This window comes from Cibotium barometz, chromosome 2 (assembly GCF_041138505.1).
Source record: "Cibotium barometz isolate CiBa-2024 chromosome 2, ASM4113850v1, whole genome shotgun sequence".
NCBI lineage: Eukaryota > Viridiplantae > Streptophyta > Polypodiopsida > Cyatheales > Cibotiaceae > Cibotium > Cibotium barometz.
Genome location: NC_141047.1, coordinates 38,239,033 through 38,383,211, shown reverse-complemented (window position 1 = coordinate 38,383,211; position 144,179 = coordinate 38,239,033). Strand labels below are relative to the sequence as shown.

Sequence of the window (144,179 nt, the reverse complement as noted above, 5' to 3'; positions counted from 1 at the left end):
CTACTGGTTACAGTTCATTTATGCTAAGCATGCGGTTATAGTCCTTTTATACCAACCTAGATCTCCAGTAATAGTTGACTTAAGGGTGTTCAGATTAACGTGGCTAGAGATTTCTAAGCAAATATGCAAGAAATGCTAGTCAGAGCATGAGAGGCTATCAAGAGTGCACAAGATTGTGCACGGTTTTATGCTAATAGTAGGTAGCATTTACCAAGGGAGTTTACTGAGGGAATGCTAGTTTATTTAAGAGTGCCCAAGAGAGAAAGTTTGGGAAGTTATCCCCTAGGTATTGTGGACCTTGCAAGATAAGTAGCATGCGGATACTTGGCTAGGGTTCATGGATTAATAAAACAAGCTTAATGGTTGTTTATAGTAGGTTAGCTATTTATGGCATAGTTATCACTATATAAATGAGGGCCTAGGTGCAGATGCACCATGGCGAGTAAATAGGTTCGCGTGCCGAAGGCCTTTGGTGGTATAAACGCTGGAGTTAGACATGGGCCGTTGGGATTGTGTAGGAGAGCCCTAGCCTTGGCTCAGGGGAGATTAGTGGTGGATGTACGGTTATGGTTGGGAGGAGAGCTAGCACGCTACCTCACAATTTGGTATTGTACTAACCGTGTTTTTAATTGTGATTAGGGAAAATCTTGGGAAGGACTTTGCACACATACACCAAGGCTATGCTATTTTGAATGCATAAAAAGGAGGAGGCTTGGATGGTGCACTAAGATGAGAGTAGATGTGTGTGTTGTAAGCATGAAGATTGAGGTGAGCAAAACCTGTGACTATCCATGCATAAAAGAAGACATCATCATCATCCTTGTGAAAGAGAGAGGTCTTCAATTTCATTGTATGCATGATCACATGTAGAGAAAAGAAAAGGCTTTATTACCAATTGCCTTAGCTTACTAAAGAAGGTCTCGCAGGGTACATTCACATTGGGACACTATAAACTCTTGCACTTATAAGATTATAAAGCTTAATGAAACAAAGGAAAGGGTAAACAATGGATGATGACTGAGAAGGTAAAAGAGAAGATGATTAGGTGTAGAGTTAGAGAGCCGCTTCGACACATGAATTCTTCCCCTCCACCCCCCTTCTTCCCTTTGCACATAACTAATGAGGAAATTACATGTGAGATGGAGTAGGCACACCTCATGAGAAACTTAGAGAGTCGGTTCGACACGTGAATTCTCCCCCTCCACCCCCCCTTCTTCCCTTTGCACATAACTAATGAGGAGATTTTATGTGAGACGAAGCAGGCACACCTCATTTACACACCATGAGCAAATGTGGGTAATTAGTTTGAAGAGTGGGCATATCACCCGTTGACTCACCTGTGGAGAGTTGATAATGCGTGTGTTATGTGAACCCTAGGGAGTGCCCACCTTCCTTGTTGACTTTTCGACATTTTGTAGTTTGATATGGATATTTCTGAAATGTTGGAGACTATTTTCTTAGGTGGTAGGAAAAAGCAACATCAGCAGGTGTACTTATAGGGATACTATAAATCCTTAAAATTATAAGATTATAAACTTTAATGAAACACAGGAAAACATAAACAAAAAAAGGGGAATGGAAGATGATTGAGCAATGGACAAGGTAAAAGAGGAGATGACTGGGTGTTGAGTTAGAGAGCCAACTCGGCCCATGCGGATCAAACCCCCGTGTCCGTCCCCCCCAAATCCCCCAACCCCCACCCTACACAATGAATACGAAGAGGATGGGCGTACCTCATTTATACACGAGTGACTGTGTGATGACCCGTGGACAATTGAGGATGCTTGTGTCATGTGAAAGTGACCTAGGGGGAGTATCCACCTTCCTTGTAGACTTTTTTTAGGGAGTGTTCACCTGCCTTGTGAGACTTTTTAGGTTTTGTATTCAACACGGTTACTTCTAATATGTGAATTCTTCGTCTCCGTTTATATCTGGTGGTAGCAAGAAGCAACATCAGCAGCAGGTGTAGCCATGGCCATCTTCGCAGACCTGATGGCGGCGATCCCAGCCTACACAGGCCTGTCGCCTGTCTCCTTCTTCACCATAGCCGCGCTTCTCATCGCGCTCTACTACCTGGTCTCGGGCTTTTTTGCAGCGCCCAAGCACACCTACGCGCCCATGGAGCCCCTGCCCCCGCCTGTGCAGCTGGGCGATGTCACTGAAGAGGTGCTTCGAGTCTACGACGGAAGCGATCCTAAGAAGCCCCTCCTCATGGCCATCAAAGGCCAGATCTATGACGTCTCTCAATCCAGGTATCTCCACATGCTTTGCTTTTATCTTTTTGCACGAAGATCTTAAGTGGGATCATCATTTCTAGGGTTTTCCTGTAGTTCTTGTAGATTATTTAATGTATATGTTACTTCGGGCATTCGCCTGGTTTTGTAGGAACCTTCCCTGCAGGCAATCGTGTCTAGGTTCTTTTCTGCAAGGGTTATTTAGGGTTTTTCTGTCTGCACACGGAATCAATTAAGGTTGTCTGGGGGTTATTTCTAGGCTGAAACCTTCCATTCGACGAGTTAGGCTCTAGGGTTTTCAATTATTTACTTCTGCTAGGTTTTTTAAGAGCGGAGAATCTTTTACTCACTGTTGAATGTGCAGTGCACACGTTAGCTTTGGTGTTTGTGGAGCGTCCACTGGTAGACATGTGCATCTGTGAGTGCTTGTACAGCTTTTTGTGAATGTAGATAATTGTCAATTCCATAGTTTCTGACCAAACCTACAGTCTATTTTAGTTTTAAGTCTACCGGTAGCTTTGCAGTAAGCGTTTTGGAGTTTCGTGTGCATAAGCAGCCTAGTTAGCATTACTGTTGTCAAGAGAACACATGATGGAGCCGAGATTAGACCCTAGATACAAGAAAGGGTCATTTTGTAGCTAAGAAATGAGGAAATGCTGTACGGCCTTGATACTCCTGAGTTGTAATATTTGCTTATTGTCCTGCCTCGGCCCCCCTGGTTCTAGTAGTGGGGTAGGTGATTTGCTTCTGACGGTACTTCATAGACACTCAGGAAATTTTAGTGAACAACTTACTTTTTATCTAAAGACTTTCTACACCTTTTCTTGCTATGTCTTCAATCAAAGCCATATAAGATGAACAATGTAAAAGCATGAGACAGGTTGAAGCTGAATGTAAAAGCATGAGACAGGTTGAAGCTGCCACAGTTGTTTTACATTGAAGTCCCCTTCAGATGGAGTTTTTAACTTGGTAGGTTGTATTTTGACATTTTATGGGCAGGATGTTCTACGGCCCAGGTGGACCGTATGCCCTATTTGCAGGTAAGGATGCGAGCAGAGCTCTTGCAAAGATGTCGTTTGAAGAAGAGGATTTGACTGGAAATATAGAGGGACTCAATGCAAGTGAAGTGGACGCACTGCAAGATTGGGAGTGGAAGTTTATGAGCAAGTATGTGAAGGTTGGCCAAATAGCAAGTGACAAGACCAAGCCGAGGGAGGTGCCGGTAACAGATGCTTCAAGCATCATTGAGGAGAGTGAGAATGTGAAGAAGGTGAACGGAGATGGTGATCAGGCAATACCTAGTGAGGAAACAGTGAACACAGAGTAGGGTCGTATACGAAAAGGAAGCCTCTTCAGGACTTTGTGTTACCGTCTACTTATACCATTCCAATCTAGCACTGAACTGTTAAATAAAGCGTTTTAAGTAAATACTTTTGTTATTTTGTCATTACATTATCAGCTTTGTATGTACATGTAATCAAAGCATTTTGTGCTAAACCTACCTATTTGTGGAGTTTGTTTACATTAGTAGTTTTATAAAGCTGAATCAAAAGCTACTGATACTTTTGGCTAATTCAGTTGATAATGTGACCGTGGGGAACCTCCTTGGGACACATGTTCGCGGACATGGGACGGGCCTGCCTTCCCAGCCTGTTGGTTCTGCCCAAGAACGTGTGTCTAAAGGAGGTTCAATATACGTCTTGCAATTTCACATATTTCAATTTAATAAAGGCGATTAAGCCTGGCTGCCATTACTGCTCATTGGAGGCCGTTGACTGGCTGCTTGACCCACCACCATGGGGTGCATGTATGAGGAATATTGGCATTTTGACCCTAAAATGCCATGGTCCCCAAAATCAGGGTAAACAAATCAGATTTTGTTATATGTTGATGGTTTGGCCTCCTGTGAGAGGATTTTAAATTGTGAACTTTCATTGAGTTCTGTTCCAGTATGACCATGGGTGATAGGGTGGTTTGTATATGTATGACTGGCTATGTCACATGCCTACCAAAAAACCACTCGCCACTTGTCCTGTTTTTCCAAGAGTGCTCCATGTGATTTGTGTTGACCACCTTCTGCTGGGCATGCCATGTGCTGCGGGAGATACCGTTTGTGATCCATGGGTTTCCAATCGGGAAACCCTATAAATGGAAGAAAACAATCATGCAGTTACTAGCATGTGGCTACAACAACATCAATAACCACGTGTACAGCAGTGTCAATAATCACATATATAGCAGTGAAATAGCTATGTGTACGACAACGTTTATAGTAGCGTATATGTCGCATGCGGCTATAGCCATGTACTATATGCAAAAAAGAAAGGGGACAAAATGGGAGAGATTTGTGGGAACATGTGTCTCCACAAATCTCCCCCATTTTGTCCTTGTTTTTTTAATCACATTATTTAAACACTAGTTAATAACATTTAGAATACTTTAACACTAAACACTTAAATACTTAAAACACAAAAAATAATTGCAATAAGCCAAAAAAATCATGGATTATATTGCGAATTTCAAATTACATAGTTTATTACAGCTAAATGCTAAAGTACATTTTGCTAAGCTTGTTGCACTAAATCGACAAGCTCAGCATGAGCTATTGTTTCTTGTATGGAAGAGATAAGACAATTCTACCTCTACTCTGTGATTGCTTTAGAAAGCTTCTCTTGGGCTTTGTTGATGTCATCTTGAGTGCAGCCACCACGCTCTTGTATACCACGAACAAGATCTACGACACACTGCTTTTTACAAAGAGCAGTGTGATATGCATCTTCATTATTTTGGTACATGAGCAACAATAACATGTTATTGTTTATCTTTATTAACTTTTCGGGTCTAGCCATTGAAAATAAACTTGCACAAATACATTGCATTTATTAAGCATTGATGGATGCATAGGTTTAAAAGCATTACTACATTACTATATATGGCTTATGTATTAAGATTTAAGCATATGGCTCTTATGCATAAAGCCCTTATACTTAAGCCTCTATGCATAAAGCTTAAACATTATGTCTAGACCTTGAGCATAGAGACGGCTTAATGCTAAAGCCTCTATGCATAAGGCTTAAGCAATATCCTTGAGCATGAAGGCTTTACATAAGGCTTCATGCAATAAAGAAAAAAGAGGGCTTACCTCTTTTTTGTGAAGCCGAAGGAGAAGATTAGTGTAAGACTTACAAAACATAAAATTAAACAAAGTGATTAGTAGCACATCTAGCTCTATGCAAGCTTCATGTATAGAGCTCTTTGTAAGCTTCTTGCATATATACTCATAAATATTATCTCCATATGATGTACAATTGTTCGGGTTCTCATCATCATCACTAAATGCTTTCCACTTTGTTTTTCTTGTCTTTATCATCCTTTTGTTTTGGTGGTGAGATTCTGAACGCTTGTAACATCATGTAAAAAAATTAATGCATTAAATCATATGCAAGAAGCTTTATATATAAGCTTTATACAAGCCTATGCATAGAGCCTATACATAAAGCTTGCAAGCCTACACATAAGTTTTATGCAAGCCTGTGTATAAGCTCGCAAGCCTATACATAGAGCTTTATGCAAGCCTAAACTAAACTTAAACTCGGCACCCAAGGGTGCAATAAACTTAGAACTTGTATAAACAATTAAAAGAAAAAGAAGGCTTAGAATTTAGAACTTGTAGAAACAATTAAAAGAAAAAGAGGGCTTAGAACTTAGAACTTGAAAGTCTATGCATAAAGCTCTAAGCCTATGCATAGATCTTGCTAGAAACTTTATGCATAAGCTTTATGCAAGCCTATGCATAGAGCATATACATAAAGCTTGTAAGTCTATGCATAAAGATCTAAGCCTATGCATAGATCTTGCAGGCCTATGCATAAGCTTTATGCAAGCTTATGCATAGAGCTTGTAAGTCTATGCATAAAGCTCTAAGCCTATGCATAGAGCTTGTAAGTCTATGCATAAAGATGTAAGCCTATGCAAGCTTATGCATAGAGCTTGCAAGTTTATGCATAAAGCTATAAGCCTATGCATAGAGCTTGCAAGAAACTTTATGCAAGCCTATGCATAAAGCTTGTAAGCCTAAACTAAACCTAAACTCAGCACCCAAGGGTACAATAAACTTAGAACTTGCATAAACAATTAAAAAAAAAAAGAGAGCTTGCCTATTTTTGTGAAGCCAAAGGAGAGGATTAGTGAAAGACCTACAAAACATAACATTAAACAAAGTGAGCTTGCAATAAGCTTTATGCAAGCCTATACATAAAGCTTGCATAGAGCTTGCAAGAAGCTTTATGCAAGACTATGCATAGAGCTTGAAAGAAGTTTTATGCATAAGCTTTATGCAAGCCTCTGCATAGAGCTTGAAAGCTTATGCATAAAGCTATGAGCCTATGCACAAAGCTTGTAAGAAGATTTATGCAAGCCTAATGCATAGAAATTTATGCAAGCCTGTACATAAAGCTTTATGCAAGCCTAATGCATAGACCTTTATGTACGCCTATGCATAAAGCCTAATGCATAGAGCTTGCATCAAGCCTATGCATAGAGCTTTATGCATAGAGCTTGCAAGCCTATGCATAGAACTTTATTCAAGCCTATGCATAAAGCTTGCAAGCATAGACTCTATGCATAGAGCTTGAAAGCCTATACATAAAGCTCTAAGCCTATGCATAGAGCTTGTAAGAAGCTTTGTCCAAAACTATGCATAAAGCTTGTAAGCCTAAACTAAACCTAAACCCGACACCCAAGGGTGCAATAAACTTAGAACTTGCATAAACAATTAAAAGAAAAAGAGGGCTTATCTCTTTTTGTGAAGCCAAAAGAGAGGATTAGTGTAAGACCTATAAAACATAAGATTAAACAAAGTGATTAGTGCATTGAGAGCATTGAGAGTTCTATGCATGCTCTATGAATAAGCCTCTATGTAAAGCTTAAAGCCCTTATGCTTAAGCCTCTATGCATAAGGCTTAAGCATAAAGGCTTCATACATAGAGCCATGATGCATAAAGGCTTCATGCATGAAGCCATAATGCATAAAGCCTTGATGCATAAAGGCCTTATGAGCTTTATGCATAAGCTTTAAAAAATGATTACATGCATAATAGGAAAATGCTCCGCACTCGAGGGTACACCATAAAGAAGTAAAGAAAGGGTTTGTGAAAGACAAGTGCTCTTACCTAATTTAGATGAGTCAAGTGTTTGTTGAGAAGTAGAATTTTCGCTGAAAGACAAGTTTCAATCTATAAGTAGAAGTACAAAAATAAACAAATTAGAGCTATGCATAAACAAACAAGTGAAGACAAGTGAGAAGAATAAGAAAAAGAAGAAGACAAGATACAAGACCTAAGTATGTATGCACATAGAAATTGAAAAAATGGAAGAGAATAGAGAATATAAAGCCTAACCTTCACCATGAAACTATGAAAGCACATAAACGAAGGAGAAGAGCATGCATAGCCGCGGACTGGGAAAAAAATTCCTTTCGCATGCAGCGGGCAACTGTGACTCTCTCACTACTTTCTCTCACTATGTCGTGCGGCTATACCATCATCCTCTTGTAGTGCATGGGACAGATTGATGATCCCACCAAGATCTACTCTTTGAATCTTTGCTTGAAGGCAAAGCAAGCCAGTGGTTTAAATCTCTAAACCCACTTGAAAAGGCTAGCTCTATGAGGTCTTCAAACACACTTTTATAGTGGTATTCTTGCCCAGTGAAGCCAAATGGAGCCCTATCGCGTAGATCTATAATCTCAGACAGGAGAAGGGCAAAACAATGGGGGACTAATATGCTAGAACCAAGTATCTCCACATGAGCTGTAGCATCTGTAAAAGACTAGATGATCTATCCCTCACATCGACCGATTTATGATCGGTCTCTCCCTCATTGACCGATTTATGCTCGATCTATGGACTGGCATGCAAAGAACGACACATCACCAATGGAAGGCTTTGAATTGTTTGTTGATATTGTGAAGCATTCCAACACTTAATCAGTGCTATCTCGCGAGGTAATAGACCTAGTGCATAACCTACAAGAGAAGGATATAGACTCGTCATGCACCCAAACCAAGAGATATGGGACACATCATCCAAAGCCTCAACAGCTAAGGGTGCCCAACCAGCACCAGCTAAAGTCCTAGTCAAGGGCATAAGCGTGGATGAGTTGGTGGAAATCTACTAAACCGTTCACACCAATAGTGGTAAACAACCCCAACAAGGGCAACCTTAAGGCCAGCACCTCAAGTAGGACCCCCACATCTATTCCCACGAAGAGATATTGGTGCACAATTTACTGTCAAAATCATATTAGGATAGTGTCTAATGTTGAGACCTAGACATCAACAATTTTGTGCTCATTACCAGCACCACAGGAACCACAATACAACCCATTATTGGTATCATGGAAACCCGACACCATAACCTATGCTCCCAGTGCGAAAGCAACCACTAGTTCTATCATCTATACAAACTCTTCTCAATCGGTGCATATTCATTAGAGCCCTATACTGAGAGGGATGCACAAACCACCACCAATTCCATACCGGCCTCTTGTATTACCACCCCACCACGACCCCATAACACCTGTGTGTGTGTGCCGCCTTGCAACACCAACTCATAAGCCAAAACTAGAAAGACATCTCAATCAAGTGTGCTAGCAAAGCTAAGCATGGTGGCATTCAAGCTTTCATTGTGAATGGGCAAACAGTTCTATGCCAACTAAGCATGTGAGAGTAAGCCTCAAACCCTAGCCCATGTGTACATATGTAACGTAGCTCCCCCACTCAAGTGTACAAAAAAACCAAAAAATATATTGAGAATCGTAGCTCCCCCACTCAAGTGTACATATGTAACGTAGCTCCCCCACTCAAGTGTACAAAAAAACCAAAAATATATTGAGAATCAGTAAAAACAACTAAAAACATGCACATTTATACCACGAGCACGCATATTTTCACCTCGTGCATACACACTTGCAAGTGCATGCATTAATTCTTACCACACATTTTCATCCATGCATGTGTACAAACCATGCATTCACACACTTTAGTGTGTCCACGCATATATTTATTTACATGTACATGTACACGCACCTGCATGCATATATTCACTTACACTCGCCTACACGTACACATGCCCACACCCCGTGCATGCACAGTCACTTGCACATTCATCACTCGCATCCACACTCACATGTGAATGTGCACCCATATTCACATTTGCATGTGCATACCTGCCTACCTGCACACGCACCTGCATTCCAATCCACTCATGCACATGCACATGCACATTTGCATGCACCCTACGCACACATGCACACCCTGCATGTGTGCACACCCCACACACTCACATCTGCATATACACATTCACATGGGGGCAGACGTACCTGCACACACACGTGTACACACACACTTGCATTCACGCATTTGCAGGTGCACCCCACCTTCGCACATTCACACACGTGCACCCTCCGCAAACATTTTCACACATGCACATTCACAGATGTGCACCCCATACACTTGTATTTGCATGTGTACATGTATGTACACTTGTATTTGCATGTGTACAGCGGAGCAGCGCCCCATCGCATCTACACACACTCGCATTCCCATATGTGCATGCATATGCACGTGCATACACTTTTTTACTAATGCATGCATCCACTTACATCGTGCATGCATGCATAAACACTTACACCCACCAACATCACATGTGTACGCACCTTTACACACACACATGTGCATACACCTCCCACACTTCCACGCGCACCTACACATACATTCGCATTTACACATGCACCCACCTTTGCACATGCGCATGCACGAACATCTTCTCACACTCATGCATGCTAACACCTCCCTTCATATGTACTACCATATACATGCACATGTGCACTACATCATGCGAGCACCACACCCAATTTGCACCTTATGTGCACACACACATGTACCCCAATTGTATGCATATTTTCACGCGTGCTCTTTCACTCATTCACTTGTGCACACACCTCCCACGTGCATACGCGCATACCCACAATCACTTGCACATCATGTACCCCACCCATGCACATCACCCACTTCCACATTCCCATTTGCACATTTGCCCATGAACACTCACATTCACGCATGCGCACCCCGATTTGCAATGTGCGTACATACACATCGCGCACGCGCACTCACCTTTGCCCCACATTCACAATGCCCACTCCTCAATAACCCCCCTCCTTTAGTTTTTTATTTTTTAAATAATAATAATAGATAAATAATTAAAATATATTTTCCTTTTTTCCCACTCTCTTTTTTTCTTTTTTTTTGGGGGTTTATTTTTACAAAGGCCTTTTTTCTTTTTTATTGTTTCATATAAATAATAATAATAAACAAACAAACAAACAAAAAAGCCCCCTCCTTTTTGAATTTTCATCTTTTTTTTTAAAATTTAACCAAAAAAAAGGGGGCAAAAAAAAGAAGCCTCACCCCTTCTTTTATTTTCTTTTAAATCTTCATTTTTCGCTCATTTTTTCTCTTTTTTTTAAAATTATAGTTTAAAAACTATTTTAAAAATAACTTTTTCTCTCTCTCTTCTCTTCTTAATCGGCACCTACGTAGTCGCCCCACCGTCGTGCTGCACCTTCACTCTTATCTCTCCACGTTGGCAAATTCGACATTGGCCTATAGGTTCTCTTCTGCCTCCTTTGCAGAGCTTGTTTTGTCCCCTACCTTGTGCCGCTGCACCTCCACTCGTTGGGGTCCTGCATTCCCAGTCCGCCGACCACCCCCGCCGCTGCTAGGTCGATTGCCGCTCTTCTCCCTCTTCATGCTACCTCATCCATCGAGATCCTAACCCCTACCACCCTTATCATTCTAGGAGAACAACCCTCTGATCATCCACTATCTGCCTCATGCATCTTAGTGAATGTTGACACAGTTATGTGCCGTGCAACCCCGCATTCCCAGTCCGACCGCCCCCGCCCCTGCTAGGTCTATTGCTCCTCTTCTCCCTCCTCCTGCTGCCTCATCGATCGAGATCCTAACCCCTGCCACCCTTATCAATCTAGGGGAACAACCCCCCCGATCATCCACTATCTGTTCCATGCATCTTAGTGAATGTTATAGACTTTTGACCCTGTTGTTTGTGGTGGCTCCAGTGGAAAAGAAATGCCCCTTTGCATTTCTTTTCATTTGAAATCAATGGCAAATGCCCCTTTGCATTTGCCATTGATTTCCTCATGGGTGGGTCTCTGCTACTGTTTCCAAGACTACAGCTGCTCCTATTGAGCATGTCAAACTGCTAATCTAGAATCAAGATCAGATGATTAAGGCAAACCATCTTCAGGAGCCTTACTTCTCACATACTGTTCAAGAGGAAGGTTGTATCTCTCTGTGGGTGGTAAGATGGCTGAATCTGATATTTTTTGACACAAGCTCTTAACTTTTCAAAGACTCTCTTCAACTTTAAGAAGGGTAATGATGGCTATTGGGCTTGGTTTGATGGTAATCTGGCCTCTGGTGGTGCAACTTGGGCTTCCTCACTGCTTTTTTGTGTATTCACTTGACTATGTGAGAACGCATCTTGTTAATGATGCCAAAGCACAAAAAAGGGAGGAGAGCGCCAATTCAATGGGCTGATCAATGTCTACAAGAAGACTTTGGCTTCAAATAGCATTGTTGGAAGAATCATAATCTTATACATCCACATAGTGGGACCCTTATACAAACTTCTTTTCATTGATAAAGAGAATGTGGGAGATAGGGAGAGCTTGGGTTCCTTGTGCAAGCAAACACACACACACACACACACAAAAGAGTGCAAGACACAAGAGAGATGGATGACTAAATTTTCATCTTCTTCTCTTCTCCTACAACTATATAACTAAAAGATAAGAATATATACATAAAGGGAAAGTACTCTCCTACAATAACATATAATGCTCGGTCTATAGTATGAACCCAAGTATATGAATTGACGCTATAACTATGCCATAACTCTAGTACTCCAAAGTGGTTGTCACACAACTTGTTATCCACTCGTTACAACATATCAATCATATTCTCACTAACCATGCCAATAGTATAAGTGTGGAAGCTATCACCCAGGTATCAATGTCCGCAACATTAGTTAAGCTCGATATCTCAACACTCCCCCTCGAGCTCAACTCCACACACTACACTCCAAGTAAACTCCTAAACATGTGGCACTTCTCAATGCCCAATGCGTTCGTGAAAGATGTGAGCCACCTATCCTCTGTGCTGATATATATACGAAATCTACATCACTTGCTAGAACCTTCTCCCTCACAAAGTGATAATGCACCTCAATGTGCTTCATTCTAGCATGGTATACTGGGTTACTGGCTAACTGTATGCTACTCATGTTATCACATTAAATGACAACTATCCTATCCATGGGCTCACTGATATCACTAATGTAGGTTTTGAAACCAAGGTAGCTCACAAGATATCCCCTGTACTTTACCTCTGAACTCGACAAGGCAACTATTGGTTGCTTCTTACTGCTCCAACTCACAACATGGTATACTGGGTTATTAGCCAACTGTATGCTACTCATGTTGTCACAATAAATGATAAGTACCCTATCCACGGGCTCACCCATATCACCAAAATAGCTTCTGAAACCAAGCTACCTCACAAGCTGCCCCCTATACTTTACCTCTGTACTCAATAAGGCAACTGTCGGCGGTTGCTTCTTACTGCTCCAACTCAGAACAACAGTTCCAAATGAAAACATAAAACCATTGGTAGATCTCCTGTTTGCACTCTATCTGTAATGCTACCAACCCAATCAACATCGGTGTACCCATGTAGCTATATCTCTGTACAAGCCTCATAGAAAAGTCCATAATCAACTATGGACTTTATGTACCTGAGAATCCAACTAGCTGCATCCAAGTATGGCTTTCCAGGAGCCTGCATAAACTAACTGACAAGTCCAATAGCACAGCGACTATGCACCTGTACGTAGTGGGATCCTCTAAAAGCTCACCTATATCTACGAAAAGCTTTGTGTTTTGCTCCAATGGCATTGCAATAGGCTTACAAAATGTCATACCATACTTGGACGGTGTGTCCAAGCCATACTGCCTCTGCAATAAAAAAATTCCATGAGGTGATCTCATCACCTCTATGCCCAAGAAATACCGTAACTCACCCAAATCCTTCATTCAAACTTCTGCTTCTTCAAAAGCCTCCTGACATCATGTATGTCAGCATCACTTTCACGAGTGATAATCAAGTCATCCACATAGATGACTAATAGCATGATCCCTCTATTTGTCTTTTTCACATAAAGTGAAAAATCTGCATTGGATATCTAAAATCCAATGGTAACAAGATACTCCCCGATCTTGTTTGACCATGCTTTGGGTGCCTGCTTCAAGAAGCCATATAAGGCTTTACGTAACCTGCACACAAAATCTGGGTGTGCATCACTCTCATAACCTGGTGGCTATATCATGTATACTTCTTCTTGCAAATCACCATGCAAGAAGACATTATTTACATCCATCTGATGTAAAGACCAACTGTTTGTAGCCATAGCAATGACACCTCTGCCATTCTTACAACTGGGCTAAATGTCTCCTCATAGTCAATGCCATAAGTTTGTGCATAGCCCTTGGCATCCAGTCTTGCCTTATACCTTCTCGCTTAACCATCAGCGTTATGCTTGACCTTATACACTCACTTACATCCAATTACCTTCTTTTCCTTAAGCAAAGGCACTAACGCCCATGTTGCATTTACATCCAATGCTGCCATTTCCTCATTCATGGCATCTTCCCATTTCTTATTTCTAAGTGCTTGCTTAAAACAAGTGGGCTCCAACTTCTGTATTGCTTTAACCATGTAAGCATTATGATAGGATGTATATCCATCATATCTCTACCTATCAACAGGGTACCTAACCCTTGTAGATCTACATACACCTGGATCATTGCCACGTGTCCTCAAAATAGCCCTACTTATCCTTACACAAGGAGTAACCACAGATTGCATGTCAAGCTCCTCATCAAGGCTCTGCTTAGAGCTGCTAGAGTCACCATCCACATATGAGTGACCTGTTGACAAATCAGGCACAAAAGATTGATCTACTTTTTCTTCCCTTTGCGTGATACATGTGTACCTACATCTGTCCTCAACCTCCCTTACCATGGACTAACATTAGATCCACTACTAGAGGACTCTCCAAGTCCACTAAGCACCTATGATTGCTGCTCTACATGTAGTGCAATATCAACACTTCTTACATCTGCATCTTCTGTTGCCTTCACCACTAATGTAGACCAGCTACTCATCTCGTCAAAGACAACATCTTTGCTTACTCGCATATCATGAGTAGTAGGATTATAACATCTATAACCTTTCTGCTCTAAAGTATAACCAATAAAGATGCATTTATCTGCCTTTGGATCCAACTTTGTTCTTACTTCATCAGGAACATGCACATATGCAATACACCCAAACACTTTCAAGTGACACATTCAGTCTTATGCCTGTAAACTTCTGTTTGTGCATCATACCATGAACAACTACAGTGGGTGTCCTGTTCATAATGTACACAGCAGTTGTTGCTACTGCTTTTGCCTAAAAATAATGTGGCATATTCTTTTCAGCCACCATCAAGGCACATGCCACTTCTGCAATGTGCCTATTTTTTCTTTCTTCAACACCGCGCAAAGGTGCAATGGAAAACTTATCTTTCATGATAGCCACATGAATGGCTGTTATGCAAGGGTGAAACTTGACATATAATCTGCCTTGTGCTAACTTATAGAGACCCCAAGCATCATATCTCTTAATACAGTACATCTCAGGTCCAACACTGTCTCTTAATTCCTCGCTTTCTCAGGAAATCATTGAACTCATTGGAGAAATATTCTCCCCCACCATCTGATCTCAGGCATTTTATTTGTATGCCTTTTTCCTTCTTAACCAAGGATTTAAATCTCTTAAAGTTAGAAAATACCTCACTTTTCTCCTTCATGAAGTAAACACACACTTTCCTAGTATGGTCATGAATATAACATAATACTTGCAACCTATAATTGTTGCAGTCTCGGTTGCGGTCCCCATATATATGAATGTATAACATGCACCGAAATGCTTTTCATGTGGAAAATCATGTTTGGCCTGCTTACCAAGATGGCATGCTACACATACTTTATGCATACCATCAACCTTAAACTTTGGCAAACCTGCAAATAATATTTTGGGTCTACATAGACTTTAGTTGCCGTTATATATTCACATGACCAATGCACTTGTGCCATATATCAATATCTGCAGTGACACTTATTCCATGCGTAAATATGGATGCCTTTACCTTAAGCATGTTCACATCCAAAGTAAACATCCGTCAGACATATTAGCCTGCAATATGAAGCCTACAAACAGACAATTTTTGTACGCAACCTGTAACACAACATTATGTTATGTGACTACTGCACAACAATACTTCAGCACAACCTGTATGTCACCAAATTTGACTAGAGTACATGTACATACTCCCAATATCAACAATGCATGTGTAAACACTGTCTGTACTCCTAAAATGCAGTGCAATAATCAGATTTCGACCAGAGACAGTTCTCTACTACCATAACTTCTCGAACTGCAAAAAATACATTGCAGTGACTGAAAGAAGATTGAAACGGGCTCGAAATGTGAATCTGGTTGCAAAATGGTAGTACAAAGTACTGCGTACCACACAAGCACCTCCAAGAATGTGAAGACAACTCCTCAATTGGAGATGTGTAGCTCTCGAAGCTATCAAGGGGGTCTTGTACCTAAGCCAGAAGGGGAAGAGATGGTGATGCTCTTACCCGTGTAATGTTTCCTAGCTTGCTTGTTCTTGCCTCTTGCTTGCCTCCTTAGCTCTCACACGAACCGGAGCTCTAATACCATAAAAAGAGAATGCGGGGAGAGGGAGAGCTTGAGTTCCTTGGCAAACACAAACACACAAGAAAGAGATGGATGGCTGAATTTTCTTCTATCTTCTTCTCTTCTCTACAACCATATAACTAAAAGATAAGAGTACATACATAAAGGGAAAGTAATCTCCTACAGTAACATATAATGGTCAGTTTGTTGAAATTATTCAAATTATTTGGCATATATGGATATTTGATGGATATTTATTTTATGTACAAGCAAGATTGATCACCTCTAACTTGTCACATATTTTGAGCTTATATTATGAATGTTAGTGTAGATAGTAGCACTAGTGTGTAGTCGGTTGAAAATACACTAAAGGCTGGTTTTCATGAGCAATGGTGTGGACTCTGGAGTAGAGAGAGAGAGAGAGAGAGAGAGAGAGAGAGAGAGAGAGAGAGAGAGAGAGAGAGATGATCTTGCAACTTCTTTGGGTCTTTACACACACATGGAAATGGAAGGAAAAGGGGGAGAATTTCTACGGAAGGGGGACATCTCCCCTGCCCATTCTTTGAAGCGAGAAAAGGGAGGAAGAATTCCTCGAGGGACGAAGAATTCCTTGAGTCCCTTTGTTGTTGCCTTTATCATGTCATCAAACTTTTTCACATTGCATGACTTTACAAGTTGCAAATACAAAAAGTGTCTTGTCTCTTTGTAGTGTTATTTTCTGAATATTAAATATTAAATGTTAATTGAAACAGTTGATATTGTGCTTATTCTATCTTTAGTGTTGCATTTGCCCTATCAACTACTTATTTGCTGTACTAATTCTTTCTATTTGCTACTTCCCTTAGTGCTAGGCTTCATTATGGCTGAGTCTGCCCTGTAGCTCCAGAGGTTTGACAGAAACTCAGTACGAAGGGCTTTGTGTGAATATATGCTCTTATGTGTGTGTGTGGAGTGCGTGTGTGAGAGCATATCTTGATACAAAGTTTTACACCCACTATTGGGCACTGATGACGCTAGTGGGAATGTCGTAGTATCTAGTCCATACTATGCATAAATAGTTATATAGTCTTGTGGGTTGACTACCATGAGTATATAACATGCACGTTCTTAAAAGGTGAATTTGGGCATGTTCCTGGACTCATCTAGGTATATATATATTAAATGTTAGTCGAAACATATTTGGATTCTAGACCAAATTTAAAGACTTTAAAACAAAAGTTTCAAAATAAACCTCATGAGTGAACCTTAGAGTGTTCACATTTTTGTATTTAGGCTTATGCAAGCCCAATGTGGAGATCCATATTTTTGGCTACACGTATTTTTGGCTCTTGCTTTTTGTACAAGGAAATATATTTAAATACACTATGAAGAGGACATGAGCCACTCTTATGGTGGGGGAGATTTAACCCATTCTTGTGTCGCGTGCATAAGCTTTCATCTATTTTGAGCTTGAGTATTTCTTTCAAGTTGATTTTTATAAAGGGCCAATCGTAAGCTTCCAATATTGATATCAAAGCCAGAGCCATGGATCAAAGAGAGCCGTGCTGTCGTACTTTCTTATCAGAAAAAGAAAGTTGTGTATTGGACACTCAAGCACCCCAGGACTGTTGTCCTTTGCATGAACACCAGTTCTCAGAGCGCCACCTGTCTACCGTCTATAGTGGATAGCACATCAGCCACCGGCAAACAAGTAAACATACCGACCACCAGCTCACCGCCTAATAAGTACTGACCACCGGCGGCACTGAACACATCGGCCACCACTGGCTGCCAGCACACCGATGAGAGCATAAGGGGCATTTAGTACAGCACATGTATTTTTGGCTCTTGCTTTTTGTACAAGAAAATATATTTAAATACACCATGAAGAGGACGTGAGCCACTCTAATGGTGGCGGAGATTTAACCCATTCTTGTGTCGCGTGAATATTAAGCTTTCATCTATTTTGAGCTTGAATATTTCTTTCAAGTTGATTTTTATAGAGGGCCAACTGTGAGCTTCCAATATTGGTATCAGAGCCAGAGCCAGTAGGGATCAAGAGAACTGTGTTGTCGTACTTTCTTTGTTAGAAAAAAAAAGTTGTGTATTGGGCACTCAGACGACCCAGGACTGCTGTCCTTTGCGTGAAGGTGAGGAATGCTGGCATGAAACCCCAGAGTGACAACAATTCTTAGAGTGCCGCCTGTCTACCATCTACAATGGACAGTGCACTGGCCACCGGTAGGCAAGTAAACATATCAGCCGCGCCGCCGCCAGCTCACCGCTTAATAAGTACTTGCCACCGGCAAACACACCGGCCACCGGCCACCGGCGAGCATAAGGGGCATTTAGTACAGCCAACAAGCGCACCGACAACAACAAACATCGACGAGACGGACGGCAACAGCGCACAGGCGACCAACGTACCTCACCTCCCCCACAATCTCCAGTGTGGGTGTCTCTTTAGAGACAATGGTAAACAGAGGTCTTTTCTCGCCTTTATACCCATTTTTTTAATTCTCTCCAACACCATGTGGGATTAGAAAGTGCCTACAAGGCAGGCCGTGGGGTGAACCCCTGAGAAGAGAAGAAGAAGAAAGAGAAGAGAAGAAGAAGGAGAGAGAGAGAGAGAAGAGAAGAGGGAAAGAGAAGAAGGAGAGAGAGAGAAGAGAAGAAGAAGAAGATCTCTCTCTCTCTCTCTCTCTCTCTCTCTCTCTTTTGAAGGGGTATATTTTTTCCAATCCTTGTTTTGCTCTACATCCCCGATTTCTACCAAGCATCTACAACCATGGATTCTGATGATGGCACTCAACCACTAACCATTTCGAATGTGTCATCTCCCGCTCCTAATTTGGAGGAGTGCATTCTTCTACTCCTAAAGATGATCGCTTGAGCAAGATTCTCAAATCCAATTTCGACTCGCAAACGGACTCACAAGGACTCCAAGATCAACCGCCGCTCGTTCACGTTCTCCAAATTTGACAGTAAAAAAGATGGTCGTTTAGTTCTTTCTTGGTTGACTCCATTTGATGATTATTTTGTTGGTGAACGCTTCTCCGAGGAAGATAAAATAAAGTGTGCTACTAATCATTTGAGTGCTCGAGCTTCGTTGTGGTGGAATGCACTTCGCATGGGTCCTACCAAGCCTCTCACATGTTCAAGTTTGCTTTTCTTCCTCCACAATTCCACCTTAACACTCGTCGACCATGGAATCTTCTCCACATGATAGATCGTGATACTGTTTCTCAATACACGAAGAGATTTTGGCTTCGTTTGCTCGAGGATGTTCCTGAAGAGTCACTCCAGCAAAAGTATGAAGATGGTCTTGAGACAACTATTCAGATGTGAACATGTTCAATCCAACTTCTCTTGATGATGCAATCTCTCTTGCTCATGATTCTGAGGGCAAGAAAGGTTTGCCTCCTCAATTACCTTGCAGTGGTCAGTATGCTTCTCCACCCAATCGACAATCTTCTTCCGTGGTGGGGAATCAAGGCTTTAGATCTTCTTTTCTATGCCCTCAATTTTATCAATCTCCTTCATCACAATGACGTCCATGGAATGGTAATTTTGGTAATGGTAGTAGCAATGCATGCACTTTTTCCAATTAAAATGTAAAGAACAATTTTAATACTACCAACCCAATGTACACCCCAAACCCAATTCTAGTCACAATAGTAATGCACCCACTCCTCGCCCTACCCAACCTCGTCAAGGCAATAATGTGCCTACATGCTTCAAGTGTCATCGAGTGGGACATAGAGCTGACAAGTGTACCTTTCATCCTACTCAAGTGGCACAACTTCACAATACGAAGATGACACATACTACGATGATGATGGTGATACGGCTCCAAATTGGACGGAAGATCAACTCAACAATGAAGAAGTGTGTACGCAAAGCAAATCGGCAGGTACTTCAATCACTCCCTCACTCTTTGCTTCATATGAAAGGATCTATTAATGGAAATGATATCACTATTTTGCATGATGATGGTAGTACAAATGATTTTATTTCTGAAAAGGCAGTTTGTAGGTTGCATTTAGAGACTCATCCTTTGTGTTATAAGGTTAAATCTGCATTTCAAGACATGCGCTACACGGGAACTCGTGAAGTATGTGACCTTGAGATACAAATTGGACCTTATAAACAAAAACGAAACTTTCTCATTGCACCTTTGCATTCTAGTCACATCATACTTGGTATGCCATTTAGACACGAATTCAATCCACACTGATTATTTCAGGTGAAGGTATTAAAGTTTATCCAAAAAAGGTAAAAGTCATTGAGACTGGGACTACTCCAACATGTGTTAAAGAAGTTAGATCTTTTCTTGGTTTGGTTGGTTTTTATAAAAAGTTTGTTCATAATTTCTCATTGATAACACTTCCTTTGACAATGTTACTTAAGAAAGGTCTAGTTTTTCGATGGGGTGAAAACCAACAAAAATCATTTGATAGACTAAAATATTTGTTGACTAATGCTCCTATCCTCCAACTTCCAAACTTTACTCGACTGTTCTTCCTCGTACCACTTATGCTAGTGGCTTAGGAATCGGTGCTGTCCTCATGCAAGATGGACATCCTTTGGCTTATGAGAGTAGAAAATTGACACCTTTAAACTTTCATATAGTACATATGACAAGGAGTTATTAGCAGTTGTCCATGCCTTGCACATGTGGAAACATTATCTTATGGGTTCTGAGTTTATGATTAAGACTAACCAACAAATTATTAGATATCTTCTTAATCAACCTCTTATTTCAGACCGCCATATTAAATGGGCATCTTTTATTCAGAGTTTTCATCCTCCTATCCAATATCAACCTAGTAAAGAGGATGTAGTGGCTGATGCACTTACTCAACGACCTTCTATTTCTAACATTTCAGTGCCTGACATTCATGCTTTGCATGATATGCGTGATTTATATGTTACAGATCCTGATTTTTCTAATGTTTGGCACAAGTTAGAAACTAATAATTGGTTGCCTCTTCATGATTATGTATATAATGATGGTTTCATTTTCTTTCAAAAGCGTTTATGTATTACACTTCCTTATAGATCTTTTATTCTTGAAGAGATGCAAAGGTACCGACTTTGAGGTATTGCATGTTTAGCAACTGAGGAAAGTTTCTTTTCACCAAGGAGGAATGTTGGAATTATTCGAATTATTTGGCATTTATGGATTTATTTGATGGATATTTATTTTATGTGCAAGCGAGACTGATCACCTCTAACTTGTCATATATTTTGAGCTTATATTGTGAATGTCAGTGCAGATCAGTGGTAGGGTTAGTGTGCGGGATATGCATGGATCCATTGGGCTTGCTTTGATGGAAATTTATTGACGCATGGTGCGTGTGGCGACGGTAGTGGCCGTGATATTTTATGTGCACATTAGTGTGCAACATTTTGATATACATTAGTTCTATTTCATGAGTGAACCTTAGAGTGTTCACATTTTTGTATTTAGGCTTATGCAAGCCCAATATGGAGATCCATATTTTTGGCTACATGTATTTTTAGCTCTTGCTTGTTGTACAAGGAAATATATTTAAATAAACCATGAAGAGGACATGAGCCACTCTCATGGTGGGGGAGATTTAACCCATTCTTGTGTCACGTGCATAAGCTTTCATCTATTTTGAGCTTGAGTATTTCTTTCAAATTGATTTTTATAGAGGGCCAACCGTGAGCTTCTAATACGATCTATAGTGTGAACTTGACTCTATGAGCTGGCGCCATAATTATGCCATACTCTAGTACTCGAAAGTGGCTGTCACACAGCCTGTCATCCACTGGTGGCATATCAACCATAATCTCACCAACCATGTCGGTGGTATAAGTGCAGAAGCTATTACCCAAGTGGGTCATCGATGTCTGCAGCACTAGTTGCCTTAGCAAGTGCACCAATCCTAAGATCTCCCAAACTGAGATATTATCTTTCACGTGCACATTGGCTCTTTAGCCTTTACAACAACAATTGGCTAAGTATTGGCACAACCAAGAGAACATAACATGGATTTTCTTGTTAGCTTTGCGAGCTACCAATTGATTGACGCTGCTAAATAGAATCACACCACCATAGAAAGAGAAGGGCTTTACATGGTCTACATAGTAAAGAAGTATTGCCATTATCTTTTGGCAACAAAATTTGTGTGTTTTGTAGACCATCAACAACTTCTTCTTTACTTGGTCTCACAATAAGCCTTATGCTATGCGAAGGATAGCTCAATGGCTTTTAATCTTACTGGAGTTTGGTTTCATTCGTGACCATGCAGAAGGGCTCATAGCATGTGCATGTTGACCACTTGTCACATCCATAATGGAGAACCATCTCACCAATTGGAGTGGAAAACTGATACCTCGCTATTCAAATTTTGCATTATTCCAGAATGGGTTGAAGAGAGAGTAAATTATTTGACTAATTGTATTCCCCAAGAGAGACCCACCAAGGAAAGTACCAAGGCAAAGTGGCAATGGCAACCAAAAGCGACCAATGCTACTGGCACTTCAGCTCAACCAAATGCCTAGACTAGTTTTTGGGCCCCCAAACATTACTTAGGTAGTTAGGCATTATAAATATGAGTCTTGTATGTAAGACATTTTGACTAATGAGAAAACACATAACCCATTCTCACAATTGAGTTTGTCTCTTGCTCTTGTGATTAATGCTTTCTTGTATGCTCTCTTTTCATTGTTGGATGCTTGCTTGAGGATTGTGCAGGTGAGTCATGGTGTGTTGATGCTTTCTAAATCTCTCTCTCTCTCTCTCTCTCTCTCTCTCTCTCTCTCTCTCTCTCTTTTCTTTCCACCCATTTGCAAAGCTTCCTTGTAGTGGCAATAAGGAAGGCAAGGTTGAGGACCCTAGCTCTCCACAAGAGAGGGTTGCTCTACTAAGAGTGGCTAGAGATGCAAGCTGGTAAGACCCTTATAGTCTTCCCCTTCTCCTCTTAACCTTGCAAGGCTCAAGGGTTGTTAGATAACCGTAACACCACTACGGGCGTTACTAGTGTTAGATTACCGTAACACCACTATGGGCGTTACCACAGGAGGGGACGGCCTCTGGCTCACCACCCACCAGCCATAGAGGAAGAATGAGGATTGCCCCTCATCCCCCAAGCTATATAGTGTGTGGCCTGTTGTCCACACTAGCCTGGCTGCCCATGACTCCGCATGGGCGTCCTCTCCCACTGAACCCCGGATGGCCATGTCCTCGGCGCTTCGGCCGAGGCGTTGACGCTAAAGCCCCATCTGGCCATCCGGTCTACCGTCGGTCACACAGGCTCTACAGTCTACGTGACATTACCCCCCCCTTAAGAAGAGTTTTCGTCCTCGAAAACAAACTGGGAAAATCTCTTGGAAATTGCACTACGGCATTCCCAAGTAGCTGCCTCCTCATCCCTGTCTGTCCATTTAACAAGTACCTCCTGGTACACTTTATGTCGGGTTTGTTTGATACTCTAGAATCTTTTCAAGTTCATGTGGTATCTTTGGTGGCTCTATCAAGTCCACCAAAATCTCTGGAGAAACTGCGTTCTCTAACCCGTGAACTGATTTCTTCAGTTTACTGACATGGAAGATAGGATGGACTTGAGAACTCTCCGGTAACTCAAGTTTATATGCTACGTCCCCAATATTTTTAAGGATTTTAAAAGGACCACAATATCTTGGAGAAAGTTTATCACACTTTCCCGTTTTCATGGTTTCTGACTGCGCAGGAACCTTAAGGAATACGAAGTCACCTTCTGCAAAGGTCACCTTTCTACGTCCTTTATCTACGTAAGTTTTAGCGCAATCCTGAACACTACGAATGCTCTCACGTGCGGCTCTAAGCATATCATTCATATCTTCAAGGAAATCCTTGTGATGACAGATTGAATCTTCTCCTTTTCTAGGCCTACAGCCATCGGAGATCTCGACTGGAATCCATACATTAACATGAATGGTGTAAGTCCAGTCACGCTGAGTGTTTGGAGCTGTTATAGGCAAACTCCAATAAGGGCAAGTACTCTTCCCAATTAGATTGCTTCTTACTAACATAAGAACGCAACATATCCTCTAGAATTTAGTTAACTCTTTTAGTTTGACCATCAAACTCCGAATGATCTGCCGTACTCATACTCAGAGTAGTATCCAACTTTTTAAAGACTTCCCTCCCCTCTGTGTAGCATCGTGACTAAGTCAGTCTGGACTTTACCCATATTGTTCAGTTTTGCATTAAGATATTTAAAAAGTCCACTAGAGAGCTCCGTTCTCTGTCAGGACGTTGAGACAGGGTCCAATAGGTCATAATCGTCGTCGTCATATTCCAAGAGGTCCTCCTTGGTCCCCTCGGCGACGTCGATGTTCATGTCATCTGGCTCATCGGCTAGAAAGGGATCATCTGCTAGTGCGACCGCTGCGGGCTCGCTGGGTCCTAAGGAGGGGTTAACAGACGAGGAGGGCGCTGGCGGATAAGGCGTGATCGACGAGCGCACTCCGGATTGAACAACGGTCGGGCGTATACGACCTGACAATTCGGTCGGGGTCAAACCCGCGACCGAGGACAAGAGACCTGAAAACCCTAGAGAAGTAGAAGGCGGTGGGGACACACTACGCCTAGCAGACATATTTTAATTCTTGCACAAAGAAAAATGCGAGAACTCAGAAATTACAAAAAAAACGCTAATAAAATGAGCAGTGGTGGGAAGAGAATAGTCACCCCCCTTACGGTCGCCTGCGCGACTGTCGTCGTCGAATGTCGATTTGTGTTGCGCTACGAGCCTCTACAAGCGTCGCTACTCCGGGATGCTCTGATGATCCGAGAGAAAGGTGCCTGCAACTCATAAAAAAATTAATCTCCGCGCGGAATCTATGCCTGAACACCCTAGATTATCCCTTGCCGGGATTATCCCTCCATTGCTAGGAGAGAGGTGTCTGTTTGGTTTACAAAAAAAATAAAAAATAAAAATTTACTGTCAAATTTTATTCCTCCACTGAACAGCATTCGTTTTATTTTATCCCTCAGCGTTCTTTGGATAAAATAAAAAAATAATGGCCGCCTGTGGGCTGGCCGCTGGCTGTGACTGCGCCGGTCGTGGTTGGCCGCCTGCTGTGGTTGTGTGGCCTGGCTGGCCGCGTATGGACTGGCCGTCGTTGCGTGGCTTGGCTGGCCACTGCCGGCAGCACCAGGCATACTAGTGTTAGATTACTCCACCCAGCAGATAGCACCAGACGCCGGTTCTTTTCTTCACAGTCGACTGCAACTTTTATACCAGACGGTTCGAGGTTGGTCTTCGCACCCCCCCACACAGTGGACAGCTTGATTCTGTCTCTTCGCGTCAGGGCTGGCTGCCGCCCGGCAGCATTAGGCAGCCGCTTCTTCACAGCCACAGCAGACGCGAAGCTTAAGTCACCTCTCTCTCTTCACAGCCATTCTCTCTCTACACCAGACGACCTCTCTCTCTACACCAGACGAAAACCATTTTTTCGCAGACAAGCTTCAAAGCAAAAAAAACGAAAATGCTTACCTGCAGATTATCGCTTTGGTGTGTGCTACTGAGAGAGAGAGAGAGAGAGAGAGAGAGAGAGAGAGAGAGAGAGAGAGAGAGAGAGGGAGGGAGGGAGGGAGGGAGGGAGGAGAGAGAGAGAGAGAGAGAGAGAGAGAGAGAGAGAGAGAGAGAGAGAGAGAGAGAGATTATCGCTTTGGTGTGTGCTGTGGTTGCGTGGCCTGGCTGGCCGCGTATGGGCTAGCCGTCGCTGCGTGGCTTGGCTGGCCACCTGTGGGTTGGCCACCGCCGGCAGCACTAGGCATACTAGTGTTAGATTACTCCACCCAACAGACAGCACCAGACGCCGGTTCTTTTCTTCACAGTCGACTGCAGCTTTTATACCAGACGGTTCGGGGCTGGTCTTCGCACCCCCCCACACACAGTGGACAGCTTGATTCTGTCTCTTCGCGTCAGGGCTGGCCGCCGCCGGCAGCATTAGGCAGCCGTTTCTTTTTCTTTCACAGCCACACTAGACGCGAAGCTTAAGTCGCCTCTCTCTCTTCATAGCCATTCTCTCTCTACACCAGACAACCTCTCTCTCTCTACACCAGACGAAAACCATTTTTTCGCAGACAAGCTTCAAAGCAAAAAAAACAAAAAATGCTTACCTGCAGATTATCGCTTTGGTGTGCTACGGAGAGAGAGAGAGAGAGAGAGAGAGAGAGAGAGAGAGAGAGAGAGAGAGAGAGAGAGAGAGAGAGAGAGAGAGAGAGAGAGAGAGAGAGAGAGAGAGAGTTCTTCCTTCCCCGTTTTGGCCGCCTCCCTCCACACACTCGATTGTGGAGATAAGGATAAGATTTTTGAATGGTTGAAAACCATTGAGTGGGCTCCGGTCCCCCGGTCACGCACAGACCCCTAACCCAATCGAAATCGACGCTGTGATACCAGTGTTAGATTACCGTAACACCACTACGGGCGTTACCACAGGAGGGGACGGCCTCTGGCTCACCACCCAGCCATAGAGGAAGAATGAGAATTGCCCCTCATCCCCCAGGCTATATAGTGTGTGGCTTGCCGTCCACACACTAGCCTGGCCGCCCATGACTCCGCATGGGCGTCCTCTCCCACTCAACCTCGGATGGCCACGTCCTCGATGCTCCGGCCGAGGCATTGACGCTAAAGCCCCGTCTGGCCATCCGGTCTACCGTCGGTCTCACAGGCTCTACAGCCTACGTGTGACAAGGGTTGTCAAGTAACCATCCCACAATTAGAAGCCATCACCACGTATGATTAAAAGCCACCATCGCCTATGAGTAGTAGGCACTGCTGATTAACATCCTAATTTTCTTGGGATTTTAGATGGCACTAATTTTCATAATTAACATGCCTCATACTCCTTGTTTAAAAGCCTCAACAAGCCTTGATTAGATATAATAATGTTAACCACCTCACCAGCTAACATGGTTTTTCTCGTCCACCCTACCATAAGGTGCTTCACCATCTTACTTGCATGTAATGGAAGCCCATTCCTTGTAAGATGACACTGGAATCTATGAAGGAGCCTTACCTTGAGCTTAATTCCAAATAGGGAGGTCACAAACTTGATGTACATACTTGCTTAACACTAGAACCAGTGGCCATTCATTTGCATCTTTACAGCTTCTCTATCCTCTTTTGTGAGGAGTTTAAGTCCAGTAGACTAAAATGACTAGAATGAAACTAGAATGATGCAACATATATTGCAAATGAAGATGAAGACATGGATCAGCTTCTACATTGGGTGTTGAAGACATGTCATTATATCTTCTGCTCCTTGCTGTGAGGTTAAGGTATTTTAGATTGCTAGTGCTCTCTCTCTCTCTCTCTCTCTCTCTCTCTCTCTATCTATCTATTTATCTAACTCTTGGATTTTTCTCTTTTTAATGTATAAGTGATATGTACAGTACATTGGACTTCTTTGATCCTTTGTAGCTCTTGTGGTTAGCCATGGCCATAGAGATTGAACAAGTTGGGGATCCACTTTATGAGTTGGGATGTTGAGTGGTTAGGATCTAATGTAGTGAATGAAGATAGGAAGTGGTTGAGGCCATTTTTTAGGGTGCGAGATCAGTTGTGCTGACTTTGCAATAAATGATGTTGTAGTTAACCTTTAGTTTAGATGGCTAGATAATGCACATATAATGTGTGGCATTATGTCACGTGGGGTAAGGTGTAGAAGAGGTTGATGAGGGCCATGAAACCCTTTATGAGGATTTATACACAATATTTAATGGGGGGTAAGTTGGAGAAGAGGTCGATGAGGGTCATGACACCATTTATGAGGATCTATACAATAGATTTACGCCAATAGGATTTGGTTACCGTGGTAGGCCATACTTCCTCTTTGTCCACCTGGTTGAGGGTGTATGTGGCTACTAGTAGGTAAGCTACCATGTTCATGGTTGGTTGACACTTTTGATCATGGATATGATGCAACGTAATTGTTAGTTGATATGAGGCTATTTAGGTACCAGGTCTATTAGGTAGAGATGTGATGGTGGGCCATGGACATGATGCAAGGTAATCGTTAGTTGATGTGAGGCTAGTCAAGTGCCAAAAAATCAGTGAGCCTAGAAAAACACAAGTTGTGAGCCCTAAGGTTGTGAGCCAATGAGCAAACATGCGTGAGCCCACAGATATCCCATATGATGTGAGCCTTCTAGGGATGGCATAAGTCTAGCTCACCAGGCATGACATGAGTCTAGCTCACCAGACCTACGTGATCCTATTTTGAATAAATAAAATGTGAGTCCATCAAACGTACGATATGAGCCCACAAAGTGGAAGCCATGAGCACACAAGTGTGAGCCCACAAATGTGACATGAGTTAAAAAGCTTTTAAAAACCCAAATTTTAAAAAAAATGTAAACTTGTGTAGACTACACATGTTCCATTTAGACCTACTTCAGGAAGCACTAGAGACCAATTACCGAGAGAAACCCTTTGATCCGACTAATTGTTGAAAATTTATACTTATCACATCTCATCCACTCGCATCTACCCATATCCACATCTCATCACATCACATTCATTCACATCCAATTAGCTGTAGTGCATCAAATTGTACCTCTTCAAAGCCACCCAACCTTCCTCCTATTAGGAAGCCAAGACTCGTGTGGATCTACCTCAAGCCGGAGTTTTGGGAAGAAATAAGCTAATTAAACATACATGTGAGTAGAAGAACCGCAGAACCCTAAAAATGGGAGCCACCATAGTACTTTGAGCCCCACATTCATCATTACGCTCAGTGAGAATAGCACCATAAACTTTGTGAAATGACAATAAGTTTTGCTATCTACAAGCAAAGCTCCATTGAAGGAGCGGAGAAGGTCTAAGAACCTCATGGTTTGCTCCCATCATTGGAAGTTCCCAAACCATGTCATATGCCATAATGTTTCAAACCTTTGGTGCAATCCTAAGTTGGGAGTTTCACTCTAAGCTCACCATGGTTAAGTAGCCCAAAAACCACAGTTATGGTAATTAGTACACGTCTCTTTTGTAATATCATCAAGGTTCAACAATCCACAAATGTTTGTGAGAGTACACACAATGCAAGCAGGAGTCCCACCTCCTAAAGGAACCTATTATGGAAGGTTCTTCACCAAGTTCCAATTCCTCTCCACTTGGAAGAGGAACAAGAAACATGGGAAAAGGCAAAGAAGAACGATAAGGACTACTTCAAGCCCAGTTGTTCTCCACAAGGGCAAACACATAATGTGCCCTAAGCTTCCCCAAGCGTACAGCATCAAAGCCAGGTTGGTGTAAGATGACTGCCATTGTAAGATTCCTCCCCCAACCCCTTTTTGATGTCTAGTATATTCCCCTGTAATCAATTCCTTTTCTGAAATATAAGAGATCTTGTTTGTGGCTGTTTTAACCTAGAGAGAGAAAATATGCTAGAGAGAGAATATTCAGATTATGAATATTTTTGGATAGAAAATTAACTCATCTTATTAAAATAAGTTCCCCTGAAATAGAAATTCAAAAAGAATTTTCCAATGTGCAATTGGAATTAAATGGAAATAAGTATAAAGAACCTTAGTCTAAGGGTCTAGATTTTCAGAAATTTTTAGATTATGGTCCAATTAAGGTTCCTATGGGCCAATAGCATCAATCCATGTGTAGGGAGGAGATAAATCCAATTTGTAAAAGAAGATACCCAAAAATGAGTAAATGCTCACATAAGATGAAGAGTTGAAAATGTACAAGATTTATTAGTAAAAAAACTATGAGCAATATTAAAAATATGAGATATTTTGGGTATCCAAAAATGAGTAAATGCTCACATAAGATGAAGAGTTGAAAATGTACAAGGTTTATTAGTAAATAAACACATATGTAAGGAAGGGGAGTTCTTTAAAGGAGGTGCATATTTCACATAAGATGAAGAGTTGAAAATGTACAAGGCTTATTAGTAAAAAAACTATGACACATATGTAAGGAAGAGGAGTTCTTTAAAGGAGGTGCATATTTCACATAAGATGAAGAGTTGAAAATGTACAAGGTTTATTAGTAAAAAACTATGAGCAATAAAATTTTGACACATATGTAAGGAAGGGGAATTCTTTAAAGGAGGTGCATATTTCACATGCTTGAATGAGTTTTAAACTCAAAAATAATGTGATATTTTTATCTCTCATCTCTCTTGAACCAAACCAAATCAAAATGGAACCAAACCGAATCAAAAAGTAACCAAACTAGGTCCAAATCTAGTCCAAATTCAACCAAACTGACTTGGAAAATTCTAGAATCAGTTTGTTTGGTTAGGAGCTCAAATTTTCCTATAAATAGAAGCCTCCCCTTGTTGAAAAAAATATAGTGTCTTATGCTTTGTCACTCTACTCCACCTAAGCCAAATTAGATAGTGTCTTATGCTTTGTCACTCTACTCCACCTAAGCCAAATTAGATAGTGTCTTATGCCTTGTCACTCTACTCCACCTAAGCCAAATTAGATAGGGTCTTATGCTTTGTCACTCTACTCCACCTAAGCCAAATTAGATAGAGTCTTATGCTTGTTACTCTACTCCACCTAAGCCAAAATATAGAGTGTCTTATGCATTGTTACTCTACGCTACCTAAGCCAAGAGTTGTGAATTCTTTAATAATTCACTAGTTTTGATACTTCTCTCTTTCTTCAATCCCCATTGGTGGCTCCATCAACATACTAAACCAATTGATTGGTTGGGGGCCTCTACCATGAATAAAGAATCAAGCAAATTATAAGGTAAGTATATTGAATTTTGATCTTTCTATAATTTCTCAATGATTCTCTCTTCTCAACCCCTCTCAAGCTTGAGAAGTTTAATTGGTATGGTTTTTTAAATGCTATTGAAGTTAATTGGTGAATAGTAGTGAAGAGTTACATAATTTAATAAATGCTATAGAAGTTAATTTCCATTTATGTTTAAATTCTAATGGTTTTTATGTAATTTCTCTCTCTCACTCAAGAAAATGGTCATACTCATGAACCATTCTCAATCCAAATGAAGCTTTTCATATAGCCTTTCCTTAATCCAAGATTAAGCTATGCTTGAGGCCAAATTAATGGCTTTTTGCTATGCTTTTAGTTTATGCACATTGATGATTCAATCCATTATGGATTGATGACCCAATTAGAGACCATTCTAATTGTTTTCTTAATGATCCAATTAGAGACCATTATGGATTGATGATCCAATTAGAGACCATTCTAATTATTTCTTTAATAATGAGCTTTATCCCTTAGAAAAAAATTGAGATTTATCAGTCATAGTAGCGGAGCTATGGCAAAATTTTTATAGAAATTACGCATAAAATAAATTCATTCAAAGTATAAAAAGAGGAATTCCTACCATATTCTAGGAACTATCATCCTAGATTAATTAAAAGAATTTTATTATGCATGGAGATGTGGATGTTGCATGTAGATGTAGATGTATGGATGTGAGTGTGAATGTGGAGGTGGATGTATGCATGGGACGTGGATGTATGCATGTAGAAATAGATGTGTAGATGAGGATGTAAATGGAGATGTGGATGGATGCATGTAGATGTAGAGGTATAGATGTAGATGTGAATGGAGATGTGGATGTATACATGTAGATGTAGATGTAGATGTATAGATGTAGATGTGGATGTGGAGGTGGATGGATGCATGTAGATGTAGATGTATAGATGTAGATGGGAATGGAGATATGGATGTATGCATGTAGATGTAGGTGTATAGACGTAGAGGTGGATGTAGAGGTGGATGTATGCATGTAGATGTAGATGTATGGAGGTGAATGTGAATGTGGATGTGGATGTATGCATAGGAATGTAGATGTATGCATGTAGATGTGAATGTACGCATATAGTTGTGGATGTATAGATGTGAATATACGATTGTGATGTGAGGGAATCTGAAGTGATGAGATGGAAATGATGTGATGGGATGAGTATACATATAAATGGAATATGGAATAAGTAATGTAGATTGAGGAGGGATAATGTGGAAAAATGAAAGTTAAAATAGAAATTGTATTGTAAACTGTTTGTAAATGCTGTTTGTAAATGCTGTCTGTAAATGATTGTTTTATGTCAAGAATGCTGGGGGGAGCATTTTGACCGTCTTGTGATTAAGGTCGTGATGAGAAAGTTGCAACTGCTGACGGGGAGTCAATGAAGGACGTCTCCCGTAGCAAGGTCGGCCGAGGTCTTGACCAGCCTCGGTGCGATTAAAATGGTGAGCTTCCGGTACGGTGGATGAGGGGCCAAGGAAGCGGCCTATGCGTGAAGCGCTAGGTTACCTGCGAAGGATCCTAGAGGGTGCTGACCATACGGTGCTCGGGCTCTGGGTCGCCTAGGATATCCACGCGTGCGTCGAGGAAGATATTGGAACAGAGTTGGAGTTGTTTTCTGAAATCGAGCATGGATCTGGTTGATTGACCTTGCTGGTCTTCAATGGATGAGTCCATGGCTCCTTATATGGATCTGTTGGTTGATCTTGCTGATCTTCAACGAGAGTCCATCATGTTAAGTGATTATATTGCCAAGTATTATGGGCTAGGAACTATCGAAACGGCTCCTGAGCGTTCTAGTTGCCAATGATGCCATAGATACTCTGATGAAGGAATGATGGGAAATTAAGAATCAATTGGATAAATTGGAAGATGGTGATCAATGATACTATGGTTTTATTAAAGGATTGTTTTAAACTGGTTGAATCTGGTTGAAAAAGGCAATTTCATATTGGGTGTGTGAGTGGTGTGACTAGTTTTATTTTGCATGAACATCCGGCTAGGGGGCCTTGGAACTCTTTTCCTTGGTACCCGGGACAAAACCTAACCAAATTTTTAATTGGATCCCATCACTACAGTGGTTGGGCGGTTGGCTAACCCATGGGATTGGATGGGGTTAGGCTGGACTGATGGATCTGTAAATCGAGACTCAAACTTTTGTTTTTACGATAGAAAAAAAAAATAAATCCCGGACAGTAACTGTTCTATGGATAGGAATCAACGGCTGTGCCTCTTGAATGGGGAAAAAAGCGTTGATCCCAATGATCCAAGTTCAAGTTTCTTCCTTGAACTGACTAAGTATCTTATAGATGTAATTGGATCATCTCGATCAGAAATGATCTTGACTACGTTAGAGTAAAAAGTTATCCTGGTGGAATCGCCCGTGCTTTCCAGTAAAGGAAGTTTTTCCGGGTTCGGTTTTGGAATAACCGACGGATTAGTCTCTTATCCGGATATCCGTGGGCGAGGCCCCGAGTGTGGGACCCCTGTCCCGCGCGAGAAGCGCTACTTCCGCTGCCAGTACCCTGAATCCGTTGCTCGGTGGGAACAGGGATCTTACAGCCATTGGAAATCGTACAACCCAACCCCATGTGGCACAAAACACCAAACCCAGAGACACAAAGGGTTTTTTGCAAACATTCCACCGCTAGAGGTGGAATACACAAAAGTCACACTAAGGATGGCATTTGAAATGGGAAGGGTGGTTTCCATGAACATAGCACCTAGAGGCTCAGGGTTAGGCAAAACAAAGCCAATCCACATCTCAAGCATGATGACCAAGCTTAATGGAATAGGAGATCCCATTCACAGTACCTAGAGAATCAAGTTTATGAAGCCATGGGTAAGAGATCCAATTCAAAGTACCTAGAGAAATTCGATCAAGTTTATGAAGCCATGGGTAGGATTGATGATCCCACCAAGATCTACTCATTTGGACTTTGCCTTGAAGGCAAATTAGGCTAGTGGTTTAGGGCACTAAACCACTTGAAAAGGCAAATTAGGCTAGTGGTTTAGGGCACTAAATCCACTTGAAAAGGCTAGCTATGAGGTCTTAAGACACACCTTTATTGTGGTTATGGGGTGTGGAGGTAGCACTTCAATCACCTTGGTGGAGGTGATAAGAAGGTTGCCTACACTATAGATCAATCACACAATATAGATCAATCAGACAAGAGGTGGATCGAGAGGAGAAGCTCATATAAGAGGGACCCTACAATCAAACCTATCTAAGTAACCATCCATCCAATTGAACACTCCCAATTGAGTAGACCTTATTTTATCATATTAACACTCCCATTCCATGTCTTCCAAAGGGACAACTTACCATGTATACATGTAGTCTCTACATTAAGTGCGACAGTTTTCCAACTTCTCTCAGTCAACTTCTTTCACCGATGATCATGATACGATCGACATTATGAATGGGAGTATGTAAACCATTTATGGTTAACATCGACATTATGAAGGGGAGTATATTAAACCACTTTTGGTTAACATCACACTTTCAATGTCGATGTTAACCATTTATGGTTAACATCGACATTAGGAAGGGGAGTATGGTTAACATCACACTTTCAATGAGCGTCTTTATCTATATTGTAATTCTCAACATCTGGCATTATAGGTGCGCTTAAGATGATCTCAAGTCGTGTACTCCCGCTAGAAAGGCTAAACACTTGTAAAAAGCCTTGTAATCAGGCTTCATGAGCACCTTGGGTCACTTACTCCTAGGCGTCCTAGTGAGAAAAGGCTTATGAAGTAGAAAAGGCAACTTCTCATGTTTGTAACGGATTCTCCCCATGCATGCAATATAATTCTCCTTATAACTCTAAACTAGAATGTGTGGATGTGATTTGGGTTTCGGCTTGGGCTTGCTTTTTGCGCTAATCCTCGACTTCTCCTTTAATGGGCAGCATAAGACATTCAGGGAGATATATTTCATTTTAAGCCCTTAAAATTTGCATTCGGTGTACTACATACCTCATAATCCCTAGAAGGTAGACCTCAATTGAAGATCTCACCTTTGGCCATGTGTGTGTTGTGCATGTGAGTGGGGCTTTCCTACTCATAGGAGCCTTTGCGAGTCGCTCTCTTTATGCACGAGGATAAGGTCATAACATACCCGACTAGAAAGGCCAAACACTAAAAGCCTTGTAATTAGTCATGGGCACCTATGGTCACTTACTTCCACGTGGCCTAATGAGAAAAGACTTATGAAGTATAAAAACCAACTTCTCATGTTTGTAACGGATTTTCCCCATTCATGCAATATAATTATGTGTACTCTCTCTTGTAATTCTAATCTAACATGTGTGGATGTCATTGAGGTTTGGGTTTGGGCTTGCTTTTTGTGCAAACGGGAAGCCCTCGAAATTTACACTCGGTGCAATTGAAGATCTCACCTTTGGTCTTGTGTGTTGTGCATGTGAGTGTGGCTTTCCTACTCATAGGAAACTTTAGGAGTCTCTCTTTATGCACGAGGATAAGGTCATAGCATGAGGACTAGCATGTGTGGATGTGATTCGGGTTCGGGTTCAGGTTCGGGTTCGGGCGTGCTTTGTGCTAATTGGCTCATCTTCTCCTTTAATGATTAGAGTAAGACACTATGTTATTTGATTTGAAGCCCTCTAAATTTGCATTCGGTGCATTCCATACTCACACTCCATAGAAGGCAAACCTCAATCCATAGAAGGCAAACCTCAATTGAGTGTGGCTTTCCTACTCAGAGGGGACTTTAGGCTTTATGCACGAGGGTGAGGGAACTTTCGTTCAATTTTTTGGGAGGTCCCGCCTTGAAAGCATTTTCTTTTTCCTGGTTGTTCTTGATCTTTGAGACAGCTAATAATAGTAATAGAAGTGGCCATAGTGCATGGCGATGTGGTGGAAGAAGCTTGCAACGTAGACGATAGTCTCTCATCTTCTATCTATCTTTCATCTTTTGCCAGTGTGGGTAGCCTTTCTTGCCTGCACAGGTAGAGGGCATAAACAGAGATACCTTTGGCTGCTAAAAGACCCATTTCTTTGTTTTCGTGCAGCATTTAGCCTTTCTTGCCTGCACAGGTAGAGGGCATACAACAGAGATACCTTTGGCTGCTAAAAGACCCATTTCTTTGTTTTCGTGCAGCATTTCCATATCAATCTACTCTCTGTTTGCGCTCCCCTCAAAAGGTCACACCAGCACCTAAACACACAGAGGGAGAGAGAGTGCTTTTTATTTTGAAAGAGATTGTCTCTGTGTGTGTGTGTGTGTGTGTGTGTGTGTTTTGGGGCAAAATTGGCCTTTCGAGAGATGCAGAGCTCCAAGCCTCCTCCTGCTGTCGTTGGGGCTATGGTGCATCCACAGAATGGAGCCCTAGTGGCCTCCACACCGCAAAGCGGCGGCCAGGCGCTCTACCCAGATGCCAAATCCGGCCGCCTCTCGCCCAACAGCGCCTCCTCTCTTGGGCGCAACAACAACAACAGCAACACCACCAACACGAAGCCCCCCAACGAAAAGGCGGAGGCCTTTGCAGAAGCTCACCGCGGGCGCGTGGAGGCCGAAGCGCACGCCTACCGTGAGGCCGAGTCGAGAAAGGTCGAAGCCCGCGCTCAGAAAAACCTTGTGAGTGCATTATTGTGTTCATGCCTCTCTGTCGCTACAACATATCTATTCCTTGCAATTAATCTTGCACTAAAAAGATTGCTGTATACCTGATTAACATCTTTATATTCCGCGCAATTTAGTGCTAATTGCAATTAATTTTGCACTAACAAGATTGTTTTGAACGTGATTCTTTTTGTTTCTTGCAATAGCTATGTCCCAGAATTCAAGATGGACATCTTGCTGTAGGGCATGATTGGCCTTGATCTCAATGGATTAAGAGCAGAACTTAGGTTTTTTAAAGTGCAATAAAGGCTTAAATTTGACTTGTGGATTGCATCAGGCAAAGGCAGAGAGGCAAAAACTCCATGATGAGTCTCGGGCTTTGAAGGCTAAACAACGCGGAGAGCAGAGGGCTGAGCAAGTGATCAGGAATGCTGCGGTTTGTCACAATTCATGACTAACTCCGATTTAACCTTAATTTCTCTATTAAATGATACCATTGTAAGTTCACAACTTGTGGTGACAGATTATCTTGGTTATGCACTTCAGTTGCTCACTTTATTCAGTATTCTACTTTGTTCATCATGCTTAATACTATTAATTAGGCACTTCAATTGCTCACTTTATTCAGTATTCTGCTTCGTTCATCATGCTTAGTGTCTTAATACTAGTAATTAGATAGAAAGACAAGTCATACTCTTCTCAAAGTAAGTCAGCTAGCAGTATCAAAAGCTTAGTAGGTTGTTCAACAGGATGTTGAATCCAATTTTCGACGAATAATGAATGATGAGCTTGTTTGCAGGTGAAAGCAGAGAAGATAGCTGTCAAAGCCCACGAGGAAGCCAACAGGATCAACTCAAGAGCACAAGAGGAGATCGAGAAGGCCATAGCAAATGCATATACAAGGGCTGAAAGGGTAAGTGTCCTGCAAAATACCCCCTTAGCTGCCCATGTTCAGTCTACTGTTCCAAGGTTCAAATGTTGGATTGTGAAGTTACATGCGTACTTGCCTTCATTCTGCACAATGTGGTAGGTCCGTGAATGACATTGTCTCCATGATTTAGTGCAAGGCCGAGATTGAGGAGACCAAGAAGAAAGAGCTGGCCGAAATCACCGATCGCATTCAACATATGATTGCAGTGGGTGAGCTTCCCGTCATTGAACACAGAGGCGTTGTTCAAAGGATGAAGGCCAGCTTTGTCTGCCAAACCTAAAGCATGGTTATCCTTTCCTATCGAGTATATATCAATCACATTTATAGCAAGGTTTTGACTTAAAAGTGAATAAAGCTCCTCTTTCATCCACATTTGAGTATGTATCTTGCGATCCTCATTGTGACATGACATCACTTTTTGCTAGCCAAATGTTTTTTTAATCAGAGCAATCACATATATAAACATGTTCCTATCAGAGCATCTCTCTCTCTCTATCATGTTCAGTTCCAGAATCTTGTTTAAGATTAAGGGTGGTGCCTTTTGCATCTCCCATCACAGTGCTCATATGTACCATCTTTGGTCTCGTGCAGCCCCTTGCAAACGTCTCTCTCTCTCTCTCTGTCTCTCACACATTCATTTAAAATTCATGAGGTATCAAAATTGTCCATAAGGAACCAAGAGAACTTCAACACCTAAGTCGTTAAGCCAATGGAACATTAAATTTGATTGTGTTGGTCATTTCAGAGTGCGTTTGTGCTCTATGTTCCCGAGCACAAGTATTCTGAACGCGTGTACCATGTAGCTGCCCGCTCATTAAAAATGGGTAACATACACCAGTCAACATTCTCCAAAGATGAAAGTGATCCCAGAACTTGCTTCAAAAGATGCAATCATCCCACTAATGGCAGTTAAAATACTGTTAGTTATTTAATGCGCACTATGCATTGTTTCATTTGCTTTTTTGACTCAAATCAATCTTTTCTCTATGTAAGGCTGGCTTTTATTGGTATGGTGGTTGCTAAAAATTTGTCAATTAACTTTCCCTTTAACATTGTAAATAGTTACAAAGTTATCCATTTGATGCCTTGTGCTGCTAAGCTTTGATAGCCAACTCTTTTGGATGTTTATTCTCTTCTTTTGTGTCTGTTGCCTCAATCCCCTGGGGTGTCATGATGGATGCATGTGACATCACCTATTGAGGTGGGGCAAAACTGTTTGAACACCTTTGATGCCAATACCAAAGCCTTGCTTTGGGGCTTGTGCAGAGAAAATATCAAATGTTCCGTTTCTCTGCTAAACTAAAGGCGGACGTGTGGCGACACCAAACTTTGCTGCTCACACCATGATGTAATGTGGAGATTGTTCTCTTCTTTGGCTTAATCACGCTGGATGTACCAGTGGAATATTTTTCAAAAACAATTAGACATCGGCTTTAGGATACTAAATGAGAGATCTTATGTATCCTCTGACCCAGATGAGTGTTATCAATCATGAGTCCCTTTTTAGAGCAAAATAGAGTGCAATGATTTTTCTTTTTGGTACACTAACTTGTCAAAACCTGTGTGGTTATCACACTCCAAAATAAACTACAAACATCTTTGTAATGTCCTTCAGCAAAAGAATCCCACTAAAAGCAATGAAGAAGTTTGTAAACAACTTTCAAGTCCATCAATGATCTAAGAATCAAAGAGTTAGAATATCAAAATGGCATGTGATCGTTGAGATCACCAATAGGAAGACTTAAGTTACTCATTTGCAAAAGGTCTCTAACAACTGAGAAAGGTCTAGTCTAAAATCCACGACATCCTAACACTAAGACTGCACCCTGCACGCCCAGGTGCATGCAGGGCAAGCACTGACAACAGCTCCATTCCTGGGCCACATGTCTGTAAACAGCCTAAATATAGTCCTTCACTATCCCAAAAGCTGTCAAGAGTATATTGCCGCATGCCTTCCATATCCTATATCATAGTTGTTACAAGGCGCGCCTCTAACAGTTCGAGGCGTACGACTGCCTGATCGAGGCGTCCACCCAAAAAAAAAAAAAAAAACTTGCTGGTGTGAGTCTTTAGACGGGCTTTAAGGGCCCAAGGCAGCCCCTCTCACACACACACTCTCTCCCTCATTCTCTCCATCCCTCCCTTAAGCCTTTCTCAAGACCCAAAGTTCAAACTTCAAACTTCAAACACACTAGGATGATGATGTTTTTTATACCCACTTTTGGAGCTCTCTCTATACTCTACTGGTTCATTTCAGTTCATTTCATTTTACTTTGTACCCTTGAATCTTGATAATGTATCCAGATGATGAGGATGGACTATTTTGGTCTCATAGGTCATTTTGGCCTTTTGCAGACGTTTAATACAACTTTCTTTCTTTCACACACACACTCTCTCTCCCTCTCTCATACACACCCTCCCTCAAGGCTCATATACATACACACTCTAGTCTCTCTCTCTCTCTCTCTCTCTCTCAACCTTCACTATATACAGACGCCTCTAACACGCCTCTAACGTCTCTAAAAAATACGAGTCTTTCGAGGCGCATACCATACCCGCCTCGTACCAAACGCCTTTGACGCCTCTAACAACCTTGTCCTATATGAATTTTGGATTCATGACAGAGCTTGTGTCTTTGAAACTGTTATTTGGGCAGCAGGTAAAACCTGTTCCTTCAATGGGGAGGCCGCCTCCATTACCTAGGATACAGAATGACCAGCTGCAGTTCAACAACTGCACACAGCTTGTGGGAATTGAATTCCAGCAGCAGCAGTTAATGCGGCAGGTAACAGAAAGAGGCGGCCAAAGTCAGCTCACCACATGGCTTAACATTAGAGGAGGCATGGCAGAAGAAACAGCCTGTGTCATCTAATCAGTTATCACCAACTCTATGCTATTGCACCTATTTTATACCATAATAATAAGCACTTCAGTAACACCACATGCAGCAACCATGATTTTGTAATCTGCTATGATCTTTCTCATAAGGATTGCCATTGGTCAGCTGAGGGTTCTTTGGATTGAATAGGAGATTTGAGGGCATATGCAAGTTGGAACTCATAAGAGCAGCGGAGAAAGAGAGCGCACAGTACTCCTAGAGAGCCAGACGTCCACTCACCATAGGGAGAGAGCACACAGTCCTCCCATAGAGCCAGACCCCCCACTCGCCAGTTCCAGATCTGGGATGTACTTTAGTACCATAGAGATACACCACCACAGGAAATCAACATTGATGCTTTGTACTCCATTCATGAAGAAAACAGAATAGGATGATATCTGCCCATGTCACTGTATATACAGGGCTCCATTGCTCAATTTCTTTAGAATTTTTTCCCCCATTTTGAAGTGTGTTAATTTTTTGACGACCAGTTTAATCATGGATCATATGTATCAGTTTTTGTCTCAGAGACCCTTTGGACCTTTTGTAAACCTTAATAAAATGTGTGTTTTTTTTTTTTGTGTGTGTGTGTGTGAGAGAGAGAGAGAGAGAGAGAGAGAGAGAGAGGTAATGCTACAAGTGGCATGTCTATTGCAATTTTTGTGTGTGAGGGGGGAGGGAGAGAGAGAGAGAGAGAGAGAGAGAGAGGTAATGCTACAAGTGGCATGTCTGAATTGCAAATGATTGTTACATCCTGGCCAGAAGGAGGAGAATACAGAACAAGGCTAAATATTGTAAGTTTCCCCTTAAAAACAGGGGTAGACGCAGTATAAACAATGAACTACATATAGTCTTTTGTCTACAAATCTAAGGCTGTTTTAAATGGAAAGTAGAAAAAGAATGACACAAACCTAATCTCTGGCTACATTGAAAGAGCTCACATTCTTTGGTGTAGCAACAACCAATGGTGCATTAGGTGAGACTGAAGAGTAGCTGTCATGCATAAACTTGCTGTCCACTATAGACTCTTCTTTTGGGATAATCCTGTAGCAGTAGCAGCTCTTTAATCCTCGTGTGACCCGATAGCATTCATGATTGCTCTCCTTCACTCTGCGGAAATTCCATACTACAGTAAAGTTACCCACTGTCGCCACTAGATTGCGCTCCTGTTTGCCACTCTCAGTTACCTGCATCAACACAATGAGATCTCAGGAAATTGCCATTCCAACTCTCCATGCTCTCTCTCTCTCTCTCTCTCTCACACACACACCCCCCCCCGCCAAAAGCCCCATTATCAATTTTGCATAATATAAGCCAGACTATGACAAGGCATTGAAAATGGCATCATAACCTGCTATCTACAAGAGACAGACATTCACTATGGATTTCACCCCTCGCCACACATACAGAGTAGTGTCCACACCTAACATGCTAGCAAACAGTGCGTACCAATTGAAAAGTTTACGACAGAGCAATGGTACATGGGATCTACTTAACTGTGACAAAAACCCTTGTACTCCATAGCAAAGGCAATACACCTTAAAAAATGCTCTACTGCAGATTGAAAAACATACCCAGGAGAATTGGCCACCCTGGAACTTGTAGTTCTTCCCAGCAAGATGCACGTCAAGGGGACTCAATTTCAAAAGCCTTGGAGCTGCAATGTTGTTGCCCATCCTACCAGTGAAACCTGTCTTTGTCTTGCCATCCTTGTCTTTAAAAACTGTGCTGATAAGAATCATATAGGCATCCGTGGTAGCAAGAATCCACTTCCCATCATAGGTGACATCAACATGCGTTATAGGAGATCCCAAACCCGGGAAAGCTGTCTTCGCCATTCTCATGGACGTGGTCCCATATAGTCGTACTTTTCCATCTTTAGAACCCACAACAATGGCTCCATCTCCAGTGGCGGCAAAACATTGGAAATTCGTACCTCGAGAGAATTGATGTCCCTCAGCCCAATCCAACACCGGGCTGGCAAGTTCCTGCACTATGCCATGGCGGTCGCGCATGTCCCATCTGCATAGCCTGTTGTCATCCAGACCAAGGAAAGTAGACCCTGTAGAATCCAGCTGGGCACCTTTGCTCTCATTTGTAATATCTCGCATGCTGATGGGGGTTCCATCCTTCTCAAACTTCCACTCAGTAACGACTTTGCCAGTTCCAACATCTAGCTGATGCACTCCAGATGAATGGGGTGTGCCTCGGTAGGATGGGCTCAAAACCATAAGGTTGCTTTCTCCCTTAATGAGCATGGCTTTCTTGGGGGTAGTGGATGGGGTGGATGATGCGCTATCAGCCCCACCAAATGCAACGGACACGCCCTTTCCTTGGATACCAGATGGCAAGTTTCTCACCGCTTCAATGCCCTTTGCACTGACAAGAAAACTATGGTCTAGAGCTCCCATGGTGAGGCTCTGTATACCCCCCTTTGAAGGCTCCACATAATCTTCTCTCAAAGGTTTAGAGCCTGGGGGGATCTCAAAACTCTCCTCTGCATCTTCCCAAACAGAGTCATCAGCCTCTTCTGGCTTAGCCCATCCCATGAAATCCTTCCCAAAGACCTTAATCTTGTTCTCCTCTGTGGCCTCCAGCATGAAGGTATTCTCAAAAAGGCAGTTCCTAAACTCTATGTCAAAATCTCTGTAGTCAGCTGGCGATGGAAACTTGAGCGCCCAGACTCCATAGTGCACAAAATCAACACGCAACTGGTCCCCAAAGAACTTTGCCTGCAGCTTTTCACCAACACGAGCCCTTACCTTGTTTCCAACAAGCAGAAACCATGTCTTCCATGATGCCACCCCTCCATCGTCGTCATCGTCACTCTTGCCCTCTTCATCATTGTGTTCATCTCTTATGAACTCCCAAGAAACCGCCTTCTCGGCCACAATCCACTGTGCTTTCGGAGTGTTTCCTCCCAAATGGCGATACAGCTTGGCCTTCTGCGGGCCTTGAGTTCCTCTTTTGCCTCCCAAAGAGAGAGAATCGAGCTTTACATCGATCGTTTGCATGCCGTCTTTGGAGCTCGCAGAAGCAAAGCTCTGCGATTTGGATGAAGGAGCAGGTTCTTCTTCTTCCTCCTCCTCCTCCTCCTCCTCTTCCTCCTCAGATTCTGAGTCATCGAGTTCACCCTCACGACTATGTCCGGCACCCATCCCCTCCTTCTCTGCAGAAATCTGTTGCGTGGAAACCTGAAAAAATACTCTAGGGCAGGGAAAAAAACACTGAACCTAATTCCACAGAAGGTAAAGTAACCCTAGACGCGCGTACTGTTCAAGCTCAAAAGCCCCAACTGCACACAGAAACCGTGTGTGCGTGAGGCCGACGCCATTGACACGTGCGACGCTGACGCTGCAATTATGCGATTTGGTATAAAACATTTCAAACGGTTACGGCTATTGGGCTCTTATCTATAGTTGGGCCCCTTAAAGGCCCTTACACTCACGGGCCTGCCCACGAAAAAGTTTGAGAGCTGTGGGCAGGCACCTTTTTGATAAACATTTGCTGGGCGACACTACTCTTTCAGACCGCGGGCATGCCTATGAAAAAGGTGTCCTGCATATTGCGCCAGTCTGCTTGTTGCAAGCCGTGCGCATGGCGGTAGAAATAAAAACGTCTACCACGCGTCATCTTGTTTGTGGTGCGTTGGTTCGTGCCCACGATGTGGGCAGGCTGTTACGCCTAGAGCTAGAACGGTGGTTGTTGGGCCCTAGTCAAAAAACACATCAGTGATGAGGGTGCATGGGCGTGATCACAGTCTGTAAAGAATTGTCAGATGGGCGGGTGATTGAAATAATTTGATTGGTTGGGAAAAACTTTTTTGTGGGCTTCCACCCAAGTGTGTAAACACCCTTAGCCTCCATGCCCACTAAGTTGCCCAACCCTGAGGCAGCGAGGCTTAATGGTGAGGCCCCTAGCCCTCTTTCAATTTCGGGTTTCCAACTTCCCACTCCTCCAAGCTCCCTCCCAAGTCCCAACTCTTCCCACCTCAAGAATCAGAAAGGCCTATTCTCTAATCAGAAAGGCCTATTCTCTAATCAAGGACTCTGTTGTTGTGTGCAGCCTAAGCCCTACACTCAGCTACTGTGGCATATGCTCTTGCATAGTTCATGAAAAAACGAAACTTCAAGAAGCTCCAAACTTCTAAGATCATCCGCACCTTCATGCTCGTCTACATGGTTTTCTCTGCCATTGACCCCAAGACCTGCTAGTGCATTCCCCTCTTGATTTTCATGTAAACTACACTTGTAACTGCTAAATTTAGTTTACATGCTCATCTACATGGTTTTCTCTACCACCGACCCCATGTGTATTCTCCTCCTTTTGACTTTCATGTAATATGCACTTGTACCACTAAGTTTAATTTACATTATAGCTATTATTATTATAGATTAAGTGTTGAATAATCAATGTTCTTTGTAAGTAAGTTTTTTCATCTAGTATTGTTTACTTATCCAATCGATGTGTTTAACATGATTAACTTTTGTGTATATGCTAGTAGTCCATATCCGTATAGTCCATGAAATACACAAGGTGCTTTTCCATGTGTGCATGTATAATATATATGTGCAAGTGAGTTGCCCTCCATCATTTGGCTTAGATGGGTATTGGGGAGAAGTCCTTTTATTGCTCTAGCCAATTGTAGCTAGCTCATGCTGTTGGACCTTAGTTTCAATCATGTACAAGGGACTAAACCACTAGAGTTGGGCCTTTTATCTAGCCTAGAGAGCTTGTTAATGTCGTATATAATGGGTGCACAAAAGAGAGCCCTAAAGACATAGGCTATTTGTCCAAGTTCAAAACATTGATCCTTAATAACATGTTATTTGGTGCCATACCACTTGAACTCTCAAATTGCACTATAATGGTGCTATACTGCAATGGAATGGTTCTCTTTCAAAAAACAGCAAGCTTACAGGAGTATTTAAACCTAATGGGGAGCATGCAACATCTAAGTCTACTTAAACTCATTAATAATCACCTCTCAAGTAACATCCCTCTTGACATTACAAATGCGAGCAAGTTTTATGGGTTTTTCTTCTATTAATTCAAGTTGAATTGAGAAACTAGATTGTAATGGCAATAATCACCAAGGCATTGTGGTGCCCTCAATCTTGATATCCATGAGGTTATAGAGATGGATCAGATAGATGTTAACCACTTCGTAGGTTATCAGGGTTTCACCTACCCGACCTACCATAAGGTGCTTTGCCATTTTTCTGGGTGCATTTTTCAACGAGCGGTTTTGTGAAATTGGCAAGCGGTTAAAATCATAACACATAGGTACCTCTAACATCACTCTCTCTCTCTCTCTCTCTCTCTCTCTCTCTCGGTTATTATTGACACATGTACACACCAACACATTGCACACTTTTGTGAGATACTGATAGAAGTCATTTCCATACATGAGACATTGAATACAAAATCCATGGAAAACATCAATAAGTGTTCTTGGTTGAAATCATAACACATAGGTACCTCTAACATTACTCTCTCTCTCTCTCTCTCTCTCTCAAAAGCAAAATAAAATGATTCCAAGAAGAGAGAGACTCTTTCTCTCTCTCTCTCTCTCTATATATATATATATATATGTTTCTCTCTCTCTCTCTCTCTCTCTCTCTCTCACAAAAGCAAAATAAAATGATTCCAAGAAGAGAGAGAGAGAGAGAGAGAGAGAGAGAGAGAGAGAGAGAGAGAGGTATGTAGCCAAAAAAACCCCATCATTTTAAAACCGCTCGTCATTTTTTGGATGCAATTGCTCGCCAAAAAAAATCCCCCCCATCTTACCCACTTGACTATCTTTTGTAAGAGGGCACTGGAACATATAAAAGTGGCCTTACCTTGAGCTTAATGTCAAATAGGAAAAGTCTAGGGACTTGGTGCACATACTTGCTTAAGACTGGTAATAAAGACTGGATCATTTTTAAGTTTGGTTAGCCTAGTGTGAAAATTAGTTACTTATATACAAGTCATTTTTTACACTAAATAATACATATTCATTCTCTTGTAATAGAATACTTGTGAGCTCTTCTCTTCTCTTGTAATAGAATACTTGTGAGCTCTTCTCTTCTCTATTCTGTTGTTGCAATAGAATACTTGTGAGCTCTTCTCTCCTCCACTCTGTTACAATAGAATACTCTCTCCTCCACTCTGTTACAATAGAATACTTGTAAGCTCTATTCTCTCCTCTATTCTTGCTTACATATATGCTATTAAATCTTGCTTGCTTGATGAATGCTTGCAAGATAGGTTTGTTTATAAGTTTCCCTCTTGTATTAGCTTCTTCTTCTTCCCCCACCTTTTGTGAGAGAGAACCACCGCACAGGGCAATCTCTATTTGCCTCCATCTAGGCAAAAGGAGTTGTTCCTTCACCCCCTTTTAGCAAGGAGCAATCCGATGTGACAACAGAGTGAGGATGCGATGACTAGCACATCGACATCGAAGGGAGTTACATTGAGGCTCGAGGGTAAAACCCAATGGCACATGATTTGGAAAAGGCTACTCAATGACATACAAATGAAGCAATGGTTCCTCATGGGGTTAAAGAAAAACACTTTGCGCAATATAGCTCTTGACTTGAATATATTTGGAGTATATTTGGCACTATCGATGGAACGAGCGTAGGGCTTAGCTCCATTTATCATCCATTCTAAGCTATTAGGGTTACCTAATATTTCTTGGTATTGATTAGGAGGTCACACTCCGAAAAACATATGGTTTTTGAAGCTTTGGTGTGTTTACTTTGTTGTTTTTTATTTTGTTTTAAAGTTTATTTGTATTAGGGCGTTTTATGTTCATATCTTGGAAGGGAAAAAACCTCGTTTCTTGGTGATTTTGAAGCCCATAAGGCTTTGATCTTGTTGCATTAAGCTAATGAATAGCTTAGTAATTATGATTAGGAGTGGAATCCAATTTGAAAACATAAGCATTAAGCCAACCAATAGCTTAGTAATTATGATTAGTTGTGGAATCCAATTCGAAAACATAAGCATTAAGCCAATCAATAGCTTAGTAATTATGATTAGGAGTGAAATCCAATCTGAATACATAAACATTAAGCTCAACTACAATGTGGATTAGAGTGGGATAGTCAATTCTTGTTTATGCATTTCATATTTTTTCATGCATTATTTGAATTGGTAGCTTAAAAGCATGCAAAATCAATAAAACACAATAAAAAGGCACTTGATTACTGCATAACCACCATTCACTCGGATTAGGCACCTTAATCACTCAATCCAAACTAATTGTTAGAAACAACAATACGGTCATTTGCAGTGCATCAAGCCACACCTCCTCAAATCCAACCAGTGCAACCGTGTTAACAAGGAAAAATTCCTCTGGATCCACCTCAAGTGAGGAGCAAAAATGAGCCAATTAAATACATATGTGAGCAGAGGAACAACGAAACACCTAGAAACAAAAGTTGCATGGTCCTCCAAGACCCAGATTCACCAAGTGGCTATAAATAGCACCATAAACTTTATGAAAATGGCATTAAACTGCCCTATGTTTCGGTGAAGCTCATGAAGGAGCAGGAGTAGGACCAAGAACCTCAAGGTTTTGCTCCCTCAAGAGATAATCAAACCATGTCAAATGCCATAATGTTTCAAACATTTGGTGTCGATCCTAAGCTGGGTTTATCCCAAGCTGAGCAAGGCCAAGTAGCCCAAAAATCGTAGGTTAGACAATCGAGACATGTCTAGTTTGCTATACCATTAGGGACAAGTATTCCTCAAAACACCAACAAGCACACACAATACAAGCAAGAGTTCCACTTTCCATAGTAGGAGCTCATTATAGAAGCAAACTAGAACCAAGTTCTAGTTCTTCCATTCGAACAAAGAACAAGGAACAGAAGGAAGGATACAAAGCCAATGTTTGGGACTACCTCAAACCAAAGGGATCCACAAGGGCATTTACGTAATGAGTCCTCACTGCCCACAGAAAGCCTACAGCCTCAAAGCCACGCCGACATAGGACAAGGGCCATTGGGAAATTGCATAGCCCGCCCCATGGTGCAAGAAATCCCAAACTCACAACCACTCCCTTATATTCCATTACCACGTGAATACATAGAAGACATGCTTAGGATGACATTTGAAATAGGAAGGGGGTTGCGATAAACATAACACCTAGAGGCTCATAGTTGGGCAAAACCAAGCCAATCCATATCTCAAGGATGATGAAAAATTTTGATAGAACTGGAGATTCTATTTAGTACCTAAAGAAGTTTGATCAAATTTGTGAGGCCATGGGAAGGACTAATGATCCCACCAAGATCTACTCACTCGGACTTTACCTTAAGTATAAAAGAGACTTATGGGCCACCATTAGTATCTTTTAATCATATTACTTTTGAAAATCTTGGAGCCTTTAGCTTACACACATTTGGCTTATGGAAGGCTATTTCCATCCTCATGGTGAGAGGCTAAGCCACTTAGGCATCATGTATTTGTATGTGATTTCTACCTTGATTGCGTGCAAGCTTTCATGATGGTGATTACTCTATTCCCTAATCTTAGCTTTAAGATTCATGCACAAGTGATTGTCCATGATATTTGGTATCAGAGTCTTAATTTTGAGCTAAAGGGATGGTGAATTTTGGAGAGATGAGTGCACAGATGTCATTTTCTTATTTTTTGAATTTTCTTGAGATTTTGCCAATATCTACCCATAGATTTAATTTTTGTGTGTGGAAGGGTATAATGTGGAAAAGAGAGTGAGAACACATGGTTTGGGCATCCGATTTGAGAGAAAACATGGTTTGGACACAAATTTCGTGCATATTTTTGAGAAATTAGTGGAAATTAGGGTGAGAAAAGTCAATTTCTAGAATTTACCTCTTCTCCCTCCAAGCTTTCATGGAAGCTTGACGTTGCTTGCCATATAAATGAGATGGGCCGGGTTAAAATGAATATGGCCTTAAATCCTTCATGAGAGGCCATCATGAATCCAAATGCTGAAGTCTTCATAGAAGCCCCTTGCATAGTCTTCATAGGAGTCTCTTGCATATTTTTTTTACCTTCTCCATGACCATCATAAGACGCTTCACACATAGCTTATCTTCCATCATGAACACCACCAATCCTCCCTTTAATAGAATCTCCATGGTTTTGACTCATGGGTTGAGCCAATTTATCCTCCATAGCGCCCATCCTTATAGTCATGGATTCAAATCTTGAGTTCAAAGTATGGTTGATAGTATCCAGCCTTTCCATAAGGGGTTCAAATTTAAGTCTTTCCACAAGCAATTATAGGAGAGTGGCATTAGATATGGCTTGTGAGCATTGAGGAGTATGCTTATGAGCACTTCCTACATTCACTTCATCTTCAACCCCTTTTGAGGCTTGACCAAGGATTAAGAAGTATTTTTATAAGCACTTCCCACACTCATTTGATCTTCAATCTTCTCCATAGTGTCCATATTACCATGCTCATTCAACTCTTCTCCTTCCATATCCTCCATTGCAATGGATACCTCCCTTAGCTTGCCTTTTGGCTTGCCAGCGCGTAGACGGCGGGCCATAATAAGATAGTTTTTGAAAAATTGAGGTAGGTTGAGCTAGGAGTGTTAGAATTGGGCAAGCTAGGGCTCTTTGAAAGGTGTTGTGATGAGGAATAAGCCCACAATATTGGTTTAGGTTAAGTCCTAAAAGGTTGGGACTAAATCAAGGTTTATTGTTCACGCTAAAAGTTGCCAAAATTGCTCAAAAGGAATCAAGGTTTATTGTTCACGCTAAAAGTTGCCAAAATTGCTCAAAAGGAATCACCAATGTGTACCACATGCATAGGCAATCATTGCAACCTCAATACCTCTTGTTTCCATCATTTCCATTGATAATTACGATCATTGGCCCTTGCATCACATAATCCCCTTCATTGACACATGCATTGTCAGCACATGTTGCCTCTTGCTTGCATAGAGCCATTTCCAATTAATGATCCAATTGCTAATTAATTTGAATTAGAATGTTGATGATGAGCCTTTGCTTGCCAATCTCTTGGCCAAGCCTTCCTAGCCCTTTATGATCATTGGCCCTTACATCACATAATCCCATTTACACATGCATTGTCAACACATATTACCTCTTACTTGCATAGACCCATTGCCAGATAATTTGAAAAGTTATCCAATCGCCAATTGATTTCAAGTAGAATGCTGATAATGAGCTTTTGCTTATTGCTGATCTCTCGGCCAAGCCTTCCTACCCCTTTACCAAGTTTTTAATCTAAGGCAAATGTTGGGGCCATGTCTTCACCACCATGTACCTATCCCCCTCCTTACCACTTTACCAAAGCACTCATGGCAAGGAGATTTCAATACATACTCTCCCTTGGCCTCTCCACCAAACGATAAGGGTGCTACTGTGCATACTTGAAATGAAATTCTAACAATGTAGAGAGAGTAAGGTTTGAGAGCTTACAATTGAAGGCATGCACTCATGTTCCATTATGAGAACTTATCATGAACTCGTGCTTCCATTATGCTCATTTTCCACTTCCATCACCAAGTCCATGGTCACCCACAAGTAGAATAGCAACACATATCCTCACTATGGCATAATAAAGGTAAAAACCATATGTAGTTGCATGATTCCTTCTTCCATTAGTCCAAATGTTGGCCTCTTCTATAAATTTTGATAGAAGAGGCTTGTGGCACGTATAGTTCCAAGAAAATGTAAACATAAGGCAAGGAAATGCAGAAAACCCTTGATTTATTAGGATTATGTTGCCCTAAACCTTGTTTTCTCATAAAACCCTAATTCCTTTGGCCAAATGGGGATTATGTAGAAAACTCTTGGTTTATGAGGATTATGTTGCCCTAAACCTTGTTTTCTTAGAAAACCCTAATTTCTATGGCCAAATGGGTTAAGAAAGTCATGGTTGGATAGAAGAGACCATGGGTGGATTGAATTTATGAGAAATGTTACTAGAAACTCTAATCTTAGAGAATTTCCCTAAACCGTGTTCGTCTCAAAAAACCGTAAAATCATGAACATTATGGCATAAAAATTGTGTGGAGGTAGAGGAGAGCTTGAGGAAGAGAACTACCACCCTAGAATACAAAAATTCATGAAAGAAAGCCTATTTTTAGGGGGGGGACTGCCCTAATTTTGAAGGAAACCCCAAATCTCATGAAAAGGTGAAATCTTACCCATAGCTTGCCATTGAACCATCAAATAGGAGTTCTTCATGATTGTAAACACCTTTTATGACTCCCATAGTTTGTATGTGACCTCTATAAGCTTTAACTTGCAAGAAACATAGGTGGAAAAATTTGTCCTCTCACAGGTGAAGATAAGGAGCCACGAGAGAGCTCTATATGTAGCTTGCAAGCGATTCATGCTTTGGGGATTCCAAGAGGGTACCCACTTATCCAAAGGTAAATCATCCCATAATGGTAGATGAAGAGATGTATTGGGATGAGGAGGATGCTATGCATGATTGGGAGCATATGTCCTTTACACAAATGCAAAGAGAGGCACATGATAGATGGATGGAGTTGCCTTCTTTCATAAAAAAGGAGTACAATTCATGAATTCCTACACGCAAATGTATAAACCCTCGATCCATCATGGGAGTCCATCTTCTAATAGTTAAAAGAATATCAAAGACAAGGTTTCCCTCTCCAAGTTTAAGGGTGATGGTTCAACTCTACATGAGTTGGAGTGAATTACCAAGATGGAGACCTATTTTCAGCTTCATCCCAAGAGTGATCAAGATAAGATACAATTTGATTAGTATAATTTACTTCATTACACCATGGAGGATTTTGCACACCAATGGTGGATGCATATGGTCAACATGTCACGCCTATGGGAAAATTTGAAAAGATATATGAATTTGGCTTTCATTTCACCCTTGGTGCTTGGAGCAATGGTATAAACTCTCTCAAAAGGACATGGTGGTAAGAGAGTACATTAAGAGTTTCATGAAGCTATCCATGTACGTGGATAGGCTAAATGAAGATGAATTATGCATGGATTGGATTCCCTGTACGTGGATGGGCTAAATGAGGAAATGAAGATGAAGAAGTTTATGCATGGATTGGACTCCATCAAGGCAGATGTGTTAGCTCAAATGCTAAACATTCTCAAAGAGGCTATGAGATTGGTGGAACTTTCGGAGCCCAAATAAAGGAAATCTCTGCCCATTTCACTCATGAAGGACTCACATAAGCCACCATTACTTCTTTTAATATGGGTAGAAATTCTCTTCCTACACCACCATCTTCCATTTCTAGATTTCCTACCATCTATGGGGGTAGACAGCTCAACAGAAAACTCATTTTGATGCAAATAAGGGAAATAATTTCAACAAAATCCTTCTCAAACCTTCAAAAAGACCCAAAGAATGAATGATCCAAATATTAAAGATTTAAGAAGCAAAGGCTTATGTATTACGTGCAAAGAGAGGTGGTCACCCAAGCATGTATACAAAACTAAGAAGGTTGTGGCCACTATGATTCTCATGGATGAAGGAGAGCAAACCAAAGATTCTCATGAGGGTGAAGAGTTTGAGAATTTCCATGAAGAACCACAAGATGAAGAGTCACATGAGGACTACTCTTTCATAAAAGAATGGTCACATGAGGACCCCTATGATTCTCATGGATGGAGGAGAGGAAACCAAAGAGTCACATGAGAGTGAAGAGTTTGAGGATTGCCATGCAGAAACACAAGATGAAGAGTCGCATGAGGACCACTCTTTTATAAAATAGGGTGATGAATTTCCATTTGACCCCAGTCTCGTGAGAATGATGGGCAAATTGTGGATGATATTGCCTCTTGAATTCTAGAATTTCAAAATTTTCAGCTTGTTTTTGCTCTATATCTCAAGAGCTAATGATGGGTTTCAAGATCCCAAGTACCCTAAGATTGGTTGTTGCAAGAGCTAATGATGGGTTGCAAGATCCCAAGTACCCTAAGATTGGTGGGATCCATCAATGGGAGAGTTACTCACATTTTAGTGAATTCAGGGAGCACCCATAGCTTCATCAATTCCAAATCCCTTAACTCTCTCAAGCTCACTCCAATGGAGCTACCATAACCTTCTAAGTACAAGTGGCCAATGGGGAAAAAGAGGAAACTAGGATGGCATGCCTCTCTACCAAAATGGTTTTATCCTCTTCATACACTTGGGAAGGTCTTTTGGTGGTATTGGACATGGGTCGTATTGACGTAATATTAGGGTATAATTGTTGTCATCACTTGGTGACTTTCATATGAACCTTCAACAAGGGATTATGAGCTTTGAACATCATGGACAATACATAATACTTGCTAGAAATCACTCAAAAGATCTCTCAAGGCTCAAGGAAATCTAGAAATGGAAGCAACTAAAAAGGGAACTCAAGGCTCTTGGCACCATCTACGTGTTGCATCTTGCTCAAGAGGGGATGGGAAGTAATGGACAATGCATAGACAAAGATGTGGCAACCCTTCTTAAGGAGTTTGAAGACATTTTTCAAGTGCCAAAGAGTTTTCCTCCCAAGAGAGAAATTGAATATGCCATTGTACTTGAAGCAAATTCAAAAGCTGTCCAACAAGCCTCCCTATTGATTATCTAAGGTGGAAAGAGAGGAAGTGGAAAAGCAAGTGCAACCCTCTCAATCTCTATTTGCTTCTCTTATTCTATTTGTAAAAAAGAAGGATGGGTCCTTCGCATGTGCATTGATTTTGTGACTTGAATAAGGTCACCATCAAGAATAGGTATCCTACTCCACGTACTAATGATCTCTTAGATGAGCTCAAGGAAGCAAAATTCTTTACTAAGATTGATTTAAGATCAGGATACCATCGAATACGGACGAAGGAGGGTGATGAAAAGAGGACCGTATTCATGACTAAAAGGGGGTTGTTACACTTTATGGTCATGCCATTTGGTCTTACAAATTCACCAGCCACTTTCCAAGCATTGATGAATAGGATATTGGCTCCTTTTCTATTCAAGTTTGTGCTAGTGTTCTTTGATGATATATGTTGATATATAGCAAGAGCAAGGAGGAACATACTAGAATCCATAATGTATCCCATGCATCCAATGATTCCAATCTCAAGAAGTATGTGGGTTCTATACATCATGAAGTGAAAGAGCTTACACCTATGGGTGAAGAGGGAGAAATCATTTATGAGCCAGAGAGAGTTGTGGGAAGAAGAACTAGAGAGTTGAGAAAAAGAAGCATAGAGGAGTTCCTTCATCAAATGGAAGCATTTACCCTTGGATGAGGCTACATGGCAACCACTTTCCTATGAACAACAACAAGGTATATCTATGAAGGATGTTTCTTAACCATGTGGCATGATTTTTCTGGACTTTTTAACTCTTATATGGGGAGATATACTTTCTATAATTTTCTGGATAGATTCTATAACGGTATTTTTAGGGGTCTTTTTTCTATCCCAATGGATTCCAATGGCTATTATGATGAAGACTTATGATGTGGGGATGTTTTGACATTTGTATAATTCATTTACAAGTCATTTCAAGGTGTTTTTCATGAAGGAATTGCAAGGGTTTTCAACTATGACATGGGTTGTCACATAACAATCCTCTACATGTGATTCTTCATTTGGTGGCTTATGGGCTGAAGCTTTCCAATCTTGTTCAACTATGACATGGGTTGTCACATAACAATCCTCGACATGTGATTCTTCATTTGGTGGTTGAAGCCTATGGACTTAAGCTTTCCATTCTTGCTCATGGCCCACCTATTTATTTTTGGAGGCTTCAACACTATCTTTTAGTGGTATGGTTCATTCATAGGACAATATGGAAGATCAAGGGAAATTTTTCTCATGATAATTGGAGGATCTAGTTTCCGCACATCGACTGTGCTTTGGACCCATGGAGCTTTTCATGGTTCATACTTCATCAGCATGGCTAATTTTGGAGATTCTTCCATATGTTCTTATGGTCTTATATATGATATTTTATTCTTAGTAGACCATGACTAAAAAGGAACCCAAAAACCATAGTTAAAACAGTTGCACATTAAGAAGCACCCTTACCATGAAACCAAGTTCTAATTATTCTCTGTTTAGAGGAGGAGCATGAAACACAGGGAAGGGTAAAGAGCCAATGTCGTTGACTACTTTAACATAGAGGGATACACGTGAGCATTCACATAACTTATCCTCAATTGCAAACCTATAACCTCAAAGCCAAGTTAGCAGAGTGGCCCAAACCCATAGGGCAAGTAATTGCGCACCCTAAAAAAGAAGGTGTCGCATAACCACCTCTTTGTGTTCCATTACCATGTGACATACATAGAAGATATGCTTAGGATGACATAGGGGGATTACGACCAGCATAGCACACTTAGAGGCTTAGAGTTAGGTAAAACCAAGCCAATCCACATCGCAAGGATGATGACCAAATTTGATGAAGCTAGAGATCCCATTTAGTACCTAGAGATCCCATTTAGTACCTAGAGAAGTTCGATGAAATTGGCAAGGCCATGGAAAGGATTAATGATCCAACCAAGATCTATTCATTCAAAATTTGTCTTGAAGGCAAACCAAGCCAATGGTTTAGTCTCCAAACCCACATGAAAAGGCCAGCTACGAGGTCGTGAGACACACATTCATCATGGGATTCTCGCCGAGTGAAGCTAAATGGAACCCCATTACACATATCTATAACCTTGAGTATGAGGAGGGAGAAACATTGTAGGATTATATTGCTAAAACTAAGTATCTCCACATGACATGAATCACTACCAGATGATCTATTACTCATTGATCAATTTATGATCGGTCTTAAAAGTAAGAGGTTTCATGAACATCTCTATAGGTCTAGACACTACATTGAGTATTATTAATGAGGCAATAGACCTAGTAAACAATCCTTAAGTCATGGTGATAGAAGTTGTCCACTCAAACCAAGAGATAGGGGATGCATCATCCAAAGCCTCAATGGCTAAGGGTGTCTAACCAGCACCAACTAAAGTCCTAGTCAAGGACTGTAGGTGTAGACACTACATTGAGTGTTGCCACCATGAGGTAATAAACCTAGTTAAATAATCTTCAAGACATGTTTGTAGAAGTTGTGCACTTAAACCAAGAGATAGAGAATGCATTATCCAAAGCCTCAATGGCTAAGGGTACGCCCAACCAGCACCAACTAGAGTCCTAATCAAGGACATGAGCATGGACAAGTTGGTAGAGAATCTGCTCAACCGTTTAGGCTAGCAATAGGTAGGGCCAGCACCAAGGGTGACCTCAAGGCCATCCCAAGCCAACACTACAAGTAGGACTCCCACATTTGCAATCTACCACCAAAAACTATACAAGCAAAGAGTGTTCGATGTTGAGGCCTAGACAACAAAAGTATTAAGCTCATTTTACGAGTGCCATAGGAACCATGATACAACCCATCGTTGTGGTACTAGGGAAACCCGACATCATAATCTATGCTCCCAACACAAAAGAAACCACTAGCCCTACTACCCATACCAAATTCTTCTCAAACTGATACATCATCTAGTGCCCATTTGTTAGTAGAACCCCTTATTGCAAGCTATAGATAGACCTCCTCAGCTTCCATATCCACATCCAATATTACCACCCTAACTAGTTTCTCCAAGAACTACACTAGCACAACACTACTTGTTGATGACCTTGCCCACAGAGTAAGAAAACCAGGAACAAGAGAGCTATGAGTTTTATGACCAATGAGACCCATATGAGCAGCAGTAATAGTATGATCCGTATAGGTATCTTGAACAACCTTCACCCATAGATTACACCTCTTTGTTCAAAGCCATGGTGCAACAAAGAGTAAGAGACCTATGGTCCATAGGCCACCAATGTAATTCTTTCGATGCAAACACCCACATCGTATTACGAAGTCCCCTCACAAAGACCTTACAACAAATCCCTCGATGCTTTAAGCACTCTGAATCATGTGCCCAACCCCAATGTAATTCCTTATGAAGGCACATGTTATAAGTGTGAATTCGATCATGCTTACATGGATTGCCCCAATAGAGTGACAATCACCGTTAGAAGCATTTGCTATCACTCTGATGAGCCTTAACTTATTAAGCATACAAGGATGACTTATTCACACAGCCCAACTTAATGCCATCACAAGGCCTCCAAGCCAAAAGAGCAGTAGCCAAGGAAACATCCATGGCTACCAAGCAGAAATCCCAAGCTTTAACTTCAAAACAAGCAACCAAAGAGCTAGAGGTGCAAGCCTCAAAGGCTATAGGTGGCCCTTAAAAAGGCTAATGAACTAGAACCAGAGGTCCAAAAGAAGAAGACCTCAAAGAGCACACACATAAGCGCAATGCAAGATCGATTGTCAAGGGCAAAAACATCGTGACCATTGAAATCGGTTTTGATGAGAGCTTTAAAGCTACATCCCTTAAAGATAGCTAAGAACTCCCATTGAAATCGGTTTTGATGAGAGCTTTAAAGCTACCTCCCTTAAAGATAGCTAAGAACTCCCATTGAAATCGGTTTTGATGAGAGCTTTAAAGCTACCTCCCTTAAAGATAGCTAAGAACTCCCATTGCTAGATGTAGTAAAGGGAGGACTCAGTGGGAGGTCAAAGTTAACCTTCCCCACACGGGTCACCACAACTAGTGTAAGATTTTCTCTAAGGTGATCGGTGATGACTTTATCTCATCCCCTTCAGAGGCACTATCTCCTAAGCAAGGATCAATGCACATCCTTTACACAAAATTAGCAAGTCCTAGCCCACCTGAGAGTGAGTATGAATCCAGTGTATCACCAATGGGACATAATAGGCCTCATAGCCTTCGTGTCCTCGAAGACCCAAGTTCCAATAAGTTCTCTTTTATAAGAAAATTTTCAATTTTGGAGAGACTTTTTGGGATGAAAGAACCCACATATTTGATCTTGAACCTAAGGAGGAGGAGGACGAACCATGCCCTAGCACCTGAAAGAGCCCACATAGTTGAGCTTGACCCTAAGGAGGAAGAGGACGAACCATGCCCCATTGAGCACCCTCCCTCCATAGCCAAAAACAAATCCATGGTACTTTTGAGTCCTCTTGCTCTCATCCTCTTGCTCTCATGGGAGCTCTTGTCATGCTGATTTTTGCATGAGTTTGTGGATTTACTTAAGGTTTAGATTCTATGTGAGTGTGGTAAGCTTGCATTGGGTTCTCTTAAGTGAAGGAACAAACAAGGGGCTGAAATCTCATACTAGGGTGGAGTGAAGTTTGAGCATGTGAAGAGAGTGGGAAGTTTGAGCATGTGAAGGGAGTGGGAAGTTTGGAAGAGAAAAGAGAGGAAGAGATGAGCCTGGAAGAGAAAACAAAGGAAGAGATGGGCTTGTGAGAGGAAGAGGAAGTGTGGGGTTGAAGAGTGGGATTGTGAGAAGGGTTGTAAGAGTCCAAAGGCAGAGAAATCCCCATTGTTTCTTGATGCCTTGTGTGGTGGATGTTAGAGAAGGACTAGACACAATGGAGAATTTCTTTCAAGAGAGAATGAGGAGAGTGGACTGGCTTGTGAAATCACCATTTGGTCACTTGCATTGTTTCATGTCATACATTGCAGTTCACATGTTGCATCCTACACCTTGCATTTTGCATGCTACACATCATTCACCACATCTCACACCTTGTATACATTACATCTTGCATCCTGCATGCCGTACTGTACATTGCATCTCATGCATCATGTCTCACACCTTGCACATCTTGCATCTTGTGTCTCACATCTCCCACATCACACATTGCACCTCATGCATCACATCTCGCACCTTGCACATTGCATCGTGCATCTTACACCTTGCACATGTTGCAAGATGTGACATTGTTGCACCTCATGTGTTGCATCTCACATGTTTCATGTTGCATCTTGCACTTGCACTTGTACCCAATATTCTCCATATTCTTAATTCACATTATTTGAAGCAAGAAACTGCAAGTCTAACAAATTTAATACTTGTGCCGAAAGACTCCAAGAAGATGGACTAGCCACCCATGAGTTAGAGTAGGTAGGAATGAGAATGAGGGTGAAACCGTAAGAGTAGGGTAAGCAAAATCTTAGTGTTGGTATCCCCCTTCAAATCTCATGCTAGCCCTTCTAGGTGACAACTAGAAGAGGGAGGAATGAGCCACATTAGAATTCTTACCCATAGCTAGGATTTCTTTCCCTAGCCACACTAGAATTCTTGCCCATGACAAGGATTTCTTATTGTCCACGATATGCATGTACATTGATTTTTTTCTTGACCCTTCACATAACCTCTCGTTGGTTAATTCAATGTGATGTGCTTTGCTGGCATCCACCCCAACATTTAAAAGTTTTCAAACATTAATTTTCAATTCTAGCAAAATTCAAATCCAACTGTGGATGCAAGCATGAATAGTGTGCATGGGAGCCCTTTAAAAGTTTTCAAGAAATAATTTCAAGTTTAGCAACATTCCAATCCAACCTCTCACATGTTTTTTCCCTTGCTCTATAACTAGCATCACTTTTATAAATTTAAATGCTTTCCTTATGAAAGTATGTCCTTCCAATAGTATAGTTTATGTATTAAAATGTATAAATTTATATAAAGCAAATGTTATGTGTACTCTATTTGGAAACAAGTAGCATTGGACATTCATATTCACAATAAGTGATGGAATGCACATGACCACATATTGCTATCCTATGGCTTGTGATCTAAGGATCAATATAGGTGTGGACATTCCACACATGCATCTCACATGATGGGCCTGGTTCCCTTTTCCAACTCCAATCCTTGCACTTGGATAAAGCAAGAATTGCAACCTGCTAACAAATGAGAGAGAGAGAGAGAGAGCTACATAATCCACTCTAACCCTCACCATTAGTCTAAGTCCCCCTCCCCCCTAATACAACTACACACGAAAGAGGCAACATAGGCACCTCTTTCCGTATGAGAGAGAGAGAGAGAGAGAGAGAGAGAGAGAGAGAGAGAGAGAGCTACATAATCCACTCTAACCCTCACCATTAGTCTAAGTCCCCCTCCCCCCTAATACAACTACACACGAAAGAGGCAACATAGGCACCTCTTTCCTTATGAACATAGATGAAAATTAAGACTTTATAGTGCAGGCACTCCAAAACAAGGTGAAAGTTGCACAACATTGTGGAAGCCTAGTACGGAGGCATGTTTGAATTAATACGCATGCAAAACCTTGTGAAATTGAAAGTATGCAAGCATGCGGGTTTAAATAAATGTGCATTCAACCTTGTGAAATTGTGAAAACTTCGTGAAATTGAAAGTATGCTTTTAAATTTTCTTTTTTCCCTCTATTTTTCCCAAGTAGGATTCACACGTAGAGGCAATCAAGTGGCAGGCACATTAGTAGGTGGGAGGCATACAAGCACAAACCTAAAGTTAGTTTTCTCTCTTGTGTGTTTCTAGCAATCCCTTTCTTTCAATGTCTACTACATGTACTTTTGGGTCCTTGATATGGCTCCTATGTTGGCACAAACATTGAAACTGTAAATAAACATAAGAGCCTTTACTTCAAATCAAGAGCTTGCCTTAGCCTTTGCTAAAATAAGTGTCATTTGATACTTTGTCGTAGAGCTATAAATGCAATTTCCCTTGTGAGTGTACTAGCTCATCCGTCATGTCCTCACTCTGTTGTCACATTGGATTGCTTCCATGGCCATGGGGGTTAAAAAGAGCTCTCTTTGGAGATGGAGGAAAGAAGAGAAGAGCTCTCTTTGGAGATGGAAAGAAGAGAAGAGCTCTCTTTGGAGATGGAAAGAAGAGAAGAGCTTTCATAATGTTCTTTCTCACGAGGTGGATGGAGAAGAATCTAGTGAGAGGGAGAAGCCTACACTTAAACCTATTCAAGCATGCAAGAATCTAATAAAATACAAGTGAAGCAAGATTAGAGAAGAGGGAGAGTTCACATGTATTCTATTATAAGGGAATGAATGTGTATTTCTCATTGTAAAAAATAACTTATATACAAATGGCTAGTGTTCGCACTTGACCATTCATAACTTAAAAATAATCCGAGTTACTAGTTTAAGCCTTAAGCAACTATAGATATGAAGTTTATGACTTTTGTATTTGGCGTTAAGCTCAAGGTAAGGCCACTTTACAAACTTCATATTGTCCTACAAAAGATGGGCTTTGATTATAAATCAGTAATATGACAAATGCCTATGATAGGTTGGGAAGGTGAAGCCACGTTAACCTGTGGGGTGGTTAACACCCTCTAGTTTCATGTGTTCAAAACACTTGAGTGCTCTCTCACATACTCATTTTTAGCGTATCTATGTAGAATGTCACATACTGAAAGTTTGCATAAAATGTCACCTATTGAAAGTTGGCAATCACATGTGATTTTGCACCAATCAACGTAGAATGTCACATACTGAAAGTTGACAAACACATGTGATTTTGCAAGCGTAGCACATTTGGAATATATATAAAAAGATGCAAGGGAGAAGAGAGCTTGATCTCTTGCAAGCACACACACACTCACACAAACCCTAGAAGAGAACACACAAGGTGAGAGGCTGAAAATTCTTCTTCTTCTTCTTCTTCACACAACAAAAGAGGTCTAGAAGAAGATAAAGTGACTAATGCACATAATAGAGTATATACAAGCGGTCCATAATGTGAGCACATTAAGAAAAGTGGGTAGATGTGGACTAGTAAGTGTAGTCCAGCTGTAGAATCTCTACTGGCGAGGATATGTCGGTGCCAGCTACCAAACCCACCAGTGATATAAATGTCGAACGGTCATGCAGGCGTCTCGTGAGTGTCAGCTCATGTTGAGCTTGACATCTCAATACTCCCCCTCAAGCTCAACTCTAGCTCATGAACTCCAAGCATATCTCGAAATCTGCGGAGCTTCTCAGCTCCCAAGGCCTTTGTGAAGATGTCAGCAACCTGATCCTGTGTGTTGATGCAGGCCAAGTCGATGTCGCTTGTGCCAAGACTCTCTTCCTGATGATGAAGTGGTAATGTATCTCAATGTGTTTCGTCCGTGCATGGAAAACTAGGTTCTTGGCCAATTGTATACTGCTAAGATTGTCACAATATATGACAATCTTTCTCTCCACATGCAACCCCAAATCAACAAGTAGCTTGCGTAACCAAGCTACCTTACATGGTGTCACTGCAGCTCCTCTGTACTCGTCTCGACAAGGCAATTGTGGGCTGCTTCTTGCTGCTCCATGTCACAACAGCACTCCCCAATGAAAACATAAATCCACTGGTAGATCTGTCTAAATTGCTACTTGCCCAATCTGCATCTGTGTATCCATATAGCTCCAATGGTACACCTGCTGCATAAAACAACGCATAATCAACAATGGCCCTCAAGTATCGAAGTGTGCGTCACACATTGTCAAGATGTGGTTTGCGCGCGGAACCTGCATAAACTGGCTCTCTAAGCCAACAGTGTAGCTCAAATCTAGCCTTCCGATCGTGACATAGATCATACTCCCACAATCTTCATGTACATAGTGGGATCCTCCAACACATAACCTGCATCCGCACCACTGAGCTTGCCATTTTGATCTAATGGCACCAAGATTGGCTTACAATCAGCCATCCCATACTTGGACAACATGTCCAATTCATATTGTCTCTGTGGCTTCTATAGCCTTCTTCACACCATGTGTCCTCATTGCTGGAATCCCAAGCTCCTCATCAAGGCTCATCTCCGAGCCACTAGAATCTCCATCAACAAGAGAATTCCCTACAGAAATGTCAGGCATACCAAGGGGCTCAACCACTTTCTCTTTACCTTTATGTGATGTACCAACTACATTTTGAGGACCGGTATTATGATGCAGCTTGCCACTCCATGGTCTATCAACAGAACTGCTAGATGAGGACTCTCTTGGTCCACTTAATGACTATGATTGCTGACTTGCATTTTGTGCAACCACATTTCCACTTAGATTAGCTCCCCCAACATCCTTTTCACCAGCATACCAGCTACTCATCTCATCAAATACAACATCCCTGCTTACCCTCAATTCACGTGTAGCAGGATTATAACATCTATATCCCTTTTGCTCCTTAAGCAAATACCCGATAACAACACATTTTTCTACTTTTGGATCCAGCTTGGTACGTAACTCATCTGGCACATGCACATATGCAATACATCCAAAAACTTTCGAGTGAGACAAATTAGGTTTCTTGCTAGTAAACTTCTCCTCTGGCGTTACATCATGTATGGCTATAATAGGAGTCCTATTCATGATATAAACTGCTGTAGACATACCCTCAGCCCAATAGCTATGTGGCATATTTTTCTCAGCCATCAATGCTCGTGCTATCTTTGCAATGTGCCTGTTTTTTCGCTCAACAACTCCATTTTGCTACGGAGTGTATCTACATGTAAATTGTCTCTAAATGCCATTCTTTTGCAAGAATTCAGAGAAATCATTGGAGAAGTATTCTCCCCCCATCTGACCTTAGGCACTTCACATGCTGTCCTGTTTGTTTTTTAGTCATAACTCTGAAATTTTGAAAATGAGTGAACACTTCACTCTTCTCCTTCATGAAGTACACCCACACTTTCCTCGTGTGGTCATCAAACAATGAATGCTACGTAGTACCTGTAGCCACCCATAGACAAAGTCTTCGTTCGTCACAAGACCCCATACATCTGAATGCACAACATCTAGTATATTTCTACTCACATTTCTGTCATGTGGAAATACATGTTTTGTTTGCTTTCCAAATTGACATGCTTCACAAACTTTCTACATACCTTCAACTTTAAACTTAGGCAGCCCTATCACAATTTGTCTAGTCTGCATAGACTTCATTCTTTGCACATTGACATGCCCAATTCTCTTCTGCCAAATATCTGTATCTGCAATAACTCCTAAACCATTTGCAAACATTGCAACACTCACTTCAAGCGTATTTACATTCAATGTAAACATTCTGCCCACTATGTTTCCTTTTGCAACCAACCTGCACTTCAAGCGTATTTACATTCAATGTAAACATTCTGCCCACTATGTTTCCTTTTGCGACCAACCTGCACTTATCTTTAAAGTCTTCTACATAACAGCCATCACAAACCGAACTTGCAAACCTTACTCAATCATCTGGCCAACAGAAACCAGATTCTTTGTAATGTTTGGAACATGAAGAACAGCTGCAAGGTACTTCACCTTACCATCCTGCATAAACAATGGCACATCCCCAACATGGGCAATCGGATGAGTAGTGTCATCTCCTGTTTCAACAAAACCTGGTCTTTCAAGACTCTTCATTTCCTTGAACCACTCACCATGACTTGTCATGTGGTTCGAAGCACCTGAATCAACATACCATACATCATCCTTACATGCTGCTACATCATTTCTAGACACAGCATTAGCCACATGTTGCATAACAAACAACCTCTCATTATCCTCCTTATTTCTGCTAGAGGATACATAGTTGTTTTGTTGTAGTTTTTCATTTCGCATGTCGCTTTGCTTCTTTTAGCAATCTTCCTGCACATGCCCAGGCTTACCACAGTAAAAACAACCTCGTGTATCATTATGTTGTCTTTGCTAATTACCACGACCTTGTTGACTCCCCCTGCCTCTAAACTGGCCTCTTCCACCTGTATGTTGTTGTTGTGAATCCTGGGATTGTTGCTGCTCCGCTGACCATAATTCTGATTACCTGTTCACCCACCACCTTGGCCACATCCACGACCTCTACCTTGTCCTCTACTTGCACTTGTGTAGAAGACCTGCTGCTCTAAACTATTTCTGTTTTGTGAAGACTGTTGATCTTCACCCAAGTTCTTCTCTTCAATGATCAGCATTGACATCAAATTTGTGAAGTTGGGAATGTTCTCCCAAGTCTGAATAGACATCTTGAATGCCTTGTATTGTGGCCCGAGACCATGTAGACACACTTCCACCTTATCATCATCATCAACAGAAACACCAATTGATGCAAGGGATTCCACAATGCCCTTGATCTTCAAAGCATAATCATTCACAAACATATTTTTCTTTCCCACAGTATGAAGCTCATTCTTTAACTGAATTTTTCGTGCCTTGATGTTGGTTTCATACAGCTTCACCAAGGTGTCCTATGCCTCTTTAGGTGACTTGGCATCTTGTATATGCCCAATCATCATGTCTTGTATGCTGATAGAAAGCCAATACATGACTTTCCTTGCTCTTTGATTCCAATATTTGAACTCTTTTATATATGCAGCAGTTGAATTAATCTTTGGTATCTTCGGCGCCTCCTCATGTTCACCTTCCATCATGTAGTCCCAGTAACCTTTTCCCATTAGGAAATTAGTCAATCTAAACCTCCAAGCATGGAAGTTGTTATTGTTAAGCTTCTTTGCAAAAATCTGGTTTATTCCATCATTCGACATCTTTTTTGCAATATAAATTTACCAACAACAGCACTCTTGCTTAACCTGCACGCGGTACTATACTGCACCCAAATTGTCACAACCATTGACCTTACTTTGCATACATACACCTAATGGCAACTTTGAGACCTTTTTACAGCACACACAGTGTCTGCACAACCAATCGCCCTTCTTGCAATTCCAAAAACAAAGATCTGCAGAGAATCAAAACTTATCACAATGCTTGTGAACGTCTGCAAACTGAAAAACGGAGGTCCAGATGTGCCCGAAACGTAATTTCAGCTTGAAAAAAGTTATCCTTGTCCAATAGGTGCCCTATAGCTTAACTATAGGGCACCTACCCTCGTACCACTTCTTGTGCTTTTGCTGCTCAGCCCTTAACATGAACCAAGCTCTGATACCATAAAAAGATGCAGGGGATGTTAAATTTGCAGCAATGTGATGAGCTATGGTGGATCAAATGCTAGAATCAACATCATTAGAAAAGAGATTAGATGATAATTAAGACGTGACTAGTTGAGAAATTAACTGATAGCTTAATGTAGGCATGGATAATCAAAAATCAGCAAATTCTCATTAGGCCAATGCCTCAATTTATAGAGTTTACATCCAAGCATCTAATCCCACTGATCTCTCCTTGATTCACTCCACCTCTTTTGCTTGATTCTCTCCACCTCTTCCCAGAATATCTCCACACCTCCTAAGTCTTCTCATGCTACCCTTTATTCTCTCCCAGTAGATACTTCTCACCTTTTCACAGCTTCTCTCACATTTACAGATTCTCTTTTACAGCCTCTTGCTAAGGGCTTGTTCCCGCACACACCCTATTCACTTGTATATTTCAACACCTCCTCTCAAGTGAATACTCCTAGCACACCTGGACCCTATACCAAGTTTCCCTCTTACTTGATAGTCTGCGAGCAGTGCCTCAAGTCCCTAAACTCATAGTCCTTGACATTCTCTCTTTCTATGTGTCTAAGGCTACTACAAGTGCGCGTGACCTTGACTAAAGTGCTCACACATACATCTACCACATGGCCTACATCATCAATGGCTCAGAGGTGGTTTTACTCTGTTGGGACAAGTTACTTTGGGTTGTGGGGTTTCTCTCTCTCTCTCTCTCTCTCTCTCTCTCTCTCTCTCTCTCTCTCTCTCTCTCTCTCTCTCTCTCTCTCTCTCAGAAAAGATGATCTGACTCCACTTCCTTAGGAGCCTCCATGAAGTTTGCCGATGTCGTTCCTTCTCCACTGGGTTTGCTGTAGCAGTCTCTTGCCATGTGTCCTGGCTTCCCATAGTTGTGGCAAGTGAAGGTCCTTCCTCCTACTCTGCCTCTTCCTCGTCCTCGAGAGAATCCTCCTCGGGTGAAGAATGCTTTTCTTCTCTAGCTGTTGAGTCCAGCCATGGGGTCATGTCTCCTAACTCGAAAGCTCGTTTGGCCTTGTTTTTTGAGATTTTTGAGATTTTTTGGACTTGATGAGAGGCGGTTAAGGATCCTAATCCTAGTTAATGATGGCTATGAAAGTGTTGAAGTATTTTTTATTGTTTTTTGTTAGTTTATATGCTTCTAAGTTACCAATTCAAATAATAAATGGGTAGGGACCACAATGCAAAAGAAAATGCATCTATACCAACTAGCCAAGTAAGCACACACACCATCACAAACAAGCAACTAGCAGGGACCACAATGCAAAAGCAAGTGCACTTGTACTAGCTAGCCAAGTAAGCACACAACACACGATCACCCTACACACATGGGTGCACCAACACACTAAGTAAAGGGAATCTACTTCCACTGACTTCACCTTCCCAACATTAGCATGTCTTGGTAGAGAACTGTGAGTACACCACCAGTGCTATTGTACACACTCCTAAGCCCAATCATCTATCCTCTTCATTCCATTTTCAATCATACTCTTCCTTGAGGGTGTCCCCACCACCAATCTCTTCCAATTGGAGCACCCTACCGATATAACAACCACTCAGGCTCAAAAGAAGGACATAGAAGTAGCCAAACTAGTAGCAAAAGATCAAGGTGCAACCACTTCCCTCATTCCTCATATAGTGGTGGATCATGCATTTTTCTACTTGAGTCAGCCCACTTCTTTGTTGAGCACTTCACATAAGACATATGTGCACTCACTTACGACTAAGGAATTAACCCCTTGCACAAGGAACATAGATACATCAAAGATGTCAGAAGCTGCTCGGCCAAACACACTTCAAAGTAGAGGCTCACCATACTCCTTGATCAATTTGTTGAGACCGTGAGGACAACCAAAGGACACGGTTACTCGCTCGATTCCAAAGTACTACAAAGTGTGCATGTACCCTAGCCTTGTCATTGACATCACCTAGGTACATCTCTAGATGGGGGGCCATGGTGGACAAGCATGGCCCATGGTATGACCCATCGCGTGGATTCCTTTGGCAGATGCAAGCACAATCGGTTTATCCTCAAAGATACCATTACCATTCTATGTGACTACCTACCTCCTCACAAATAAATGCCTCAATCTTCTCTCAAGAAAAGTGAACAAATGTCAAGGAAAGTAGAAATAAGAGTTAAAGAAAGCAGAAGAATTGGAGCTATTGCATGGAGGAGAACACACATAGGCATGCCATCACCCCACATAGTCCATGCATGCTACATGCATTATTCACTAAGGGCTTCACACTTCATAGCACATCTTACAAGAATAGGCACTCACAATCGCTAGTACGTGCACTAAGCCTCATCATCATCAACAGCCATCTAGGCACATCTCTCAAGATGGGGAGGCCATGGTAGGCAAAAGCCTAGCCCATGGATCCCCTTGGAATGTGTAGGAACCTCCAAACATCTTCAAAGAACACAACCTCATCACAACAAAAACCTCAAGGGCTGAAGATGCAACATGCAACAAACAAGCCTAATCTCTAGTACCACCATGAAATTTAGGAGCCATACTTTGCCTCGCTAGAGAATTCTATACCATCATCAATAACAACCAATCAAATGTAGGTAGTCCTAGCACAAGAACCCACAAACCAAAGGCACGGGCCTCATCTATCACTTTCCCTCTAACAACTAGTCCAAACCACTTACAACCTTGGAGATGAGGCCTCGAATCAAGAATTTCTTCGCTATAACACTACACCACATGCAACCTTAACAAGCTTCCGACCTCAAGGACCAACCAAAACAGACCCCAAAGTATGTGCAGTGGTCTCTTACCTACCACTAAACCTCACAAAAGAACTTCATCAACTATATCTTGGACATCCACACGTCTTTGGAACTAACAACCCGAGCTTGGTGATGCAAAGACACGGTCACCATTAGGAACGAGGGTATGTTAACCTCTTGGTTAACATGGTTTCACTCACCCGCTGCCATCCATCTTATCGTAAGGCGCCTCACCATCTAATGCGTATGTAATGGAAGCCTATGTCTTGTAAGACGACATTGAAATATATGAGGCTACCTTACCCAATGCTTAACGCCAAATGGAAAAGTCATGGACTTCGTATTAAGGCTAGAAGTAGTAGCCATAAACTATTTTAAAGTTATGACTAGCCAAATGTGATTTGTATATATGACAATTTCAAAATTAAGCAATACACAAGGTAATTTTGACATTAAAGTAATACATAATCATTTCCCTTGCATCATTAGAATACTAAGCTGTCCCTATTCTCTTGCTTGCTTGTGTTTTGTTGGATCCTCTTGCATGGATTGATGGATGCTTGCATGGATAGGTTTGATGACTGTAGGCTTCTTTCCCCCATGAGCTTCCGTTCTATTCACCTTCCCTTGTGAGATTGACCATTGTGTAGAACCTTAGTCTTGCCTCCATCTAGGCAAAGAAAACTCTTCCACCACACCCACAACTATAGAAGCTCTCCAGTGTGAGGATGTGGATGACAAGCTACCACAACTAGCGGGAAGTTGCTTTTTACGGAAAAAGGCAAAGCTCCCAATGACCGTGTTCAGAAAGAGAGCGAGCCTAAATAGAACATGCTTCTCGACGTGCCTCGAGAGAGAGAGGAACACGTGTCCACATCCACAGAGTTGCTAAGTTAAAACCTTAATTAGTCTAGGTTTTTCTTTTATTTATTACATTTTCGTTCATTAATTGCACCCACACACGTTTGTGTGGATGCATATTGACAAACCCCTGTCTTGGTCTTTCTTTCTTATCATCAGATTATGTGATTGTAACGCTAATTATATTGGCTTAATGACTACCTGAAAAACTAGGGACCTGAAGCCTATTTGAGTTAATTAACCAACACAGTTATATGGTTCACCCTTTGAGCTCTAAAGAACTTGTAAAGTTTGTAAGAGTAGTGTATACCTCAAACCCAAAGTATTTATGGTAAGACTGGTTTGGTTCTCTTAGAATTAGTAGAAACTGATAGGAAAAACCTTTTCAAAACTGGAGTAAAATCAAGCAGCAGGAACAGGTTTGAACCCTGGCATCTATCTCTAAAAGCATAACTAAACTCGTAGAAAACAATAATATAAAGTGAAGCCATTGCCTTCACACACACACACACACACACGCACACACAAAAAAAAAACCAGAATGTGTTCTGATAGACTAATGATTTTAGGAAAGAACAGCCATTTTGAGGAACCAATTTTTGAGATGCTCTTTTTTGAAAGAAAGAATTGAATACAATGATTTAACTCAAAATGTTTCTTCTGTGTGCCTACAAATGGAGTACCTATCAACAGCTTCCTTACAGAGCGATAGCATGTACATACTCATGGCAATTTGCCAGTCCTATAAGAACTCTTTAGCATGTCAGCTTGACACAAAATGCCTCAGAATCTCCCTCCTTTCAAAAAGCTCTCTTCACTTTCCCGCCTTGCCATGTGAATGTAAGAAAACTGCAATAGAAACCACCCTGAAAGAAAAACAAGTACCCATTCAGAACTCGAAGTTTGATGAAGCATAACTGCATGCCCTTATGCACACGTTCTTTCTTGAAAGCCTGTCTACACTAGTTAATAAAGTTATCCCTTGTAGCCTTTGCTTGATGTACAGTCTCAATTACCTAAATTAGACTAACAATGCACTAGCTAGCATCAAACTGAACTCCTCCCCTTTTTTTCACAAATCTGATGCAAAACTGCTACTTACAAAGATCCAAGCACAAATGGGAGAGTCAATTTGAAGCTAAAAAGCATCATGGATATAATGGCGGTCAGAAGCATTGCTACAGATGTGGAGTACACCTGAAAAGTGCAGACAAGAAACCATCAAAATCGGTGCGACTCGTGCAAATTTATGGCAAAAATTTGCAAAAAAAATAGTTTAAAAGGGGCCATTGCACACACCTTGACAATGTTGTCTGCATATTTCATTACCATGGAGACTGCAATCCCACTGAAACAATGAAAAAACTAATCAATAAACAGTTCATGCTTAAGGTGGTCTTAAAAAAGTAGCCTGTGTATTCTACATCCTTGAAACATATATTAGACCTACAATAAAGAGCTGTTGTGGGAAGAGTGTCCTACAGTCAAATCCGTCATTAAGCTCCCATCCTACTAGGACTTTTCTTTGTAACCCCACTTGTTCTCAATGACCTTGTGTATCTTTGGGAAGTCCATAGTCCTACATTTGGTTCCTCATGTAGAGTTGCATGATTTCTATCATATAGACATTCATCCACTCTCATCCCCTTGTGCCTCTGGAAATCTCTTCAACTCCTACACCTTGGTCATCACGGAAAAACTTACTAAGTTCTCTTATGCTGCAACTCAATGCTTTTTTTGTCCTTCTAGACTGCCGGGCAGCTCGGGAACTAATCTTATTGAGATTTCAAGGCACAACTCTTCTTAGTCCACATGTTCAACTTGTAGCCTGTGATGGTGATGCATACTCATCATCTGAATTGATCAACTCTAGCTGGTAGCAGTAATGGTAGAGTTGATTGGAAACTTCCATGCATGATGATAAAGATTGAAGCTTCTTCTCAAGTCACAATGACTCTCTTGAAACATTGTGTCCATGCTCACAAAAACCACAGTTCCACTATAACACACTTAAAGCACTGACATTTAGGATCTTTTGATGTGAGAGACTTAAGCAAAACAACAATATTGAGACACAGCAGAACAACACAACCATTCAATCAGCAGCTTGAATGGCAAGAAAAGAGCTGGAGCCCAAGGTGGACACAAGGATACGAGGTAGGATGCAACAAGGAGCATTGAAGATGGGATGACGATGAGCTTGGAAGGGAAAGAGATTTGGGGAGAAGGAAAAGGGCGTGCATGGGGCCCACTCTCACTGTCTCTTTTGCTCTTTAAAATATGGGCTGAGACCCTAGCCCTAATGAGTAGCCCTAGCATGATGCCCTAGCGTGACATGCATACGAGTGCCGGAGCTGATGCATGTGCCAATGTTTCCACACATTCACATTGCTCTTTTGTCTATCTAGCCACCAGCTAGACCTCCCAAAGCCATCCTCTGCCACATCAATGCCTTGATTTTTTCTGGTGTCCACACTGAAAACCAATTTTTGGGCTGCTTGAGCTTCTTTTTATAAAATAGGCCTTAAACTAGGCAAGATGGAAGCCTAAAACATTCACAAGGTCAGAGGATTGATTTCTCAAATTGCTTGCTCAGATCCAAATTGTACCTTGTGGTAAGAGGGGATTCCTTGACCATAGCCAGTCCAACTGCAAGCGATGAGGCTGGCAACCTGCCTGGACCTTGAGCCCCCTTTAGATACCAGTCCACTGCCCAGGCTTGTCACACTGGCAGTCTGCCATACCATGCACATTTACAAGTTATCTTCCCATCTACCAAATATTGCCACACATGCACATTGCTCTTCCGCCTGTCTGGCCACCGACTTGACCTCTCAAAGCTGTCCTCCTCTGCTACATCAATGCCATGATTATTGCCCTTGAAACTAAGGTCCAGGCTGCTCAAACAGGCTTCTTTTCATAAATTGGGCCTGACACTAGATAAAGTTGGAAGTCAAAACCAAGTGTGAGGGTGGAGCATTGATTCTCGAATGCTTGCTCAAATGTACCTCATAGGGTGATAGATTCCCACCCCTCCTCACCATTTTCATCAAGGTTGAGATTTTCTAGTGATAGTAACACCTCTAGCACTCATAGTTAAATCCCCTCCCAAAAGTTTTTTGATGTTCATAATTGATGTGCTCCATTCTCATATTCAATGTGATACAAGGGAAAGCTTTAAGCTGCATACCTTAGGGCATGATTTGTGATCATACAGACAGTTATAGCAGTATATCCATGAAAGAATCCCCTGCGTTTTCATGAGCAAAATAAATAAATTACATCTAGAGTAAGATGCTCAGTAATAGTATAACATTTGTTGATACAGATGTATCTCCCATATAAACCAACAAAAAAAGCATAAACTTTCAGCAATTTCTTGCATACTTGTTCATGATGGCATCAAGGTCCTGGGTGAAGATGGCAAACGCATTGAAGATAATTCCGAAAAGATAGAGCCAGAAGTTTTGCACATTGATATTGCGTGAAGGCCGCCTTTTGATTATGACCTACTGACAGCATAACATGACCATAAGGAAAATTCACAAACATACCAATACAGAGAGGCATTCAACACCTTCTAAGTTCTTGAACCTTAGAGCTACACTTCATAAGCCATATGCCAAGAAAATGTGATCAAATTGTACATCCTGGTTTGCTTCCTCATTACCTCGGTATACACACCTGCAAAGCCACTCAGCAATGCCATGACCTGCACATAAAATGTGAAGCATTCATAACACAAACTCCTGCGTGCATGCTCTTGTAAAGACATGGTGCATATCCAATCAGTGCCAAAAATGGTGATTGACATAATTTGATTTGACGAAGATACATCTAGCTTAGGAAGGTTTGGGTGATAAACACTTCAAAAGTTGGATTAAGAATATGAGTTAACTACATGAATGGCATTTGGAACCTGTAGATCCCACTCCCATTCAGCAGCACGCGCCTCCCTATAATTAACCCTCTCAAGGGGCTTGTGCCTTCCTTGTAAAGCATCAGAACCACGTGCCCCTTTGCTTACTCACTGCCTCTCCAGAGAACACCCGCCCCCCCCCCCCCCCCCCCCCCCCCCCCCCCCCCCCCCCCCCCGGGCAGCTAGATGGCTCTCATTTCTTGCAACAGGTAAGAGTTTTCTGGATTACCCAAACAATCTTTGGTTTGCCGCCGAATGGGCCACCTGGCATGGGCATGTCCTCATCGAGCATAAGCAGGAGACAATCATCGAAGGTCCCCAGCAACAGGGACCCAAGCGAGCCGCCTCCCCACAATGCTCCGCGACAGCCTCATGTTCCTCTTGATAGCGGCTTCACCCCCACAACAGGCTCCACCGCTGCAGCCGCTCGCCAGGCAAGAGTGGCAGAGCCCCAACAGGTGAGGCCGTCACCACCCAGGCCGACATGGTGGAACCACACCTTAGCAGACAATGAACCCAAAACAACAGTTCCAACCATGAACTGCTAGAGTAGAGCCAGTATAGAATTTCAAGGAGTAGGTTCAAAATACCGACACGGCAAAAAAGACGGGCATTCCCGAATCCCAAGCCCACGCTCAGCCCCATCCTCCACTCCCCTCATCCTTGCGTGTTCCAACTGTGGATTCGACCACGACAGCAGCATCCTCATCTTTTCCCCTTACATTCTAGGCCTCTTCTTCCACTACCGCCACCGCCCTCCCCCTCCGTGCATTATCAAGAGAGGGGTAGCCACCCTCCCCTAGCCCTTGACCCCTCTTGGACATAGTATTGATCCTTGTAGCAGAACTCGAACCCACTGGAGATGATACTCTCCCCTGAGTTCATTGGATCCCCTCCATGCACTTTAGGACACTCTGTGGATTATGCTTTCTTCTGATGCCTCCCATTGGTCATAGTGGATGTGGCGGCACATCTCTGGGTGTGCAACATCCTCCACCACTCCCACTCTTCTCCCACATATGTCGGAGTGGCAGTTTTCTCCTTCCTCCTGAGAATTGTCCCCAAGCGAGAGTGGGATGGTACTTTAGTGGATTGTAAACTCAGGAACCAAGCTATTGACTACGCACACACTCCTTTCAGGCAAAGGCTTGGGAGGTACATTCGTTCATCTTCTTCCATCTTAGCTTCATCGTCAAGAGAGGGATCTATACGTACACCCATAGCGACTCAGTTCATTCAAGCAAGTCCTGGTCCTGCACGGGCATGAGCGGGGGTAGGGGGCACTTGGTGCGCTATAACTGAGATCAAACTTGTTGTATAGAAATGTATAATGTATATAGGATGGGTGAAATGGATCCTAGGTGGTAGAAACAACGCATGGCAACCAAGAGGATAAGCACAGGTGCAAAAAAATGAAAAAGGAAAAGTGTATTGGTGAACAAAGGAAGCGGGTGACACAACCTTTTGGAAGGAGGGGGAATTGAGAAGATTTTCCAAAAAAAAAAAGCAAGAGAAGCAAGAGAGTGAAGAGCATGAGTGAAGTGACTATAGTAAAGAGACTACCTACAGACGAAAGGTCTTACAAATTTCGAAGGTTGCAAAGTGAAGTTCAGCACAACGGAGGTCAAAGAAGAGAATGTGCCGAGGATCAGAGAATCAACAAGGAGGTGGTTTCCCTAGATTCTCTGTGTGGCGTCCCTATTAGAGACTTCAGTTAGTCTAATTCTTGTTCAACTGCAGTTGCTGTTAGTTAGCTGAATGCTGGTTTGTGTGTTCGGGTTTGTGGGTTGATTGGTCATTCAAAGTCAGTTGCTGTTAGTTAGCTGAATGCTGGTTTGTGTGTTCGGGTTTGTGGGTTGATTGGTCATTCAAAGTCAGCTGCGAGTTGGTTGCAATCAACTAAGTGTCTATAGGGTTGGATCCTTGTGTGGTTTGGTGTTGTGAGGGTCTAAAGGTATCAGAGGACATAAAGCAAAGAAAGTCTGATCCAGCTGAATCAGTGAGGTCTGATTCAAGCAGCTGAGTCCGTTTCAGTCAGATTCAGTCAGACAGGTGTCAGCTGTAGCCAGCAGAGAGTTTTTGATGCGATATCTATTTAAGATTAGAGCAGCCCAAGGGTCAGAGAGAGTTGGCGGACAAGTACGAGAAAGTTTCTGATTCAGTTCAAGCAGCTGAGTCTGCTAGGTCTGTCTCAGTCAGCTGAATCAGTATCCGTCAAGATCGGTCACATTGGTGTCAGCAGAAGAACCGCAGAGCATCAAGAGAGTGTTCAGCGAGGTTCTAGGATTGAGGGTTTGAGGTAAGCTGAAGCTAGAGGACAATTAAAGAGCCCAGAGGACTCATTTCAGACCGGAGTCAGCGTCAACCTTCCGGATTAGTTTACAGTCAGCTATGTGTCAGCTAGGAAGAGTTTTGGTCAGTTGGTCGTCAGAGGAGGTCAGCTGGGGCATATAGGGTGAAGATCGGAGGTGCTGGAGGTTAGAACTGACTAGGGAGGACAGCTGGAGGAGTTAGCCAAGTCGGATGGAGGTGTGTATAGGTGTCCGAAGGTGTCGGCTGAAGGACTAAGGATAGCAGCTGAGTTGATTAGTGCCCTAGGAGCTGGGATTTTAGTGTCCCGCAATTCTGATCCCTCTACATTTTCTTCTTGTGTGCCTGTTGGTGGTGTTATAGAGGCCATCACCTAGCCACATCACATGCTTTGGTGTCCCCACTGAGGATCAGAAGGTTCTTACTTAGAGCTTTGATCGATAGGTTGGAAACCACTTGCAGATCAATTTAGGACCAATGGTTGATTTTACATATGATGTTTTCAGAGGTGAGAAGGGAGAAGATGTCACTCAGTTCCTAAGGAGAGTTGAGTTGGCAACCTTGAGAAACAATAGAGATGATGATGCGTATAAAGCTCGAATGATAGGATTACTTCTGAAAGGAGCGGCCAAGGAATGGTATGAAGATGTGTTAATAGAGGAGCAGAGGGGTAATTGGGAGCACTTGAGAAATGCATTAAGAAGAAGGTATGTGAGGACTGAAAATCCGGAGGACCTTTGGAAGGAACTCAGTAGATTGTACCAAGGGGAAGAAGAAGAGATCGTTGCTTTTGTAAATAGGTTTATTTTTTTTTTTCAACTGACCCTTGGTCCAAGATCCTTCCATAGTTACCAAATTTCACCGCCCGTAGGCGCTTATTTATTCACCCATACGCAATGCCGTCGAGGAAGCACCAAGGGGGGTTTTGAACCCAAGACCTCTTGGTCCTAGGTAAACACCTTCACCACTTGAGCTATCACCTCATTGGCTTTTGTAAATAGGTTTGAAGGAGATTGGAGAAGAATTGTGAGGATGTTAAGAGGAAAATCAAATACCACTTGATTTCTTAAAGAAGGATAGATTTATAGGACTATTGCACGGGATTATTAAGGAAAAGGTTGAACTCAAAGACCCTGATACCTACGCTAAGGCAGTCAGGCTCGCATCGGAATAATGGAAGAAAAAGGTGTGGAAACTGGAGCTAGCTCGGAAAGAAAGGGAGATAGGTTTGTCAGCTGGATACAACCATGGTACCTGTGGACATATGGTTGAGCCTTTGCCTGTTGATGTTCATGTAGAAAGGGACTGTCGCATCGAGATTCCAAGGGCAGCTGGATCAGACAGAGGTCAGGATGGTCTGCATCAGGAGATTTAGAGGCTGACTGAGCAGATTGAAAATCTAAATCTTGCCGTGCAGGTCATTCAGAACCAGGTCCGAAGACCACAAGGGGAGAGACCACAAAGGAATAGGATGGAGCACTTCCAGTGCTACAACTCTGGGGAGAGGGGGCATTAAGCTCCACAATGTCCTCAACCAAGGAGAGAGCCAGGAGGTGTATACCCGATTATTTAAAGGCCGGAAGGTAACAGAGGAGTCGGCAATAGGGAAGTAAACATAGTCACAAGGGACGGGGGACGGTGATGGGGGACGGGTACGGGGACGGGACGGGGGACGGCCATAAGTAGGGAACGGGGACGGGGGAGGGAACGGCACTCAAAAAATACTCTTTTTTTAAATTTTTCTACTCTGCACTTATTCTACTTTGGAAGTACATCAAAATGAGCACAAATTTACACTAAAATGGTAGCTTTTGAGTCATAATAATAATTAAGTAGATACAAAATGAGTCATGACTCAAGAGTCAGGACTCAGGAGTCAGGACTAAGCCTTAAGGAGGCAAAATACAAGGACGGACTCAAATGAGTCAATGACAAAAAAGTGTTGAAGACTAGAGGCTAGAGGCTAGAGCTAAGTAGTAAGGCCCATGAATCATGATCCATGAATGATCATCCACGTGAAGTGCTCGCCTCATGGTCATGGGTAGCTTGTGCCAAAGAAGCATCAAGCTCATCCTCAGTCTCATTCTCACTGGCATGCTGCTCCTGCACCTCATCCTCCCGTTGCTCTTCTTGTTGACTCATCTCCCACTCGGTGAAGGAATCTGCCTTCTTGGTCACGCTCTTGCAAAGCATTCGCAAGTTCGCGCTGACGAAGACAACGTCATTGGCACGCTCTACCCCGAGTCGGTTCCTCTTCCTAGAGGCAATGTGGCTGTAGGTACTCCAAAGTTGCTCCAAGCAAGAGGAGCTGACGGCCTGGCTAAGTATGCGGATGGCAAGCTGCTGCAGCTCCGGTCCATCTGAACCAAAGTTCTCCCACCATAGAGCAGCACCAACTTTGGAGCGGTCAACCTGTGCATCATGACAGCCATAGGAGCCATGAAATGACCTGTACATCGAAAGCTGGTCCCTGATCTTGCGCCTAACCGATGCATCAGGCACAAGACGATCCAAGATGATCCTCCATCCAGCGCTCACCTCCCGGTCGCTCTCCTGCTTGTTGCCTTGGAATTGCGGGTCCACCACATAAGCTGCTGCATGCAATGGAGAGTAGTAGGAATTCCACCTTCCTAGACACAAGGCGTGGATCTCCTCGTATCTGTCTTCGTCAGGCACGAAGTCTTTCAACTTCTCTATCATGCGATCCATGGCCTCGTAGACCTTGCCTATGCATGGCTGCATAGCGTCTACAATCCTCAACAGGTGGACTATGGGCCTCACCATAGCATCTGTGGTCTTCACACGCTCCCAGAGGCGTCATCCGCCTGTAGCCTACACTCTTGGCCAGTGTTTGTATGGGACTCTTGCATGGCGACAAACTCGTCGCTAAGGAAAAGCCCCCTAAAAGCACCACTACAATCCTTCAACCGGCCCAACATGAGAAAGTTGTAGGCAAACCGGGTGTCGGAATATTTGAGGAGAGAGAGACAGGACCTCTTGTTGAACTCATGCCGAAGTCTTTGGTGGTTGAGGACAAAGGAGACCATGGTGTTGGCCTCCTCAATAAGCGGGCTGATCCATAGTAATGCCCCGATGTCCTTGAGGAGGTTGTTTAGGCAATGAGCAATACAAAAGGACACCGTGACATGTCCATACATACTTTGGAGAATAGCTCCCGCCGCCCTATTGGAAGGCTCCCCATCCGCAACAAAGCCCACTACATGCTCGAGGCCAACGATCTCCATGGTGGTAGCCCACTCCGCCGCAAGCACATCCGTGCTCTTCCCAGTGCCGGATGCATCATGAGATGAGATGAAGTACATCTCTCCGCGGGAATATGCAACCATGCCGTGAATACTCCTCTTGCGGGTGTCACTCCATCCATCCACAATGAGGGAGACTCCGTTCCTCTCCCATTGCCGCTTTGTGTTGTCGGCCGCTTGCTCTACAATGCGCTTCTCCTTGTCGAGCAATGTAGTGCGCAAGCTCTCGGATGAGGGGGGCGTATAGGTGGAGCCATACTCCCCAATCTTCTCAACCATGACCTTGAAGTATTCCAACCTATTCAAGAAAGTAATTTACTAATGAGAAGGGGACTAGGATGATGAAAACATGAATGATGAATTGGCAATGATCGATTGCACTTACCTAGCCGCTTGAAAGGCAATGTGGTCGTGGAAGAAGAAGCGGGCCACCGCTATATCCACCTCCTCCTTCAACTTGGGGTTCCAATTCTCCCCAAGTGTAGATTGTCACCGTGGGCCACGTAATGATTGAGAGGCCGTGGAGATGGAGGGTGCCGGTGTCGTGGATGGAGTAACATTCCGACTTGATGGTGAAGGTGATGGTGTGCATGATCCCGATCCACCACATGACTCCATGGTAGAGGCTTGAGTTCCTCTCCCCATCGTCGCGGGATCCACGGCTACTCATGGTGTCCTTCTTGTCGCTTCGACCGCTTCGTAGACGCTAAGCTTGTCAAGAAGTTCCCATCTCTTCTCGGGCGTGACATTCGTGCAAAACCTCACCTCATGCCCACTCTCATGCAAGAGGTGGGCTCGCACTTTGTCGGCGCCACCCGTTCGCCGGTACGGGCAAAGCTTGCATACCCATGGCCGAGAACCGCCTCCATGAACGGATGTGGTGTAGTTTACCTCCTCCCACCATGTCCATCCCGTTGTCCTTCTATGAGAAGCCCCGGCACGTGAGGAGGATGCCATGGTTGAAGATGGCTTGACTCTTGAGCCTTGAGGAATGAGAGAGAGAGAGAGAGAGAGAGAGAGAGAGAGAGCCTTGAGGAATGAGGAGAGAGAGAGAGAGAGAGAGAGAGAGAGAGCCTAGAGGCTTGGAAGTTGGAAGACTCGAAGAGTCAAGACTCAAGAGGCTTGAGGGAGAGGTGAGAGCCTAGGCCCTAGAGCTTGGAACTTGGAAGTTGGAAGAGAGAAGATTCAAGAAGCTTGAGCCTTGAAAGCTTGAGCAATGAGCCTTGAGAGTTATGAACTTGTGTGTGCTTGTAGCCTTGTAGAGGTGGGCTCTTATATAGATAGGCAAGAGAGAGAGAGAGAGGAAAGCCTCAAGGGCAAGAGAGAGAGAGAGGGCCAAGCCTCAAAGAGCCAAGGGCCAAGGCCCAACAGCCATAAACGGCTAGAAGAGCCCAGGCCCAACAGCCATAAACGGCTAGGAAGGGGCAGGCAGGCGGCAAGCAGGCGCAACGGCCAAAAACGGGCGCAGGCGCAACGGCTCTCTGCCGTCCCCGCACAGCGCCGTCCCCGTCCTTGCGCCATCCCGTTTCGGCGTCCCAGCGTTCCTAGGCTCCGTCCCCGCCGTCCCCTGTGACTATGGAAGTAAATAATGGAAACCAGGGGCCAGTACAAGGGCAAATGCAACCCCAAGGCCCTTTGGTGAATGTACATATGCTTGAAACCATTGAGGAAGAGGAAGATGAAGCTGACATGTTGTCACGTGCACACCCTATTGGTGTACAAGTGACATGGCATTCTTAGCATTCATAAACATTTAGCAAAGCATTCTAGGCATTCAAGTATTATCCAGGCATTTACAACATGTGCATCAGTGTAAGGGACTGTTAACAGTACCTACAGCAGTGCACAAGGCATCATGATCATTTAGAGCATGTAGCACATCAAGTCATGGCATAGGGAACCAGCTGACAAGGCCTGGTCAGTAGCCGACAGCAGTATTATGGGAATTTATGAGTCGTGAAGGTTCTAGACAAGGCAGCCAACTGCAGTACCTGGCCGACCAGCAGCACATAAGCCATATAAATAGCATTGCATCATTTCAGTTCATTCATCCCATCATCAGCCTACTCAGCGTTTCCAGCCTATGGAGCAAGGTGAATCAGCAGCATATTCAGCACAACATACAGTTCACCAATTACCTCCTACATAGAGGAAAGCCGGCATCCAAAGGGTGGACCTCAGCAGTAGAGAAAGAAACAATCATTCACCATCAGCATTTCTCTCTTCCCGAGATAGATATTCACCTAGGACAGGCATAGATCTATTTATAGATCTTCATTGTAACCATTCATTTAATATAGCTAAATAGATCTTCATTGTAACCATTCATTTAATATAGCTGCATTGCATTGCATTGACACCATTGTCTATCTCTTAAGTATAATTAAGTGCAATTTAGTTAAGCCTAAGGTTGTTTTACTACGATCAATCCCCCGCATGTCACACATGTTTGCCAATAAAAGAACAAGGATGCTGAGATCAGAGTCAGAAGGTGCTGATAGGGAAACAAGGGCCAAGAAGGAAAGAGAAAAAGGGAAGACAGCCATGGAGAAGCCAGAATCCAGCAAGCAAGGAAGAGCTACGGCTAGAAGGAGAAAGATTAATCTTTAGCTGGGTGAGGAGCACAGTTGCATATACAGGTTCGAAACGCGTTTCATCCTCTACGAAACGCGTTTTTTTCATCATGCATATTTTAAAAACCTAAAAAACGAATCGTTTCCTACGGCACACTTTCGTTCGCGTTTCCCAGTGGCGGCCACCTGTGACTTTTCGCCGATTGGTGTGCCAGCCTGCCATAGCTCGTGTTTGCCGCTTGCTCCTTCGTGTCCTTGGGCCTTGTGGAGGTCTTTCAAAGGGGTAATGTCATGTTTTGCTTTATGTTGATTTTCTCTGCACAACTCACAAAGCAACACACTTTTTTCTCTTCCATCAATATTTATGGCATATCTTCCACGGTCCACCCTTGCTCTATTGAGGCCTAACTTCTAAGGCTATCTACCTTCTCTTCCCCTTGCTCTATTGTTGGCCAAGATGACAGTTAAAATCATGAATCATATAATGAGATTAGTTTATGTTCTGTGTCGCACTTGCAGGGCCAACAATCTGCATTTATCCCCACCTTGTCGGATGCCTCGAACACGTGATTCTCTTTGGAACAATGTCACCTTCGAGTCTAGATATGGTGGCTCGGGCTCCAGAAAGTGGAAATGCAACTTTTGTGCTGATAAGCACCATGGCAGTGTCACCAGGCTGAAGGCACATTTGTCACAAACAAAGGGTTTTGGCATGTGCCACAAGAAATCTGTGATAGCCTCAAGGCTTGCAAGGCCATGCAGCTAGGTATCCCCCTTAAGGATATCCCCAATCCTGGGAGAGCTTGAAGCACAACAAAGTGTCTCCAAGAGGACTCGCAGTATCAGAGAGGAAGATACCAATGGTGAGGTTGCAGGTGGTTCTAGCTCGGCACCTCGAGCCAAAAGAACTAGTCTTCCAGTGTTCAAGAAAGGACATGTGCAGGCAGGGATGCAAAAGGCTGCCATGAAAGAGGCAACGAGAGAGTTGATGAAGTTGTTTATTCAATGTGGATTATCCTTCCACATTGTCAAGACTCCTCGATGGAAGAAGGCAATGAGAGCTATCTCCCGCATTGGGTGTGAGTGGGATGGCCTCTTCTACGAGACATTGCGCACTACTGAGCTTCACAAGGAGCAACTGGCTGTGGAGATGGAGATGGAGCCTCTCAAGGCCACTTGGGCAAAGTATGGTTGTACTTTGCTTTGTGATGGATGGACAGATGTGCGGAAGAGAAATGTGTACAACATTCTTGTGTCCTCCTGCAAAGGCACAATGTTCATTCGTGCCATAGATGCATCAGTGCCAGGGATAGTGGTTACAGGGGAGTTCATTATATCCCACATGCGCCAAGCAATCAATGAAATTGGGCCTGATAACATTGTGCAGGTGATCACGGACAATGGGTCCAATTGTGTATCCATGGACAGGATGTTAGAGGAGGAGTTCCCCAAGATTGTGTGGACACCTTGTGCAGCACACAGCCTTCACTTGATGATTGAGAATGTGGGGAAGCTTTTTTTTTTTTTTTCCAGAAAGAGACTTCTATTAAGTATGAGAAAAACATACAACAATCACAGCTATAAGTCGGAAGAGAATAGAATCACCCCAATATGTAAGGTGATTTCAACCACTGAGGAGCATCATGATGCCATGTAAGACCTGTGGTACTAGAGGAAAAGAAGATGCCATGGTCCCATTCTCGCATAAATATCACACGCTTCGCCTGCGCAGAACGAGAGGGCCCCTAAATGCGAGCCCAAGTAGCCATAAGAGTGTGGATGATATCACCCCATATAGCACTAATGCACTGAGACCCAAAAATCTAGACACCCTCAATAGCCTCCGTGCATCTAGCTCTCCAGATCTGCCATGTTGTAATACTGGCAATAATCTCCCAACTGGTGTCAATCCTTTGTCTAGGGGGTGTATAATCAGAGTGAGGAACATCCTGCAATAAACGATGCTAGGCAATACCTCTACGAATGAAAAAAACAGAATTTGTACCACTACTCTCATAAAAAAGTCGCGGACCGAACTGGGAGAGCCAAGCAACTGCCCCCCAAGTCACATGCATGGCTCGGCCACTCAATTTGCCCATAAGTTGGGCTACAGGACCCCAAATCTGCTATGCAATGCTGCACCCCCATAGACAATGTTGTACATACTCAGAATCTGCCGCACATCTAGGACAGGAAGGTGCTACACCGAAAACTGATCTCCACTGATTGGTGGGGAGACCACCATGTAAGAATAACCAAAAGAAATGAGAGATCTGGCTCCTTCTGTACGAGTGCCAAAGTCTGTGCCAATATCTGCGTTGTATCACAGGAGAAATATCATAGCTCTCCCAATGAGGCCTGAGAGTAGGGATCCTATGCATCTGTCGAGTGAGGAGAAGCCTGGCATTCCGAACAGTGAAACTGAAAAAAGGAAGGCTTTTCAAAGGATCGAAGGCATCAATCCACTTCCACTCTCCTAGATCCCACTGATGTGTGGGGAAGCTTGATTGGGTGAGCCATGTATTTTCAGCCGCATCTACCATGGTGAACTTTGTCACAAAGAGGCCAAAGGTTTTGAGCATGTACAGGGCCAATAGTGATCTTGAGCTTCTAAAGCCCTCCAAAACTCGGTTTGCATATATGTTTATTGTGGTGGAAAGACTAGTGAGAGTGCGACATGGCTTATTATGCACTATTGTGTGTCGTGAATGGACAGCATGGGAGGACAAGGATGAGCCCAAGTCTATAGCATTCTCTCGTATGGTCATGAGAGATACTTGGTGGCAGGATGCAGAGGAACTTGTGAAGGCACTTCAGCCCATGTATAGTGTCCTTCGGCTCACAGACATGGAGGGGAGTACCATTGGGCTGCTTTATGAGTTCATGGACAGAATTGGTGAAGCTCTCAATGATTTCACTATCTTGTCACGTGATAGGTGCTCACCCTTGGGCTTTAACTTTAGTCTTTGAGTCTTTCTCTTGAGTCTTCCTATACGTTATTTTATAAATCTTGATCTCTTATGTATGTCACATGTAGAGTTCAAGATATTAAGGAGATCTGGATCGGCGTTGGGATTGGTTTCATAGGCCAATCCATGATGTTGCTCACATTTTGCATCCCCTTTGGAGGAATGAGGAGCAATACCTCAATGGAGAGCTAGAGTCAGGATGGATCGAGTACATTACCAAGTTGGTGGGACTGGGAGGTGATATACAGCTTATGAGAAAGCTCGAGGATGAGCTTCTCATTTACCACAGCGGTAGCCATATGTTTGGGCGAGCTACTGCATTGCTCAGGGAGACACAGTTGGAGCCAGTGGCTTGGTGGGAGAAATACGGTATTGGGACACCCAACTTGGTAAGGTTCTTGAATCTTGTATCTTTGTCTCCTATTCTTTCAAAATCTACATTCAAATGCTACTCTCTTTTTGACTCTAACTTAACATTCTTTTTTGTACAATGTAGAGACGGATTGCATTGAGAGTTCTCCCCCAGGATTGCAGTTCAAGGCCTTGTGAGAGGAACTAGAGTACATGGGCTCTTTTTCACACGAAAAAGAGAAATAGACTCTCCACAGCACAATTGGAGAGGCTTGTCTTTTGTCATTGCAATCTCTGATTGCTAGAACAAAAGGGTCACATTTGATCATGAGCTAGATGAGCTGTACTCATGCCACATACTCTATCTGGACCCTCAGGTACATCACATGGCCTTGTCATCTACAGCGGCATGCCCAAGTGGCCGACATCCGGAACCCTGGCATGCTTCACACATAGCGGCGGGTCCAACACAGTTGACTATTTGATGGGCTCCCCATACATCCCAGAGTTCACCAACTCCCGCCCCCTCCTTTCTCCTTGGAGCTGATTATACATGCTTGGCTTTCACCCTCACATGCTGCCCATATTCAGGAATTGTCTCCCAAATGCGATAATATTTCCGTGATCCTGGGATGATCTTTGTAATTCGAGGTCCCTAGTGTCTAACTCTTGGAGTGTGATGGTATCCTGAAAGTCCAGGAGGTGACCTGCTAGCTCTGTATCTGGGTGTTGAAAACACACCCCCCCCCCTTCCCCAAGAGGAGGGCTTCCTTGTGGCTCAGAACACCATGATGCCACTATAGAGCGACAGGTATGGTGATTGGCCATGGGTTTTGTCATATTGTAAGGTAGGAGGGAAGTGACACACGGTGATGTGGACAACCCGACACTGTTGGCTTGCAACCTGACCCACATATATCTAGCCTCCTCGTCCTTTCGGACTATGGTAAGTATCCGCCATAGATGTGGCTTGAATAGCATGCACCCCTCCAGATCCGTGTGATTTGCAGGTCTCTCCTCTGAATGCTGACTATTTGGTAGCCCTCTCTCTGGGCTCTAGTGTGTCTCTATGTAGAAGATGATGTCCGAGCCTGTGAATGTCTCACTCAGCTCCCCTGGGTCTGACCAAAGCGTACCATTTAAGTTCTAAACAGCCATATTCGGGTGCTTGGCCTCAAAGGCCTCGTATCCCTATTTGGCATGGAATTCTGATATGATACCCGGCCATCTCTGTACACTGCCCAGTTGCCCGCCTTACAAGCCTCATGTACTTCATCGCCTCATGACAATGGGCTACCTGTGTGGGTGTAAGGTCATCTCCAAAGACTTGCTGACCTTTAAGGACAGCCCATTTGTTGAGGAAAGCCAGCCTGGCAGCCAAATCTGAAAATTTCAAGAGGAGAGGCCTATTCCCAGTCGTGTCTTTCCCTGCTCTCCACACATCCATGTATGGTAACAAGTACAAGTGATGGTCTAGGCGTCATTTCATACCAAATGTCCAGGGAAGAAACCCATAGGACAACAATGCACTTGGAGTTAGTGAATGTTCACATGCAGGCAGCAGCACTACATATAAGTTTATGCCCTCAAATCCCCTCCTGTAGTGGTAATGTGAACCTATACAAGGATGCAGATCACTCTCTATAGGAGAGTAAGCCTAAAGCTTTGCGGAAAGCTTCAAACTTCTCTCGAGGCAATGCCTTGGTAAATAGATCTGCAATGTTATCCTATGTAAAGCATTACGTTAGAGTGATCTCCCTTGCATGAAGCCTCTCCCTGACATTGTGATAATGTATCTCTATGTGTTTTGTACAGCTAACACTCACGAAGATCTGCAAGTAACCTCCACATCCATACACAATCTACCGTAGCAATGAAGGCTACCCTGTAGTCAGCCTCACAAGTAGATGTGGCAATAGTGGGTTTCTTACTCAACCAAGATATGCATAGTTGCTAAAAAAAACAGTTCCCACTAGTTGATTGCCAGGTGTCATAGCCTTAAGCCTAGTCTGAATCACTAAAAGCATATGACTAGAAGCACACACCACCACCACCACCACCCCCCCCTGCCCCCCGGCGCCCCGCGGCAGGCCCCCATGCACAACACCCACGGGATAAAACAAGCCAAGATCTAGAGTGCCCTAAAGATAACGGAAGATACGCTTAATTGCTTGCCAATGCTTAGTACCTAGACTGTGCATAAATTTGTTGGCTATGCCTTTCTACCATGCATAGCTTTTGGCAACAAGTATAGCCTTGTACTTAGCAATGGTATCATCAAACTTTCTCTTGACTTTATAAACCCACTTTGTACCAATTGGCTCCTTGCCATAAAGCAAGTCCACTAGATCCCATGTGTTATTTTTTTGGATAGTATTGATTTCCTGTTCACCAGAATCCGCATCAAGTGCATCTCCCTCTGCTTTGTGACTACCAACTGAGTCATCGTCACTCCTCCATAAACTCCCCAGCAACCTTGTTAAGCAAACGCAAGTTTGCATTAACAAAGACTAGATCATTCGCCTTTGCTATGCCAAGGCGAAGCAAACGCAACTTTGCATTAACAAAGACTAGATCATTCACCTTTGCTATGTGAAGGCGATTCTTCTTTGATGCTATGTGACCAAATGAGCTCCACAAGTGTTCACAAGGAGAGGAACTAGCCCCCTGTCAAAGAATGCGAATGGCCAACCGCTGCAACTCAAGGGTGTCAACTTCATAATCCTCCCACCATAAAGCTGATCCAACTACAAACCTGTCTGTCAAGGCATCTGCATATGAAAATAGTAAGGCAATTTCCCAATGTCCTTCGAGAGATTGTTAAGAATGGGCAATGCACAGACTAAAACAAATGTGGAGATAGCGTGCTTCAATGATTGCTCTTGCTACCCTATTGGCATTTTCCACATCTCCAATAAACTGCAAGACATTTGAGGCCCCAACATACTCAATGGCCTCACTCCAAATATCAGTAAGTCTCTCTACGGTCTTCCCTCCCTCAGAGTTGTCAATGGAACTCACAAAGTATGACTCACACCATCCCGTGGGTATGCAACAATGAATCGAGCGAGACCTTGTGTCGCTCCAACCATCTCCGATGAGAGGGACCCCACGCTTCTACCCACCGCTCCCAAATAGTCTCCAATGCTAGCTCAATGGATGCCTTCTCATCTTGCAAAAGCTTGGTCCTCAAAGCCTCAAAGCTTGGTGGCTCAAAAGTGGGACCAAACCTTGAACCATCTCCTTGTAATAAGGAGATCTTGCAGCATTGAAAGATATGCCACAACTATAGAAGAAACAAGTAACAGTTGCATCTACTTGTGCCTACCTGCCTAATGGAACGGGAGCACGAGAAGGAACCGTAGAAAGAAAGAAAGAACCGTAGAGGGCCCTACATGAGAAGCCCTAGAAGGAGTGGAAGAGGGGGCTCCATCTCCTCCTAAGCCTAATGAAGAAGAAACAACTAGTGCGATAGGTGCTTGTGGTCTCGCCGGTTTGGGTGCATCCAATGAAGCTGTGATGAAGAAGAAATAAGTCGTGCCATAGGTGCTAATGGCCTCTTGGAGCAACCTTCTTTGCATTTGGAATGAGAGGGAAAAAGTTGATGTCGTGGCCTTTCTCTCCAATGAGATGGGCCCGGACTCTATCCGTTCCTCCATTCTTCTCGCTACCACAATAACGGCACTCCCACTTCCTTGCTCCTCCCTTGCTAGAAATTGGAATATTTGTTACTGCTATCAACCTCATCCCACTACTTTGAAGCCATGATGGATAGTGACGAGTGTTGAAGCATTACTATACAATAGGAGGCTAGGCCCTTGGTGGCTACTAGCTAGCCCTGCTACCCTAGGTAGTAGGGTGTCACGCGTGAGCATGATTGTTTCTCATACCAGTACGAACCTATTCGTACCGTACGATCCATACGGTATGATTTTGTACGATATCGTATAGTATGAAATGACCATTGGCGTAGTTTCGACCGTTTGCAGAAGTGGCTTGTTTTCAACTTAAAAAAAAAACGGTTTTTCGACCGTTTTTTTTTTTTGGCTTGTCTTGGTTATAGACTTGAGCTCTTGAGCAACTCCTTTAAAGTGCCCTCCTCCCCCAACTTTCCCTCACATTCAAGCTCCATAGCTTGAACTTTAATGCTCTAGCCTCTCTCTCTCTCTCTCTCTCGTGAGCAAAGATACAGCCAGCCACTGCATGGCGTAGGATGAGAGAGCCTCGCCCTCGTACCCCCATCAAGGATCCACGCACATATGCAAAGAGCCTCTACCATATCCCTCACCAACCGCCCATACCACAGCCACAAGAGCCCCGCCCTACCACCACCTCTACTTTCTTTACTGCCTCGATGGTAGAGAGAGCTTGAAGGCACAGGAACGGAACGGAATGGAAATGAAATGACAATACAAGTGCAAAACAATGATAACCAAGAGTACTCACATGTAGACCAAGAGAGCTTGATGTTGATTGATTTTATAAGACTAGAAAGTACAATGCCTTTATAGGATAGGCACACACACTCTAAGTGTCACATGTATATGGGATAAATCCCAATATGCCACATGGCACTTACACAAAGACTAGACATAAAACTCACTTTAGACACACTAGAACACTCACTTTGACTTCATGTTCTAACACCCCCCGATGAAGGCAAGGTGAGAGACTACTGGAATGAGCCAAGAACAGAACATGGCAATGACGGACTACCAACCTCCAAGTTAGAACTAGACATAGTTCCCACACAATCTCAGAGGCAAGTGAGCATGGCTCAGAGGCTAGTGAGCATGGTACAAATGACTCAGAGGCTCATCAAGCATGGCTCAGAGGCTCATCATGCATGGATGCATGAACAACTCAGAGGTCTAGACAACTGGAGCAACCTGAGATCCTATCAAAGCCAATACATGACTCCACAATACATCCCCCTCCTGACTCCATAACAGAATGGTGGGGAGTCAGACACGAAAAAAACAGGAAAGATTACAACATTTTAGGAGGACAATCCAAGGCTGTGAACCTTTATTGACTCAACACACATGATTTATTTGCATTCATTTTAGGGGGACTCCCAAGGCAGAGTACCTTCAACACACTCAAAAAACAAAGTCAAGATCATCCGGTGCATAGACCTCTTCATCAAGAGAGAGATCTTGGATGTGAGCAGTGAGAGCATGATTTGGAGTAGAGGTGTCTGCATCGTCTTCGTCTTCGTTGGATATAGTCCCAACCAAGTTGGCATGGTCTTTAGATTGTTGTTTGGCCAGCTTCTGGAAGCAACGATCTTCGGTGTGACCAAGCTTTCCACAGTAAGTGCACTTGAAAGGTTTGAAGTTACCTTTCCCTTTAGGAAACCTCCCTTTAGAAAATAGTGCATTGGCGTCAGGAGTATCAATATGCCTTCTTTCATGATCAAGAAGCATAGCAACCATGTCATGGTAGCTCATGCTTGCCACTCTTAATGCTGGTATAATCTCCCGATACTTAGGAATTTCTTCAATGCTCGTGAGGAGCACCGCGACTTGGTCTTCATCCCCAACTGGGGCCTTCAACGCAGCAAGTTGAGTGATGAGAGACTCCATATGATTCAGATGAGCGAGAAGAGAGTCCTCATGCTTCATCTGGAGTTTGAAGAATTCTTGACGGAGGAAGACCTTAGAATTGATTACCTTATTGCCAAAGAGACCTTCAAACTTCTCCCATAATTCTTGAGCAGTGGAATCAAAGTCAAGATGATGAATAACTTCATCACCCAAACCCAAACCAATGAGAGAAAGGGCTTTGTCGTTTAAATTCTCCCAGTGTAGAATTTTCTTCTCATCCGATTGTGGCTTTTTATCCTTGCCACAAACAACATTCCACACCCCGTCTTTCATAAGGATAAGACGCAACTTTGTTTGCCATGTCGGAAAGTTCTTACCAGTGAACTTTTCAATGAAGGCACTTGTTTTCGAGGACTCCATGGAGTAGATGAAGCAGGGCAGCGGCCTGTTGAAGATAAAGCAGGGCAGCGGCTTCATAAATTCGTGGGCAGCTCCATCATCACGAACAGATCAGCATCAATTCAGGACAGCAATGTGGGGCAGCTCCTGCATTGTCTCGAACAGAAAATTACGGGCAGCAGCTGGGCAGAGTGGCGGCCTGAACAGGAGCAGCAGCAGGACAGCAGAGTGTGGCGGCCTGAACAGGAGCGGCAGCAACAAACGGCTTGTTGCAGAAATTCGTGGACAGCAGCAATGGCCTGTTGGAGAAGACGCGCAGGAATGTGGCGGCCTGGATTCAGGGCAGAATCGGGGCAAAATATGGCGGGCAAATCTGCAGCAATAGAGGCGGCCTGATGGAGCAAAACGTGGACAGCAGCAGCGGCCTGTAGAAGAGACAGGAGCGGCTTGCAGGGCAGCAACGTTGGGGCAGATGGTGGGCAGCAATTGGAGCAAACGTGGAGCAGAAATCGGGGCAGCCACTTGGAGAAGACGGGCAGCAGGTAGTAGAGGTCTTCAAGATGGAGGAGAGCATACTCTCTTGCACTTAGAGAAAGAGAGAGAGGGCATGGCTTCTCTTTTTGGCCTCCCTCTCCTCAATCTCTAGGAGCAAAGGAGCAGTGGCTCTGATACCACATGAAGGCACAGGAACGGAACGGAATGGAAATGAAATGACAATACAAGTGCAAAACAATGATAACCAAGAGTACTCACATGTAGACCAAGAGAGCTTGATGTTGATTGATTTTATAAGACTAGAAAGTACAATGCCTTTATAGGATAGGCACACACACTCTAAGTGTCACATGTATATGGGATAAATCCCAATATGCCACATGGCACTTACACAAAGACTAGACATAAAACTCACTTTAGACACACTAGAACACTCACTTTGACTTCATGTTCTAACAGAGCTATCCACCGGTTACAGCATGGGAGATCGGCTGACCACATAGGTATACAGAGTGAGCATCTTATTTATGCAGCTCACACACTCGCACCCTTTGTTGCTCACCTCTTTAATAGGGCACTAGTGGAGGGCCTACCAGCTGAGTGGACTATGCACACCATCGTGCCTCTCCACAAAGCGGGAGACATGCTAGACCCCAACAACTACAGGACTATCATGATTGGCCATACATTGGCCAAACTTTATGGCGCATTGCTCGAGGCAGAGTTGAGCTCATATGCAGAGGAGGAGGGACTGCGAGCACCAGGGCAGGCTGGATTCCGACGAGCTTTCTCCACTATTGACCATATATTCACTCTGAGATGTCTGATTGATCAGGCTAGGGCGCCGAAGAGGAGATTATACTGCTCCTTTGTGGATTTCCGCAAAGCATTTGGCGGAGTGAGGGATGTCCACTGAAGATGGTGGTGTATCTCTCTCTAATGTCACTATATGCTCTCCCAGCCTTGTAGGATGCCTCGAACAGGTGATTCTCTTTGGAACAATGTCACCTTCGAGTCTAGATATGGTGGCTCGGGCTCCGGAAAGTGGAAATGCAACTTTTGTGCTAATAAGCACCATGGCAGTGTCACGAGGCTGAAGGCACATTTGTCACAAACAAAGGGTTTTGGCATCGGGCTATGTAAGCATGTGCCACAAGAAATCTATGATAGCCTCAAGGCTTGGAAGGCCATGCAACTAGGTATCCCCCTTGAGGATATACACAATCTGGGAGAGCTTGAAGCACGTCAAAGTGTCTCCAAGAGCACTCGCAGTATCAGAGAGGAAGATACCAGTGGTGAGGTTGCAGGTGGTGTTGCAGGTGGTTCTAGCTCGGCACCTCGAGCCAAAAGAACTAGTCTTCCAGTGTTCAAGAAAGGACATGTGCAGGTCGGGATGCAAAAGGCTGCCATGAAAGAGGCAACGAGGGAGTTGATGAAGTTGTTTATTCCATGTGGATTATCCTTCCACATTGTCAGGACTCCTCGATGGAAAAAGGCAATCAGAGCTATCTCTCGCATTGGGTATGAGTGGGATGGCCCCTCCTACGAGACATTGCGCACTACTGAGCTTCGCAAGGAGCAACTGGCTATGGAGATGGAGATGGAGCCTCTCAAGGCCACTTGGGCAAAGTATGGTTGTACTTTGCTTTGTGATGGATGGACAGATGTGCGGAAGAGAAATGTGTACAACATTCTTGTGTCCTCTTGCAAAGGCACAATGTTTATTCGTGCCATAGATGCATCGGTGCCAGGGATAGTGGTTACAGGAGAGTTCATTATGTCCCACATGCGCCAAGCAATCAATGAAATTGGGCCTGATAACATTGTGCAGGTGATCATAGACAATGGGTCCAATTGTGTATCCATGGGCAGGATGTTAGAGGAGTTCCCCAAGATTGTGTGGACACCTTGTGCAGCACACAGCCTTCACTTGATGATTGAGGATGTGGGGAAGCTTGATTGGGTGAGCCATGTATTTTCAGCCGCATCTACCATGGTGAACTTTGTCACAAAGAGGCCAAAGGTTTTGAGCATGTATATGGCCAATAGTGATCTTCAGCTTCTAAAGCCCTCCAAAACTCGGTTTGCATATATGTTTATTGTGGTGGAGAGACTAGTGAGAGTGCGACATGGCTTATTACGCACTATTGTGTGTCGTGAATGGACAGCATGGGAGGACAAGGATGAGCCCAAGTCTATAGCATTCTCTCGTATGGTCATGAGAGATACTTGGTGGCAGGATGCAGAGGAACTTGTGAAGGCACTTCAGCCCATGTATAGTGTCCTTCGGCTCACAACCATTGGGCTGCTTTATGAGTTCATGGACAGAATTGGTGAAGCTCTCAATGATTTCACTACCTTGTCGCGTGACAGGTGCTCACCCTTGGGCTTTAACTTTAGTCTTTGAGTCTTTCTCTTGAGTCTTCCTATAAGTTATTTTATAAATCTTGATCTCTTATGTATGTCACATGTAGAGTTCAAGATATTAAGGAGATCTGGAATCGGCGTTGGGGTTGGTTTCATAGGCCAATCCATGCTGTTGCTCACATTTTGCATCCCCTTTGGAGGAATGAGGAGCAATACCTCAATGAGGAGCTAGAGTTAGGATGGATCGAGTACATTACCAAGTTGGTGGGAGTGGGAGGTGATATACAACTTATGAGAAAGCTCGAGGATGAGCTTCTCATTTACCGCAACAGTAGCCATATGTTTGGGCGAGCTACTGCATGGCTCAGGGAGACACAGTTGGAGCCAGTGTCTTGGTGGGAGAAATACAGTATTGGGACACCCAACTTGGTAAGGTTCTTGATTCTTGAATCTTGTATCTTTGTCTCCTATTCTTTCAAAATCTACATTCAAATGCTACTCTCTTTTTGACTCTAACTTAACATTCTTTTTTGTACAATGTAGAGACGGATTGCATTGAGAGTTCTCTCCCAGGATTGCAGTTCAGGGCCTTGTGAGAGGAGCTGGCTCTTTTTCACACGAATAAGAGAAATAGACTCTCCACAGCACAATTGGAGAGGCTTGTCTTTTGTCATTGCAATCTCTGATTGCTAGAACAAAAGGGTCATCCCATTGAGCCTCGCCAAGTGAATCCAGATAAGATTGATATCATGAAGTGCAAGGAGATTCCCGACATTCCTCAAGAGGAGAGAGACATCTATTCTATGCTCTATGAGGAGATCATGGCTCCGGCTCGCACTACACGATCTTCTCGAGAGGCTAGTACTAGTGGTGCACTTGCACCTCTAGAGGATGAGGCATTTGAGGACTCGGCTACCGGCAGTGACCTTGAGAGTGAGGCTACAGAGGCAGAAGATGCAGATGAGGATGAGCATGAGGATGCAGATAGTAGCTAGCAGCTGCTAGTATCATTTTATTTGGACATGTTATTTAGTTTGAACTTTGGACATGTTATTTATTTTGATCTTGGATTTTGAGTCATGACTCATCACCCACGTGGTGATCCTTTTGATTTCTGTTTAGTCATCAGTGATCACCCACGTGATTTGTGATATCATCATATCTTACATGTATTTTGTTTTTATTGAAATGAATTCAATGTGGTCTCTTATAAGTTATGTCAACAGTTTTTTCTTTTGTATATTTCAAGTTAAAAATATACATGCTTTTTCTATTTTGTATGAAACCTTTTTGTACCCGTTTCTTACCTTTTATGAAATGTTTCAAAACGTATGAAACCCGTTTCATACCTGCCGTTTCAAAAACGCATAGCAACACTGGTACAAGATCATGTTGAGGAAAATAATATACATGTAAACACTCTTAGTAATGATAGGTTAAAATTCTTGCAAGACTACAATGATTGTTTTGTTGATGAGTTACCAAATGAGTTGCCACCCATACGACTAAAAGATCATCGCATTGATCTTGTGCCCAGTAGCTCACCACCTAATAGGCCAGCCTATCATGTAAGTGCATCCCAAAAAGAGGAGGTCATGAAGCAGGTGAATGAGCTTCTTGAGAAGGATTTGGTTCAGCAAAGCTCTTCCCCATATTGTTCACCCGTCCTCTTGGTTTAAAAGAAGAATGGATCCTTTCGTATATGTGTGGATTATAGATCTTTGAATAAGCTTACTATCAAGAATCGGTTTTCGATTCCACGCATAGACGACATTCTTGACAAGTTGGATGGATCAGCATGCTTTAGCCAAATTGATCTCAAGAGTGGGTATCATCAAGTGCGTGTAGTGCCTGAGGATATACACAAAACTGCTTTCAGGACAGCATTTGGACTCTATGAGTATCTTGTTATGCCCTTTGGTCTTACAAATGCTCCAACTATATTCAATGGAATAATGGATCGCATATTCCGTGGATACAGGAAATTTACACGTGTCTTCTTTGATGACATCCTAGTCTTCTCGAAGACTGAAGAAGAGCATAAAGCTCATTTGGCTATTGTTTTTGAAGAACTCCGTAAGCATAAACTCTTCATAAATGCAAAGAAGAGTGAGTTCTTCTTGTCAGAGATACATTATCTTGAGCATATTGTGTCCAAAGATGAAGTGCGGATGGATCTTGCAAAGGTTGATGCAATTCGGAATTGGCCCGAACTGAGTTCGGTGCATAAGATCCTTAGTTTTCTTGGATTATGCTCTTACTACCGCAAGCTCATTCGGCAATTTGCATGGATTGCTTCTCCTTTGCATGATTTGACAAAGAAAAAGGCCGCATTCAAATGGACTAATGTAGACAGGGATGCATTCCTCAAATTGAAAGATGCAACTACTCATAGTCCAGTGTTGATTATTGCGGATTTGCAAAAGTCTTTTAGTGTGGAATGTGATGCATCTGTAAATTGCATAGGAGCTGTCCCAAATCAAGAGGGACATGCCGTGGCTTATGAGAGCCGTAGATTGTATGATGCAGAGCTATCTCTTGGCATTTATGAGAAAGAGCTCTTGGTTGTAATTCATGCACTTACTATATGGAAACATTACCTTCTTGAGACTGATTTCACTGTGACAACAAATCACTAGAGTTTGAGATATTTTCTTACCCAAACTAAGTTGTCAGAGAAGCATATGAGGATGGCCAATTTTCTCTCTATGTTTCATTTTTAGATCTTACACACCCCAAGAAAGAAGAATGTAGTGGTAGATACATTGTCTCACGAAAGCCGTATGCAGCAGCTATCTTGGTTGCCTCTCATGGGGACTTGTCTGCCATGCGTGATTTGTATCATATGGATGCTGATTTTGCCACTATTTGGGCTGATTTGATGGCTGGTCATGCACATGCCTCATATGTGATCAAAGAGGATTATCTCATGAAAGATAATTGCCTATGTGTGGTGTCTGACATGAGGCAAAAGGTTTTGGATGAGTGCCATGCTCCTCCATATATTGGTCATAGAGGCATAATGACTACTACGTACATGATTGAGCGGTATTTCTTTTGGCCAAGTATGCAGAAGGACATAAAGGCACATGTACCTGCATGTATCACCTGCTAAAAGGTGAAATTTGATAGGCAAAAGGCACCAAGTTTGCTTCAGCCATTGCCTATTCCCACACAGCTATGTGAAAGTATTACAATGGATTTCATTATGGACTTGCCACGGACCCAACAGGATAATGATGCAATTTGGACAATTGTAGACAGGTTTAGCAAGCAAGCTCACTTCTTGCCGGTCAAAAAGACCATTAAAGCTGAGCATATGGTTAAAATATATCTTGCACAAGTGTTCAAGCATCATGAAATGCCGAAGTCCATTGTGGGGCATAGAGATCCCAAGACTACAAGTCTCTTTTGGCGGGCCTTGTTTGATAACATGCGTACCAAATTGGACTTCTCATCAGCTTATTACTCTCAAACGGATGGCCAAAGTGAGGCTGCAAATTCAGCCATGTTGGATCTCTTGAAATGTTATGTGGCGGATCAGATGTCTTCTTGGGAGAAGTACTTACAGCTTGTGGAATTTGCATACAACACAGTGCATGCATCTACGGGAAAGGCCCCATTTGAGATTGTTTATGGTAAGGTGGTTTTGCCACCCATCCTTCGTACAAAGGATGAGATATTTACAGCTGATGAGTATGTAAGAGACTTGGATATTGCTTTTGCTCAGGTGCAGACAGCCATTGCAAGGTCACAAGACAAGCATAAAAAGGATGCCGACAAGCATAGAAGCCAATTGAATGTTAAAGAGAATGATTGGGTATTGCTAAAATTTGAGAAAGCAAGACTTGCAAAGAGGCCTGGCAAAGAGGGTGCATATCCTAAGCTTACAACCAGGTATTATGGGCCTTTTCAAGTGATCGAGAAGATCAATGAAGTGGCTTTCAAATTGGCAATACCTAGTCATTGGCACATACACAATGCTTTTCATGTGAGTCTCCTTCGCACGTATGTAGGGCCGGAGCCCAGTGAAACTGTCATTGAAGATCAACTAGAAGTGGATGAGCTTGAGAAGATCTTGCAACCAGAGAAGATTGTGCATCACAAGGAATGCAAGCTTGCTTCTGCAGGCAAGGTTGTCAGGCATTACCTTGTGAAGTTTAAGAACTCTCTTTCCATTGATGCTAAATGGGTAGATGAAGAGTTCTTCAGAGATTGCCCGCATGTGCTTCGGACATATTTGGATGCTTTTCAATTGCGGACAACTATTTGGAAGTGGCCACTCAATTGGTCCACCCGTGCTTTCTTATTATGTATGTACATTGGACTTACATTGGACTGGTGTCCATGGCAGTTGTATATGCCGGGGATTATACCACTCATGTGATACTGTGGACTTGGCTTTCCATTGGGACTTGTGCCTCTGTGTACATGCTCGGAAATGCCTGGTGGATTGGTGTTGCATTGGGTCTGGTACTTCGTGTACTTGCCTAGAGCACGTCTATTTTGATATAGTCTCATGAACGGAGATTGTCCATACCAATGTTGCATTGCATAGCATCTTTATGTGCTTGCTTGCAATTGAAATTGCATTCTGTTTTTATCTTGCTTGACCAATGTATAGTTCCAGGTAAGGGGACGCCCGCCCGCAAACCGTGCGTGTAAAACTATCTGCTGACATGGTTATGTTGCATGTGATAGGTGGTAAGTATTGGTCATAAACCTAGTCTTAGGAGTTAACACTAATTTATAAGTGAGTGTATACACACTTCATTTAAGATCTCAAATTAGACCTTGGGTGAGATGCTTTTTATGTATGGCTTCGTGGAGAAGGTAGAGAAGATGGCGGCGATGAGCAGCTGGTGGGTGATGCAGCATATGCAACAGGCAGAGCAACAAGCACGTGGAGATGGCAACTAGTTGATCGTAGCTGTGTTGGTTGCTAGCTGGTGTCACCAACCTGGACATTTCCCAGCATGAAAGGAGCTTGGTGGACTCCAGGACATCTAAATATTTGGAAAGTACAAGCTTTGGGAATGGGAGATCACCCTAGAATACAAAGGATCACACTCCTAAAATTTAGGAGAGTTGCTATTTTTGGCCCTACTCCAATGGAAATTTTGTTCACGTCATTACATATGGAATTGAGCAAATACCAAGAGTTGACAAAGTACCTATGACAAATAGCCTACCAGTTGGGATATTTTTAGAGATAAGATTTATGGAAGGACCCATCTCTTAGATTGGGACATGGGGCAAGAAAGTGAATCAAAGTGAGACAAGTGGCCTCACGCTTGTTAGAAAGTGGATCAAAGTGAGACAAGTGGCCTCACACTTGTCACTTCAGCTATTGTGTGGCTCTCCACTTGTCATTATAGCCTTCTCTTGCCATTTTAGCTCATGGGAGGCCCAAATCTATAAATTGGAGCCCTCTCTCTTCATATGGAGGAGACTCTCTTGTTGCACACTAGCCTCTACCATGTTTGTTGCCCGCATTCTTGTCAACTACTACTTGTGGAGAGTTCCTACACTCCTCCACTCCCCTCAACAAAATGTTTTTTTATTTTTTTAGCCTCTTGATGGCTACACCATCCCTATACCGGCTTATTTATGTACTATACCAGCTGAATGGAGGGTTGTAATCATGGTTCACTCCATGAAACTCGTTTTAGTGGCCTTGAAACTCGTTTCACGTTTCGGTGTTGAAATGTTTCGTGCGCATCACTGAAACCATTTCGTTTCATGTGGAACAAAAATTTGTGATTTTTTCTATGGTTTAACCTCTCTCTAAATTTTTAAGCCTTTCACTTCCCTTCTTTTGTGTCTTTTTTGCTCTCCTTTCTTCAATGGTGACATTATAGCAATATATTTTCATATTGTCATGCATATATCGTTTCGATCTACCGTTTCATTGTGCACCTATCCACATTTGAAACATTTCATTCTAAAATAGATCGTTTCGAAACGTTTCAGCAAGGAAACGTTCGTGGTGACCTCGGTTGTAACAACTGATTTGAGGGCTGTAACTACTGTACCAAAAATACTCCAAGGGGGGGGGGGGGTCCGCGGCCCATTCCAGCCCATTTGTAGTGTCAAATGTGCACCTCTCTCTTTTTCAATAAAGTGGCATATGTTTAAGTTTGTGGCCCATTTAAGTGTTTAATTGCATTAATGGTCAAGTGTTTTGTGAAACCCCCGGGCTCTCCGGAAGTTACAGCTAGTCGCACAGCTGTGTTGATGGTCTAGGCAGCACAAAGACGTGTGTTGTCAAAAGCTCAACAAAAACCGTAGCTACGCAGGAGAACCCAAAGCACACAGTGATAACCGAAGGATCCTAGAAAGGGTAAAGCCTGCTCTGATACCAAATGTTGAACCTGTATAAGAGTTAGCATAAGAGTTAGCAGTAGGAGCACACACTACACACATACACAGTGAAGCAATCGTGAGATAGAGATGGCACACAACTCTATTAGATATTACTTGGAGTGAGTATACCAAGTACAAGTACAAAGATAAGGATACCCCATAAGTGAAATAGAGGGTGTTCCTCTGCACGAGAGGAAAAAAACCTCCAAGTGAGAGAAAAAGTGCCCCGATTGGTCCTAGAGTGTTCACACACAACTACACATGACATAGATGTCTATAGTGCTACAAGTGTTTGCTCTTGGAGGCGTTGAAGGGAGGCTCGGCCACGACACAAGTGTTGTAGGCATGCCCACTCATCCACATAGAAGCGAGCAAGGTGGGGCAAGAACATGGTCCCATAGTAACAGGGGACGCCCGTCTCGGGCCTTAGGGACGCGGGAAAGCCGTCCCGGCCTCCCTTTCACACGGGGATGCATCCCTCTCCAAGGGGGACATCCCAGGTGCCGTCCCTCACAAGGGGACGGTCGTCCCCTATCAGGGGACATATTAAATTTGTGGGATGGGGGGGGGGGGGGGGTTCGGGGACGTGAAGAAATTTTTGGAATGCTTTGCCTCTTAGGTTTTAAGTTTTAAGTTTTAAGTTTTAATGTTTTAAAAAAAGCCTATCTAAAGGCTTATGTGCGAAGTTTGCTGGGTGATCTTTGCTCTCCTCCATCTTTGTTGTGCACACTTGCTCTCTTCCATCTCTCCTCTAGAATGTGCACAATGCACACTGCAAAAGTTCTTGAGGCTTGAGCATGCCAAAGCTCCATCTAAGCTGCCATCAGCCTTCAATGGCCTCTTCCTCGCGAGCACCAACAGTCCGTGTTGGGGGCAAGGGTTTAGGTTGGTCTTGGTAGGAAGAGGTGAATGCCCACAGACCCATCCCGTTCCCAATCCCCAAACCCTTCCCCGTCCCCGTTCCCGTCCCCCGACCCATGTGACTATGCATGGTCCACTTCCCCCCAACAAGTAAGAAAGGCTAGAGGGCCTCGGAAGGAATATTCACCCTTAGCCTCGACATCAACTCCGCCATTTCTTTGGATTGGCACACTCCCATAGCCTCGCCTCTCCCGATTGTTAGAAATGTTTTTAGGAGATTAGGATCAAATAAAGTGCATAGAAACACACTCTTAGATGGGTGCACTTATTAGTAAGTGACACCGCCTAGGACACCTATAGCTTTACACTTGGCTTATGTGTAGAAACTTTCTATATGTATAAAGGCACAATCTACTTTAATAAAAATGTACGCTTTGTCCACGACTCTGATTAATGTCCATTAATCCCTTTGCTTAATTCCTAATCTCTCATTAATTTTGATTACGTGTTAATATGTTGTTAATCCATTTGTGTAGCTACTCGTAAGCTCTCTTTGTCTCTCTCCCCTGGGCATTAATCCTAACAATCCGTATTAGAGCCTTGGTGTGGGTGGTCTTGGTGAGCCAAGTCATCTACATGACAAGGAGGAAGTCTTCGTGGTCATGGCGGTGGAGCATAGTCGATATCAAGGACAAGGGTCTGCTCACGGGTCTCCAACGCTTACATGTATACTTGCACGTACTGTTCGTACCTACACACCCGTACATTCTATACCTACTTGTACCTATTTGTTGCATCATCAATGCGACCATTCCGTCACAATCCATCACATTTGTTGTCCATCGGGCACATGCATTCATCATCTTCAACTGTAAACCATATGTTTCTCATCAATTTGATGATAATGATGATGAGACCACAGAAGAATTGTGGGATGCCATTCAAAGGAGGTATCGTAGAGCGAACTCTACTTAGAAGATTGCATTGGAGAATCAGCTTGCCAACCTAAAGATCTCTGATACTGCCAACATCATGGATTCCATCACGGAGTTTGTTACCATCTAGAAGCAACTGGTCTCTTTGGGGAGCAATATATACCTAGATGAATCCACACACACTTTTCTTTTTTTTTTGGTAATATATACCTAGATGAATCCACACACACACACACACACACACACATGAGAGCGTACATTCATACAAAGTTCTGTGTACTGAGTTTCTGTCAGAGCTCCGGACATACAGGGCAAACTCTTTGGGGAGCAAGGCTACTGATGAAGACTTTGTTCATTGGCTCCTCGCCAAATTGCCGAAAACTTTCTCATCTTTTAGTGATACTATTTCACTTCATTCCTCTTCTCCCAATCTGCATATTGTTGTTGGCATGCTTCACGATAGAGCTACGAGGAAGAAAACAAGCTAGGGTGCTTCTGAGACCCTTCTTCAGGTCAAGGGCCAAGGCAAATCGCAGTCTAAGGTTCCACTAGGAACAAAGTTGACTCTAAACCTCCTAACAATCCTACTCATAAGGATCTTTCTTGCCATTATTGTGGTTACAAAGGTCACATTCACCCTGACTATTGCAAGAAGAAGAGAGAAGGTGGTTCTGCAAAGAAGCCCATCAATCAAACCTCTTCGTCTAACAACCCATCCTAGAGATCCTCTTCCGACATGGAGACTATTTTCATCGGCATTGGGGAGCTTCCCACATACTCACCTGATCCTGCCACCTCACATCTTACGGATTGGGTAGTCGACAATGGGTGCACTACTCACATGGCTCATGACAGGTCCATTCTTCATGATATTCAACCTAGCTCCCCAAAGGTGTCCATTGGCGATGCTTCAACCTTGAGGCCTCTTGTGTGGGTAACGCGCGACTTAACTCTTCTCCTGGCCAGCCTTCTACCATCCAAGATATGCTTTATGTTCCCAAGCTCTCTAGCAATCTGCTCTCAATGTTTCGGATTGCAGAGAAATGTTGTGGCATGTACTTTGACAGTTCAGTTCTCGAGGTCATTGACACCAGCACCTTACAAATTGTTGCCATAAGTGTACAAGAAGGCGCTCTTTGCAAGTTGAAGGACTTTGGTGGCTATTTGAATGAGTCACACTCTCATTTGCTATACAACTTCTTCAAAGCTATCATGCCTTGGTAGCTTAGGTGGATACAACATTGTGGCATGCTCGCTAACGAGCACTTGAACTATGCTTCTCTTCAGCAACTATCTTCTCAGCAAATAGTTGAGGGTCTTTTGCAACTGAAACCCTCCCACTCCACTTGTGTGGCTTGTTTGCATGGCAAGCAACACAGAGAGCCTCTCCCTCACGACGCTACTCATCGGGCTTTCACATCCTCGAGTTTATACATATGGAATTATGTGTTCCCATGCGGACTACTACCCAAGGTGGTGCCAATAGGTACTTTATGTGTATTATTGATGATTTCTCACGTAAAGTTTGGGTGTATCTCTTGGTGGAAAAATCTCAGGCTTTCTTCCACTTTCAAGAGTGGGTGGCTATGGTTCAAGAATGCAACTACATAGAATGTTCGACAAGTCCATGAAACAACGTGGAACGTGGAGCACCAAGCGAACAGAGGCGCAACACGAGGAAGACGGCCATCAACCGGCCAGGTCTCCCCCCCTACCCAAACATCTCATGAGACCACCAAAAAAGGTGGGGGATAGAGGGGAGACCAAGGGCATTTTGCCCTATATAGTGGGGTTAATTTAACCGCAACCCACTATGTGGGATAATAGACTGCCATGTGGCAACATGAGAAGCGGAGAAGCAAGAATCCATTCCAACACCCCCCTGATGCGATGATTGAGGCCGAGCAGCAGGAGCCAACAAGGCTATGATACCATGAAAGAATGCGAAAGGCGGAGCATCAAGCGAACAGAGGCGCAACACACGGAAGATGGCCATCAACCAACCAGGTCCCCCCTGCCCCCCCCCCCCCCCCCCCCGCCCCAACACCCAAGCATCCCCTGAGACCACCAATAAAGGTGCAAGATAGAGGGGAGACCAAGGGCATTTTTTTCCCATATAGTGGGGTAAATTTAACCCCAACCCACTATGTGGGAAAGCAGACTGCCATGTGGTAGCGTGAGAAGCGGAGGAGAAAGAATCCATTCCAACAACCCGTTCGGACAATGGAGGAGAATTCATCTTCAAAACCTTCCACAACTTTTGTTCCCAGAAAGGTATTGGCCGTCAATTCTCCACACCGTACTCCACAACAGAATAGTGTGGCTGAACGCAAAAACAAGACTGTTTAGGAGATGGCTTGTACCATGCGCACTTCTTCCAATCTTCCTCCTCCTTTTTGGGGAGAAGCTGTGACCACTACTCGCTACATCACCAACCATTCTCCCACAAAAGCGGTTACTAATATGACACTGGAAGAGGCTTTTCCACGACAGAAACCTTCAATTTCACATCTTAGAGTTTTCGGCTATGATGCCTATGCTCGTATTCCTAATTTTGCTAGGACCAAATTTGATCCCAAATCTAGGAAGTGCAAATTCTTTGGTTATATCCCTCAATCCAAAGCTTACATATTGTGGGATCCGGATAAGAAGTCCTTAGTGATTTCCCACAATGTTCACTTTGTTGAACCCTCGTTCGATGATTCCCAGTCTCACCTCGTGCTTACCATAGAGGTTCCTCATCCTCCTCGTCCTTCCTCTTCTTCCCCGGCAACCCCACCCCCCTCAACTTCTCCACCCCCAATTTCTCACTCCAAGTTTCTCCACCCTAAGCTTCTCCTACTCATCTTGCTTCTGTGCGACGGAGGATTGTTCCCTGCATGGTATAATAAGATTGATGCATTCTTTCTTTCCCTTGGCTTTTAGAGATGCTTTGCAGACAGCAATCTCTATGTCTTTGCTCAGGATGCTTTGATCTATTTGATCGTCTTATTTGTTGATGATTTGTTGATCACTAGCTCTCATCTTGCCAAGATTGAACAGCTCCGGTCAGATTTAGCTCACACTTTCGAGATGATTCTCCACTATTTTCTTGGTATGGGGGTCTAACAAAATCCTGATGGAGTTTTCCTTAGCCAGTACACATATCTACAACAGCTCTTGGAGACATTTCGGATGACAGAGTGTCATTCTCTTTCCTATCTGATGGATCCTAACTCCAAGCTTTCCCAAGAAGATTCTACTCCTATCTTTGAGGATAGTACGAAGTACCGGAGGCTTGTGGGTTCTCTTATTCACTTGACTTATACCAAGCCCGATTTCTTACAGTGTCAGTGTTCTCAGTTAGTTCTCTTCCACTCCTTGACATTCAATTTGGTAGGCCGCTCTCAAGGTTCTTTGATACTTATCTGGTACCTTGGAGTATGGTCTCTCTTTCAGAGGAGGCACCGAGCTTATAACAGGGGATGCCCGTCCAGGGCCTTAGGGATGGGGGAACGTCGTCCCGGCCTCCCTTTCACACGGGGATGCGTCCCTCTGCAGGGGGGACGTCCCATGTGCCATCCCTCACAAGGGGACGGCCGTCCCCTATCAGGGGATGTCTTAAATTTGTGGGACGGGGGGGTGTTCGGGGACGTGAAGAAATTTTTGGAAGGCTTTGCCTCTTAGGTTCTAAGTTTTAAGTTTTAATGTTTTAAAAAAAGCCTATCTAAAGGCTTATGTGCGAAGTTTGCTGAGTGATCTTTGCTCTCCTCCATCTTTGTTGTGCACACTTGCTCTCTTCCATCTCTCCTCTGGAGTGTGCACAGTGTTCACTGCACAAGTTCTTGAGGCTTGAGTGTGCCAAAGCTCCATCTAAGCTGCCATCAGCCTTCAATGGCCTCTTCCTCACGAGCACCAACAGTCCAGAGGTTCTTTATCACCAGTCGGCTGCCTTCATATGGGCATATATATAGCTGGCATGCCTCCCTCATTACTCACTGCTTGCTTAGCATTGTTTGCTGCAGTCCCTCACATACGAGGTTCTCCCCTCTTGCTTGGGACATGTATTCCTTTGGATGATGATATCGAGAGTAGGTTCTCACCTATGTTCCCTCTCCATCTCTCTCTCACTCTCTCTCCTGTGTTTCCACTTTCCCTTCTTCCGCTGCACATTCTATCACCCTCTTCCTTTGGCTTCTTGCACACTGCAGCCTCACAAGCTGGCCAGCTTTATGCAGCTGCTGTGGCACCCCAATGGTGGAGCCTCAGCAACATTTCTTTTTGGGACTGCCCAAAGGCTCAACAGGTCTGATGGAGGATTCTCTGGCTGTGCACTTCCGAACACAGCACTCTCCACTTTATCACATGGGTGTGATTGCATGGGCCATAGAGGTGGGCACCGCTCTACTCTACGAGGAGGATGGCACATCTCTCGCCCTTTAGCTCACACGCTTGGCCATTCCTGCTTCCTCAATACGGAGTCCCCAATGAGGCCAGTGTAAGCCAGTAATGGGAGCTTATCAGCACCATTCCTACCTGGCACAATCCGTCACCCCGTCAGTAGAGATGATCTGCATCATTTGGATGGACTTCATTTGTACTCTTTGGGGGAGCTGGGAGAACCTCACAAGTGATGTGCAGCCTTCTTGCACACCCGGAGTCCAGGCCCCTTCTACGTTAGGGAGAGGGACAGACTGAACTCCAATTATAGGTCCCCAAAGTGGCTTGTTCCACCCCCTCCAACATTGTAGCCTCCCTCCGAGGGAAGAAAGCCGGAGAGGGAGCTCCCCGTCCTTATGTTTTTTGGTTTTTCATAGACCTCTCATGGGGGTTCTTTGTACTTAATTTAGCCTCTTTGGAGGGTTGAAGTCTGGTCACCAGACAGATGTCTTCTTTTGACTAATGAAGGATCTTTTGTTGGAAAAGAAAAAAAAAGATTAAGGTTGCTAAGCCTTCCAATTTTGCATAGAGTTGGACATGAGTAACTAGGGGTATGTGTAATAAGGCTCAAGCAAGGCTGCAGAATGTGTAGTAAAGCTTAAAGAGGCCAAAAGCAAGCACTTCTAGTAACTTCAGCAAAAAGCAAGGCTATGTATCTGAATATCTGCAGATAGTCAGCATGTATGTGCCCTTTACATTCAGATAGTCGTCATTCTACAGTGAAAGACACCAACAAGATGGAAATGGACTACCATGGGCCTCTCGTCTGCAGCGGCTCACATGTTCGCAGAGGCATGGAGCCAAGGCCCAATATAGATTGCTATGGCAATGTAGGACGCCAATGTGAACAATAAAGGGCTTGAGGCAGCTGCATACTAGGAGCTTATGAGGGCTTGAGGAAGCTATATCCTAGGAGCTTATGTTCCAGGAATTGATAATGCTTTCCTAGAGACGAATTAAATGGCAAGGCTATAAACAAAAGGCTTGGATTGATCCACAGCTACCATCACATTAATCAAAATTTGAAAAGAATACACCTCAATCAATGCTTACAATTGCCATAGCCCATCCCTGAAAAGGAGTCTGCAGAACATGCTCTGACCTGAAGAGAAACCAAATCACAGTGTATTGGTTTTAGTATGAATTGAGGTATCTACAACACACACCTCTGGAATGGATGTAAGCATTTTAGCCTCACATGCAACCACATAAAGCAGTAGCTTCTAACACGCCATGCAAAAAAAATGAGTGAACTTACGAGGAATTCAGCTGTGCAGTTGTGCAGCCCAACGCCAGAAGGGCATAAGCTGCCCATTGAATTGCAGTCAGCCTGTTTGAGAGACATAATGTGCAATATGCAGTGTTTGCAAAGAAATGATTAGGACAGTAGTAGAAATACATCTCTTAGAAGCTTAAAAATTTCAATGGAAGTGGCTACAGCAATGAAATACCACCTTCGTTTCAGGAATAGCTTGTACAGCACCCCCGTGGTAATGATGTTCAGATTCTTCAAGATCTGGTAGCTTGGTGCATCCACAAACAAGAAAATATAATACTGCAAAAACACGCCAAAACCATATATTACCACAGGTTCACATTTAACTATAGCATGGCCTATCATGCTAAGAGGCAAAAGGGAAGGAGGAGGAGGGGAAGAGGGGGCAAGAGGAGGGAAGGAGGGAGGGAGGGAAGGAGATGAGGAAGCATGGCAATTTTTCAGGTAGAGGGGCCTGCACGAGAACAGCAACTGGTCCCAGAATACCATGCCACCCTAGGTTACATGACGAGCACAATGAGAGGTACAGCCATGCAAGTGCGCCGAAGACGTCACATGACAGGCCAGGTGCCACACAAGTGGTTGCAAAATACCATCGACTGCTCCCAATCCACATTGACTATTTGGATATGTTCTCACAAGGACTAAGGAGCCCATCTCATTGAGGGGACACAATGTGACACTTTTTGCTAGGGGAAATGTCAGCAAACTAATACTTATTCCTGATACACATTTGAAGTAACATATCTGTCACAATCCCCCTGTGATGAAAATGTGGGTGTACAGAGTCACAATGGGTTGTTTCTTGCTAAGCCAAGAAATCGGTGAGTTGCCAAACAAAAAACAATAGAGTTCTGTAGAAAGAAGATCTTCAAGTACCTCCAAGCCACATAGTCACTTGGATTGTTTTATGCCAAAGGAGGTGACATTCACTTATATGGTTACAGTGATTCAGATTGGTGATTATGATACATGACAATCCACAAGTGCAGATTGTTTTTTGTTGGGAAACTTGCTGATTTCTTGGCTAGAAACAACCCAGTATGACTCCATACATCCACATTTCTATCACACAAGGGATTGTGACAGATGTCACTGAAAATGTGTATTAGGCATTGCCACTAGTTTGGTGACGGTTTCCCCTAGCAATGCGTCACATATAGACTATGGTTTGCAGTTTATAACTGTTGAAAAGGAGATCCCAGGCGTAGAACAGACACGGATGGCCACTACCAGCCAGGCCCCCCCTTCCTCCTATCCCATGCGAGCCACAAAGGTTCATGGAGGGATAGAAGGGGCCAAGGGCTAATTGCCCCTTTATTCTATGATCAAAGACCCTTAGCTTATGCATATGGGATAAACCATTTCCACGTGGCAACTGGAGAGGACGACTCTTCCAACACCCCCCTGGCGTCGAACTCAGCTCCACAACAATCACCAACAGAGGCTACAGCAGATTGATGGCTTGGCTCAGAGGCACGACAGCAACTTAGGCTCAGAGGCGACGGAGGCTTGCTCATGGCTGCAGCAGCTTGGCTCAGAGGCCGTGGCGAGCTTGGGCACAGAGGCTTTACTACGAGCTTGGCTTGGCTCAGTCCAGCAGCTTGTACACACAGGCGGGGCTGCGGGAGCAAGGCAAGGCAAGGCAGAGCACCAGCTCTGATACCATGTTGAAAAGGAGATCCCAGGCGTAGAACAGACACGGATGGCCACTGCCGGCTGGGCCCCCCCTTGCTCCAATCCCATGTGAACCACAAAGGTTTGTGGAGGGATGGAGGGGGGCCAAGGGCTAATTCCCCCTTTATTCTATGGTCAAGTACCCTTAGCTTACGCATATGGGATAAACTATTTCCACGTGGCAGCCAGAGAGGATGACTCTTCCAACAATAACATGACTGTTGGATCAGATGCCACATGATATATTTTAAACTTGGTGCTAGTTAGGGGCTACACATATATAGGCCCTTTCTGTTATGTACTTTTACCTTAGAGTTTGCTAGTCAACCTGCGTGTGTGCTTCTCTCATTCTGTACTTGCACATTCTGTCTCTCACAGTGCTCCATTCTAACACACAAGACCAAAGATATTTTCTCTTTTGAGCAATAAAGTACTACAGAATTGTCTAAGGACAGCCAGTCATGGCCTTCTTCAACCTATAGGTATAGCAGACCTTGTCTCACCTGCAGCCCATGAACTACATCATTGATGAGTGGCCACATGTCATGGTGGATCTACATCGTTGGGCTAGAATATTGATAGTGAACACTTTCACATATGCATACCCATTGGACGCATGTGGTCATAAATCTTGCAGATCAAAAACAAAGTTTGTACACAAAGAATCAAGACCTTGAGTGTGGGCTAGTTCCACAGAACCAAAGGAATTACAAACAATAAGATGGCATGATTCAAGACGATTGAATTGAGCCTAGGTGGAAGGTCTCCCATATGGTCATAAAATATAAGTTTGATGTTGCATGCTTCTTTTCCATGTTGTAAGAATGGACTTGAAATGCAATTTGGAAGAGCTTTCACTTGACTGTCAAATCAAGGGCCCTCTAAAATCAAGGAGATCCCAGAAATATAGAAGTATTGAGAACTGATGGTCCAAAAAAGGATAGGAGAATTGCCACAGGGGCGGTAGCCCAGCGGATAGGGGTTTCAACGCAAGCAGGAGGGTGCCGGTCGTCGGGCGCTCCCATGGATCCTTTCGCCATGCTTCAGCTCAGCCATCGAGGTGCCCAGTCTGCGGTGATCATGGTTGCAGAAAATCAGAGCCTCAGTGCAGCCACCTACAGTTGCTCAGGAACACAAGGCTGCTTATGACATCTGTAAACAGCCCCTCTGATGATATGCTTCTGATCAACCCTTCCTTGGAAGTTGGAACACTTTGCCACCTTTCTGGAGTCTACCAACACCCACTTTGCCGGCGTCTTCCTTGCCCAGGGTTCCTGTCTTGTTCATTGTGATACACCGGTACTTCTAGGCAGCTATAACGCCTCACAAGCCTGCACCTACATCTACCGTGTGTGCAAACCTTAAGCCGATTTGAATATCAAGAAGTTCTGATCGTACAGTTATTTCTCTTTATTTTAGCCTCAAAAAAACTTTTGATATACCAGCAAACATATAGGAATAATATCATTGGTTTCAATACAAATAGAAAGCCTCACCTGCAAGATATTTTTTATTAGATATAATACAGCAGGAATTGGATAGACCTTAACCTCCTCCCACGACATGCTCAGCCTGAAAAGCAAACAAATTTCAACTCTGTCTCTCTCTCTCTCTCTCTCTCTCTCTCAGCTTCAGAACCTAGAGATACTCCAGAGAAACAATCAGTGGATATGGAACCTCTACACCCACTTTGTATCCACGATGATGAGGATAGTGATCCTCCATGACGAGGATGACGAGGATGATCCATACATATCTACATTTACCTAGGGATTAGTGTTAGTTTTTTTTGTTATGTTGTCTTTTTTTCCATGTTGTATACAGATTTGTCTCATAGGCCAATCTGGCCTTCCGTAGACATTAATATATCTTTTCTTTCTTTCTCTCTGACGTTAATATATCTTCTCTCTCTCTCTCTCTCTCTCTCTCACCCACTCTTTTCAGCCTCTACATTGATGAGATCTCGAGCTTCATTGATGGATTAGGCGGGGCTGGTCCCACACTGGCAGGCATATTGATCGCCATACTACTTTATGCAGATGACATCGTCCTCCTCTGCGGAGGGCTTCAGAGACAGTTGGATGCCTTACATGACTTTTGCACTCAGCGGGACCTCTCTGTTAACCTTGGTAAAACCAAGGTAATGGTCTTCAATACCTCCCGCCCCGTCACATCCAGATTGAGCTTCACATATAGAGGGGATCCTGTGGAGATTGTCTCATCCTATGTCTACCTTGGTGTCACTTTCAGTGGCCCACGCTTTACCATGCTTCCCGCAGCACATGCCAAAGTGACGCGGGGATATGCAGCCTTGAGCTTACATGAGCAGCAGTGCTTCCAGGCACATTTCCAAGAGCCCGGGACGAAGGGCTGGCTTTTTGACACCCTCGTCACACCAGCCTTGATGTATGGAGCAGCTTTCTGGGGCCAGATTTATCCGATGAGGATTGGTAGCGAGTTGAGAGGCCCCAGGTCATGATGTTCTCCCATATGATCCGCAGCAAACCATCAGTCCCACACCAGATTATCCAGGCAGAGTTTGCTGCAGCCCCGATGGTAGTGGAGGCACTCTTCCAGACAGTCACGTACCTTCATCACATCAGTCACATGGATCCCCACAGGTACCCGAGGCTTGCCTTGGAGTCCTCCAGACAGCTAGCACTTGAGGGGCCCTCTAGAGTATGGTATGCATTGGTTTCCACTTGGTTCTCAGTATACGGGCTCTACATGGACCGCCTACCCCCCCTTCAGTAGAGTTTGGACTCCCCTTTTTTCCGGCTGTCTCACAAGGCCCATGCTTGACATTTTGGAGAGTGGTATACCATCTACTCGGAGCTGATGTTGCTCCCATGTTTTTATGTTCTTAGTTTTCCATGACGAGTTTCCATGGACAGTTTTGTATCACCCAGTGAGATAGCTATATTTTTGTTTTCATTCTGTTTTATTTTCCATTCCATGATGAGATATGCCATGGACATTATTGTACCACTTTGGTCTCATAGGCCCATTGGGTCTTTAGTAAACGCTTAATATATCTTTCTTTCTTTCTCTCTCTCTCTCTCCCCCCGACAAGGGCTCACACTACAGAGAGCCTTGGAGATCAGAGCTGCCAAGAGACCGCGACTCCCCGGATGCAGCCCACCACTTCTCCATCAGGCCCAGTCTGCCCAGATCCAGGCATGATATTGCATAACTATGGAGGAGAGAGTCCAGAGACTACACTAGGGCACAACAGATGTGAGTCCCCGTTGCCCCATGCCCCATGTATGATGTACTACACCCCACCATCTCCACTGAGTGAAATTAGTAGTATACTACCTATCATGATTGTACATCTATAGCATGCTAGACAGTGACTGCATAGTGAGCTGCATATGACTAAGATTAGCTTTTCATTTCAGTTTTTCTTTCCATGATACTCAAGACATGGACTTGTTGTATACAGATTTGTCTCCTAGGCCAATCTCGCCTTCCATAGACGTTAATATATCTTTTCTTTCTTTCTTTCTCTCCATGGTATTCCATGATGAGATTTCCATGGACAGATTTATATCACTCCAATGAGATAGTTTGTTTTGTTTTTATTTTATTTTCCATTCCATGATGAGATATGCCATGGACACTATTGTATCACTTTGGTCTCATGGGCCCATTGGGTCTTTAGTAGACATTTAATATCTCTATCTCTTTCTTTTTTTTCTTTTCTTTTTTTTTCGTAATAGAAGATATATTTCTCTCTCTGAGTCACCTATGCCCCCACCTCACATCTCCACCCCACCACCTCCACCTTCTTTACAAAGGGTATGGTCCTCAAGGCCATCTGTACACTAATGGGTAGGCCCAGGATTACGAGGGACTCACAGCCGAGTACATCTCACATGCCGATGATACACTGACACCCCTACTAGCCTACATGCTCAATAGAGCCCTTTGTGAAGGATTTCCACCCTCTTGGTCCACTAGCATTATCACCCCCATCCTCAAAGCCAAAGATCCACTTGATCCTAATAACTAAAGGACGATCATGCTTGGTCACATATTTACCAAACTCCACTGATCGGTGCAAGAGCCGGACCTCAGTTCATTTGATGAGAGACAGGGATGTAGAACATCAAGACATGCAGTTTGGAAGGAGCTACTCTATCCTTGACCACATCTTCACCCTCCATGCCATCATCAAGGAAGGCAAAACATGACATCAGAGGATTTACTCCTGCTTTGTGGATTTTTGATATTGTACCCCGAGCCCACCTCCTACACTATCTACAAGAGATAGGAGTCCAATGATCAATCTGACATGGTTTGGATCATCATCACCCTCTATGAATCCATCTGGCATTATCGGACGAGTTAGAGCCCCATGAGGTATGTGGCAAGAGATTTCCAGCACTATTGGGGTGATAACAAGGCTGCCCTCTATCACCCGCTCTTTTTGGCCTCTACATTGATGAGATCTCGAGCTTCATTGACACATTAGGCGGGGCTGGTTCCACAATGGTAGGCATATGATCCCCCTACTACTCTATGCAAATGACATCATCCTCCTTTCAGATTCAGTCGAGGGGCTTCAGAGACATTTGGATATACATATACCTAGATGAATCTAGGAACATGCCCAAATTCACCTTATAAGAAAGTGCAATTTATAACCTCATGGTAATCATCCACAAGACAATAAACCATCAAGTCCATCATGCATAGTATGGACTAGATACTACGACATCCCCACTAGCGTCATCAGTGCCTAATATTGGGTGTAGAGCTTGGTATCAATATATGCTCCCACACACACACACTTTTTTTCTTTTTTTCTTTTTTTGGTAAATCCATGAATAGTATATTATCAATGAAATTTACATGAGAGTCTCCAAAACGGAGAGCCTCAACGGGAAATCAGAAGCAAAGAGAAACTATTTCCAGGCATGACTGATGAAGATCTCCTTGGTGGCAAGCATCATAAACAGATTGCCGTAAGGAGCTTCTAAAATACTGATAAGATTGCAAAAACGGTTTCCCAAAATATCTCATGTTGTGATCCTGCCATATGGTCCAGAAAGCCCAATATCTGACCCAGTACAAAAGTAAAGAGTAATGGACCGTGGTTGTAGGGAGTCTGCCAAAAAGCCAAAAGTGTTTCCCAAAAAAAGAGTTATGGAAACGAAGGCAAAGTAACATGGAAATTTTGCGGATGAAGGCCTTAGTGCTGGAGCACGTCCAAAACAAATGAGGCACCGTTTCAGAAGGGGCCATGCATCGAAGACAAGAAGCAGATGCAATCCTTCGTTTAGCAAGAGTGACCCCCACAGATAAGGAACCTGTAAGACAACGCCATAGGAAAAGCTTTTGCTTGAGAGGCAATTTACTCCTCCATAAATTGCGAAGATTCTTTCGCCACCAAGCAAGTGATTTTGTCATATGCCAAAGAGAATTAGCATGTGAATGAATCCACGGTGATGGCTGGAGGAAAGAGTATGTCGTCCTAACCGTTAGGTCAGAAAGAATAACAGGACGAGAATTTGAGTCCATCGGGTGTAACTGCCAATCCTGTAATCTGTCCCTGTTAGATAAAGGAGGGATGGGAAGAAAAGGCTGCAGCAAGTCAGCAATTTTCCCCCAAATGAGCCTGTGATGCATGGCTAGTGGATAGGAAGCCATAGCCTGAGGGAAGGAAAGCATTTGACCAGTAGCATCAACAACATCATTTATGTACCTAATCCCCAATTTGCTGAGATTGTATGCCCGAATCGGCTCTTGCAGGGCCAATGGAGAATCAAAAACAGCACTCCAATAAATGCTTTCCTGCCGAAGGGAATTGGCATGAGACAAAAGGAAGGGTGCCCAATGAGCATGCGAAAGGACCTGTTTCCAATCGCAAATAAGTGAAGTGGCAAAAGGACAGCCCGGGATAGAACCTACAAATCTGCCCAAAATGACCTCCCAGTGATCAGTGATCCATGCACCATGTGCAGAAGTGCGTAAGGCCGTGCACATGGTTGCAAGCATATGAGTCCATGGCTGCGTCTGACGAAAAAAGGTGAGTAGGAGAGGAATTTTCCTTGCCAAGACATGATGCACAATATTCAGCACATTCAATCCGCCATGCATCCTCGGGGAACAAACTTTTGCCATCCGCATAAGTCTTAAAGCTTTAGCAGAAGACTTTGTTTTCCATAACAGCTCCATAGCCTGAGACATGAAAGCAGAAGTGTCCTGAGAGGTCCAATGTATCAAAGGCAAATAGTACTGAACATAGGCCATGATAATCAACTGGACAATCCGGAGCCTAACATGGAGTGGCCAGGTGGAGAGCTTCCAGTAGTGGAGCTTGGCATGAAGTTTGTCAAAAATCCACTTTAACTGTTGTTTCCTAGTGATGTACCAGCCAATAGGGTAACCAAGATGGCGGACCACATCATAGGGCTGCATAATGTGTCCGGGCCATAAAAGAACATGCCAATCGTATAAATGCAGAGGTATGAGGCCAGATTTGTCAAAATTGACATGCAGGCCAGCAACCATGCCATATATAGAGAGAGTGTCCATAAGAGTCTTCAACTGCTGTGGAGAATTATACTGCATAAAGAAGGAGTCATCTGCATATGCCTGAGCCATAAAGGGAGGGGCTCCAGGAATCTGAAGACCAATGAGAAGGTCCTGCGCGGTAAGATGATCCAAGTATCTGAGAAGTGGGTGAGTGGCAATGGCATATAAGAGGGCACTGAGTGGACACCCTTGTCTGACCGAACGACCCAAAGACCAAGATTGAGAAAGATGATTGCCAAGGATGCATTGGGCTGTAGAGTCAGCATACAAGCAGTAGATGACATTAGTCATTTTTGGCCCGAATCCCATCTGAGCCATTATCTGTGAGATAAAATCCCAGTTGACCGTGTCAAAAGCTTTAGCAAAGTCCACTTGCATAATAAAAACATCCTGGTCAGAATATTTTGCATATTCAATGGCCATGAGAGCATTGCCAATATTATCATGGATCTGCCGCCTAGGAACAAAGCCATATTGCAAGGGATGCAGACCCTCATAAAGCACTTGGTGAAGACGGTGCACCAGCATTTTAGCAAAGAGTTTGTAAACAACAGGCATCAATGTGATGGGCCTCCAATCCATGAGATGCTCACACAAATTCCGCTCGGGGATGAGTTTAACTATGCCATGCTTCCATGATTGGGGGAGTACTCCTGTATGCCAAGCCTCATTAATCATTTGCAGAATAACACCTTTAAGGTCTTCCCAAAAGTGTAAGAAAAATTCCACCGTGAGGCCATCATACCCTGGTGCCTTACCAGTGCTGAGATGGGACAAGGCATCATCAAGCTCCACATCAGTGAAAGGCATATCAAGTTTGAGAGCTTCCTGTGGGTTGAGAATGGGAAGAACATGCTGTAAAAGAGTATCCCGAGCTTGTAATTCGTGCAAAGAAGTGGTAGCAAGGGGTGCAAACATGAATGCTCCCACACACACACACACACACACACACACATATGAGCATACATTCATACAAAGGTTTGTGTACTGAGTTTTTGTTAGAGCTCCGGAGAAGCAAGGCAGACTCAGCCATAATGAAGCCTAGCACTAAGGGATCATAAGAAATAGAAAGAATTATTACAACAAAAAGGTAGTTGATAGGGCATATGCACCACTAAAGATAGAAAGAATTAACACAATACCAACTCGCTGCAACTTGGATGCCTTACAAGATTTTTGCACTCAGCGGCATCTCCCCGTTAACCTTGGTAAAACCAAGGTAATGGTCTTCAATACCTCTTGCCCCTTCACATCTAGATTGAGCTTCACATATAGAGGGGATCCTGTGGAGATTGTCTCATCCTATGTCTACCTTAGTGTCGCTTTCAGTGGCCCACACTTCACCATGGTTCCCGCAACACATGCCAAAGTGACATAAGGATATGCAACCTTGAGCTTACTTGAGCGGGTGTGCTTCTAGGCAAGTCCTCGTCTCAAATTCAGAGGAGGGAACAAAAACACCTGGATGCTCTAGACAGGACCTTATGGTCAATTTGAGGAAAACAAAAGTGATGGTATTTAACACCAACCGCCTAACCACCTCACAGCTATCCTTCCTATTCAAAGCGACACGATTGGATATTGTGCCAAGACATGTACACCTTGGAGTCACGTTTGCAGGCCCTGTGTTCAGTAATTGTTGCCACTCATAGATTAGCACGAGGGTATGTCTCCCCAGCCTGTTTGAACTTTGGAGAGGCATGAACTTTGGAGAGACATGCTTCCAGACACATTTTCAGGAACCATGCCCCAAGTGTTGGCTCTATGACACCTTACTGCACCCAGCAGCCATTTTCAAGAGCCCGGCACTAAGTTTTTCAAGAGCCCGGCACTAAGTTTTGGCTCTTCGACACTTAAGTGCACATAACAGCCATTTGGGGACCAAAATTGGGGAAGGATGTGTGGAGGAGTATTGAGAGGCTTAGGTGTTGATGTTGTCACGCATGATCACGAGTGAGCCATCGGTGTCCCATGACATAATACGTGCCGAGTTTGGTGTAGCCCCACTAGTCACGGATGCTCTCTTCCAGACCTATTACTTACATTCGTAAGGATTCATTGAGATCCCGAGGTACATGTAGATCCACATGTCACAAGGTATGCGCAACACGATTGGTCAACTGAGAGTATCCTCCCACCACCTCCGTGTAGAGACTGGGAGAGCCGAGAACATCCTACCAGAGGAGCAGATATGCAGAGTATTGTAACATGTAGCGGAAGTCTTCATATTGGAGGATCCTGTCACACAAATGCTCACACCGTCTTCTGTATCCTGAGTTTCACGAGTTTAGCAATCCACTTTAATACTTCAAACTTTAGAGAGAGATGAGAGAGAGAGATGAGAACTGTACACCATATGGGGTCCCGAATTACCCACTGAAGGGCCCCCCTATCCCGTTACCAAGATAGTATTTGCTTTTTTATCTTTAAAGAGGATCGTGACTTGACTTACGATACCCAGTTCTACCAAAGCTGTGCAAGGTGTTCACTCCAATCGGCCGAGCGACTAACTTGTGGGGTTCATCCCACGGCTTGTCAACTACCTATAAAGTGGCCAATATTTGGAAAGGGAGGTACCCCCTTGTCATACTCGGGTGTGTGTGGTTAGTATGGTGTGTGTGTGTAACCGGGTGAAATTCCTATGTGCGACTAGGAATGGAATAAGGCCTCATGGAAAAAAAAACACACATCAATAACTCTACTACATCTTAATATGCCACATACAAAGGCCAGCTTTGCAGCTGATGGAAGAAAAATGGAAGTATCAAAACACCACACAAACACATCGTCAGCAAATCAAAGCATTACTTGTTATCTTCATTTATGCCATCCTTGCGCCAAATTTGGATTAATGCACCCACTGAGATAAAGCATTTCAGCAGCTCTACCTGACAGCATATTGGAGATAATAAATAGTTTTAGAAATACTAAAATATGGAAAAACCTCATTTAAACAACACAATATACAACACACACTTGTAGAAAGCATCGAGAAAGAAAGAGACCATAAAGTTGGCAGACGTAATGCTATAGTCATAGCCTCCTGCCCTTTTTGACCAAGCAATCAAGATACCTTGTGAGCTTGTCAAAACCGTAAGTGCAAATGTTACCATTGATCTGTTTGCATCCAACAAAGACTCCGTTCACTCCATTATCTATGTTGGACTGTAGAATCAAACTTGACATATTTCCTCCTACCGAAGGCAAACCCAAATTTTGAAATAATTGCAATGTACTATGACTATTCTCATGCTGATGGCTGCCCTACTTACAAAAGGTACACTTACTTGCGCTTCCATTCTGAACCAACTGCACCCATATCTTTCACATTTACAGCTAGAGGAATGGTAACTGCATATAGAGCAGATTCATGAGTTTCAATTAAACTTTTTCCTTCAGAGTGCACTTTGAGAACTTCACAATAAATCCATTTGATAAGGCTTGAAAATTATGACAAACTCCAATGGGAGAGAACAAAGTGCTTTAAGAGGTTATGATGATAGCAGATCCCCCACAAAATGCTTTCATTGCTGCAGTTCTCACTATTTTTAATCATATGCAATACAAACCCATGCTCTGTCTCTCTCTCCTCATAGTTGTTTCAGTTTTAGTTAGTTGTTTAGTTGTTTTTAGCTTTTCTTACACAGATATTGTATCAGATCCACCAATTGTTGTTACCTTTTGGGTCTCATAGGTCATTTTGGCCTTCTGAAGACGTTAATATATCATTTCATTTCATTTCTCTCTCTCTCTCCGCGCTGATGAGGATGCCGATGACATATCTACATTTACCTAGGGATTAGCAAGATGTTAATATATATCTTTGTAGTCTTCTTTTTCTTCTTTGTCTAATAGACCCTTTGGGCCTTTTGAAGACGTTAATGTAACTTTCTTTCTTTCTCTTTCTTGATTTTCTTGATCTCTCTCACCCCCCCTCCAGTACGGCCCACCTCAGTACGGGATTAAAGTGGTAGACAACCTGAAGGTCTTGACCATTGACAATCGATAATAAGAAGATTGCAGACAGGACTTTCAACAACCATTCAGGAATCAAGAAGGATACCGACAGTCTTAAGCTGTACATGAAAGATGCTCTCTCAGCCAAAGATGCTCAGATTGCTACCCTACAGGAGGAGGTCACAAAGATGAAGAACCAACGAGCAAAACACAAAGAAGAAATCCAAAGAGAAATGAAGAAGAAGGATGCCCATTGCCAAGATATAGGAACTCGAAACTGTCTATATGCTTGCAAGCCACATCGATCAAGGGCATGAAGGAGACCCCCATGACTGAACCTACACCCATCATAGGAGAACTGAGGGCAGAGATGGAGGCATTAAAAGCCACCATAGTGTTAGAAGTCATCTCCTGTCCAGTTTTATACACCAGGGCCTTTGTTGTGGGTGTGCCCGCCCTTATGAGGTGTTTTATCATTTTTCCCCACTCTCCGCATTTTTCCCCTATTTTTCCCATTTTTCTGTGGCTTGGGAGGCAGCCCTGAGTTGGCAAGAGGATCCATTTGCTGGCCGACTACATCAGATGTGTGTACTGGAGCTGGCCGACTGTACATGATGCAGTCGTAGACCCTCAGAGCTGGCCGACTGGCTGCATGCTGCTGGCCGACTGTAGATGCAGTCGTGGAGCCTTTTTCAGCAGGCCGACTGCACATGTGGGGGCATATAAATAGGCCCCCACCCCCATACCACTCATTGTACCAATACCGGGATCTTCTTGTGTATATCAGTGCAGAGTTACACGCCTACATCTCTCTCTCTCTTGTGCTGTTTTTATTCTGCATGCGTTTTGCTCTTGTGTTCCCAGATCTGGTCATCATCTCCGCTGCGTATTCTAACATGGTATCAGAGCCTAGGCTCTAGATAGGTCTTGGGATTTGTGTGAGCAAGAGGGGGACTGTTTTGTGGCTGATTGGTGGACTGTTTTGGACTGTTCGGGAAGAGGAGAAGCAAGAGAAAGGCGGGCTGATTTGCTGGACAGCCACTTGCAGGTTTTAGTTCTTCTTTGTTCCCACCCACCCACCCTTTTCAGAGTACATCCCCGCAATGGCAGATCTGTTTGAGATGGCCGAGAGACATGTGAAGATCCCGACACTCCCCACGTTCCCGGTGGACCGTCAGTTGGACGGGAGCAACTACGGCATATGGAAGGTTATGATGGAATCTGTTCTGGAGTCGTACGACCTCGCAGATTTCGTCGTTGTTGGTGTTCCACGGCCGGAAGTAGAGGAAGAGGAGTTACCGTCGATCCGAAAGGACCGGGAGACTCAGACACAGATATGGGATCGTGTCAACGCCAGGGTTCGTTCGTTTATCTTTCTCAACTGCACACCACAGGTAATCAATCATGTAAAGCACATGACGCTAGCCAGAGGTATATGGCAGCATTTGGCTTCTCTTTACAACAGGGTATCGCCCATGAAGAGGATTTCCTTGGAAGTACAGATGCGGGTTATGAGCCTTGCAAAGTCGTCGACGATGCGGGAGCATATTAACAAGCTGCAGGTTCTTCAGCAGGAAGTTCTTCAGGCTGGGAAGGAGATATCGTCACAGGACATGGCCATAACGTTGCAGTCGCACTTGCCCTCTTCGTACTTAGCATTTTACTCGTCTTTGTTTACTAGTGGCAGGCTCAGCACCATCACGTGGGAGGAGCTTGTGCCCATGGTCCTGGACCAGGAGGAACGATTCACGAACCCTCCTCAGGGTGGAGGTTCGGAGGCCTTAACTGGCCAACGGTCGAAAGGCCGTAACTCGGACAAAGGGAAGGCTTCATCGGAGAAGTCTTCTGAGAAGAAGTCCGACACTGACCGCGAGAAACTGAAGGCAAAGAGGACCTGTAATGATTGTGGCGAGAAAGGCCACTATTGGAGGCAGTGTCCCAAGCGGAAGACCGAGAAGGGTGAAGATTCCTCAGCAGCAATCATGAAGACTCCGGCTTTTGTGCACCTGGAGGTGATGGACACCGATGTTTCATTTTCTTCGAGCACGGAGGAGATTGGAGGATTCTCCGCAACAGATACTCACGAGTGGATTCTAGATAGTGGTGCTTCCAGGCACATGACTCCTTCCCGTTCCGGTTTACAGGATCTCTGCAGGCTTTCTGGTCATATTCTTACTGGGAATACATCCACTATCCCAGTTCACAGTGAGGGCAGGATGGAGATAGTTGCCGATGGCAGAGGAGGGAAGCATTCCTCCCAGGTATTGTATGTTCCGGCACTTGGTTTTCATCTGTTGCGGTGCATCAGGTTTGCAAGACTGGTGTACGGGTGGAGTTTTATGAGCATTTTGTTGCTCTCCGGGACAAAGCAACAGGCCAAGTGGTTTGGGAAGGTGGAGTGGAGAATGGAGTTTACAAGCTTTTAGCACTCTTTCTCCCAGGTCCTCAGGTTTGTGATGAGTGGCAGTCTGGTAATGGCCACTTAAGTGTGGATACGCTGTAGGTACAAGCTTTCCGAGACCAGATGGTGGATAGCTTACCAGTAGATGGCAGCAGTTGGCAGGAACTCTCTAGTACTGATGTTGGTGGTTCTTGTGTTCGTCAGTCAGAGGAAACTGAACAGGTCACTTATGCTCTGATGTCTCATCGTGTTCGGGACAAAGAACCTCCAGTAGATGAGGATGTTCTTTCCACGGGGACCTTTCGGAAAGCCAGGCAGGTAGCAGGTGATTACTTGCAGAAGGAGGTGGTTTCTCCAGGCTTTGTGGTTCCGGATTCAGAGGGGGTGGTTGACAGGTTTCAGAAGGCCTTGCGTGGTCTTCATCAGGTTTCCAGGACTTGTTTGTGCACCGTAACAAGTGTTGATCCTTGTGAGCAGTGTGATGCCTCTTTGACTCAAAAGCAGAATGGTTCATTGATCTGGTTGATGGACACCAGATTGGACGGGAGCTTCCTGATGAGGCAGTTGAGCTCATGGTTGCGGATGACTCTTTGAGAGGCAGGATTGCGTTTCCTGTGGTTTCTGCGGCATGCGAAGGATCATGGACTCTTGTACACAGGAGGGGGATTGTTGGATGGAGTCCGACTCCACGGTTGGAGTGACTCAGTTTGGGGGAGGAGATCCGGACACGAGGAGATCTACTTCAGGCCCAGGAGCAGTTTTCCGGAGCAGTAAGAGGCAGTCATCTTTTGCCTTGTCGCGGACAGAGGCACAGTACCGGGCTGCTTGTGATGCTGCTTGTGAGGTGGTGAGGATGCAGAGGTTGCATTGCAGGTTTGGGCTTCCACTGGAGGAACCCATGGTCATCCAAAGGCACTTTGTTCGTGAACAGATCGTTGCTGATGACATCTTGCTAGAGTTCTGTTCGACAGAGGACAGTACTGTGGACCTCTTCACGAAGTCGCTCTCTCAGGATTTGCTCAGGCGGCACCCTAGCTTCCAATGGTTGGTTTCACAGCCAGGAGCTGAGAGGGGGTGTTAGAAGTCATCTCCTGTCCAGTTTTATACACCAGGGCCTTTGTTGTGGGTGTGCCCGCCCTTATGAGGTGTTTTATCATTTTTCCCCACTCTCCGCATTTTTCCCCTATTTTTTCCATTTTTCTGTGGCTTGGGAGGTAGCCCTGAGTTGGCAGGAGGATCCATTTGCTGGCCGACTACATCAGATGTGTGTACTGGAGCTGGCCGATTGTACATGATGAGTCGTGGACCCTCAGAGCTGGCCGACTGGCTGCATGCTGCTGGCCGACTGTAGATGCAGTCATGGAGCCTTTTTCAGCAGGCCGACTGCACATGTGGGGGCATATAAATAGGCCCCCACCCCCATACCACTCATTGTACCAATACCGGGATCTTCTTGTGTATATCAGAGCAGAGTTACACGCCTACATCTCTCTCTCTCTTGTGCTGTTTTTATTCTGCAGGCGTTTTGCTCGTGTTCCCAGATCTGGTCATCATCTCCGCTGCGTATTCTGACACATAGGTGCTGAAGATGGTGAGATCGGCTTCAAACAAGCCCTAATGGCTCATGTGGAAGGGCTTAAAGCCGCCAATGACAAGCTCACGGAAGAGTCGAACAGCACAAACATGAATGGGTCGTGCAGGTTTGAGAAACAAAGGCAAACACGAGCCATCACTAATGACACACTGAAGGAGAAGAAACGTATGCGGATCTGTGCCCTACATGTACGAGCGATAGGCTTGAAAGCAGGAAATTTCCCCCAAGGAGGATGCAAGTGACTATGCCAGATGCTTGGAGTAGAGCGCACTCCATACATGGATGCGTGGAGAGCACGGAAAGACCCGACTTGGATAGGCCTCTCCTCTTGAAATTTTCAGATTTGGCTGCCAAGCTGGCTTTTCTCAACAAACAGGCTGTCCTCAAAGGTCAGCAAGTCTATCTTGGACATGACCTTACACCCACACAGGTAGCCCATCATCATGATGCAATGGAGGAGGTACATGAGGCCCGTAAGGCGGGGAAGTGGGCAGTGTACAGAGATGGCCGGGTGATCATATCAGAACTCCGTGCCAAAAAGGGATATGGGGCCTGTGAGACCAAGCACCTGATGATGGCAGTTTGGAACTGCAACGGTACGCTTTGGTCAGACCCAGGAGGACTCAGCAAGACATTCACAAGCCATGACATCATCTTCTACACAGAGACACACTAGAGCCCGGAGAGAGGGCTACCAGTTATAGCCCGATATGAGTGGGAATCAGCATTCAGAGGAGAGACCTGCCCATCAGGAGTTGTTCGCGGATCGGGATGGGTGGCCATGCTATTCAAACAACATCTACGGCGGATACTTACCATAGTCCGAAAGGATGAAGAGTAGAGGGTACTCTTACACGCATGGGATTTTCTCAAGATTGGATCAGAGGTGTCTCTTGCTTCAAGATCTTTCTCTGTGCAGTAGGGGTTCCCCTTAGCTCCCCTATCGTATCTCATTGTTGCAGAAAATTTGGGCATTTTTCTCCGTTGGTGCGGAGTATCTGGATTGAGATTGTGCCACTATGCCAATCATCGTTGCTGTCGTACTTGTACGACAGTCGTACGCCGTACGGACCATCACCCCCCCCCTTGTTTTTGACCGTTGCTGTTTTGACCCTTTTTTTTGGGGGGGGGGGGTGGGGGAAGGCTGTTGATGGCTGCTTTCAACTGTTATGGGGCTTGCTTGCTTTTGGTGTCATTTTAGGCTCAACAACCAGAATGTTGACTTTTGGTGTGGATGCAAAGGATATGTTCTCTCTATCCTTGTGATCATTGCTCCGTATTTGGAGGGCTGAGGTGAGCACCTTCCTTAGTTAGGGCAACAAGAAGCAAAGGCTTCTCCTCAACTACCTCCCTTTCTCTGTCTCTTCGCAGATCATCTTCCAACAGTTGGGCCTTGGCCCTTGGCCTTGGGTAGGTGCCTTGGACTGTTTGGCCTCCCTTTAAAAAGCTCTCCTCCAACCTTCTCTCCATCACAAGTTTCAAGCTCTCAAGCCCAAGCTCTCATAGCTCTAGCCTCTCAAGCTCAAGCTCTCATTGCTCTCAAGCTCTCCTCTCTTGGGCCTTGGCACTTACAAGGCAACCTTCTTAGCAATGGCATCTTTGGCGAGGGCTCGGAGGTGCCCTCTTCTCCACAGATGATCTCAACGAGAGCTCCAAATCCCGATAGTGATGCTTTCTCCATCTCGGTCCTAGGATTTAGATTCTAGCCTCCATCTTCTTATCCATTTTTTTGTACTCACTTTTTTGTACTTGCACCTAGCGCGCATTGCACTGATCTTACGGTCTAGCCACCCTCAGTACTATGCTTTGTACTTTTGTTTGTAACTTGTTTTTAATGGAATTTTGGCTTGTAACAACCTCTGAGCTCTCTATCCTTTCAAATTGATAATCTATAAATTTAGGTGTTTTTTTTTGTTTTTTTTATAAAAACCGTACTTTACCATATCGTATTCCAAAATTTCATACACTACGGTAAATTTTCGTATGGTGTCACACGGTCCCGTATCATACGACCGTGCGCCAACAACTATGGCGCATAGAGGAGGAGCTTTTAGACTCGAGTTTGCTGATGATACAACGATGTTTCTTGAGGCAACTTACTCATGTCTGTGCTCATTTTGCATTGCCTTGGAAGAGTTTTGTAGGGGCCTTTATAAATTGGCACAAGTCAACGCCAGATTGCTCATGTAAGATAGACCCAAAGAGTTCCCACTCTTAGGCCTCACTCAAAGGCGTATGACATTACAACCCCCATTCACAGGAGATTCTAGCATTCGTACAAGAGGAGCTAGAGATCCTACTTCTCGTTGTTTTCTACACAGTGGGTTGCACACCAACTAGTCAAGATCTATTTTTGGCATGGATCTCTCTTGTCCTAGATGCCCAACTCCATTCGAGACATTGTATCATTGCTTATGGGAGTGCAAAGGAGCGCAGAGAGTATGTGTATCTATAGCCCAACTCTTGGGCAGATTGAGGAGTGATCCTATCTATATTACTTGGGGTGTTATTGCATGGTTGACTTGGTCTGGCCCACAACCAGATCCTGTTATACTTGTTTGTAGGGGCATGGCTTAGAGATTTTTGCTTCTAGATATCCCCCAGTTATAATACACACCACCTCCGTTGAGTATTGACACCACACGGGAGATTATTGCTAGTATCATGGCATGGCATATTTGAAGACCAAATATGCCTCTAAGCATCTAGTCTTCAAAGGTATTCATATTTATGAGAACCAATGTATTTGTCGTATATGGAGTGACATCGTTCACACTCTTTTGGCCACTTGGGTGTGTATACAAGGATCTTCTAGAGCTACACAAACAAGGCGTAGCAGATCAATGAGTGAAACCATGGTATTTTCTTCTCCTCCACTCCTACATAGCATTTTGGCAGCATAATTCTTGTGGGTCAGGCTGCAGGCCCGCAAAGTTCGGTTGTCCACATCGCCGTGTTTTACTTCCCTCCTCCTACCTCACAATATGGCCAGTCACCATACCTACCGATCTAAAGTGATATCATGGAGTTCTCCAACCACGGGGAAGTCCTCCTCCTGGGGGATTTCAATGCCTAGACACAAAGCCAACATGTCACCTTCCTGGACTTCGAGGATACCATCACACTCCAAGAGCTAGAAACCAAGGACCTAGTGTGGTCATGGTAGAGGGGACCCACTAAAAGTAGCTCTGAGGTACACATGATCGAACAATCTCCAACGACGCTTCCTTATACATGAAGCGCAATCTGGATGTGTGGGGGGCGGGAGGTGTTGAAAACCATGACCTTGGTTTTACCAAGGTTAACAGTGATATCTCACTATGTATAGAAACCCTATAGAGCATCCAGGTGTCTCTGACGCCCCTTGTTTGAATCTGATATGAGCACAATGTCATCTATGTAGAGTACGAGGGGAATAAGTATGCCTGCAACAAGTGGAGTGCCTGGCTTGAGATGTCACGATTGTGACTTAATCGCTCTAATTACTATTGATTAGTCTTTAATCATTAAAAGGACACCAGTGAAGGGTCACACCTCGTCACATGGGTCATCACCAAAGGACACGTCTATTTAAAGAGATACATCTATCAATCAAAGGACACATCTCTACGTCCAAGAGTCACACCCTAGCTCTTCATTTGTACCTATTCATTCCCTATTTAACAAGGCCTTGTGTCTCAATGCAACACATGTAACATGCGGAAGCTTACAAATAGGATTATACTTCGGATAACAAATATTCAGCACCTTGGTTCCTGACGATTTGCACATTGTAGTGGAAGTAAGAGTGCAAGAGAGAGAGAGAGAGAGAGAGAGAGAGAGAAAGAAAAAAAGATATATTAAGCGTCTACTAAAGACCCAATGGGCCTATGAGACCAAAGTGATACAATAATGTCCATGGCATATCTCATCATGGAATGGAAAATAAAACAGAAAGAAAACATAAACATAGCTATCTCACTGGGGTGATACAAAACTGTCCATGGAAACTCATCATGGAATACTAAGAACATAGAAACATGAGAGCAACATCAGCTCCAAGTAGATGGTATACCACTCTCCAAAATATCAAGCATGGGGCTAATGAGTATGGCCGAGAGGTCTCCCTCAGTTATGTCACGTGGAAAGGTAGCTCGATGGTGGTGGAGCATGTCCAGGATCTGGAGCTGATGAGGTGATCGTGGCCGATGGGGGGGTCGCGGGCGTCGGGCACACTGGAGTGCAAAGGCTCGGCCCGAGGTAACTCCTCTCGGGCGAGGTAAAGACACAGTACACCCGTTGGGTCCCAAATACCCTCTCCAGGGCCCCCACCAAGGATGGTGTATTTGCTTTATTGAATGATGAGAAGAAGACTCAAATCTATAGATCTTCTCTTGGCTATAAACCTTAAGCTTGTAGATGATCTGGTTCTTGACCTTCAATCTTCACCTTTGTGTTATGCTCCCCTTGGCTGTCGTGGCCCTTGGAACAATTCAGCGCTTTGTAAATTACAAGATGCCTAAAAGACAAATTAGCCCATGCTTTTATAGGCCATAAAGTTGTTGGTCGGTGGTTGCTAATAAGCTGTTGGCCTGCTTTTATTTACTTCCACAACCTTTTTTTATATCTATAAATAGGCGCCTTTTACATATTAGCCTGGCCTCCTTGTTCTGGCTACTATCCAAAAGCTGTCCAGGCTGGCCGCCTTGCTGCTGGCCTTGCTTGGCATGGCTGCCTGGCTGGTCTGCCATTTTAAGGGCTGGCCTACAGGCTGTGCAGCCCTTAGGGCTGGCCGGCTGGGCTACAGCCCTTGGGCTGGCTGCCATGTTGGCCAAGCTTGGTAGAAGCTGGCCAACAGGCTGCCCGTTCCCTCCTAGGGCTGGCCACTAGATGCTATGGGGGTTCATGGGCCACAGTCATTGTGAGGGCAAAAGGACGAAAGGACCAGATATACGAGAGATCTGAGCAAAACAACACAGCATGAAATGGGTGAGTGAGTGTATATATGATGGTGAGTGAAAATTTGTACCAAAGGCCCTCTAATGAGAGGTGACTCTGAGTAGAAGACTGGTGCAGAAGCAAAGACGATGTCGGAGCTGAAGCACGGTCGATGACGAAGCCTCACGTCGATGTGAGGCAAAGGCACTCCGAGAGGTGGTCGGTGTCAAGGGCTCACGTCAGTGGATGCAGAGGCACTCCCAGGTGGCAGTGGGCAGCGGACGGTGAAGTGATGCAGACTCTAGTGACAAGGGTGCTACGGTACCTGAGGGGTGATGATGAACAGAGAAGTGTAGACCTCTTACGCTTTAGCCAATCTGTCTTTCACAGACTCCAAGATTTCCTAGTAAGACTCCGTCAATCGGTTAGCTTCAGGCGCGCTGAGGATGACATCCTGGTCAACAAAGACTGGAACGATCTTTCAAATGCTGCCTCGTATGGAATCTTGCCAATAGCTAAAGGGAAAAAAAAAAGAGCCATTCAACATAGCTTGAACTAGAGGCAAATATTGTTCCCGCTTACCTTGCTGGTCATGAACATAACACTTCAGCACATCGAATGCCAATTGATTGTGAATCTCCGTTTGGTCGTCTGTCTGTGGGTGGAATGCACTGAAAAAATTCAACTTAGTTCCAAAGTTATCAAATAATGCCCTCCAGAAATGAATGGTAAACTTGGCATCGCAATCTAACACAATGATCCTAGGTATGCCACCTATGGGGTACCAATGCCGAATAAACAACCTAGCAACATCCTCAGCAGTCACATTAGCCCTACAAGGAATAAGCTTAACAAATTTACTAAAACGATCAATAATCATTTTCGTAAACACATTAGCCCTACAAGGTATAAGCTTAACAATTTACTGAAACAATCGTCAAACACTGTGTATTACGCTTACCCAGACTGGGAGGCAAGTTCATCACAAAATCGAGACATCTTGAAAAGGTCCTTCACGAATGGGTAAAGACTGTAACAACCCTACGTGTTACATGTGGAAGCTCTGGGAGTCTTCTTTCAGCCCTAAACACCATCTGGGAACATGCTGATGCAAAAACGCATGCAAAAGAGAGAGGAGAGAGAGAGATAGCTGAGTATTCAATATATTCATATATGTACAAAAAGTTACAAGTCATGGCAGCCCTAGGGCATGCCTAAAAAGGTAGTAAAATACCTAAGTCTGAGCCTAGACTAATGATCCAGCCAAACAAGGACTGAATACTGAAAACGATGAGCACATAAGCCTTATATAGGCTTGGGAATATCTCATGGACTGGCTGACCTGTTGTCGGCCAGCTCTTGGACAAATAAATCCAATATATGCTGCAGCCGACAGGGATATTCCCGAGTCATGACTAGCCGATAGCCCTGTGTGTCCTTCAAGGTACTCCAACCAATAACACAGTATCTGCTCCAAAATCTGGTTCTAATCTTTATTCTTTATCTTGTTGCCTCCTCAGGATTAGCCTTGAGGTATGTTGTGCATGTCTTGCACATGACACTACCTTCTCCCCACGCGGAGCTTTCACCTTTAGACAAACCAGACATTGTTTCACATGAGTGAACACGTCTCGCCTCATTCTTGGTCAATAAAACTTCCGCTCTAACTTCTCCAGAGACGACTTCATGCCCCTATGACCACCAGTGAAGGCAAAGAACGGCAATGATTTTGTTCGGATCAAGGGCAAGACTAGCCTTGAAATGGCATTTGAAAGGGTCGAGACGCATGTGAAATGACAGACACTTGTCAAAGATTTGGGACAATTAAGAAGGTGCTCATTGAAGGCTTCTAAACAAGAGGAGAGATGAGTGCCACGAAAGATGAGTGCTCATTGAAGACTTCTAAACAAGAGGAGAGACGAGTGCCACGAAAGATGGAGAAATCATCCACAAAAGCTCGAAGGAAACTGAGAATAAATTCTCTAAAGATGTTGGTCACAATCCTTTGAAAAGTCGCACGAGCATTGCAAAACCCAAATGGCATCTTGTTGTAGATGTATGTGCCCCAATAGGTGACAAATGTTGTTTTGGCACGATCATCTAGGTGAATGGCAACTTGGTTGTAACCATTGAACCCACCAATGAAGCTTTACAAGGCATGACCAGCTACATCCCCAAGAACCCTGTCCATGAATGGAAGAGGAAGCCACCTTTTAAAGTCACCTTGTTGAGAGAGCAGAAATCAACACACCCGTATCTTGTTGAACTTCTTCTTGGGCATGATGACCATGGGGGACAGCCAGTCAGGTGCTCGCTTAGTGAAATGATGTTGGTAGAGCCTCCATCTTCTCCAGCTCCAACTTCACTACTTCAACATACTTGGCATTCAACTTGTATGCGTACCCACCGAATGGGATGTGCACCATCTTGTAGGGGAATGGTGTGCACCATGCTGCAGGATTGGGAATCGGACAGATTGTGGATCCTTGAGGCTAATGGGCCACGTGAGTTGATGTTGGAAGAAGGAGTGGATCAAGGAGTGTGTGGTGGCACAGTCACTCCCACAATGCCCACACTGACTAGCCCCGATGAAGAGGAAGGCATCATGCCTTACACTGAAGATGCCAAATTGTTTGATTGGCTCTAATCAGCTCTGCCACCGTGGCATGCCACATTGTAGAAATCACTCCACTACCCCCTTCTAGTTTGGAGACAAAAATATTTGAGGCCATGGGATTGGGAGAATCCATTATCGATCGAAGACGTGGCAAGAAGTTGTTAGAAGTCATCTCCTGTCTATACATATACACCAGGGCCTCTGTTGTGGGTGTGCCCGCCCTTATTAGGTGTTTTCTCATTTTTCCCTACTCTCCGTATTTTCCCCCCATTTTTCTCTATTTTTCTTGGCTTGGGTGGTTGCCCTGTGTTGGCAGGAGGACACATGGGCTGGCCGACTGACTCTTCAGGTCCACGACCTCTCACAGATGCTAGCCGACTAGATACAGCTGGCCGACTGGTGCTTTATGCTGGTCGTGGAGATACAAGCCTTGTCGACTGCCTTTCTACAGACCGACAGCATGCTTGGGGCCATATAAAATGGCCCCATTGCCCCTTGCCATTGTATTCTTCATTTTTCGGGATCTTGAGTATATAGAGCAGAGTTACACGCCTCTCTCTCTCTCTCCTTCTCTTGTGCTGTCTATTTTCTGCACTCTACTTGCTCGTGTTCTCAGATTTTGTCTTCATCTCCGCTGCATATTCTGACATGGTATCAGAGTCCTAGGCTCTTGATAGATCTTGGGAATTTTGTGAGCAAGAGGGTGACTGTTGTGTTGCTGATTGGTGGACTGTTCAGATTTTGGTATCAGAGCCCTAGGCTCTTGATAGATCTTGGGAATTTTGTGAGCAAGAGGGTGACTGTTGTGTTGCTGATTGGTGGACTGTTCTGGATTGTTCGGGAAGAGGAGAAGCAAGAGGAAGGTGGGCTGATTTGCTAGACAGCCACTTGCAGGTGTAAGTTTTTTTTTCCCACCCACCCACCCTTTTCAGTTACATCCCCGCAATGGCAGACTTACTTGAGATGGCTGAGAAGCATGTGAAATCCCTACACTCCCCACGTTCCCAGTAGACCGTCAGTTGGATGAGACCAATTACGGCATATGGAAGGTTATGATGGAATCTGTTCTAGAGTCATACGACCTTGCTGATTTCATCGTTATAGGGGTTCCACGGCCGGAGGTAGAGGGAAGGGAGTTACCGTCGATTCGAAAGGACCGCGAGGCATAGGCACAATTATGGGATCGTGTCAATGCCAGGGTCCATTCATTCATCTTCCTCAACTGCACACCGCAGATAATCAATCATATAAAGCATATGACGCTGGCCAGAGGTATATGGCAACAGTTGGCTTCTCTTTATAACAGGGTATCGCCCATGAAGAGGATTTCCTTAGAAGTACAGATGCGGGTTATGAACCTTGCAAAGTCATCGACGATGCGGGAGCACATTAACAAGCTGCAAGCTCTTCAGTAGGAAGTTCTTCAGGCTGGGAAGGAGATATCATCGGAGGACATGGCCATAACGTTGCTCTCACATTTGCCCTCTCAATACTCAGCATTCTACTCGTCTTTGATTACCAGTGGCAGGCTCAGCACCATCACATGGGAAGAGCTTGTGCCCATGGTCTTGGACCAGGAGGAAAGATTCACGAACCCTCCACAAGGCATAGGTTCAGAGGCCTTAATTGGCCAACGGTCGAAAGGCCAGAATAACAACAAGGACAAAGAAAAGGCTTCATCGGAGAAATCTTCTGAGAAGAAGCCTGATGCAGACCGAGAGAAACTGAAGGCCGAGAGGTCCTGCAATGATTGTGGCGAGAAAGGCCACTATTGGAGGAAGTGTCCTAAAGCACACTGGACAGAGGTTTGATTCTTCAGCGTCAGCTGCAAAGACTCCAACATTTGTGCACTTAGAGATGATGGACTCAAATACTTCATCGCCTTCGAGTGAGGAGGCAATTGGCTTCACCGCAAAGGATACCCGGGAGTGGATTCTTGACAGTGGTGCTTCCAGGCACATGACTCCTTCCCGAGACTTCTTTTTGGATCCGAAACGGCAGTCAGGTCGCATCTTGATTGGCGAACAACTCCACCATTCGGATACACAGTGAGGGCCGGATGGAGATTATGCCCGGCAGCAAGGAGAGTAAGCATTCCTCCTGTGTTCTTTACGTCCCCGCTCTTGGCTTTCATCTTTTGTCAGTGCATGAGGTATGCAAGACTGGCGTTCCGGGTGGAATTTGAGGAGCATTTAGTTGCTCTACGAGACCACGAGACTGGCCAGGTTGTCTGGGAAGGCAGCGAGGAGAATGGTATCTACAAGCTCTCCGCACTCTCCTCATTGACAGGTTTTCAGGTTGGTGACTTGTGGCACTTTCGGTTTGGCCACTTAAATGTGGATGCGCTGTGGCGAGCTTTCCGAGACCACATGGTGGTTGGCTTGCTAGATGTTGGCAGCAGCAGGCAAGGACGTTGCAGTTCTTGCATATGTGGTAAGCAACACAGGGAATCCTTTCCAAAGCAGGCTTCCAAGCGGGCTTCAAAACCATTGGAGTTGGTTCACACTGACTTGTGTGGACCTCAGCAGACACCATCTTTGGGAGGATCTCTATATTTTATGCTGCTTGTTGATGATTGTTCTAGATTCGCATGGGTCTATTTTCTTTCTCACAAAGACCAAGCTTTTGCTCGGTTCAAGGATTGGCATGTGATGGTGGAGAAGGAGTCTGGATTGCAGGTAAAGACTCTCAAGGCTGACAAAGGAGGTGAATTCTCTTCGAATGTTTTCGTCAGATTTTGTGCAGATCATGGCATCAAGAGGGAGCTGGCCAATACAGGATCGCCTTCGGAGAATGGGGTGGTAGAACACAAGAATAGGACTGTGGTGGAGATGGCGAGGACGATGGTGGAGCATCGTGATCTTCCTCTTCCTCGTCCATTTGGGGAGAGCCTATGGCTACGGCTGTCCATATCCTCAACCGTTCTCAAACGACTTCAATACCTAATATGACTCCCTTTGAGGCATACTTTGGCAGGAAACCTAACGTCTCCCACTTCCGTGTGTTTGGGAGCGATATGTATGTACATATTCCGAAGAAGCAAAGGGGGAAGCTTGACTCCAAGTCCCATAAGCTTATATTTGTGGGATATAACTCTCTTTCCAAGGGATACAGATTGTTTGATCCAGAGAGGAACAAGATTGTTGTCGGCAGGGATGTGGTCTTTGATGAGCATGTTCCAGTATCCACTGTTGATGAGCTGCCACTTCTTGGAGACCCAAAGGATTCTGATGATGATTCCCAGTCCATTGTTCCAGATAGACAACCGCAGTCTGTACAGGAGGTTGAGCCCGCAGCTGGAGTTGAGCCCCCGCAGCAGCAGCAGGAGGCTCCGCGTTCTGTTCGACTACCCAAGTGGTTAGTCGACACCCTTCGGGAGTCAAGTGTCACGAAGCTTCCCTCCGAATGGACCACAGAGGACAGACCTCGAAGATCGCACAAAGTCCGAGACAAAAGTCATTCAACGGAGCTTCTTCAAGTAAGCTATGCTTTGATGTCTCGTATCATGCGGGACAAGGAGCCCACTTCCAAGGAAGCCCTTTCACAGGATACTTGGAGGAAAGCCATGCAGGTGGAACTTGATGTCATCAAGAAGAAAAACACATGGGAGTTGGTACCGAGGCCGTCGAAAGGTCAGTGGTTGGTGTCAAATGGGTCTTTAAGACCAAATATGCGTCAAATGGGTCGGTGGACAAACACAAAGCCAGGCTCGTGGCTAAGGGTTATGCTCAACGGCCAGGCATCGACTATGAGGATACCTTTGCACCTACAGCGAGGATGACCACAATTCGGACCGGTCTTGCCCTTGCTTCTTCTCAGAGGTGGCCTGTGTATCAAATGGATGCAAAATCTGTGTTCCTTAATAGTGACATGCAGGAGGAGGTGTATGTTGAGCAGCCTCCAGGCTTTGTTCTTCTAGGATCAAAAGGAATGGTTTACAGGTTACAGAAGGCCTTGCATAGTCTTAAACAAGCTCCCAGGGCTTGGAAACAGAAGATTGATTCCTTCTTTCTTCGAACTCGTTTTCAGAGATCGGTTGCAGATCCCAACCTGTATCTCTTTCGAGAACGCGACATGGTTACGATTATCATCCTTTATGTGGATGATCTCATTCTCACCGGCGGTCATGTGGAGCACATTGGCGTGACGAAGGCTGCCTTGTCAAAGGAGTTTGAGATGACCGACCTAGGCTTACTCCACTTTTTTTTGGGATTGGAGATCTGGCAGACCCAGAGAGGGTTTTTCGTCTCTCAGCAGTGGTATGTTCATGAGTTGCTTGAGGCCTTTGGGATGGAGAACTGCAAGCCTATTACTTCGCCGATGGACCCGAATACAAAGTTAACTGTCAATGATCCTTGTGAGCCAGTTGATGCCTCTCAGTATCGGAAGCTGGTTGGTTCATTGATCTGGTTGCTGAACACCAGATTGGACTTGAGCTTTTCTGTGGGGCTGTTGAGCTCATTTATGCAGACGCCATTGAAGTCTCATTGGGACGTAGGATTGCGGATCTTGCGGTATCTGCAGAGTACGAAGGATCTTGGACTCTTCTACACAGGAGGGGATTTGATGGATGGAGTCCGACTCCAAGGATGGAGTGACTCAGATTGGGGAGGAGATCCAAACACGAGGAGATCTACTTCAAGTTACAGTTTTACCCTCGGCTCAGGAGCAATTTCTTGGAGCAGTAAAGAGACAGCCAACTATTGCCTTATCTTCGACAGAGGCAAAGTACCGGGCTGCTTGTGGTGCTGCTTGCGAGGTCGTGTGGCTGCGGAGGTTGTCTATAATTGCACCAAAAACTGACATGCCATTGATGTGGATTGTAAAGCGAGGGCAGTGAGAGTGGCAATGGATGGGCCTATCCCCATGCAAGTGGCAATGTCTCATGCCCCTAGCTGCCCACCACTAAGAAGAGTTGGACTCTCTCCTTCCCATTAAGTGAGGACACTGGCCACCCCTAGCTCATCAACCCCAAATTCAAGAGATCCTAGCAACCTCATCCTCACAGCAGCCTATCGACATCTCTAGCCTTCTTGTATCACCCATGATAGACATCCTGGATGGGCCCTTACCCGGCATACAAGGTTGATTGAATGTTTTTATTCAACTCTCCCAAATCCCATCATTTATAGTAAGTACCCTATAGCTGGCATAGTAGGATCTAGATTTTTCATCTTGCATACACTCAAGAGTGTAAGATCTTAGCTTTTAGTGTTGCTTTTTCTTATTTCATCCATGACTAGATTTCATGGACACTATGTATACATCATTTTGGTCCCATAGACCCTTTGGGTCTTTTTGAAGACCTTAATATGATTTTCTTTCTTTCTTTCTCCCTACCCCCCCCATAGACCCTTTTGGGTCTTTTTGAAGACGTTAATGTAACTTTCTTTGTTTCTTTCTCTCCCGGTCTTTTTGAAGACATTAATATAACTTTCTTTCTTTTTCTCTCTCTCTCTCTCTCACAGGTGTCTACCCACATAAAAGTAGCTAAGATCCAGAATCCACATGCTATTGCTTCCGATGGGAATGAGTACAAGTCTCGGGTGCCTTTCTTTGACGAAATAGATATACTGCTCGCCCGTGGCATCTCAAGCCAAATGGGAAAAGTTGGGCTTGGCAAGGCAACTTCCCCTCCCTTTTTTTTCTGAAAAAGCCAAAAAATTTTGGCCATGTTTGCATAGATGCCAAAACTATGTACCTTCATTTTCGCAGTCCAGTTTCTTGGGAAACCCTTGTGTGCCCTTGAAGTCATCATCGTGGGCCTGCCGAGCATAACAAACAAAAGCTCAAGAGAATTACTCCTCGGAAAATAAAGTGAGAAATCAATCGCATTTCAAGCTCAATGCAGCATTATATGGAAGTGGAGTGTAATGGGCTACTACTTACTGTGGAGAAGCTTTGATCTCGGACCTTCCGGTAGTCCATGCTGCGACTAAATAGGTAATAATAATTGTAATGCTGCTTGTTTTGCTTAATCCGTTTTAGATCTAGGTACCTCAGTGACAGTCGCGCAGTAGCTTAGACGCCGATGCGGTCCTTATGTTCAAGGCTGGTCCGTCGCCAGCGCTTCAAAGGCCTTTTGGGTTCAAACCATGTTTTTTTCTTTTTTTAAAGTTTGGCATTAGATAGAACAACACACACACACCAAAGTTTGGCATTAGATAGAACAACACACACACCAAACAATGTTAAGTTATCAAAGTTTTATTACATATACAAATAAGTTATATACTATACATATACATATATTACATATGTAATAATATATATATATATAATTATTATTATCTATACATATACACATATAGATTATTACATAAATACTTATATGTGTGTTATATATGTATAGGTAATAATCTATCTATAAATATATTTATTTATTTATAGATAGATTATTACATATATACACATATACATATTATTATTATTATTACATACACCTAATAATCTATATATATACATACATATATATATGTAGAATATTACATAATATATGTACATGTGTGTGTATGTGTGTGTGTGTGTGTGTGTAATCTATATAACTATACATATATAGATTATTACTTAGATACATATATACAGATTATTACATCTATATATCGATTCAGTCATGGGAAAGGTTGAACCAGGTGGATATACCTTTTCTGTTGATGAGATATGCATGTTCCAAAGGTAAGAGAACCAAATTGAGTCATGGGAAAGGTTGTTGACCTTCCTTCTATGGATTCCTTTCCATTTAGTAAAGTGTATAATAGAGCAGCATGCATTCAAAATGGTTTTGGTAAGGTCACTTCCAATGATTCTAATTGGAATAGGGTGAAATATAATAGTAAAAAGGTAGAATATTACATACTACAGATAAGGTCACTTCTAACAATTATGGAATAGGGTGAAACTGAATATGAGCAAGGGGAATAACACACACTAAAGACTTGGGTATCTCTGGTCAATAAGGTGTTCCAATCTTCATCCCTATTAATATAAGCTCTCGTGATCCATTTAGCTCCCACAAGTCAATAATAACATCCATGATAATTCCTTTCTGTTTAAGCTTAATCCAACATGACATTTGACTTAAGAGTCTTCTTGAGAAGACTTTATCAAATATCTTGTAAGAAGTGTTCGGCATAGTTTGAGGCCTCAGCTAGATCATCCTTTTTCCCTCTTTTAAAGAATTCCAAATTATCCGGTTAGTTAGAGGCCTTAAGTTAGATAGATCATCCTTTTAGAGAATTCCCAAATGCTTAATAGATAAATAGGCACTGTTCTTACACTTGTCAAAACCAACCCTTCATGTACATTTTTTTATAAGGGGACCATGGCAGGTGTAAGCCTAGTTCATGGTATGACCCATCGCCTAGAGAACCCTCGAACATGTAGGTACCTCCAACAAGCTTTCATTCATGTATCCTTGTTTGCTTCAACTCCAATTTGATACCGACAAACCTTACCATGGTCGATGTATTTGTCACACAAAAGCCCAATCTATAGGCATCACGCTATGAGCTTAGGGTATAATATCATGTTGCACCAAGAAGATCTGGACTGCCATCTACCCATGTAAATCATTCCATGGTGGTCTAATGGTGACAAGTGTGAAAACTAGTCATTTTTATAAAAGTCATTTTTGACAACTAGCAATCATTCCCTTGTAATAGTTTTCTTGTAAGCTCCCCTTGTTCCCTCTTCTTGCTTGCTTTCATGCTATTAGATTCTTATATATGCTGATGGGGATACTTGTTTGAATAAGTGTGATTGTAGGTTTCCCTCTTCCATTAGCTTCTTCATTCCTTACCTTTTCAGAGAGAACCATCACAAAGGACCATCTCTTCTTGCCTCCATCTACGCATTGAGAGCTTTACCTTCACCCAATCAGCAAAGGAGCATTTTGGTGTGACAATGAAGTGAGTTGGTTGAGGTTTGGGTCTACAAGCATTCTAGACATATACAATTAGAGGGTATCTCCTTGAATATTATCACACTTGTTTGGTAGTACTTTGGTCAATATATTGTTGAGATGTCAAGCTCAACATGAGCTGACTCTCACGAGGTGCCTACATGTCTGTTCGACATTTATATCACAGGCGAGTTTGGTAACTGGCACCGACATATCCTCGCCAGAGATTCTACAGCTGGACTACACCGACTAGTCCACATCTACCCAGTCCTCTTAGCGTGTTCACATTATGGACCGCTTGTATATACTCTATTATGTGTGTTAGTCACTTTATCTTCTTGTAGACCTCTTTTGTTGTGTGAAGAAGAAGAAGAATTTTTAGCCTCTCACCTTGTGTGTTCTCTTCTAGGGTTTGTGTGAGTGTGTGTGTGCTTGCAAGAGCTCAAGCTCTCTTCTCCCTTGTTGAAATATACAAGTAAATAAGGTGTGTGTGTGCTTGCAAGAGCTCAAAGCTCTCTTCTCCCTTGTTGAAATATACAAGTAAATAAGGTGTGTGCGAGAACAAGCCCTTAGCAAGAGGCTATAAAAGAGAATCTGTAAATGTGAGAGAAGCTGTGAAAAGGTGAGAAGTATCTACTGGGAGAGAATAAAGGGTAGCATGAGAAGATTTAGGAGATGTGGAGATATTATGGGAAGAGGTGGAGACAATCAAGCAAAAGAGGTGGAGTGAATCAAGGAGAGATCAGTGGGATTGGATGCTTGGATGTAAACTCTATAAATTGAGGCATTGGCCTAATGAGAATTTGCTGGTTTTTTATTATCCATGCCTACATGAAGCTATCAGTTAATTGCTCATTAATCACATCTTAATTATCATCTAATCTTTTTTCTAATGATGTTGATTCTAGCATTTGATCCACCATAGCTCATCACATTGCTGCAAATTTAACATGGTATCAGAGCCAGGTTAGAATCCATCAAATTTATAAGCCCATTATCTTGCTAATCAAGATTAGTAGATAATTAAGTTTTACCTCTTCTTTTCAAAGAGCTTCTGTATCCCTAGCTGGTGGAGGGGCTTGATCTCCCTCCAGGCTTAACAATAGCCTTCAAGACTTTAGCCACACATAGCCACAACCTCATGCTCCGGCCCATTCAAGCGATTCGCCAAACGGCCTTCTACAATTGCCAATTTTCGCGAATTCATGAGCGCCTTTTTTCGCGAATTCACGAGGGCCTTTTTTCTGAAGGAGATTTGAGATCTTACCAGAAGACATTGCTCTAATTCCTCTTGGCCCTAGGGGTTTTCAAGGGTGCTCTACAAGCTGGTGTGGTAAAGATAGTTTTTTATTTCATCAAGTCTACAGTGAGATCCAAGCTCTCCATCAAATCTGCAGGTGACTTTGGTAAAACAGAGATTAAGCATTCAATGTTTGGTCAAATCTTGTGTTTCTTGGCTTAATCCTCTACTAGACTAATTACTTTTGATGGCCTTGAAAGGATCTGAGCTCATTTGAACTCTAAGGCCCCAGATCTAGACTCCCCGCATACTATGTTTTTTGTACACAAAATAGAGGATTATTTTGCTAATCAATGATTAATCAGCACTAATCACTGTATTTTGGTGCACTTGAGGGTTCAAATTAACCATTGGGTATATGATACAGATCCTTATAAATTCAGATTACAATTCGGAGATGGTTTGATACTCCAACCATTCAGTACAGATTTGTTACCCTTGGTTTAATGTAATTTCTAGTGAATTTATGCTGATAAATTTGTTGTAATCATCACCTAAACACGAGATTAAGTTGTAAAAGGGTAGACACTGTCCTTGAATCTTAAAATTGGATTAAGAGGTAGGCCCCCCTTCACATCATCATGAGCACGGCATAAGAGATAGCCAAATTTAATGGGGAGCAGTTTTACACATGGCAAACAAAAACCATGTATCTACTCATGAGGAAAAATCTGTGGGGGCTAGTTGAGGGAAGAGATGAATGCGCAGAGGTGAGTGGGGAAAATAAGTGGAAGAGCAGGAATGAGAAAGCATTAGGACTTATCACACTCAGTTTAAATGATGAAATCATTCATCACATCATCACAGGGATACAATGAGCAAAAGATGCACGGGATGAACTCAATAAATTATTTGGCACTCAAGCAAAAAATTCAAAGATAAATCTGTTAATGCAATTCTACAAACTGGATATGAAGGAAAGTGAATCTTTAATCACAGACTTGAACAAATATAAAAGCATTAAGCAACACCAACTAGCAGCCATTGGCAAGAAGGTAGAAGATGATGAGGCACTAGCAGTGCTTCTGAAGAGTGTGGACAAAGGTGAATATGAAAACATTGTAGCAACATTAAAGAATGTACCTGAATTGAAGTTGCACGAGATAGAAGGAGCTCTACTAGAGCAAGAGACCAGGGTCAAAGAGAAGTCCCACATTTCTGCAGAAGGCATGAACCAAACATGTGAGTCAACATAGGTGAGATTGCCATACAATTTGTACTAGCCACAATTTCTAAGGAAAATTTTTGTCCTTCGTAATTATTGAGACGTTAAAGTATAATTATCGCCCAATAATTACACACCAACCCTGTCATAGGCCTAATTCATAAAAATAAAGTATGTGTGTCTAGTTCATACAAAAAAAGTAGTGAGTCTACATGTGTGAGCCTGCAAGAGACGTGAGCTTGTAGATATAAACGCGCAACACACGTGAGCCTGGAGACGTGAACCTAGAGACCTGAGCCTACACACGTAAGCCTAGACACGTGAACATGTAGTCGCCGTAAGCTTGGACACATGAGTCTAGAGGCATGAACCAAGAGGCGTGAGCCCCAGTGTGAAAAGGAAAAAAAGGACTTGAAAAATCCCAAAAGAAAGAAAAAAACTATTTTTTTCTTGTTACAAATTTTTTTTTTGTTTAAATAGTATGAGCAAAACAAACGTGTCTGAAAGCAGTATTAGACCTACTTTAGAAAGCACTAGACAACATTTTCACCATAATGAAACCCTTATGCAAACCCGAACTGGGCTATTATTAGAAACGACAATACAATCAACTATAGTACATCAAACCACACTTTCTCAAACCCACCTAGGCTTCGGTCCTAGAAAACAACCAGCACTCAAGAGAATGCTGCCCTATATTAAGAAGACAAAACTCCTTCGAATCCACCTCTAGGTGAGGAGCGTTGGGATAAAATGGGCAAACTAAACACAAACATGAGTAGAAGAATAACGGAATACTTGGAAACATGAACCACTACGATCCTCGAAGCCCAAACTTGTTTGTAAAGAACGTCATAAACTTCATGAAAAGGGAACTAAACCACCCCATCTTTTGGTGAAGCTGTAGTGAAGGAGTGGGAGCATGACCATGAACCTTAAGGTAAAGTGGTCACGACGCCACAATGTCTCAAACATTGGTTGGTGCTTGAGTTAGGTTTATCCCAAGCTGAACATAACTAACAACAAGTAGCCCAATAATCGCAATCACAGCAATCAAGACATATCTCCTTTGATGTACCATTAGAGACAAGTGTTCCTCAAAACACAAAAGAGCAATTATACACAATGTAAGTGGAAGCCCTACTTTCCACGTGAGCTCATTATAGAGGCATCTTCACCACAAAACCAATTCCTAGTTCTTTTCCATTCAAATGAGGAACATGGAATGCCGAAAAGGGTAAAGAGCCAATGTCTGAGACTATCTCAAACCAAAGGGATCCATAGAGGCATTTACATAAGTTTTCCTTAGCAGTAATGAGCCTTCAACCTCAACGAGGCGGACATAGATTGAGTGCCATTGAAAATTGCATAGCCCAACCCCATGGGGCAAGAAGTCCCAAACCTTTGAAACAGAGGGTTTGTGCAACCACTTCCTTACATTCCACCATCACATGAAGACATGCTTCGGATGGTGTTTGAAATGGGAAGAGAGTTTCCACAAACATAATACCTAGAGGCTCAGAGTTGGGCAAAACAAAGCCAATCCACATCTCAAGGATGATAACCAAATTTGATGGACTTGGGGATCCCATTCAGTATGAGAGTAGTTTGATCGAATTTGTGAGGTCATGGTGGGAAGGATTGATGATCCGTATTCATTCGGACTTTGCCTTCAAGGCAAAGTAGGCTAGTGGTTTAGGTCTCCAAACCCACATGAAAAGGTCAACTACAAGATTCTTGAGACACATATTCATTGTGGGATTCTAGTGGAGCCAGATGGAGCCCCATCGCACAAATCTATAACCTCAAACAAGAGAAGGGAGAAAAGATGTGGAACTATATTGCTGGAACCAAGTATCTCCACATGAGATACAGCCCCTCATGAGAGACTAGATGACTTATTGTGCATTAATCAATATATGATCGATCTCAAGAGAAAGAGGCTTCATGACTATCTTTACAGGTCTAGAAACATCTTTGAATGAGCGTTTCCAGGAGGGAAAGGGCCTAGTAGACAATCTACAAGATAAGGATACCCAACCAGCATCAGCTAAGATATAGGATGCGCAACCAGCATCAACTGAGCATACATGAGTTTGTAGAAAATCTGCTCAACCAATTAGGCCAGCAATGGCAAGGTCAGCCCTAAGGGTAACCCCATCTAGATTTTTAAGGATATGCCTTTGAGTTTGATTACTTATCCCAATCACGTTTAGGGATATGATGATGGGTCCTATTTGTGGGCTTATCACCACAATCTTGTTGGGGTAGTCCTTAATCTAATGATCTATGCCACAACGGTTACAAGTAGCCAATAGATTTCATTTACTTAATCTATTGGGGTGGTAATATCGGAGTTGGGTATGGCATTGGTGGTGGTATGTACATACCACTCGGTATAGAAGGGTTCTAATAAATG

General features: G+C 43.5%; 4 protein-coding genes across 6 annotated transcripts; 2 read left to right on the top strand and 2 right to left on the bottom strand.

Moving 5' to 3' along the window:
* Positions 1–1,871: 1,871 nt before the first annotated feature.
* Positions 1,872–3,731, top strand: LOC147641035 (membrane steroid-binding protein 2-like). The gene is made up of 2 exons (XM_086817614.1): positions 1,872–2,252; positions 3,234–3,731. The coding sequence occupies exons 1-2, from the start codon at positions 1,972–1,974 to the stop codon at positions 3,559–3,561; spliced, it is 609 nt and encodes a 202-aa protein (XP_086673740.1). The 5' UTR covers positions 1,872–1,971; the 3' UTR covers positions 3,562–3,731.
* Positions 3,732–35,631: 31,900 nt separating this feature from the next.
* LOC147641034 (uncharacterized) lies at positions 35,632–37,762 on the top strand. 2 transcript variants are annotated; one of them, XM_086809553.1, is made up of 4 exons: positions 35,632–36,447; positions 36,797–36,895; positions 37,259–37,372; positions 37,521–37,762. In XM_086809553.1, the coding sequence occupies exons 1-4, from the start codon at positions 36,163–36,165 to the stop codon at positions 37,668–37,670; spliced, it is 648 nt and encodes a 215-aa protein (XP_086665679.1). In that variant the 5' UTR covers positions 35,632–36,162; the 3' UTR covers positions 37,671–37,762. The 2 variants fall into 2 exon arrangements, with proteins under 2 accessions (XP_086665679.1, XP_086665671.1); XM_086809545.1 differs by having other exon boundaries at positions 35,632–36,474.
* Positions 37,763–40,980: 3,218 nt separating this feature from the next.
* Positions 40,981–43,615, bottom strand: LOC147641033 (protein CYPRO4-like). The gene is made up of 2 exons (XM_086817605.1): positions 41,843–43,615; positions 40,981–41,455 (listed from the first exon to the last, which is right to left on the bottom strand). Exons 1-2 carry the CDS (start codon positions 43,424–43,426, stop codon positions 41,180–41,182), a joined length of 1,860 nt encoding a protein of 619 aa, XP_086673731.1. The 5' UTR covers positions 43,427–43,615; the 3' UTR covers positions 40,981–41,179.
* A 26,585-nt stretch (positions 43,616–70,200) lies between these two features.
* LOC147641032 (CMP-sialic acid transporter 2-like) lies at positions 70,201–137,522 on the bottom strand. 2 transcript variants are annotated; one of them, XM_086817589.1, is made up of 15 exons: positions 137,285–137,521; positions 137,097–137,160; positions 119,197–119,260; positions 118,915–119,026; positions 118,718–118,797; positions 110,863–110,938; positions 107,868–107,968; positions 107,672–107,743; positions 107,467–107,515; positions 73,308–73,349; positions 73,025–73,146; positions 72,828–72,887; positions 70,937–70,985; positions 70,740–70,834; positions 70,202–70,503 (listed from the first exon to the last, which is right to left on the bottom strand). In XM_086817589.1, the coding sequence occupies exons 1-15, from the start codon at positions 137,321–137,323 to the stop codon at positions 70,452–70,454; spliced, it is 1,077 nt and encodes a 358-aa protein (XP_086673715.1). In that variant the 5' UTR covers positions 137,324–137,521; the 3' UTR covers positions 70,202–70,451. The 2 variants fall into 2 exon arrangements, with proteins under 2 accessions (XP_086673722.1, XP_086673715.1); XM_086817596.1 differs by lacking the exon at positions 73,308–73,349 and having other exon boundaries at positions 70,201–70,503; positions 137,285–137,522.
* Positions 137,523–144,179: the final 6,657 nt, after the last annotated feature.

What these genes read in the sequence shown, in the direction of transcription:
- LOC147641034 (XM_086809545.1), top strand. Translation starts at nt 36,163, where the DNA reads ATGCAGAGCTCCAAGCCTCCTCCTGCTGTCGTTGGGGCTATGGTGCAT. An exon ending in CCCGCGCTCAGAAAAACCTT is followed by an intron (nt 36,475 to 36,796) that starts GTGAGTGCATTA and finishes GGATTGCATCAG; the next exon opens with GCAAAGGCAGAGAGGCAAAA. An exon ending in CATATACAAGGGCTGAAAGG is followed by an intron (nt 37,373 to 37,520) that starts GTAAGTGTCCTG and finishes TCCATGATTTAG; the next exon opens with TGCAAGGCCGAGATTGAGGA.
- LOC147641033 (XM_086817605.1), bottom strand. Translation starts at nt 43,426, where the DNA reads ATGGGTGCCGGACATAGTCGTGAGGGTGAACTCGATGACTCAGAATCT. An exon ending in AGGGTGGCCAATTCTCCTGG is followed by an intron (nt 41,456 to 41,842) that starts GTATGTTTTTCA and finishes GTGTTGATGCAG; the next exon opens with GTAACTGAGAGTGGCAAACA.
- LOC147641032 (XM_086817589.1), bottom strand. Translation starts at nt 137,323, where the DNA reads ATGGACTACCGGAAGGTCCGAGATCAAAGCTTCTCCACA. An exon ending in TAATAAAAAATATCTTGCAG is followed by an intron (nt 107,969 to 110,862) that starts GTGAGGCTTTCT and finishes GTGTTTTTGCAG; the next exon opens with TATTATATTTTCTTGTTTGT. An exon ending in ACTGCACAGCTGAATTCCTC is followed by an intron (nt 107,516 to 107,671) that starts GTAAGTTCACTC and finishes GTTTCTCTTCAG; the next exon opens with GTCAGAGCATGTTCTGCAGA.
- LOC147641035 (XM_086817614.1), top strand. Translation starts at nt 1,972, where the DNA reads ATGGCCATCTTCGCAGACCTGATGGCGGCGATCCCAGCCTACACAGGC. An exon ending in TATGACGTCTCTCAATCCAG is followed by an intron (nt 2,253 to 3,233) that starts GTATCTCCACAT and finishes TTTTATGGGCAG; the next exon opens with GATGTTCTACGGCCCAGGTG.